At 31.9% G+C, this 144,179-nt stretch overlaps 5 protein-coding genes across 18 annotated transcripts in view; 1 reads left to right on the top strand and 4 right to left on the bottom strand.

Moving 5' to 3' along the window:
* LOC143227844 (vesicle-associated membrane protein 3-like) overlaps window positions 1-23,080 on the bottom strand; it is a 26,388-nt gene extending 3,308 nt beyond the window's left edge. For 3 of the 10 annotated variants that reach the window (XM_076459155.1, XM_076459156.1, XM_076459157.1), the window contains exons 1-6: window positions 22,930-23,079; window positions 15,994-16,108; window positions 13,991-14,069; window positions 11,369-11,448; window positions 8,655-8,706; window positions 297-375 (exon numbers count right to left, since the gene is read on the bottom strand). In XM_076459155.1, the coding sequence (XP_076315270.1) occupies window positions 344-375; window positions 8,655-8,706; window positions 11,369-11,448; window positions 13,991-14,069; window positions 15,994-16,108; window positions 22,930-22,931 (360 nt within the window). In that variant the 5' untranslated portion in view covers window positions 22,932-23,079 and the 3' untranslated portion in view covers window positions 297-343. Of the gene's footprint in view, window positions 376-8,654; window positions 8,707-11,368; window positions 11,449-12,863; window positions 12,943-13,990; window positions 14,070-15,993; window positions 16,109-22,929 lie in introns of all 10 variants that reach the window. The other 7 variants (XM_076459159.1, XM_076459161.1, XM_076459162.1 and 4 more) reach the window with 5 other exon arrangements.
* Window positions 23,081-31,733: 8,653 nt separating this feature from the next.
* Window positions 31,734-39,327, bottom strand: LOC143227843 (uncharacterized). The gene has a single exon (XM_076459153.1). It carries the CDS (start codon window positions 38,587-38,589, stop codon window positions 35,383-35,385), a length of 3,207 nt encoding a protein of 1,068 aa, XP_076315268.1. The 5' UTR covers window positions 38,590-39,327; the 3' UTR covers window positions 31,734-35,382.
* A 6,381-nt stretch (window positions 39,328-45,708) lies between these two features.
* Window positions 45,709-71,467, bottom strand: LOC143228609 (selenocysteine lyase-like). Its single transcript, XM_076459835.1, is given in 14 exon segments — window positions 45,709-48,668; window positions 49,222-49,291; window positions 50,199-50,298; window positions 51,482-51,565; window positions 52,372-52,408; window positions 53,493-53,599; window positions 54,923-55,093; window positions 56,847-56,974; window positions 57,469-57,655; window positions 60,793-60,821; window positions 64,609-64,680; window positions 68,612-68,638; window positions 68,641-68,726; window positions 71,427-71,467. Coding segments are annotated over 14 exon segments (1,284 nt in total). The 3' UTR covers window positions 45,709-48,523.
* A 2,354-nt stretch (window positions 71,468-73,821) lies between these two features.
* Window positions 73,822-80,665, top strand: LOC143227842 (tetratricopeptide repeat protein 37). The gene is made up of 2 exons (XM_076459152.1): window positions 73,822-77,664; window positions 78,728-80,665. The coding sequence occupies exons 1-2, from the start codon at window positions 73,908-73,910 to the stop codon at window positions 79,555-79,557; spliced, it is 4,587 nt and encodes a 1,528-aa protein (XP_076315267.1). The 5' UTR covers window positions 73,822-73,907; the 3' UTR covers window positions 79,558-80,665.
* A 5,129-nt stretch (window positions 80,666-85,794) lies between these two features.
* Wdr33 (WD repeat domain 33) lies at window positions 85,795-140,479 on the bottom strand. 5 transcript variants are annotated; one of them, XM_076459146.1, is made up of 16 exons: window positions 140,367-140,479; window positions 132,470-132,839; window positions 124,700-124,768; window positions 122,928-123,032; window positions 118,610-118,705; window positions 115,499-115,650; window positions 105,744-105,841; window positions 100,370-100,496; window positions 98,152-98,306; window positions 94,672-94,750; window positions 93,076-93,186; window positions 91,885-91,979; window positions 91,603-91,677; window positions 89,873-90,088; window positions 89,142-89,387; window positions 85,795-86,960 (listed from the first exon to the last, which is right to left on the bottom strand). In XM_076459146.1, exons 2-16 carry the CDS (start codon window positions 132,791-132,793, stop codon window positions 86,101-86,103), a joined length of 2,808 nt encoding a protein of 935 aa, XP_076315261.1. In that variant the 5' UTR covers window positions 132,794-132,839; window positions 140,367-140,479; the 3' UTR covers window positions 85,795-86,100. The 5 variants fall into 5 exon arrangements, with proteins under 5 accessions (XP_076315261.1, XP_076315264.1, XP_076315262.1 ...); XM_076459149.1 differs by having other exon boundaries at window positions 89,142-89,384; XM_076459147.1 differs by having other exon boundaries at window positions 140,162-140,458.
* Between the last annotated feature and the right edge of the window lie 3,700 nt (window positions 140,480-144,179).

Below are 144,179 nucleotides of genomic sequence, written 5' to 3'. Positions count from 1 at the left end.
ATCATACCCCAAAGTAAAAATAATCAAATTGCTGACCTCCATCCAACCAGTTCCATTTAACGCTGTTTGATAGGTGCTGAAACCAGCTTGAAAACGATGACCCAGAAACACCGATACAATTTTCTTTCTGTGATGGATGCTTATACAACTGATCATATGCAAAGTTGAGGTTGTAGAAAATGCTGCCAAGCCAACTCTACGCTAGCTACACATTGACACGCGTAGCACATTTACATATTTATTTCAACATTTACATATCCACTTTTTGCAACCTGACAATCTGAAAATGGAATTACCTCAAACCAAACCTAGTGATGCTGAAATCACATTCAATACTTCCACACTATGCATTCTTGTTCTGAGTAACGGCATACACTATAAAAAAAAAAGAAAACAGAAAGTTAATTTACAACGATAAAATATGTCACGCAAAAACAACTTTTAAAACAAACAAAATACTAAAATACACGCAACATAAATACAAATCTAAAAAACCCACTAAACTGACCAAAACAAAATCCATGATTTTGATCAATTAGGTTTAATAAATAAGTATTTTAAACTTAGAGAGCTTTACACTTTCAAAAAAATATTTCCTTACTTCTAAATTTATAAAAAAAACAGTAAAAGAACCAACTATTTAGATCTATGATTTAATGAACCACAACACTAAGCATTAGTGGGAAGGGTGAAAAAAAACAAAAAACATTTATTACCACGTGAAAATACGACAATTATATATACAGAAGTAACAGCCTACAAAAATCAAATTCAAAAAATTTACATTTTTAACATGGTTAACAAATAACAAACTGCTTCAACTCAAATTTCCCTGAATTCACAAGTTAAGAGACATTACGACAGAGATAACAAAGGAATGCTCTAACAGATCCTAACCATTTATTGAAAATATTAGATCATTATAACAATGTGTTATGGAAAGAAATTCCACAAAAGATACTAAATCACAAGTGGCAAAGTATTGGTTAAAAGTCTATAGAATTAATCAAAACTGTCACCTATTAAATACTTTATCAAATATTATCTACTTATAAAAGTGAACTGCATAAAAAGTATATTCACTTTAAAATGGAAGAACGTTTTGGTAAGACAACAGAGTAATTATTAACAAGCATTAGCAGTTAATATGAATTTATTTTTACCCAAACAATTTGGAAGAGTATAAAAAGATGAAACACAAGAAGTTAATTTGTTTTTCCCGATGCATGTAGATGTATACGACTGTGCTCAGCCAAGGGCTTTAGTATCGACAGAGGGCAAACAAAAAGTTCTTCAGCCACTATAAACCCAAGCTTCCAAGGTGAAGGGCAGCCATGAATGAAAGCAACATAGAGAATAAAACACTAGATAATTAATAAAGTCTGAACAAAGGTGTTTATACAAACATCATAACATTAAGTCAAGCATATGCAATTAATTATGTTGGTAAATTTGAATATTAATATATACAGTTCATAATTTCTTTTCAGAAAAATGAAGTCACAATGTAATACTTGTCATTTTAGTTGCTTTGGTCACTAGAGGTTAACCAAAAAACATTCATTTCTAACTATTAGCTAATTACTAATTGATGTTTGTTGGTCCAATGACCGAGTACAACGGGATTTTTCATCCTCAATATTGTAATCATCAGTATTTTACACATCATTAAGATGCTTGACATCTTACTTTAATTTACTTTTTACAAAAAATTAGAATAATAGCAACTTTCAAAGTAAGTTCTGATTTTAAAAAAACAATGTTTCAATGACAATGATATCATGGGTTATCAGGAAAAAAATAGGTTCAACTGCTTTTTTGAGTTTAACTATGGATCGAGACATTGTACTGATAACCTAAACCTATTTTAAAAGTTGTAGGTATTATATCTTTGAATTAATTATTCAGCCAAGTAGGCCCTCACTAAATGTGAGCCTACTCTAGTTTCACCTATTGCAAATTGTATCATGCAAACAATTCATGACATAAAGGCTTACAATTACAAGTCAATTGTATAGGTGACCAATAATTTCTGGTCTTTTGGATGAGTAGCCAACTTGTTTGAATTTTTGTTTTGTTTTTACAATAAAAGACAGACCAATCATTTAATCCCCATTATTTATTGTTGTTAAATATTGTGAGATTCCCAGAATACCCTTAATGTTTCTTTTTCACTTTCTGGCACAACACTGGACAAATACCTTGAGAACAAACTCAAAAATCTAAACAACAACAATGTCAAGAAATGAGAGTTCAGTTTAAAAAGTCTTGCTGTATGCATTACCTAATGCAGAGCATGTACTTAGAAACATGCATATCTGAAGATACTACTTAAAAACAAGAACAGTAATAAAAAGATTAGGGAAGTGAAAATATTTTGCACTTTTCAGATATATTTGTAAAACTATATAAACAAATTACATTAAAGTTCTTGTTAATGACTCTGAAAGATCCACACAATAAACATTATAACAGTAATCAGTGATGTCGAGAAAACCCACTTGTAGAGAAATATATATATATACATCTAACACCTCTACATTACGACACTCAGTTACACAACCCCTTTCAAACATGTGGTCAGCTTCCGGTCAGTTACCTCTTTCTTTGTGAACCTGACGATAACCGAAGAAGGTCGAAACGTTGTTCGCTCTTCTATGTAAAATATTTTCTCAATCCATACGAGCCATTTTTGCATATATATTATAACAGTAAATTCCCACACTATAAATCTTTGAATAGTTTTCTTTTAAAAGTATATTACATTTCAAAAAAATAACAATACTGCTATTAATAACATGGTCTTGTGAGGGCTCACTGAATAATTTTACTCTGAATAACCTATCTTTTTAAATACAATTCATATTATTCAAGTTACCAGCACATCCTGGTAATTTCTATGTGTAAAGAAGTCAGAGATAAGCAGACTAAAGATTAGAGTTTTGTAAATACTTACATAACAAAGTTATTTTTTTTAATTTACCACAAGAAAAAAAACTGGTACTTTTTCTTATTGCCTAAAAACTTGAAAATTGAAGGAAAAAATGCAAAAAGTTACTTATCATAATACAATATGAACTAAAGAAAAACTCAGAGTATACCCTAATACAAGACTGACAGTAACATTTGATTAACCCTTTCATGATGGGTCATGTCATTTTAACTTGCATTCAAAATTTTGTCAAACTATTTTATGAATTTATGTCAATAGGTTAGAATACAAACTGCAAATTATAACTCAAACTTTAATGTTATAAATGAGTTAATTTTTTTAAAATATTAAAAGAACACACCTAAATACAGATTTCAGGGAGTCACGAAGAATGTTCAATAAACACTGTTTAAAATTAAATGTCTTATGCCAAAATACTAAGTCTACAGTTCTGTTCAAATTACTAATATTAACCCTTAAACAGTAGGAATGTTGCAGGTATCAGCATCAAGTGATGATGGCCACTGTTTAAGGGTTAACAAGCTAAAATATGAAACAAGAACCTTGTCTTTTTATTTTGCTGAGATGTGGCTTATGTACTGAATCAAACTCAGAGGCCCCATTCACCTCTTTCCATTTTTGAGAACAATCCCTTATGTATACTTACTTCAATTGTGAATAACCAATCAACAGCTCAGAATGTCCCCAAAGGGATTTTTCTCAACCATTTTTAATCTGTGAAGAGGCCACCATAATCTTTCAAACCAAGATTTCAAGAAGGTAGTCTTTAGTCTGCTCAAGTTTCATAGTTTTTAAAATCTAAATACATCTTAGTTACAAAGTTGAATAAATTATAGTTGAAGTCTATGGTATTAGTGTAGTTATTTATGATTTTTGGTTATTCAACTGTATATATAAAACCTAAAAAAAAAGTTTTACACCCTCCATGTGTAAACTTTTAAAAGGCTTAGCAACCCATTCAGCAACCAAGTTCAAAGGTCATAGCGAGAAGAGAATTGTTTGATTTAATTCTAGATTTATTGTTTTATATTTAGGAAAAATAAGTTTAATAATTTATTTCTAAAGAGTAATAATCTACACACACACATATAACGTATAATAACTGAAATGTGATTATATATTACAAAACACTAGTCCATTAAAACTCAGCCAAGACAGGAAAGACTACAGACCAGTTTCATATTACTGGATACGTAACAAGTCCATGTGATGTGCATCAATGCAAATTATGTAATGTTAGCTAGGTATGATTGGAAGGTCAGTATAATAGAAAATAAATATATAACATTATGATACCTATGCTACTAAGACTAAACATTTGTATTTTCATATTATATGTAGTTATTCTAGCACAAAAAAAGCAATTCTTTTTTCTTTTGTGATGGTTACAAGGTACATCAAGTGATCCCACATAATTAGATTACAGAAAATACCAAACTATAGTAAAACTCAAAATAAATGTTTTAAATGTATTTAGGAGGTTTCAGAAATTGCATAAATAATATTTGAGATTTTTGGAATAAAGAATAATTTTCTTAATAACGAATTTCCTTTGCACTCAGACCAGTAATGAAACACTATTTTCACAAACAAATCTTTAGTAAAAACATTTCAATAAAAAATCTGATTTTCTGTGTACAAATCTTGTAACCTTTACTAAAAGTCCACCACATTCTATGAAGATACACATGCTGTGTCAAAAGTTACAGTGCAAATACTTAGTGCAAATGTGTAAATGAACTTGTATATAATATTATACACAGCCCATAGCAAAGGGGTTAATCCAGAAAAATACCCCTTTGTACTTGTTCAGTCTCTATAGATTTAATACTTCTAACTTTCAATATAGTTTGTATATCTTAACAAAATTTGGTTGTCTTTCAGTTAACATTGTCTTTCACATACAAAATCTAATTTTTCAGTCAAGTGTTTTTAATAAATTAAAATAAAGATTTGTCTATGAATATACAGGATATGTTTTGAACAGTCCATGTACAAAGTAAGATTAAAAATACATTTCCTCATTTCAAATTTCCTTTGAGTAAAACTTCCTCAATACATTTTAAACATTTTGCCTCAGCAAAACTTTATATTTTATCTTTTTTTATTTAAAACTTTTATACTATTGTGCTATAGTAAGTTGTGCAACATAAATGAGTAGTAGTTTGATAATAATTTGAAAGTAAGACACAAACTTAGTGCCACAGTAAAGGACACCCATGGTGAGATAAACTTGTTACAGATAAACCATCAGTGCTATCAAAGATCAAGTAACAGGTGGAGCTTTTTATCTCTCAACTCCACAGGGGTGAACAATTATGAAATATCTTTAACCCGCTAAAAGAATGAAGTTAAACTGTTACCCTGAGTGTATGGATGCATGGTGCGAGTGAAAAAGTGAAACATTTCAAAGTTAAACTGTTACCCTGAGTGGATGGATGCATGGTGAGTGTGAAACATTTCTCAATGACTTGAAACTAAACTGATATTCATACATTACCCAGGCTTTACAATGATACATATGTGCAAAAGCAAAATCAAAAACTTCCACTTTTTAACATTAATTCAGTGGTTGGCTGATTTGGTGTTTTATGTCACAAAGTAGCTAGGCTATCTGCACCAAACATCTGGTAAAAAGTTAAAAGTAAATTTAGTAAAATTCATGAAAGAAAATTGAGGTAAAACAAAACAAAGTTAAAAAAAAACAAATAGCATAAAACCAATGTTTTCATCTTGTCCACAACATTAAGAGAAAAACTAAAGAAATACAAGGTGCAAAGAACTTTTTGGAGCATAATTTTAATTATCATAACTTGCCAGGAAGACTACAAGGTAAGTACTAAAACCACCATCAGTTACCTGAAGTTAGCCTTTCCAGTCCTGGTTCCAAGTTATTTGACATTACAGCCATTTTCTAATTTCAAATCAAACTAAATGGACTGTGATTCTTAAAAGGGAATCACAGTAAAAAAAGGTTTAATGTATAAATTTAAAAAACATTTAAATAGCATTAAAAAGATTAATAGCCTTTAAAAAACTAAAAACATTACCAAGGTGGACAGTGTCACCATCACCAATAACACTAATGTTATGAACAAACCTTGAAACATAACATGCTTAAAATGGTGCTGTCGTTGTGAATCATAACGATGACAAGAAAGTAAAATGTGACTTACTGTGATCTGAGTATTATACAAACTACACACTGGTGCATCAGTTCCAGATAAAAGAAAACTATGTTTAAAAAAACTATGACCAATGTGTAGTCAGAACAACTTCCTCTTTCCAATCCTTACAAGAACAAGACAGCCAAAGTCCAATATAGGGTTTTATTTGGAAAAGATATGTAAGGTGTTACACAAGTTCTGGTTACTATTTTGGATCAAATAGCACCATATAACAGTCTATATCTGAAAGATCATACAACATACTCTACCAAAATATACACATCTATTTAAACTTCATACCAACAAACAAATACACTAAAAAAACCTGCATAAATAAATTAAAATAATTTAGCAGGTAAGAAACATGAGCCCTCCTCATATAATAAATCAGTAATGTGTGGCAAGCAACATGACAAGGGGAGATGTGGCATGGAACTGGTATGTGCAAGCAAATCAAACCAAAACTACATCTATTGTTAACAACTGTTTAAGTAAAATGGAAGTTCAAATCATAATAATCAATTAACTGCATATTTGATGTTTGTTTTAAATGCTAAAGAAATTAAAGTAACAGAACACCAGCCTATGACATCCATAAATAAAGCTGTAATTCATTCAAAGCATGTTGAGTGTATGAAAATTAAAAAGACAAGACAATACTACGTGAGAATTCCTTGGTTTGTAACAGATAAGGTATGGTTCTTATTTGCCACCTGGCCTAACAACATAATTTCCATGGCAATCACGAAGCAAAAATATCACTTCTTCACTTGAATGAGTAGTAACTCATGTTTCAGTCTCACCACATGTCAATAATGGTGTAGATTGAGAGAAAGGTTTAATAGAGAATCTGTGTACGTGAATTTCCAAAAGATTTATTTTTTTTTTTACTTTATGAGGGATAAATTTAAACATGAAAGTAAATATTTATTTTACATTTTGGATATTCAATATCTATACATTAATATAACAATAACAAATTTCAAATAATCAAACAGTGCTTAGTTTGCTTGGCCTGTAAACCCACCACTGCTGCAGACACACCTATAGCAAAAGTAATAAACAAGTAAATGACCATTATGTATGATAAGTAAATGATGAAACATCATCTTATTGCATAAGATACATATCCTAGACATATCTACAACTTAAGACACAACCTACAACTCACAAGGAGAAGAAAAGAATATCAAAGTGACATCGGTACATAGTCATGAAATATAAATAGTACCATAATACAATTCTAACAAGAACAAACTGCCTTCAAGAGCCCAATGAGTAGAAATTATTAACCAATTAGCAGGAGTTACTTCCACAGTTTAAATGTTTGTTTGTTTTTGCATTTTGCACAAAGCTACATGAGGGCTATCTGCTCTAGCCATCCCTAATTTAGCAGTGTAAGACTAGAGGGAAGGCAGCTAGTCATCATCACTCACCACCAAATCTTCAGCTACTCTTTTACCAACGAATAGCTAGACTGACTGTCATATTATAATGCTTCCATGGCTGAAAAGGTGAGCATGTTTGGTACAATGGGGATTCAAACCCGCAACCTTCAGATTACGAGTCAAGCACCTTAACCACCTGACCATGCCTGGCCAGTTTAAAAGAACATATTCAATAATATGATATGGTTCAAACCTTGGACCTTCCAATCTGCAATGCAACAAACTAACTGCCAAACTATTCCTGAAACAATTCAGTTGAGAATTAAAACTGAGATAAGTTAGCCTTGGTAGTTCCATTATTTTCTCCGTTTACCTCACACGTTTATATTTGTTCCAATTTATTTAACTGCATGTTTAAGATGACTGGAAAAAAAATTTTATTACCTAGCTGTCCACCACATAGCTCTAATAATTATTTACTGACCCAACCAATACAGAAAAAAATATTCCAGAAATTTTGGTTTTTGGAAAACTATCTGAAAATGAAAAAAATCATTTTGAATGTAACAAAATAATTACATCTTTAATAAAGTGGAACTCGCACACACTCAGAACTGTTCTTAAAAAAGAGCTAATAATGAAAACAGTAATTATCATATTTTAGGGTATTCTTTAGTTGGTTTATAATAGCATACTATTTCACTTGATATTTAGTTGTTGTATTAATGACAAGCAAACATAGATGTACACATAAGATAAACTATTTTACAACAGCCAAAAAGAACCAACAGTTGATATCATTTAAATATTCAGTTCTTTCTGCAATTTGAAACTGTTTTGATTCTTATTAATTATATTAGTGGAATTTTCAGCAACACCTGCTCCCACATCCATCATATTACGACATACAGTCAAACTGTAATATCTATTACAGTAAATAAAAACAAGATCTATCATTTGTGATAAATGTAAAAAGTTGGTATGACCAAACAGTAATGAAACAAAATTTAATAAAAAAAATTCCACAAACCAAAGACAAGTGAAATAAAACTAATTTTATTCTTAGTCGACAATACGAGAGTTTTTATAATGATTAAAAACATAATAAGACTATCAAAAGAAATAAGAGAACTCAACAAAACTCACCAATAATAATAATAACAATAATGACGACAATTCCAATAATTATGGCCCACATCTGAAAATAAACAAATATGACCATTCAAATAAACAAACATAAATTAATAAAAATAAAAGATGGGTTTGGGTAGAACTTCCCAATGAACTGAAACAAAATGGCTTAACAATAAACATTTCTCAGCTTTTTGTTGAGCAAGGTTTTTCCAAAAGCAAGTACCAGATGCTAATAGGCAGGAAACAAGGCCTAAAGATATTCAGTAAGAAAAGAAAGAACATATGTGTAATAAAATAAGGTATAACTATTAGTGCTGCTCACATCACCTGGATAACAAAATATATACACACACAGTTGTTAGAGGAGAGACAGAAAAAAAAAGAAATCATTCAATGAGTATGTGATACCTACGTTCTGATAGAAAATATATTTTGATTACAATTATGATACACTTGATGAAAGTCCTGGTTTTGTAGAAACAGTAATATTTAAAATAATTAATACAAATTACTGCAGGCAACCTGCTTGTTTAAAGACCATGAGAGAGGTCTGTCTAAAACTATAATGGCAGAGTTTCTTTGTTTACTCTTTTTTTGGGTGTACGAGTTAGCAGAGGTTTTATCATGCTATTAATAAAATATCTGTACCAAAAGCTACCTATCACCCTTAAAATAGTAATATTGTTAAAAACAAAACTGTTTTACACTAATTATCAAATTCCAGATCCTGTTAAAACTTAATCTGTATTACTATAAACTTCACATCTTTGCTCCCAAATTATGAGATCCTATCAGATAAATACAACACTCTGTACGATATTAACAGCGGTAAATTTTGATAAAAAAACAATACAACTTGTAAATTTTGCAATTATATTTACACCATTAGTATTTTTAACCATCTAGTTTGGAATGATCCTGTTGCTGTTTAATATAAGCTGATAAACTTGTATCTTTGGAAGAGGCAGGTCTTGATAATACCCAGAGAAAATTTCTATGTGAATATGGTTCTCTATCAAAACTTAACGCATCCTTATATTCCATATAGTATTGAGAAAAAAACACTCCAGTGCACTTGCATCCCAAAACACAAAAGACCCTATTATCATCCAAAGAAAATAACAAAGGCCTTTCTATAACAGCTGTTTCTTTTAAACAATTGTTCAATGTATGATACCTACGCAGCATATTTGGATAAGATGCAACTTGCATTGGATATCAAATAAGACTAGGTAGATGTTAAAGTGTTACATGAAATGAATGTAAGTTGCTGAGATAAAACTATTCTTCTATAAGAAGTTAATTTATTCAGTTACCAGAACCTTGAAACTGTTGATGCATTACCAATCTGGCCAAATAAATCTTAATATCTCTAATAGGTTTTTATAAAGTATTCCATTACTCTGAAGTTTTAAATCACATTTTGTTTCAATTCTGTTTTTGTTTTGTTTTTACTACTTCATTAACCTGATAACAACTATTACAGTGTTAAGATATTTTGTAGCATAACCAAGAAATGAGAGTAGCAGTAATAGTAAGATTTTAAAGTTTAGGTTTTGGTTTCAACAGGAAAAACTATGATCTTGCCCTTTGGAAAGTCCAATACTCAAAGAAATGAAGAAAAATGTTTGAGTAACTGAAATAAGATTTGCAACATCTGCAAAACAGATAAATATACTTACAAACTACAATCACTATGACAACTACACCAATGCCAACCATTATAGCAATCATCTGAAAAAATACACGTAATTGCAATCTTAATATAAAACAATCCTTTTAACTAAAGGATCAATCCAGCCAATAATTCAAATGTGACTGGTGAAGCTTGTTACTTGGGCTACACAAATATTTTGCATAGCAATAATAATTATAAACAAAACAAACAAAATAAGATTTTATGTGACTATTTGAAATAATTTTCTACTTACTATATTTTGCTTTGATTTTATCAGCAAAATAACAAAGGAGAAATTGATAACTTAAGTATGAATTTACTTAAGTAACATCTTACAGCAGTTTTGCATTTGGTTTATTAAAACACAGTGGAATAAAATAATTTAAAAGTACGGTGACAATTCTGTAAGAAATAAAAATTAATTATTCAGGATGTCTCATTTGTTTTTCTTCTTCTGGCTTATTTGTGTGAACTTCACAGAATGTTAGGATTAAATATAATAAATATATAAGCAATAATTAAATAATCAGCTAATGTTGTGGGTACTTGTGCTAACAGCTACTATGTTTGAAATGTTTATAAAAAAGTAAATATGTATTATTTCGAAGTGTTTAGTAAAACAACTCCTAGTCTTGCCACACTAACTCAGCAATTATAAAATACTAAAAAGAATGCTATATTTTATGATAAAAACCCTGAAGGAAAATCAAGGATAAATTCCACTTTGGCATACTACCAAGTAAATCTTTAGATGGTAGGTCTGAGTTACCAAATTTAAATTTTATTCACTATTTTCACACATAAAAAACACAGTTATAATCTTAATTTTGTATCGTGAAGTTCCAGTTTAACATTTGATAATATAACGTGTTTACTTATTAAAGACTGGAAGTTATCATCTGTCATTTCTCTGCCAGCTTCAACAGCTCTGGTGCTGGACAAAAGCTTTCATAAGCACTGAATACAAGTTGCTTTAACTCAGATGATTTTAAGTCTTTATACAAAACTAAAATAAGTTTAATCCTATGATATTAAAACTTCAACCCACCTTACAGTTTTTCCACCAAAATTTCCTCTTCAGTTTACCAGCTTGTTGTTCAAACTGTGATGCCCCTTGCTGCAATGCATCTGAAGAAAATAATTGTTTTGAAAAACCAAAGCTGTGCATTAATAAATGCAACATTAAACAAGCATTATCTATCTTCTTTGCTTTGGAATATATTTCTAATATTGCTTTGTAAATTAACTTGTTAATCTATTAATACTTTGTGTGTCTTAACAAAAGTGGTTGTAAATCATTACACAATGTCTGTATATTATGGTTTGTTACTATATGAAGTAAATTCAAGTTTCAAAATAGCAAATCAAATAAATATTAAACATGACCTTGGTTACTGATCACCTACTAAACAGAAATTTAGTTTTTTTTCATAGTTACAATTTTCTTAGTCTCATCAAAACTCATTCATAAAACTTTGTGACCTAACCACAGCCAACACACTTTGACCTACATTTAATACACTACTCCTCCAGTCCACTTTATTTCCATATTTTAACCATAAAAAGCTTCCACAGAGAGAGAGAAAATATATATTACACACTTGACAATTCTATAGCACTGAAGTGAAATACAAATTTATGTATTCAAATTATGAAATCAACATCTTTGTATTACAAAACATTGAAAATTAAATACAATGCTGCAAACAGTTTAGGGTTAAAAGAACAGAGATGGTATAGTAACAAAGGGGTGAAACATGGAAACAGAATACATGAATGGTAATTAAAAATATCATAGAAAAGATAAGTTAAAAGTAGTTTTTACAGAAAGAGTTGGATATGAATATTTATAGTTCCAAGTAAAGGCTGAGGTTTTCCAGTTGTGTGTGTTTTCTTATAGCAAAGCCACATGAGGCTATCTGCTGAGTTCAATGAGGGGATCAAACCCCCGATTTTAGTGTTGTAAATCCATAGACTTACCACTGTACTTAAAATAAAAAGTTTGTAAACAAGTACCTTTGCAAACATACGCACACAAACTCCTGCACAAATCCTTCTTGCATTATGATTAGAATCTTGGAATTTACCTAATTACCTTAAGATGCAATACATGTCCCAAGTTTCTTAAAACTGGAAAAAATAAACACTATACTTTTAAGCTTGGAGGTTTTCAACATCACTCATTTTACACATTGTAAGAGGTGAAGTAAAAATTTATTATAATATTCTAAATAGTTCAAACATGAAACTAAAACTTTCTGATACTGGTACATGACTGTAGTACATGAATTGCAAATAGTTATTTAAATTTTTTTTCTAGTTTCCATCCTAAAATGATCAATTTCTTAGTAAACATATCTTACTACGAAATTTTTCCATCTGTATAACAAACAAAAAAAACTCCCTCTTAGACAAGCCATAAAAAAAATTCACAACTTATCCTTGTACATACACAACAGAAAATTAAAATCTACAAGACATTCATTCATTTACTCATTGTCCACAGCAGGCCAAACTCACAACACAAGCTAAAGCATTATTACCTGCACGATCATCCAATTCAGATAATTTGTTATCTCGTTCCAGGACTTTCTCCACGTTGGTTTTCATGATATCCACAACCTGATTTAGGGGTGGGGTTATTAGAATAGTTGAGAGAATTGTAACAAAGGATTTGAAAGACTGGGACAACAAGAGGGTTTATTAGTTTTTCACACAAACAAATTCAGATTTTTTTTTAATGTGGTTGCAGAACAGTCTTCCATAAAGTTTTTTATTATTATTATTATTATTATTATTATTGGGAATTAGACTGAGTTATGGATAGGTAATTCATAGGTAGTCTTGTACAATAAGAACGATTTAGAGATTATTAAAGATTTCACAGAAGTAAAATGGTTAATTGTGAAAGAATATATAGACTACACTTAAAATAAATTACTCCATGACATTTAAAAGCATTGATGATAAACAAATGCATGGATGGAATGTTTCATATCAATGCACAATATTATGATTCAGATGAATAATAGAAAAACAAAGTGTGAACAAGTAAATATTGGGTTGAGGAATAATTCGTGAGCGTTTTTTTGCTCTAATAGATGGTGTGTTTGATTTTCATATGTCTTTAATTTTTGCTTTCATTTTCAGCTCATTAAATGGACTGTCAAGTGGACAAAATCGAGCGTTTTCGACACCATCTGCTTTTCACATTTAATTTCTTGCAATTTCGTTTAAAACAATGTATACTATATACCTAGGTATTACATGAAATAAAGTATCATAATAAATGTTTTGGGTGTAATGTGTTCATGCATTGAAGTATTGTATAGTCTTGCATGTAATGCTTGAATGAAATTATTTAAAAACGCTCACAAATTATTCCTCAACCTAATATAATAGCTTAAGTGGAAGATAAGGACCACAAAATATGAATGTAGATTGAAAGATGTAAGACAGGTAAAGTGAGCAGGTTTAAGTTAATGAAAAGAAGAAAATAAACAAATAGTTGTTGTGACTACATTTTAAGAACATTCACAAGTTATAAACAATGTAAATGTGTGAGATTTATGTACAAAAAACTTTTTTGTAATTCCTGTCTGAACCACATTCAAAATGTCTGAATTGTTGTTTGGACCATACACTGCGGCTTCAGTTACAAGCTTCTCACCTGCACGATCATCCAACTCCGATAGCTTCTGGTCACGTTCCAGTACCTTGTCTATATTCACACGCATTATACCCACCACCTAGGATAGCAATATTACTGAAACATCAAAATATTCAGACCACATGACTTGTAACTGTCTGCTTTACCCTCTTTGCATGTAATTTATGCTTAATGGACCATTACTGGTATATAAACAAATTTGAGAGATGTAAAATAATCAAAATACCAGTTAGAATGGAGAGCATATACCTAACAAGCTTGCCAAGAACATGTAATTTCCACTGAAGACAAAAGCAGTTATAAGATCTTAAGATAAGTTCAAAGGGCTGTCACTTAAGAACCAAATTTAAGTCTACAAAGTTCAAGTTTAATAGGTTATTCATCTAAATATTATCAAGGAATAACTATTCAAGGAACTTTTTACAGCATTCACAACATATTTATAAATATTTTATGTAATAAAGTACAGTGCTTGAAAGTTAGCTTTATGTTTCCTTCTATTTTTGTTAGTTCAATACTATGTCAATTTCTGATTTTCTTAACTTTAAACAAAACAATCACTTTTTTCTTTATATTTTTTAAGTGGGTAACAACTGACAAAACAGGTCTGCAAATTTAAATTTCATAAGTTGCTTTGGTTTTTAATAACAGATTTAACATAATTCAGCTATGCAGATTTTAAAAGTATTTTCTTCTATCATGTATGCATTTCTTTTGTAAATTAGGAAAAAAAAAGGCTTACTTAGATCGAGTTATTATTCTGTTTAACTACCCCAATGAACATTTTATTATTGTTTGTTTACACATAAACAAACAGACTAAAGAGAATAGAAGAACATTGATGTTAAGAACATCCTCATTCATCCTGATGTTTGTGAAATTACATCTTTTAGTCTCAAAACTAAATGTTATGGTATATCTTGTATGTATTGCATTATGGTATTTTATGAAAAATCTGTATGTAATGGAGTAAAATTAGATGTTTTCAAATTTTACATGAATTACCATAGAACACAGAAAACTGACAAAATCACCACAAGCCTGTGTAACTGTTAACAACACTTGTGCAAGTTTTTTTAAAACATTGTTAGTGGTTAATGAAACATTAAAATAAATATTATTTCAGAACAATCATTACTTGTAAACTATGAATAACAAACTTCAAGGTACATTTTTAATGAAACATTAAAATAAATATTATTTCAGAACAATCATTACTTGTAAACTATGAATAACAAACTTCAAGGTACATTTTTAATGAAACATTAAAATAAATATTATTTCAAAACAATCATTACTTGTAAACTATGAATAACAAACTTCAAGGTACATTTTACAAAAATGTCAATGACACTGAAACATGTAATTCCTGTCAAATCATACAATTCATTTCCATTTTGACTTGCACTTGAAACATTGAAATCAGACCTCATTTTCAACTTTAGAAAAAGTGACCATGTTTAGAAATTAATTACCAAAGAATAAACTAGCAATAAAACACAAAGTTCAAGCAAAAAAAACATTTTACTAAATACCTAAGCCTAAAAAACAGTTGCATGCTAAATAAGTTATTTTTAATGATAGAATCATTATTACATTATCAGTGGCTACTATTAACTTATGTCGTTATTTTAACAAAATTGATTAGAAGTAGGTTTGCAACAAAAATGTGAAGTAAAGTCTCAAGTTTATTTACATGCTGAAAGTGTTGTCATTTCTGCACTCTCGTGTCTTGTGATGGCATTCTTACCTAAACCTGCTTAAGATTTTAACAGCATTATTCTAACACTTAACAATACATAGTTTAATTGACATACAGAAAATCAACATATACATTAATGATCATTATACTAAAGCCTAAAAAGTAATGTTATAATTTTATAAAAGTAACAATCAAAAATAGTTTTCAAACAAGATTAAGTTTAAAACTAAGTGAAACTACAAATAAAAAAGATTAACTTTCCACATCAACAAACAAACAAACCAAACCCAAATTTAGATACCTCATCAACTTGAGCTTGGGTTTGCTGTACCCTCTTGGATGCTGCTTGATGTTGGGGGTTAGGTTGTCGACCTCTTTCCTCTCCTTGGGGCCCAGTTCCTCTACCATCCTGAGACCTAATCAGTGTGAAATATCGATTATCACAACAGTCAGCTTTTGTCTGTCCTGAAAATGCTAACATACATTAATACCTAAATGCACACTGGATTTCAAGAGACGAAAACAAAAGGTGGATGTAAATACATTTTAGAAGAATTTTTGTTTACTAAATATTATGTGTTTTTTTTTAAAGTCTAATGTTATGTAACACAAGCTTATATACTGATCATATTAAGCACTGTAAAGTTTAGTCCTAACTAAAGTAAAAATTGAATACAAGTCAATATTACCTTATTGAATATAGGCCATAAATAACATATTCAACTAATGTTAGGCCTAATACAAGTAGACTGGCAGATTTCAGTGTCTGCAATTAAAAATTCTTTTATACCATTCTAAAGATCTTGTATCTGAAGAAATACTGTTGTAATAAAGATATTAATTTGACCACAAATGTTCTGCAGGTCTTTGCAAATTTTTATATATGTATATTTACTTAAGAAAGCTACAAAACAGATATCAAACACCAGGGGTAATTATGTAATATGTCCTGGTTTTCTGACATACTGGCAAAAGTGAAACTCAAACTACATTGAGGATACACCATCTGTCCAATTTAACCTGTGTTGTGGTATATAACACCTACAACATTGTCTTTTTTGTTATTATCCTTGTAAGCATGCGAGTTTGAGGTTAAACAGGATAGACAGTGTACCCCCTCCCAACACAATTTGGGTTTTACTTCTACCAATACCTCTAAAAATTAGAGAAAATTACATAATGAACAACCTTATGATCTTTGCCCTCATGTTAAATGTTTGTTTCACGGCAGCATATTTGTTTCTTCTTATTTTGCTTCTGTCTCCATAAAATTACATATACATATATGTACATGTATATGTACCAGTTTCAATAAGTCTAAAAGGAACTAGCTTTATTTATGCTTCTTGTATGATTTGTAAACAATGTTTTTTGAATTAACAAAAGAAAGAAGATATTTCAAAATAAGCAAGTACTAGGCAAAAACTAAAGTATTATGGTGTCAACTGCAAGTGAATTGGATTTCTAAAGGCTGTTATACATTACCTAATTGATATTTCTCCAATGTATGTCAAACATGAGATAATTATATGTGATATTAATAAATTTTCACCAGTAACAAGCTATGTGCATCAGATCAGCAACTGAGAATATTAAGTACAAGTCTGGCTGAAGTAACCATACAATGACTCTTCACACAGAGCTAACTACAGACTTTACTTGAAAGCTATGCCCAGCATTTGACTAGTAGTTTGATTCGTTTATGTACAATGATTTGCTCCGAAAATGAAATGGTAGGCTGAATGGTGGTAAATTCGGGTACAAATTACAAGTGAGATTTGACCAATGACGTACGAGAATAAGGGTGATGTATTATCAAAATGAATAAAATGTTGGTGTAACTCATTAAAATGAAACAAACCTTAGTAACTGATGACAATTTGCCATCTCCATGAATCCATATTAAGTTTTAGAAACACTCATTTTCAAATGTTTTACTAAAATTCTGGCTAATACAAAATGGTGCTCAGAATAAATCAAAATGTATCTAGTAGTGTTCCAACTTTTGCAATTTTCATAAGATAAGCCATACAAGCCCACCCTGACGAGGTAAGGACCAACTTTTTGCAATTTTCATAAGATAAGCCATACGAGCCCACCCTGTACGAGGGAAGGACCAATTTTTTCAATTTTCATAAGATAAGCCACACACATCCCACCCTTTTGTAATTTTCATAAGATAAGCCACACGAGCCCACCCTGTATGAGGTGAGGACCAACTTTTGTAATTTTCATAAGATGAGCCATCTGACCAACTTGTATGAGGTAATTTTCATAAGATAAGCCCCAACCTGTCTGAGGTGGGACCAACTTTTGTAATTTTCATAAGACAAGCCATACAGAGCCCACCCTGTATGAGGTGGGACCAACTTTTGTAATTTTCATAAGACATAAGAACCTGTGCAGCCAACTTTTGTAATTTTCATAAGACAAGCCATACGAGCCCACCCTGTATGAGGTAAGGACCAACTTTTGTAATTTTCATAAGATAAGCCATACGAGCCCATCCTGTACGAGGTAAGGACCAACTTTTGTAATTTTCATAAGACAAGCCATACGAGCCCACCCTGTACGAGGTGAGGACCAACTTTTGTAATTTTCATAAGATAAGCTATACAAGCCCACCCTGTACGAGGGAAGGAAACTTATTTCCACTCCTGCTTTTTTCTCAAGAACCACAAGGGGCTTGTGGTGCTGCTTATATTTGCCTAAAATATCCCATTTTTATTACTAATTAGCCTCATCCAAGGATCATGAAATTCTCCTCCATTTTTCCAGTGTCAGACTGATTCATAACAGTGGCAATAATGTACTGCTTCAGCAAGAAAGCTCAATAGTGAGCATTCAGTCAGTTTCTACCAATCTTTTTATATCAACAGTTTTCATTATCTTTAATAAAAGTGAATGTATGACACTGCTAAAGTAGGTAGATTTGGAGAGAGTTTCCCTGAAGGTTCTGAAAACATGCTCCTCAGAAAATCATGACCATCAGAAATAAAACAAATACTTATAAATAATAGTGTAAAAAAATGAAGACATTAATTTACATATTTACATGTTTTAGCTTTATTTACACAAGGCATATTCTTAACACCTCTTGAAAAAATATCACTTTGTTCCATAACTTATTCTGATAATAGCTCTAAAATAGGCAAAACTAGTCATTAAACTTTTAAATGTTTTTCTTTTAAACGTGTTATGATTTCTTGAATTAAGCAACAGTACAATCATGTTCTGTCAAACACAGATGAACTGATTCCTAATGGTCATATAACACATGTTCTACTTTCCTTCCTTAAAATGGTTAGAAATGTCTTAAAAGACATTTCAAAAGATCATGGCATATATAAAAAAAAAACAGTAACATCTGAATACAAAAGGTTAACCATATCTCTGTTAATAAACTTTGGCATCACAGTGTAGCATCCTAGCTCAAGTATTTATATTACCCAAGTTTTAGCTTCATTTTAAAATGATTTAAATAACTTCCCAATTTTCACCTGTCTTAGTTCCAAGATGCAATACCTGTTCAACCTCTCATTTTTAAGATTCTTCTGTTCCCTTATACAGATTTCAGATTGTTCAACCAATTACAAACATGTACTATAGATACTGACAATTTAGAATATAAAATGTCAGCCTCTCCTTGCTCCATTGAAATACCATTACTTATTAAATCCCTGATAGTCTTCTCAGACACTCTTTCAAGAAATGTTATTTTTTCTGGTACTGCTGGTAGACATTATATTAAACAGAAAAAAAAGCATAATCTGAACTAAATATATAACTGGCTGCTTTGTCTTAGTGCACAAATTAAACAGTTTCACAATGAGAGAGAATGATGTGTTTAGACTAAAGCTTAATCATAAAGTAAAATAATTTCAGGACATTCTATTCAAGCATGTAATACAGCTTTCATGTTATAAAATGTATATTTTACAGCTGTATGATTTACTTTTTGGAAAACGAACAAACAAACTTAGTCAGTCATGCACCTGTATTAATCTAACATAATGCAACGTGATCATTTGTTTACCCTAAGCTCTCTTAATGCTTTGTTACAATAGTTAGACATTGTTCAGTGAACAATAAAATCAAATGAAAACAGTTATGAACAGGTTAGAGGCCTGAAAACTATAAGGAAAAATAATTTTTATTGTCTGTTACAATACAGTCATTAAAGAAAAAATTTAGTTTACCTTTTTAATAACTGATTATTTCATTGTAGTTACAGTTAGGATAGGACAAAAATTATAAAGCCTTACATGCACATTCACACAAACACAAAAACTGATATTCATTTAGAAAGTTCTAGAGGTCATGCAAATAAATCCAAAAACTGTAAGATGAAAAAATGACTATTTCAAACATGAAAGTCACACCTCACTCAAATTGATTGTATACAGGCTTATAAATACATACAAATAATTTGTAGAAATACTGTATTAAAAATATGATCTTTTGTGTAAAACATACTGGTAATGTTTACTAAAAACCTTACCAATTTTCACGATGATACACTAATCACATTCTGAGTTAGAGTACATATACTTTCATGATTATATGGTGGTTGCAAAATCACAACCAACCCATGTGCTTAGGGTTAAAAATAATTCTGGTGACTGAACCTTTCTAGATAAAAAAAAGTTGTAATAAAGATAGGATTATGAAGCAACAAAAGGGAACACTTACTCTGTGTAATACAGTACAATGGTTAATGATTAACAATGGTTAACTCAGACTTTTTACTCTGCTCATATCACCCACAAACTATAATAATGTGATACCTAACATCAATTGATAACCCTGTATCTCCCCCCCCCCATTTGATTTTCATTTCTGAGTCTTGCCTTTTCTTTTCTTTTTTTTGCATTATACCAGACAAAATATTCTTCCTGAAGTTTAAATATCTCAAAATTAATCCTATACTTTTTTAACATTTGTTCAGAATATGTAACTGATGAAAAAAAGAATAGCTTGTATTAAAGAACTATACAAAGAGAAGATTACAGTGTTTGGAGTATTATTGAACATCCAATTTCTACAGCAAGTTATCTAAATCACCTATAGCATAAAAATAAAAAGAGACAGAAAAACACTTAAAAAGGCTCCATCAATTTCAACTTTCTCTGGTGACAAGAAAGTTCAAAGAGAATACAGCATAAAATGATTATTTGAAAATAAATAAATCTGGAACAGTCATGTTAACAAACATTTGTGTCTAAACTAATTTTTAGACAGACAAACATTAGAAAATGCAAAATCTACAAAAATGTTACATTAGTAGGTTAAATTCAAATGAAAAATTATAAATTTGATTTTTTTTTTCCTTTAGAAAAACAACAGCTAATTATTAGAAACATGCCATTTCAGACCTTTACCACAAAACTACAGGAAATGATTTCACAAAGCAAAACCAGCAGAGGAACCTCCATTGTAATAGTTGTGATGTAATATCAAAACAATGATACTACCATTAAATGTGCGAGTTATACAAATAGTATCAAAATTGAATTTAGTCAGATGTATAATACATCATTTCTATCACATATGTAAGCATTATTCAAATTACAACTATAATTCTTACTGAAAACTTTTTTTTTAGGTACTGTCTTATACTTATTAAATTTTGTCATGTGAGCATTAATAAACTAAAAAAAATAAAAGCCTTTATAAATTCCCTATTATACAAACTATCTTAAAATACTTTGCAGCAATTAATAATTAAAGAAAGTTTTGTTTTAATTAGGTAAACTACCATAGTTCAGTCAATAATTCAGTAAACTTTCACATGAGCCTCATTGGTAGCACACACAACATCAAGGCAGTTGATGATTTCATTCCAAACATTAAGAAACATGCCTTTTGTGATGGAAGCCAATGTCTCTTCAGTCCAATGTCTTAATTCTGTGATGTTTTTAACCTTCTTTGCATACACTTTGTCCTTTATGTAGCCCCATAAAAAAAATCCAGAAGCATAGTATCTAGGGGACAAAGCAGCCATGAAATAGGTCCACCTCGTCTGATCCAACTAGAAGGGAACTTTTCATTAAACAATCTGCACACACATAATCCCCAGCATGCCAGAACCCAATCTTGCTGAAAGAACACATGGGGTTGCATATCCTCAAGCTGAGGTGCAGTATATGCTTGAAGCATATCTAGGTAATTTTAATCCTGCAGTATTCTCATAAAAGAAAAATTGTCCAATCATCATGGAAGAAAGCACACCTAAAGTTTATCTTGGGACTGTCTCAAAATAAAGAAAAAATTTCTAGAGTTGTATTATTAATTGCTGCAAACCGTTTTAAGATAGCTCCTATAGTAAAAATTTATAGAGGCCTATAATGGGGTGAATAATTTATGGACACTTGTATTATTCATCTTCAATATAACTGCTACTGCAGAATTAGTTATTAAAACTCTAAATGCAAAATACTCATTTCAAACAAAATAAAATGACTTTGAATGATAATTTCTTCCATCAACAAACTTATATTTTTCATCTACTCTCTAGTTTCAAATTTAACTAAGTTTGGTTATCACAAGAATGAATAAAAGTTACCTATCAATAAACAAGGAAAAATAGGTGCAAAGGTTCCCAATGACTTAAAAGTCTTCAAACATAATAAATTTTTATCATTTGTTTTAAGAGTAGAATATCAAACAGTTACAATATATATTAAAATTTACATCTCATTGGTTGTCAATCATCCCCAGTACTATCACTGACAGTATCTGTTAGTATAATTATTATTTGAGTCGATAACAGTTTTCAAAACAGTATTAATCCCATACTAACATTACCAGAATTACACAAACATACTATATTCGTGTTTATTGACTCGACAACATACCGTTCTTCATACCATTACTCGTTTATTCAACAAGTTACCTTTCATAATAAAACTGACAATAACTGTGGTATATATTTTCAGTGCTAATGTTTTTACAAAATAATTTTTAGTTATCATAGAACATATCTTCATTCAGTAAAATTAAGAATAAAACCAATTAAATAAAAACAAACTTAAATTAGGCCTAAATCGCATGCACCAACACAAGGTTAAAATTATTAGTTGTTACTGGCCTTGACATTTTGCTTATTTTCAAATTACGTTTCCCGACAATATTAATTTAATATAAAAGTAAAAAGAAAAGAAAAAAGATGGAATAATAAATTTCGCACTTAAAATTCATAGTACAAATGACATTTATATTTTAATTATATACTTACATTGTTACGATCTACACTACTAAAGACCAAATTGTACCGAACTTGTTAACACCTACGAATAAAATAAAGTCCCAAGCGTCGAGAACTTGAGTGATGTCATCAACTTTTCCACCCTTGTTGAGTTAATTTTCCTCTGAGTTCCTAGATTTACTCTACAAAGGGCACCCATTTATCCTACATATTAAAAATTAATATATCTGAATATGGTGACATTAATACCCAATTTTTGTGGAAAACTTATGGGTTAAAAATTGTTATTTCCTTACAACACTCCATAGATATAAAAAATGAGATAACTACTGATTGTTTCAATGCTCAGTTTTGTCACTATTTAGTCGGCAGTTTAATGTAGCATTGGCTATTTTAAGTAAAGGTTTTGTTTGTTTGTCTTGAATTTCGCGCAAAACTACACGAGGGTTATCTGCATTAGCCGTCCCTAATTTAGCAATGTAAGACTAGAGGGAAAGTAGCTAGTCATCACCACCCACCGCCAGCTCTTGGGCTACTCTTTTACCAACGAAAACCAGGGCTAAAAGGCCAAGCATGTTTGGTGCGACGGGAATTCAAACCTGTGACCCTCAGATTACGAGTCGAGTGCCTTAACCACCAGGCCAGGCAAGTCGTAATAAAATAGATTTAATTGTGGTGAGGATCTGTGAATTTTACTAAAGTAGAATAGGTGAACAGCTTTAAAGAAATATTCTTACCGATTGACGTTGCAACTTGAAGCCCCAAATGTGCTCAAGCAACTGGACGAGGTTTGAAACGTATTGTATTAGAAAGCAACGCACATTTTTACTTCCGAGAAAACAATAATAGAAATTACGGCAAAACAATAGGAACTTGTCAATTTCTTCCCTGGGAAGTTTTTTTTTCAGTTTTCAAATTGGCAATACAGATGCACATTTTATCTAACGGCTGGTAAGCTGAAATATAATTATTCACTATGTCAAAGAAATCTTTTGCACGAACTCATTCAAGCATCGTAAAATTACTGACAAATTTTGTAACGGTATGCTTCATGCTTTCTTTGTGACAAAGAAAAAATGATAATTTTAAACACTAAATAAAATTTACAATATTGATCAAGACTGTTGAAAAGTACATGTTTTAAAATATTATTGAAAATAATTGAATATTAGACACCTGTAGAATTTCTTTTCCAAGACGTTATTTTAAATTAAATTGCCCTTGTGGGGAAGTACTCACATTAGAAAGAACATACGTACAATATTATGTTTTCGTTTTATGAATCTGAAATAAGTACATTGTTATAAAAGTCAGTTCAACATATTCTAGCACTTGAATCTGTGCGTTTTGTTATAGCAAAGTCACATTTGGCTGGCCCGACATGGCCAGGTGGCTCAAGCGCTCGACTCGTAATCTGAGGGTTACGGGTTCGAATCCCCGTCACATCAAACATGCTCGCTCCTTCAACCGTGAGGGCGTTATAATGTGAGGGTTAATTTCACTATTCGTTGGTAAAATAGTAGCTAAAGAGTTGGCGGTGGGTGGTGATTACTAGCTGCCTTCCCTCTAGTCTTACACTGCTAAATTAGAGACGGCTAGTACAAACAGCCCTCGTGTAGCTTTGCGCAAAATTCGAAAATAAACAAATACATTCGGCTATCTGCTGTATCCACCGAATAGAACCGAATACCCGATTTAAATGTTGTAAATCCGAAGATTTACCGTTGTCTTACAGAGGGCCTGTAAGATATGAAGACTTTTTAACTAAATATATCTCACATCACTTGCAATACTGTAAGGTTTAGTCGTCATTCTTAGTTTTCATTTATTTTTAAAATGTTTCGTTAGTGTCATAAATTATAAGAAAAAGATGGAAACATACTAATAAATATTCAGAACATTATTACACAAAGGGCATGTTTTCTTTCTTTTTATAAAAGACATACCCTAGTAATTCATTGGAAATCTCAAGTAATAACCATAAATTACCTTTTTTAATGGAATTGTCACCTTCTACTAAAATACAATGCTGGTTGTTTGTTTTGAAGTTTGTGCAAAGCTACACGAGAGCTATCCGCGCTATCCCTCTCAACCCAGTCATCACCATCCACCGCCAACTCTTTTACCAAAGAATAGTGGAGTTGATCTTCATGTTATAACCCCATACACCTGAAAGGAAGAATATATTTGATGGAACTGGAATACGAATTCGCAGTGACAGGAAACGTTTAAGTTAATCTATCAATTTAGATTATTTCTTGGGCTTTAGAATGATTATTGTACTTTCGGTTTAACTCAGAGTTAAATTTCTAAGCTACTTATATCGCCCCCTATAAAAAGTAATTGTCAGGCATTTCAGTCATGCTAACAGCAGCTCAACAATAGCATAGGGTAAATCTACACGTTTTGAAAATGTTAAAATTAGTGTGATTAGTGCCTAACGATAACCAACAGAGCGCTGAACACTCACATTCAATTGTGTATATGATAACTAGATTTTAAATTCTACGCCTTACCATGATTGACAAACCACATAGTCGCACTTATAAAAGTCCTTAACGTAATTGTTATCGAAGTATTTAAGCTCAGAATTGTTTTATAATTACACTGATTTATGTACTGCCCCGACTTAGGTTTATTATGGTTAAACTGTAATCGTAGATTTATAGATTGTTTTTAATAAATTTAACATTGATTGGTTGTCAACTGTTAATAATACTGTATAGTGATAATGTTATTTTATCATAAAATATTCATATTGAGGTTTGGACCAACTCAAAACAGTTAATTCAAGGAAAGAAGTTAAAAACAAAATACAACTGTCGTGTAAGTCTAATCCTTGGTGAATGTTCCACACAAATATAAGAGATGTTAGTTAACTTATTTCCAAAAATCTAAATTCTGGAGAGACTAATTCTTCTTGAGGTAGAAATGGTTAAAATATCTCTTATTCATGGTCCACGAGGTTAATACGATTAAATTTTAACACTATACGATGTTAATAACACAAACATAATGTCCGAGTTATTGTTTCGAAACTGTTAATCTGTCTGATATACTGCTCAATTCTTGGAAATTATACGATAATTATATCCCTTTGAAATGTTTTCACCTCTTTCTTTAAAGTCCCTTAGGATAAGCAAGACAAAAAAAAAAAAACTTAGTACCTAGCTAATATAAATAACTTTTTGGATCATTACGTTTCCTACGTTTTCCATTTACTAAATGGGAATGTCTTACGAGTAGCAATCTCCTTGTTGAATGGAAACTTCCAGAAACGTAGAAACTCCTCGTTGAATAACAAAACTTTACTGAATATAAATCTCCTGCCAGTAACAAACCCTTGCTGGCTGGAACTTTCTAAAATCTAGCAAAGCCTTGTTGAGTGGAGAACTTCAAATAAGAAACAAACTAAGCGTCTAAGCATTGCAGGTATAACCTTTGTCAAGTTTTCTTGAAAACATCTCCCGCTGGTATAGCAGTAAGTCTACGATTTACAACGCTAAAATCAGGGGGTTCGATTTCCCTCGGTAGACTAAGCAGATAGCTCGATGTGGCTTTGGTATAAGAAAAACACACATGCTTCTTGAAACCACTAATGCAATTCGTTTTTACTTGTAACCTTATTAGCGCAAACCACATCCTTATGAAGCCCCTAAAAAATCTATAGGTGTAATGTCCAGAGATCACAGGTTTCAGTTAATCTGACCTCTTGCCCGTTTTGCAGATTGAGGAATGTTTCATTAAGTGTGTTGTTAACGTTAAGCATCTAAATTACCACTGAGATACCACTAAAGTAACATCCGTCGGGTCTGTAAAGACACTTTAAATACTAATTATGCTTGCACGTCAAAAAACTATTTATCTCTGTGATAAACGGATTTCCTGGTAGGATTTTTCAAAAGTATCTCCAAAACCCTTTGAGACCCTACATTACTTTCAGGATTCAATATATTGAAAACTTGCTGAAAGACCTCTAAGTGAGAAAATAAAAAAACAAACAAGAATTAACCATGGATATTCGCGGCATTTGAAATTCGTTTAGGCTAGACTAGAGTAAATTAATTTCGAATGAAAGAAATGGGATTACCGCGGGAAATTATTCGCTGGCTATCAAACTTTCTGGAAAACAGAAAATGTAGAGTCGATGTTGTAGGTACATTCTCAGAGTGTTTTACCCAGAAGCAGGCTTTTCTCAAGAAGGGATGGTTAGCCCTATCCTATTCATCACGTACGTGAACAATTTGTCTATGAAAGATCTAAATCTTGGATACTCCTCACAGTTCACTGATGTTGTGGTAGCATGGAAAAGTGCACCAACAGCAGCAATAGCAACCACAATTAAACAGAACAAGCGAATACTGTGAAAAATACACAATCAAAATAAACACAACTTGTAGTATTCACAAAGTTAACTAAACATAAAAAAGCACAACCACAGATCTACATGAATGGTGAACTACATCAGCAAAATTCTTAGGAGTTACGTTTGATTCAAAACTTACGTGGGTAAACCACATAAATAATATTATAACAAAAATTTGGCGAAGAACAAACTATGCTAGGAATCTAACTGGTAAAAATAGTGGAGCAACAACAGACACTATTTTTAAAATACGTAAAACATACATTAGTCCCGTCATTGACTATGCAACCTCTGCATGGATAAATGTAATTAAAAACTATTACAAGCTAAACTACAAACAATACAAAATACACGATTCACAACAACTTATAAAGTACCCAGAACTACATCATCAGAATTCATGCATAAATACGCATCGCATAGAAACAACAGCAGACAGACTCCTACATAGTACAATAAATTATTTTAACAAAACTTGGAGAAAAATGAACTGGTAAGTGAACTAGACAGATACTGCATACATAATGAGGATAGTCCTAAATACCTTTCAACAGTAAATATATATATTCAAATAAAACAAAATGGCCACCTATAAACTAGACTCCACATTAGTTTAGGGACTAACTAATAAATATTGAAAGAGGACTTAGGTAAATGTTTTATGATTAATGCCTACCTAGTGATAGTACAAATTGTTAAGGACCTTTTAGGAGTTATGATATATTTGCACCAGGTGTATATTTAGATAGTACATGGACATTACCCTGATAGGGGCCTGAGTAAGTGCGGGTTACTCTGGCCCTCGTGTAACATATATAAATACACTTGACAGTTGCTAATACCAATGCAAAGGAAGGAGGAAGAGGTTAACGAAACCTGACCCAACAGGGTACACAAACCCAAATACCCAAATAACGATAAGAGAGAGTAAATTAATCTATAAGACCGTTTTTTATTTTTTATCACCTACATTTTTGTGCGTCTGAAATACCAGGCGTAGAAAGCGCGTGCACCCGATTCGATCTTATTACTCATCAGGATCTCTCTTAGCTTACCCTCAACTTTAAATTATTTTAAGCGGGATTATAATAAAATAATCTATGAGACTTTGAGCGTTGTAAAATCATCAACCAAGAGGGTTTGCACTCATGAGTAAATAAAAAACTTTGGTTTGGTTTTGAGTTTCGCGCAAAGCTACTCGAGGGCTATCTGCACTAGCCATCCCTAATTTAGTAATGTAAGACTAGAGGGAAGGCAGCTAGTCATCATCATCCATCGCCAACTCTTGGGCTACTATTTTACTAACGAATAGTTGGATTTACCGTAAATTTATAACGCCCCCACGGCCGAAAGGGCGAGCTGTGACGGGGATTCGAACTCGCGGATTACGAAGCGAGTGCTTTAACCACATGACCATGCCGGGCTGTTTGTACTTAAAACAAGAGAAAAAGTAAGTCAAAAACTACACATTATTTTATCTGTTTATTGCGAACGGAAAATTTAAGCAACGTATAACCTGTATTATTCCCAAGCCAAAGTATAAAGTTTCCTTAAATTCAATAAACAACATCTTTTTTTTATTGTTACTGGTCACGGAAATAGATTTTGTTCTACATAAAGTCACTTAACTGCTGGTAAATACGCGCATATTTATGTGATATAATTCCTGATACCAACAGAGCTTTCGGAAATACTGTCCTGAATTATTCCACAAAGTGAATGTTTTCTCCAGTTACAAGGACTTTCACGGCTTTATAATTTTGTATATATAACTCGGTATACTCCAGTGACTCGATTGCTTGGGAATTAAACAGGTGCACCACAGAAACAGCAGTCTTCTCAGGTTTAATCTCTGGAACCTTTGAGCTCTTTTCCTCTTTTATCACTAAGATAAAAAGGCACGACATCGAACTGAAATTCGTGCGTCATATGGATGCCATTTCGTGTTACGTCCCAAATTTAACCAGCCTCGATTTTGAACCGACAACTTCTATTTATTTATTTTTTTATTTTGAATTTCGCCTAAAGCTACTCTAGGGCTATCTGCGCTAGCCGTCCCTAATTTAGAAGTGTAAAACTAGAGGGAAGGCATCTAGTCATCATCACCCACCGCCAACTCTTGGGCTACTCTTTTACCAACAACTAATGGGATTGACCGTCATATTATAACGCCCCCACGGCTGAAAGGGGGAGCATGATTGGTGCGACCGGGATTCGAACCCGTGACCCTCAGATTACGAGTCGAACGCCTTAACACACCTGACCATGCCGGGCCAACTTCTTTTGAAACTGTCACGATATCTCTTTTGTTCAACACATATTTTTTAAACTGACGATGAAAAAGGCCCGGCATGGCTACGCGTGTTAAGGCGCGCGACTCGTAAACTGCGGGTTCGCATCCCCGCATAAATATACTTTGTTTGTTGTTTGTTTCTAGACTAAGACCATATTTAAATGTCTGCTGTATCCAACGCAGGAATTGAACCCCAAATTTTTGCTTTGTAAGTCGTTAGATTTCCCGCTGCTCCACCGACGGACATATGAACGTGTTATTTATGATACACTACTTTTAGTAAGTCTATATTTCTAATTATTATTTATAGGTTATTTTCGTGTAACTTATTATTTATTGAATTACATACTTTCGGTTCTTTAAATATTTATGATGCATAGCATTTTGTCGTAAAAAATTTAGGAAGTTTTCTTATTAATTAAATAACCTTCAGTAATAGTATACTTTAAGAATGATATTCCAATCATGGTAAATGTTGAAACACATTTGTTTGTTCATAGCTAAACACAAAACTTTTGTTTGTTTGTTTGGGAATTTCGCACAAAGCTACTCGAGGGCTATCTGTGCTAGCCGTCCCTAATTTAGCAGTGCAAGACTAGAGGGAAGGCAGCTAGTCATCACCACCCATCGCCAACTCTTGGGCTACTCTTTTACCAACGAATAGTGGGATTGACCGTCACATTATACACCCCCCACGGCTGGGAGGGCGAGCATGTTTAGCGCGACGCGGGCGCGAACCCGCGACCCTCGGATTACGAGTCGCACGCCTTACGCGCTTGGCCATGCCAGGCCAAACACACAGCTAAACGGGAAGGGTAGCACGGATGTCGAAACTCGGTTTCTAGCGTTGTTAGTCCGAAGATATACCTCTGTGTTACCGGGAAGTAATCAATTACATATTAATATCTAATTGATAACAAACGCAGAACTAATTAAAATAGTGCATCAGAAGTAGTACACTTGCGCGTATAGTCCAATGTTGAGACCTACTAGACCTGTGGTATATAAATATACCATTTCTAACTTATTTTAATATTAGTCTATTTATTCTAAATTTATTCGTTTTTCTGTGTACGTGCAGGTTTTATATAACATGTGGTCGAGAAATCGTAAACCAATTGCGTTTGTTTCTTTGTTGTTCTCGGCGTGGAAAAAACCTGTTGTCACATGGAGATGATTTGCTTGACATTACAGGTTGTCTAATGATATCGACAGCACTTGTTCATGTGGTATTTAGAGGTTATGGCTTCACCTATGAAAATGATCAGAGCGTGGTTAGTGCTAATTGTGATGGATAAGTCCGATTTCTTTTTACAAATTAATGAGCATTGGGTTTAAACAGTCAGGTATACGTGTTCAGTTTGAACAGTTGGATCCAGTGAATACGATTGCCTCGTGCGAGTAAAAGTCATTATACTCACCATATCTGAGTTCTTAAAGAATGAGATTGTTAATTCCATATTTCACTTTGTGTCTCATCTTATTGCCTCATTTTACATCGACATACAGGGGCGTAGATCCTAGGAGGAGGAGGGTTATACATCCCCTCCTTCATTTTAGGTGGGGGTATGGTGCATACAATCATCCCCATTACAGTTTGGTCTGTTGAATTGTTTTATTGCATCACAGGCCTACAAATTCTCGTGTTCTTACCAATCGAATTAAATAATTAGGCCTAGATGTAGATTTTTCAGTACCCGAAATGTACATCTTTAATATAGGCGTGCTTCTAAGCTTTTCGATCTAAGCGATAGTTCGTAAGTATCAGTCAGTAGGCCTAAGTATACATGCGAGTATCGTGGCAACAAGATTACTCTGTGACTGCATGTTTACAGCTTTCTGGTTCACGTAATCAAGGATTACCAATTTGCAAATTGAACAGTCCACATTAGTGGTTGCAAAAATCATTCCCCCATCGGGTGTTAAAAATCTACGCCCCTGTCGACAATGGCAAGATATTTAGTATTATTTCATAATTGATATATCGAGCGAATTTTTCTGTTGTCTAGCGGATCTATTCTATACAGTTCTCAAGTTAGTACACTTTCCTGTGGATATCCCACAGTACCATCGTAACTGACCAAAACACGTTATGTTTCGATTGCACAAGTTTGAGTTGAGTAAAAAACGAGACAATATACACAATAACATTGAGTGAAGTTATGAGATGAAAGGTAATTTACAAAACAAGTTTATTTTCCAAAGAATGACGCAAGATACAAAAAAAAGCAAACAAAATTTAATAAAATCTGCAGTTAGAAAACTTTTCTCTTTGAACAGCAAAACTACGATATAACTATAAAAATATCAAATAATTTTATATATGTACATATTTTAATGCATGAGGTTGAAGGTAAGCAAACCATTACTCTAAATCCATAAACCTTTCATTGTTTTTCACAGGTAAACAAACCATTACCTTTAATATGTAAATAATCAATTACGTTTAATACATAAACAATCCATTACGTTTTATCTGTCAGTAATCAATTATTTTTCATGTGCAAACAATCTACTACTTCTCATCTGGAGTTATAAGTTTCATACTTTTGAATAATAATTAAACTAATTTATTTTATACGTAGTCTAATTAGAACAAATTATTCAGTATATCAAAAATAAATTTTTAATTATTGTACAAATCTCGCGGTCTTAAAAAATAAAGACTTTCAGGTGTTGGAAATTCGCCTCTTAGCGGAGAAACAAATCAAAGAAACTTTGGTTTAATTTTTCTAATAGTAATATAACCGAAGTATCATATTTTTGTTGTGCTAAATTACAAGTTAATTAATATGCTTTAAAATCAGTAATTCGAACTAATATGTAATTGGAGGCATGACTCTCCAGTAATTGAAACAAAAGTCGAGAAATCTCCCAGTTTGCTAAGCCTAACATTTTAAAACCAACATTTGAGTTTTCACACTTTTGTTAAAACGAAAGAGCAAAAAACTGTTTATTATATGTAAATATACGTGTGTATAATGTATGATAAGGAAAGATTTATTATATAGTTGAAGCGAGGCTTGTGGTTTCCATATCTGTTACTGCTATCCTTTATAAGAATAATCGACCACAAGAATACACACGAAACGGACAAAAAGTATCTCAAGCATTTATTTTCTATGATGCCTCGCGTTTAAAGGATTCGTTTGTTTCAGAATTTTTGCTCAAAAACACTCAATGGTTACCAGTGTATAGCCGTCCCTAATGTAGCAGTGATAGACGAGTGGGAAGGCATCTAGTCAACAACACCCATTGCCAACCCTTGGGCAACTTCTTTTTACCAAAAAACATTGGAATTTATGGGGACACAGTAACTCCCCCACGGCTGAAATTATCGAAAATGTTCAGTGAAGTTGATTAGGAAGAGCGACCCGTAGTTTGCGAGTTGAGTGCAAATCGTGTTGTTGACTTCAAATAATCCACAGAAGCTTCACTGTATATTTTTAACTTGTACAGATGTAAGCAGAATTTTCGAAAAATACAAAATAATGGGTAGAAACAAAATATACGACAACCAATGTATCACAAACTTCATAACAATTATTAAATTATATGGTGGGTGTAATTACAGCTCATGTAAAATCATAACCATTTTACTCTGTAATTTTGGTTTGGGAGGATTACCTGCGCTAACAGTGTAAGGATAGAGGGAAGACAGCTAGTCATCATCACCTCCCGTCAACTCATGGGCTATTTTTTTACCAACAAATAGTAGGATTGAGTAGACCATTATAACGCCCCCAAGGCTGAAAGGGCGGATATGTTTGGTGAGACGGGAATTTCGAACCCACGACCCTCGGATGGTGAGTCGAATGCCCTAATCACCTGGCTCTGCTCTCTTTAATTTTAATAACTGTAAAACCTTTACAGAAAATAACTCATTAGAAACTGCTCACATTAATTAATCATAAACAAAATTACGCGTCTACACAGACACACATAGTTCTTGAAGCAAAACGATCAAAACTTAATTGATTTCAACATTCGTTACTTTCAGACGATTCTCTTATCTTATCAAACAATTAGAAAACACAAAAAAAAACACCTAAATGCTCGGTAATATTCTATTAGAACAGAATATTTTCACTAATAAGAGCACGTGTGCAGGTTTATATTTAGCTTGTTTGTTTGTTTTTAACAAACGTGAATTTAATTCGATATCAAACTGGAGGCATTTAAACACACTGAAAAAAAAATATATTTACAAGAATCAGATTTATAAACGGATATAGTGTTCTAAAACATACAAACTCGTTCTTACTGTTTCGAAGCAAAAGTAAATACAGGTATAAACGTTACAAGTAAAAACCGAGTTTTAAAATAAATCTTAAATATATATATTTATTTTGAACGACATGTATTAAATTCTGACCTTATATATTTTTTCACTGCTATTTAAAACACCTGGTAATGTAAAGTATAACAATACAAAAACCCGATTATGAATTGTCTATTTAGTATAGCATACGTTATATTTCTAGAGAGTTCTACCATTATTAAATAAATCAGTTTTTCTTAACTAAAAAATCCCACAACATATTACTCGGTAATATTCTATTAGAACAGAATATTTTCACTAATAAGAGCATGTGTGCAGGTTTATATTTAGCTAAAGAGCTACAGTTTAAATACGTTTTTGCGAACTTTGGAGATAATTTTCACATTTGTCGTTAGTATAAATTCTGTAGTTTATTTTTCGTTCTTTCTTTTTTTTAATGTCTGCTCTACACTTTGGGTTCTTCAACTTCAGAAAATGTTATTAAGTTTGTTTTTCATCTTTAACACTCAGAGAGGAAAACCAACAAGATAAACAAACTTCTTACATCTATTTTTGAAATACATTCTGAAAGATCATGGTTGAAAATTTTCTTTGCTCGAACTGACAAACTGACTTTAGTTTGAAATAAGTTCACAAAAAACATTAAGTAGGTAACACCTGTAAATTTCTTTGACAAAGTCAGGATTTTATTGGTATTGGAATATATACCAGCTGCTCTTGGGCACTATTTATAATAACTTCTTTACACTTATTCTTGTCTTGCCAATGTAACAATTGCAGAGACTCCTATTGGGTTGCGTCCTTCGTTGGTACAGCGCTAAGTCTTCGGATTTACAACGCTAAAATCAGGGGTTTGATTCCCCTTGGCGGACTCATCAGATACCCCGATGTGGCTTTGCTATAAGAAACCACACACAGACACCCTTTTGGGTCGTACTTTTGACATAATTAAAAAATATATATTAGTTTGGTTTGAATTTCGCGCAAAGCTACACGAGGGTTATCTACGCTAGCCGTCCCTAATTTTGCAGCGTATGACTAGAGGGAAGATAACTAGTCATCACTACCTACCGCCAACGTTTGGATTACTCTTTTACCAACGAATAGTGGGATTAACCGTAAAATTACAACGCCCCCACGGCTGAAAGGGCGATTATGTTTGGTGTCACGGGATTCGAACCCACTACCCTCGAATTTCGGGTCGAGTGCCTTAAGCACCTGGTCATGACAATTTATATATATAAATTTCATCACACTTTATAACTTATCTTCAAGCATAATTAAATCACAAATACTGAGGAAGAGAATTCTTGATAAATTTTGTTTGTTACTTTCAGCAAAGATACATTGAGTTATCTGTTGTGTCCATCGCAAGGAATCTAACACCAGATTTTAGTGTTCTAATTCCTTAGACTTACCGCCATTGCATGTTAAATGAAGTGTTTTCTGAAAGCACCTTTTCCTTTCGTCTCTAAGTAGGGTTCTGTCGTAAATGTGTGAACGAATCAGAATTTCTAATAATTTGTCAATAACAAATTGCATTCATAAACTTTGGTTCTTTCTCCCACAATCTTCCATGATTGTGGACGATGAAACAGTAGAAAAACAGGTATCGGCAGATGCGCTTCGCATCATAACGTTTGCCTCGCATGTACATATTATCCTGTTACAATAATGGCGTTTCACTATCCGTGAATGTTTCGTTGTCAAAAACATATTTTGGAGAAGTCTTGCAATGCGTCGATTGCATACGAATGCAAAGAAGATAAAAAGTCCTTGAAGACAGTTAAATACAAGAAACAAATAAACAAGTATTTTCCTAGATAATCCTTCATTCGGGATCAAGGCAGCAGCAAAGCCAAAAATCCAAGTGAAACCCATAACTGTGGCCATCCTGGCATAAAGAATGACGTCACTCTTACCTCGAGCTTGTTGTCGACTGAACTTAATTTTTCTCTGCACAACTAAAACAGATGATATAGTTAATATATAAAAACAGAGATTAGAAATCATGACAACAGCCAAAGGAGAGGCAAAGAATAGAATCGCTGCGTATCGATTGGCGATCCAACAGGCATCTTCTTTCCCATATCTGGGAGCTATTATATCAAAATTCCAACTGTCGGCAGCAGAGGCAATTGAAACAATAACAAATGGCAATCCGTAAGAGTAGGCCATATAACGTGGCAAATATTTTCTTTTACTTCGAATAAGTGGCAAGACGTTTTCGCGACCAAAAGTCTGGTAAAGATCAAAAGCCATGACGTTCATCCAGAAAAAAGAAACTAAAATCTCATAGTGAAAAAAAATTCCTGCCGCTATACATGAAGCCCCAGTCACTTCTTTTCTCTGACCAACTAGGAAACTCAGTTGCATAGTGAACAATGAAAGAGTAAGATTCATTAAGTTGCAACCAGGAAGATTTCGATATTTTGTAAATATAATATAAGTGATAAGTACCACAGCTAACGCTAATATTGAAATACAAGTGAGTATAAAACTAACATAAGCTTCTGTCTGATCGAAATTCAGTCTGTAAACATCTTTTCGCAGCAGGGACTTCAGTTTATCAGTGTCATAACATACCAAGATGCTACTGTTGTGTGTTATCTCATACTGTGATAAATCAAGACAAGATTCCAAGATTGGATCGCCGTGATAGATTAAGGTTTTATTTGGCAATATCTCGAACTCTTCTTCCTTTAATTCCATTCTAGGACAAGAAGCATTCAGCGACTCTCTCTCACACACAACAACAACTCCACTCACGTTTATCAAATTTCCAAAGTCTCTGTACCCTTGGAATAAAATATTAGCAATGAACTCCCCTTTCTCGTATGTTCTTCCAGTACTGTTGATGTAGACAGATTTAACCCAAGTGTCAACAGCAGTGGAGTTTTCGTTTAGTATCAAACTGAACTCCTCATTCCAGTAATCCAGTTGCCGTCCAAAGGATCGAGGTCCGCACCAATCGGTTACAGTTTCCAAACTTTCATGAATTTCAAACACTTTACTAGTTCTGTTATAAATGTCCAAGTAAAAGGTGTTTTGTGCTACAGATGAAGACATGCTGGAAACTATGCTGTCTACAGATGGTTCTGACTTAGTTAGGTTGTTACATGGTTCATACAACTTGAACTCGACTTTAAACACCACTGGATTTGCGAAAAGGCTTTCGAAATTGATACTTTCTGTTTCTGAGCTATTAAGCATAAGAGAATATGGTTTCATTTTGATCTGAAGGTCTTGGATACGATCAGTGCTAATCTTGTACATTTTGGCCATTGATATTTTTATCATATTTCCCATATTCAATTTTTCATTTTTAATGATTTCCAATACGTCAAAATAATCCATTTCAATAGTAAGTACCAAACCCACAAATATAGAATCTACATCTGCCAGTATTGGATCTCCTTCTGAACCAGTTTCTTTTTCGTTAGATATATTATTTTTACGAACACAACGAAAGTCAACGAACACGAATTCTGTACTGCAGTATACTTTACGACAAATGTTACTAAATGGATCCCACATCTGTCCTGTTTTACACCGTGCCATGTTTTTTCGCATTTCTTCTTCTCCTTCGGAAGAAAACATCATTCGCTCTTTACCATCCAACCCAAAATTAAGTAAAATAGAGAAAGCTGCTGGAATGTCGTGCCTAACTTTGTTACTTGACCAATACACGGAAGCAGAAGAAAGAAGAGGAAGGTCATTTAGTAGATCACTGGATGCAGAACGATCGTGAAAAATCCAAGCAGGACAAGTTAACGAATCCAGGTCTTCTTCATTACATAGAGCACAGTAAACGTTCTTATATGCTGTGCCTGCTGCTCTGAGCTGCTCAGAAGAAGGAATGGAAACAACGATTCCGCTGTGAGCCCAACAAAGCCAGTCTAAACTGTAACCCTGAAGATGCATGTTTGTGAACTTGCAGGTATTAATTGACGGAATGCAGTGACGCCTTGTTTGGGTTCCCTCTTTTTCCATGTATTTCTCATGGGGTAAATTATGCTCGAAACTACTAACGCTATTCGAACGTGATGAGACTTGCGGGTTTCGTTGGTTCTCAGAGTTTATCCCTAGAGTTTCATTAATGGGCAAACCATTACAAACTGCACAATCCTGTGTGTAAAATAATCCATTTGGCCCTCGTACAAGGCTTAAAGGAACGCTGTTTACTATGTTCTCACATTTCATTCTCACTGAATCATTTGACCAAAGTGGCGGACAAGAATTTACAATGAAGAATGGCCAGGATGAGTCATTTTGCACCATACAGGTGGGGTAATTACTTCTTGCTTCTGATCTCATTCTCCGGAATTTGTCTATTGTCTGATTTACATCACAGTGTATCACAAAATCGACACAGCAATCTCCATAGGCCATACACATGCTGTCACAGTTGCATGAAAATGGCAGCCGACTGAAGTTTTGCTCGCAACGTCCAGCACACGAATCCCATGGAGAACACAATGGATTCATTGGAACCTTCAGGTGACCTTTAGCCCTAGGTCTCCAGCTCTTATTTCCGCCGGCTTGGCTCTTGCCGAGAGAAAGAGGAGCTACGAAAGAATTATTACTAGCAAGGTGTGGACTTTTAATTGCTATAGTAGCGGCCTGAATTGCTGAGTAGCTAATAGTTGTCTGTGTCCTTCTTCTTGTCGTTGCTCTGTAATGTCCCATCATAAGTAAAATTAACACGACCATCAGCAATAAGAATGACTTTGTTTTGGATAGTTTCATCTTGAACGAGATATGTTACCTTCTAAGTGTTACCTTAGAAAATATTAGCGTTTCAAAAGAATACCTTTTGTTGATATAACCACTAGGGCTAAAGACGAAAGTTCTAGATCTTCATCTATCAGGAATAATACACCACTGTCCACGATTTATCATTTGAATATAAAATAAAAACGTAAGTTATTAATCTTAACACATGTCCAGAATTGACCAATAATTATAGAGTGTTTATACATAATTCATAGTATGTTATTCAATCCTGTCTATGCAGAGGCACTGGTGCAAATCTAAGAGTTATGATATACATTTTAAAATCGAATAAACTTTGCAAATCTTCAAACTTTTCGAGACTTCCTGCTCGTTGCGATAACCCAGGATATTACTATATTTCAGGAAAAATAAAACAGTCGCTCTCTTTCACTTAGAAAACTTATTAAACGGCTGTATTCTCTCCCATTAACGTTTTGCAACTTATTTTTTCTCAAACGCAGACCTACACAATGGGCTATCTGTATATTAAAACTCGCTTTTTAACGCTAAAACATCTTAAACGTACCGCTGAATCATGGGAGGGACCTCTTTAATAATGTAATAAACTAAACAATAAATATTAAAAGGGTTTGAACATACTGTATATAAACTAGTTTGTTTTTTAAAAAAACGCACCTGGAATGTGCTCTTGATTTGATAATCTCTAAGGCAGTTTGTGGAACGCACAAAACTTTCTTGACTTCAACAAGTCGCGTCTAATCAACAACTGACCGGATGATTTGATATAAGCTGCCGAGATGTCAGTTCCTAGGTGTGTTATCATTACTTCGTCATTACAACAGCTGGCCTCTTTTCCAGCGCTGAACTGATACAATATAGATGCTTCATTTACCTACACAGTTTCTGATACAGCAGTTCTGTCCTCTCTTTCTTTCTTATATTAACCTCGGAACAAAGGTTAGTTTACAAGGTTAACTAATGTAGAAGAAAGATCCTGAGCCAAATATATGCTGCACATTTTGTATACCTGCTAAATTTTGTTTGTATTCACAAACTGTTTATTGATACACTGTAAAAATAGAAAGAGAAATTAAATGTTTACGTTTCTAGCGTCCTCCGCCGGTACAGCGGTAAGTCTACGGATTTACAACGCTAAAATCAGGGGTTCAATTCCACTCGGTGAACTCAGCAGATAGCCTGATGTAGCTTTGTTATAAAAACACACACACCCGTTTCTAATTTAACGCGTGTCTGTTTTGTCACAGCAAAGCCACATCTGGCTGTCTGCCATGTTCACCGAAGGGAATCGAACCCCTGATCCACTATCCAAGTGAGAGACCAGGATGTTTAGTCACGATCCACGTTGGAGAAACATATGCAATGAGGGTCTTAATCCCTGACTCCAAAGTTATAAAGAAGACTTAACCCTTGTGAGCGTTTCCTTGTAGTGTGAAACACCCTTACAGAAACACTACCTCATAATGTCATAGAAAACCGTGGCGTATGATAACGTGTCTTTAGATGCTTTGACTTCTACCATGTGAAAAGCATATCGAAAGTACCAAGTACAGGAACAGTCAGTCGTTAACAAGTGTGACTTATATTGTGTGGAAGAAGTGTGAGGATGGAAAAGGCGCAAAAGTTTGTTTGCAGTTAAGCCCAAAGTTACATAATAAACTACTTATGCTCTTCTCACCACGAGAATCGAAACCCAATTGTTATCGTTGTAAGTCTGCAGACTGCCACTGGAGGGCGGCATATAAGTATCACTTTGATACAGATAGTGGCCTCTTATGTGAAAAGCGCGTCGAGGTGTAAAAATTGTTTGTAAATGTAGGATTATTAAAATTGAAGACTTGTTGGTGTTATTACGGTAAAGACTGATGGTGTTCTCTTGTCGTATGTTGTTAGGGTAAAGACTGATGGTGTTCTTTTGTCGTATGTTGTTAGGCTAAAGACTGATGGTGTTCTCTTGTCCTATGTTGTAGGCTAAAGACTATGTTGTCCTATGTTGCCAGGTTAAAGACTGATGGTGTTCTCTTGTCGTATGTTGTTAGGGTAAAGAGTGATGATGTTCTTTGTTAGGCTAAAGACTGATGGTGTTCTCTTGTCGTGTGTTGTTAGGGTAAAAAGTGATGATGTTCTCTTGTCGTATGTTATTAGGGTAAAGACTGATGGTGTTCGCTTGTCATATGTAGTTAGGCTAAAGACTGATGGTGTTCTCTTGTCCTATGTTGCCAGGTTAAAGACTGATGGTGTTCTCTCGTCGTATGTTGTTTGGGTAAAGACTGATGATGTTCTCTTGTTAGGCTAAAGAGTGATGGTGTTCTCTTGTCGTATGTTGTTAGGGTAAAGACTGATGGTGTTCTCTTGTCGTATGTTGTTAGGGTAAAGACTGATGGTGTTCTTTTTTCGTATGTTGTTAGGCTAAAGACTGATGGTGTTCTCTTGTCCTATGTTGCTAGGCTAAAGACTGATAGTGTTCTCTTGTCCTATGTTGCCAGGTTAAAGACTGATGGTGTTCTCTTATCGTATGTTGTTAGGGTAAAGACTGATGATGTTATCTTGTTAGGCTAAAGACTGATGGTGTTCTCTTGTCGTATGTTGTTAGGGTAAAGACTGATGATGTTCTCTTGTTAGGCTAAAGACTGATGGTGTTCTCTTGTCGTATGTTGTTAGGCTAAAGACTGATGGTGTTCTCTTGTCCTATCTTGTTAGGCTAAAGACTGATGGTGTTCTCTTGTCATATGTTGCCAGGTTAAAGACTGATGGTGTTCTCTTGTCGTATGTTGTTTGGGTAAAGACTGATGATGTTCTCTTGTTAGGCTAAAGAGTGATGGTGTTCTCCTGTCGTATGCTGTTAAGATAAAGTTTGTTTGTTTTTTAATTGTAATTGTGGAACATACAATTGCCTTTATTTTCCTTAATGTTGTTATTATGTAGTTTCACAATACACCAATGGTTTCAAGTGTTAATAATTGGCTTTAATTACTCGGTAGAAATGGTATTTAATACCAATACTTTAGAATTGGGTTGGGTGTGGCCGAACAGCTAACATGCCAGAGTTTGGACTTATCATTTCCCTCCAATACCGTGCTCCGCTCTTTGGATTTGTAATTCATTGTAAGCGTGAAGCTCAAATCTGCCCCCCGCTAGTACAGCGGTAAGTCTACGGGTTTACAACGCTAAAATCAGGAGTTCGATTCCCCTCGGTGGGCTCAGCAGATAGCCCGATGTGGCTTTGCTATGAGAAAAACACACACAAGCTCAAATCTTACTACTAGATCACAGCAGTCCAAGAATTGACAGCGAGTGCTAGTCTATTAGTTCAAAATAATGGACGGCTATCGAATACAGCTTTTGTAAATCCTCATAGGGTTATCTGAAATACATCTGTAACATAATATCGTAGAAAGGTCCAATGTTCTTGAAATGCCTCTGTTACGCAACCCAGGTTGATATGAAAACTTATACTGTTAGTATCAGTTGCACATCAATAAACATAATGAGAATTTTGATAGAATTATTACGAACTGCTCTTTTGTACAAGATAGTAAATACCATCTCACTATGAACGCGGACTCGCACACACACAAATTAAACCCGTTAATATATGTATGAGAAAAAAATATTAGCCCTTATCCTTCAACCCATATTTGTATGTATTATCGGAAATTATAACAGTGTAACTGCCTTTATATTCATGTATACGTATACACGCGCGCACACACGTATACACGTAACATACTTTAACCATTTTTGAACAATGACACTTCATTAAAATTCTTCACTGTCATCAAGTTAAGCTTGTTTTCATTGACGATACTGATAGGAGCTCCATTAAGAACTCTGGAACGGAACACAACACGGACAACGATTACAGGTGATTGGTCGCCTGTCTTTTAATAAAGTATTTTTTAGTGTAGTGTAAACAGAGAGTTTTCTCTTAATAGTATGTAAACATCACTAACTGTTCCGTACTTGAGTAGTACCATATGGACCTGACCTCTTTCATACATGTTACCTTGTCGTATCGTTAGCTCCACTCTTAATATTTTATATACCTCAACCCATTCCAGTTTCACTGCCGTTGGATCAGCCACAACTGAGAATAGGTAGATACGAGTGTGTGCGTCTATGCGTAGAACGGTATTAATGCGTTGGCGTGTTTCACTTCAGATAGGGACTTTATAAATGATACGCAATTCGAGCATTTACTTTAATAAACATGAAAAATAATATTTTTGTTACTTTTTTTTTCAAACCCCTATGAGGTGTGATCTTTATACTGCACCCTGTAAATTCTTGTTCAGTTAATGTATCACTTCAAACTCACACTAAACGAAACAGTGCTGAGAACGTTATAATAATCGATTTTTTGTCTCCCGCGTGCAGAATTTAAACTCGAGAGCGCTACCAAGCAAGGCGAGAGCTCTACCAGCTGATAGACGGTTAACCCACTATCAACCGATTTTTACAAATAATTCAGGTGAACGAGTCATATCCACACAGATGTCTCTCTTCCATGCTTAGTTAATTACTTTGGATACATTAGTGTAATTTGAAATTTTGTTTGATTGAACGCGAGGTTTGTTTGGTTTTTGCACTCCCGCAGTAATTTCGACTAGACATTAATGTTGGAAAATTAAATTTCTGTTTATCAATTATCTTTGGTGTTACACACAAAGCTACGCAATGAGCCATATGTGCTGTGCCCACCACAACAGTCGAAACTAAAATTTTTTGTCTTACACGAACAAAGGTGATAATAGTTTACAAGGTTACCTCGATAGTTTTCATGCCTTGATATTGGTCACACTGACAATGTATTTCAATAGGTGTCGCCTCTTTTTTTTTCCTCCATACATACAGTACCTATGTATACAGGGTTCCCGAAAAGTCTGGAACCGTAAGCACTTCAGTGAATTTTACACTGTGTTCCACGTGCTGAATTGTACATTCAACGTCATTGATTTTGGTTGTTGTCCATGAACCTGTAGATTAGCCAATCATAGAATATATTTAATGTGTGCTTGTTACCGCCCACTTTTACAAAAGAGGCTGACATTTACCCTTCTCTCCAAGTAAACTCGTGTGATACAGCAGGTGAGGTTCATGTTTAGAAAATCGGGGTTTGTATGTAATCTACAATGTAGCCTCGTAGTTAAGTAAAAAAATACATACAAGTGAAGGTTAGATCCTACCTTAGGATATACTGTTTTCATTACTACTACCGTGTTTCTCCGATAATAAGACCTACCCATAAAATAAGACCTAGTGTGATTTTTGGGGATAGTTTTAACATAAGCCCTACCCTTAAAATAAGCCCTAGTTAAAAGTGGCAGGAAGAGGAAAGAAATAAAAAAAAAATAATTTATTAATTAGTTTAATAGTTAGTTAATTAGTTTGTTTAAGTATTAATCAGTTAGTTTAATAATAGTTTATTTTAAATGGTTAGTTTAATAGTTTTACTTTGTAACTTCATTTTTTTAATATATCAAAATAAGACATCCCCCGAAAATAAGCCCTAGTGTCATATTTTGGAGTGAAAATTAATATAAGCCCTGTCTTATTTTCGGAGAAACACGGTACTATTGTTATTACTTTTGCGGACGAATGCATATTTTTTAAATACGCGTAAATAGTTTAATATAAATTAAATAAATATCATAGTAGAGATTTTCCATGGTTTATTTTGTTTTTGACAAGCAAGTGAAACGTAAATACGGTGTTTGAAAAAAATCACTTGAATTTCTATAACAAAACAAGGCCTAAAACGAAGTACGTTTGCACCTTATTTTAGTGATTTATTTCTCTTATTGTACAACCCTAAGAAGAAAACACCATCAGTCTTTTCCCTAACTCACAACAATTGGCCCGGCATAGCCAGGTGGGTTAAGGCCTCGTAATTCGAGGATCGCGGGTTCGTATCCCCATCGCACCAAACATGCTCGCTCATTCAGCAGTGGGGGCGTTATAATGTGACGGTCAATCCCACTATCAGTTGGTAAAAGAGTAGCCCAAGAATTGGCGGTGGGTGGTGATGACTAGCTGCCTTCCCTCTAGTCTTACACTGCTAAATTAGGGACGGCTAGCACAGACAGCCCTCAAGTAGCTTTGTGCAAAATTCAAAAGAAAAATAAAAAAAAAGAGCTGTCCTACATTTTGGGTTTAAAAATACTGTTACCTTATATTTTTTCTTTCTTCTTCAATAGTCCAACAGGGATTTCCAACAAAGTATATAAAAACAACATTTCAAATCTTATGTATTTTTTTTGTCCCACAAGCCACTGTTCATGAGGTCTTTGGTTAAATACTAAAACTCTTCAGTTGTTGTTTGTTTGTTTTTAAATTTCACACAAAGCTACTTGAGAGCTATCTGTGCTAGCCACCCTAATTTAGCAGTGGTAAAGGAAAGACAGTTGATCAACATCATTCACCATGGCTCTTGGGCTATTCATTCATTGGTAGAATGACTGTCACTTTATAACTCCCCCTACAGCTGAAAGAGCAAGTGTGTTCATAGCAGGGATTCAAACCAGTGACTTACCATATACACCTGGTCATGCCTGGCCTGTTGTAAAGCACAAAACTATACAAGTGGATATCTACGTTCTACTCACCATGAGGATCAGAACTTGAATTTTGGTGTTGTAAGCCTACAACGTTACCACTGAACCACTGGGGGAAGGGGAAGTGCAATAAAACTTACTAGCTAGACAGGACAACGACAACTGTATATAATATTATAACTTCAAAACTACTTTTGACAACTAAAAACATATAAGAAAAAACCAAGTTAATTAATGTTGTTAAACTTCCAGTGTTTCCTTCTAAAGTAATCAGCTTAAACAAGTTTTATAAATATATAATTAGCCAGTAAGAGTAAGTTTTAAATAACAAATTCATAATAGCATAGTTTAAGTGTAAAGCTGGTAGAAAGAAAAGTACTTTATTAGAAAAGAGAGTATTAAAGGTTAAGCCTTTTTTGACAAAACTGTATCTTGAAAAATGATAATTATAATATCAGACATTAAAAAACAAAGTGTATCTTATGCTTATTTTGCAAAACATAATTAATCATGAAATCTGGACATAAATAACAAAAAACATGACAATACAAACACCTGGTACATATGATTTTTTTTTTTTTTAATCACATACCTTCTGAATACAGGACGTCTTAAAAGGAAGGTTCCAAAGGAAACTTTTACATTAAAGCTAACATTATTTAAAGAAAAAACTCAATTAAAAGTATTCCTTTTAATTGTAAATGCTCTAATTCATAAATATTCATGTGGTTAATTAAGACTGAAGGAATTGGTTTTGGTAAATGTATATCCAGAGAATTAATGTCCAATTTTCCATACATATACAATTTCTATTTTTATAAAACTTATTGTATACCTATCAATTTTATAAAATGGGAACTCTATAGTATACTAACATTCTGTTTTTTATACAGAACCCATTAAGACAAATTTGAAAGAAACTTTAAAAACATTTTTCCATGAGGTTGTCAAAATGATTTATATTTGTTCCTAATTTTAAATACTCACTTAAATTTACAAGTCCAAAAGAGAATCAAACCATGTATCATATAGAACAATCTCTATGACTGTATACAACACATTTATTTTCTCATTAAAAACAAAAACAGCACTATAAATTTCTTGTTTCATAGTAATACTTTATGTGATAAATACAAAAATGGACAACCCAATTTACCCAAAAATAAAATAACTTACTATTATTTCAATAATAATAACAATATATCTTCTTGATTAAAGATATTACATAAAAAATCCTGATTGACCTGACCTTCTCGAGAACATGTTTAAAATCTTAATTATTTTCACTAACAGGATCAAGGACTATTAACTGGAGAATATAATTCCACGTGGAGACATGTTTTCATTCAATCAAAAAGTACAGTTACTCACCCATTGATTTTCATGCTGTATTCTACACGTTCTTTCAATAACAAAAAAAAAACAACAAAATTACGTGAAATATTTGTGACATTTAGAAATGTCATTATAAAAATGGTCATAAACCTATTTCTACTTTGATCATTTAGTGGTTAGTATTTCCTTTAAGTTCAAATACCAATAGTTTGTACAATTTTCTAATTTTGTATCTGAAAAGATATGGTTGAAACATACATACATTCATAATGATGTGGCTACGTAGTAACAACACTGTTTCGGATCCTATAGTATTTGTTCATGCAGTATTTAATATTTTCAATCTGAAAGGCATCCCACAAAACATGAGATAATCGGACAGCATTAGTACCGAGTGTCACAAACATAACGCTTCCTAAGCTGAAAGGCTGGAGCATTTTCAGTGACTCAAACCTCTTACTCTATGAACTGCAAGCTGGAAAGTATTCCTCATCCAGCTCATCAGAAAAGCACATTACAGTTACAAATATTTCATAGGAATGTGTAATAAAGATGTAATTAAGTCATTGCCACAAATAAACTGGTCTCAAATAATAAACTTTAACTTCATTACAAAGACTGGGAAAAAGAAGACAAGTGTTTTAAAAGTTACACCTATGTTTTATTTGCTAAAATGAATAAAAAGCATCCATATTTAAAGTCTGCAAATAGATCAAGCATACTGGAACATGCAAAAGAGTTGTGAACTCAAATTGTTTGAAGATTTTAAAAAGGGCTAATGAAAAACAGATTCTCTGTATAAAATGAACCAAGTAAATTCCACTTTTAAATTAATCTTTATTATATAACTCATGTCTTGTTTTCATTGATCGCTTGTGAAAAATTATCTGCAATCAGTTTATTTTTTTCTATAGTTAGCAGAAAATGAATCTTCTGGATGTAATTACCTATTTTTTCTTATTTTGGAATTATATACAAAGCTACACAATGGGTTATCTATGCTCTGCCTACCACAGGTATTGAAACCCAGTTTCTAAAGATGCGAGTCCACAGACATACCACTACGCTACTGGAGGGAAGAAGAATTAGTTAAGTAATGGTTGCCAAATTGACATCTTTGGTAATCATTAATCCTCATTACAGAAAGGAATGTCTACATCAAAATGAATCCTATAAAACCAATGTTTTAACCAGGCTTATGTACCAATTGCCCAAATCACAGGTGTTTGGTAATCGTGTATTTTCATTTGAAAGTATCCTTATCTACAAAGTATTATTTTAAACAAGTTAAAAACATATTGGAAATTTTCACAATTTTAATCACACAGTTATCACAAAGTGTCCAAAGGCGACAACTTTACTTTTAAATTTTCATAACAGAATTAGGCATAAAAAATCCTTACTTTTTAATACTTTTAGTTGTAATCCAAAAATTAACATCCTTTTATCTATATACTGATGCGTGAAATTTTTTTTTATACCTTCTGAGAATATCTCAGGGTAGACTACTTTGTCACAAAAAGTGACAAGTTTCTTATACAACAACAACAAACAAAGGGAATCTCTGCCTTTGATCATAAAAACAAAACAAACATTCCATGACTAGGAAGTCATATTCAATATAATTTAACAACAACTTATAAGTTAAATAAATAGAAAAAAAAAAAGGAATTTTTTATTTTGTTACTAAACCTAAATTATCGAGAACTTTTAACAAAATTATTTTCTGTTTTAAACACTTTTGATTGATCTGTAGTTTCACAATGTGTTGGTGATAATGTTTCCATTTTCCTGCATAATTTTATACAAAAACAGAATTAATTATGGATCTGATTATCATTTCTTAATGTTTCTAACCTTTTTTTAGACTCTAAATTTGACACCTTTAAAACTATGATTATCCATTAATACAAACCTTCCACCAACCAAGTCATAAAAAATATACAGTTGAGAAAGTTATTTAAGGCAGGTATTGTTTATAACACTGTTCCATAATCCTATTTATTTTTGTCAGCTGATATACAAAACAAGCACAACCATTACTGCAAACAAGAAACTGCATTCTTCAGATTTTGGACAACACAATCAATGTCTCTTTTGGTTGTTTCCCGTCCTACACTGAGTCTGAGAGTGCGAGATGCTAGGTTTTCAGGTACACCAGAAGCTAAAAGAACCGAGGAAGGTCTGAAAAACAACACATCATTTTAAAAGTAGTTTGGAATTTTGAATAAATTTCAACACAATGATGAGGTTATCCATTTGAAGTTCATGGTCATATTTTGAATACAAATCTTCGGTACAATTAAATTTTGTATATTTTTTGACTGTCCAATAATTTAAAGATAGGCTACAAAAACTACTGTTAATTAATCATCACGAGTAAAGTATTTATCTCTATTCAAATAATAATCTTTAGTAGATGTTTCCCACAGAACTTGTATCTTCATTTACACTCATCGAATAAGGTTCGATCTTCTTGAAAAAAGCTATCTGACTGTCCAAAAAATGAATTACCATCATAAAAATATTCAAGACATCATGACAGAGTGATGTCATTTCAATGTCTGAAGTCCTCAAATATATTGGGTAAGCCTCAACAAAACAATGTGTTTAACAATAAACTTTAATGTTCCTTGATGACAAGTTAATATTTTTCATTTGAAGTTGTTAACATTTGCAAATTCATGGTAACCATCACAACAATAAATCACTTTTTAAGAAAGAAAAAGTTACACACTTGGATGTCTTATGGCATGCTGCTCCAGTACTTGCTTGTAATATGGTTGCTTTAGCTAAAACATCTTGACCTATATCAATAAAAATTATTTTATTAATAGCTAATAATACTGCCCATAATTTAAATTTCTTACAAACTACCACATTAATACTGTAGATACAAGTGGAAATGATGGGGCAATCTGTTTCTAGAAGTCAATAAAAATATATTTATTTTTGTGATTTTAAACCACGCCTGTGATGACAGTAAAAATATTTTTAAGAGGTAGAATTAATCTTGAAAATAACAGCTACATATTGTTTAATAAAAAAGCAAAAATAAAAATGAAAATAATAAAATCTAAAAGTAAAAATCATAACCTCAGAAATAACTATGAATAGATTTGTAATTATCCTTATGAAGTGACTTGGAAAAAAACAACAAATAAATTCAATAAAATTAATGTTGGTAATAATAATAAAAACAACAGAAATCAGACAATCAAGCACTGATGGAATATTAACAATATTGTTTGCTGACATATAACCTTTATGTAAGTCATTGAATATACTTACAAGAATACTTGTAAGTATTCTGGCCACTTCCCAATTTTTGAATGGAAAAGGTAAACAAACATGGCCCTTTTATAATATAATTTTTTTTGTTGTTGTTCAGCACATAAATAATGAAGAAATCATGACAATATAACATGAGTGTGCCATACTTTGGTACAAAACAGAAAAAGAAATTAAAATGAAGTTTGAGGCACAGGAAAATTGCAATGGAAGCGTTGTCGAAAAAGTCTGTTCACTTTAAGTTAAGCACAAAGCTAAACAATGGGCTATCCACGTTCTGTCCACAGCAGGTATCAAAACTTGGTTTATAGCATTGTAAATTCACAGACTCAACACTGGGGAGGTAGTTGAAAAAGTACAATAAATTATAATTTAAAACTGAGTAGTGAAACATTATAGGACAATTTGTAAGAATAAACATACCACTTAATTTCTCATCCAAAAAAGCAATGCTGGCAGTATTAGGGAGTCGAGGGACTTGATAACGTTGACTGTTAAATCTTATAGTTTCACCAAATGTTACCTTTAAGAAATTAACTATGATTAACAAAGCTGGCAAGATCTGTCTTATTCTTCAAATATTTTAGCACGATATTGATAAGTTTTTCATTCTGAAATATAGTTTAAACCTTATGTTCTTATCAGACAAACAATATTATGGGCAATTCAGCAAATGCTTAAAACTGAAACATAATTAGCATCAAAAACAGATTTTTAATATAATTCTTTACCTTAGGTGCCTCTGACACCACTCTTTTATTGTTCTGACAAATTAGCTAAAGTACTGAAGTTATGGGATCTATATCAACCAGTTTAAAGCCTTAACTGGACCATCAAATTGAAAACAAATCCAACAAAAACACATTTTAACTACATAAAAAATAATTTATAATTGTTAGACTTTATAACAGCGAACACTGACAAAAGCTCTAACATGGGCAGATTGTTCACTAAATGATCTTAAAGTGTCAAAACAAAGTCACTGTTAATACTGTTAAATGCTGTTCTGTGTGTATATTATAATAATACAAGGATGGTGTATAAAAGCTAAACCAGTTACTGGTAAATGCAATTCAATGTGGACATTGTTAACAAAGCACTGGTGGTAAGTAAAAACCAAGTCACAATTCGCACTTAAATGTTATTCAATGTGTACAATATAACAACACAATGTTGGTGTGTAAAAACCAAGCCACAGCTAATACTAGTAAATACTGTTCAGTGTGTACATTGTTAACAACAAAAGGTTGGACTGCAAACTCTTTCAAATATGAGTGCATTGTTAACAAAAAACAAGTTGGAGGGTAATATCTAAGCCACAGATAAATTTGACTTGGTCTATTATATACCAGTTAACATTTGTTTTGTGACTTTAGTTTATGTATTAACATGTTTATACAATGATAATTTTCTATATAAATTTAAATTAACAGCTTACACTATAGAAGCCATATTGTTCCTCTAAGGTAACAATAAAACTGAGAAAAACTGTTCAAGTTATTAACTAATTTAAAATAATTCAAACACAACAAGTCCCACAATTCAAGAAAATTAATGTACAATTTAAATAAACAATTTTTTTAGAATTGCACTGAAAATAAACAAAAATTACATATAAATGAAGCAGATATATACATAGTTTTACTTTATGTAACATATATAACAAACCTTTATATGGTCTTACACATAGAAAATCAAAGGCTTACCTTTAACTGATTTTCTAAATAGTTTCGAATATCCTCCATGTGTGTTGTGAATGTATCCAGATTATTAACAACTAATTCTGCAGCCTACGAAACAAAGACAGACTTATTTTGTGCCATCGTGTTTTCCTTATTTTAGGTTTTATTGCAAAAAAAAACTGTAACAGACTTGAATAGTTGAAAAGTTTTTATTAATGAAAAGAAAACTATATTACACTTGCACTGGTATAAAAACAAAAACTATCACTTTCAAGAGGTTTGATTAGTCTTTCTACTTTGGACAAGTTCAAAATTATTAATGGGTTTGTATCCACTGCCACCCATAAATAACAAGAATTAGCTATAGCTACATTTATTTTTCCACACTGATCAAACTGCTTCATTTGTGCAAAGCATTCTGATTTCTTTAAATTTGAAATTAAATTCCAAAGGTTGAAACAGGCTAAGCCTCACCTATAAGTGACAAGACTAAGATGTCACTGATGGTGTCATCTTCTGGAAGTTTAAAATGTTGAAATTAAAATGCTTTCTTAAACTAAATTTTAATTACATTTTAAACTTTGAACTACTTAAATAAAATCTTAATTTTTATGAAATTTATTACTATTATTACAAAGAGAAGTATAAATATATGAACAAACAGCTGCAAGTTCTTCTTGCTACATATAACAAGATTGATTTTTTTGTAATCTGCATCACTTTTAATAATCTTTCATAAGCATCACTTTTAATGTTGATTTTTAAATTTATGTCACTTTTGTTGTTGTTGCCAAGGGGTCTGTGAAATTACCCATCACCCTGTACATCATTCTATTAACTTGACCAACACAGTTGTTAAAATCATTAAAACAGAAAATGTCAACACTCTTCAAAAAGTAAACGTAAAAACTGACCTTTCCAAGTCCAGCAATCATTGCGGTGTTTTCAGTTCTGAAAGAGGCATGAACAGTTAGGGCCCTGTCTACTTTTCAAATAATAAGTTTAAAAATAAAATGTAATATCGTAAGTTATGTTTCAAACTACTAACAGAAAGAGACACCAGACAAGACAAAAACTATTAATCACAATTAGATGACAAGGAGATCTCTGTTCTACACAAGCTAGTTATATAGAAACCTTGTGTTTGAATTGAGAATTGAACACTCAAGTGAGTTTGTTCCAGATACTTGCTACTTGAAAATATGGCTTCAAGGTGTGGAGTATGATTTTATAGTGACAAGAAGCAAACTGTAAGCCCTCGGATTCACGATCTGGTATGATAACTACTAGGCTACATCAAGTCCCAAGATTAATGTAAAACTATAATTTAACATACAGGAATATCTCTCATTAGGAAAAAAGCACAAAATTAAATGTTGCATGCATTCTCGAGCTAAAGAGGAGATGACGTTCTGTATAGGGAAATCATTTGGAATTCAGGTCAACTCACAAAATGGATTATTGTTAGAAGGCAGCCATAAGTCATCAAAATTACTTAATCTTTTAGTACTGCATCTTTCACAGTTTGTTCCAGTAGCACAAAAGTGTGTTCGTAACTAGAGAAAAAGAGATTTCTGACAACTAAGCAAGGCACTGTGATTAATGCTGTGTAATATACAATACATGCAGGTACATATATGCAAATATAGCTTACAAATTAAACAAAAAATAGACTGTCCAACGTTTTTCATTTACAATTCAATATTTAGTAAATTTATTACCTATCTTAATAAAGTATACACCAATATGACTACAAAACAGGGCACACTGAACCAGGGGTGATGAGAACATAGCAGTACCCCATCTGGTGGGTTATGAGAGCATAGCAGCACCCCATCTGGTGGGTGATGAGAGCGTAGCAGCACCCCATCTATAGCACCCCATATGCTAACTAACATATTTAAACTAATAACATACTCGACCCTCTATAATGACACTTGTTCCTATTTTTGTTTACACACATTATCATACATAACTAAATATAGGACTAAACAACACAATTCTGCAAAACACAAAGAACTTAACTATCACTTACCCAGGCCTATACCCTCTTTCCTGTCCTCCACCAAATAAAAATGGATAAAGTATGGAATATGACTGGTTTTCACGAACAAACAAAGCTCCTGTTCTTGGCCCATAAAACTAAACAGAAAAAAAAATATAAATAAAATAATATAAAAATAAAATAAAATAGTAATTACTTTAGAAATTAAACACTATTATCACATTTTTATTATTTTAACAAATCGCTAAATATGTTATAGGGTAAAATGTTGAATGTAAAACCTCACATGTATTTTGTACTAAATTTAGGCATACTTTTTATTATTTTATTGATTTTAAATGTTTTAGGTAAACTGGTAAACAATTACTTTTCAGATTTGGCATCCTTTCTTAGAGAACAACTGAGAATTACAATTTACTGAAAACCAATAACAGTAATTAGTTAATATACTGTCTCACACAATATATTCAAACAATTTTTTCCCTTCATCAACATTCCTCTTTTCTAGTTTGTGAATAACAGAATTATAAGTCAACGAGAAGCACTAAAGAGACACTATCGACAGAATTCATGATATATCTGTGTAACAAACTTCAAAGAGTCACATGTTCCAAACTGTCTGTTAGTCATAAAAGGTAGATAATAAAATGTAAAAAAAAACTTCCAAATTCCATTTTCAAATGACAAAACCTGCATGAACATGGTTAGCTGGAATCTCAAGTGTAATCCTTGTGTGCTATATCTGAATTCATCACTTCTGTGTATATTTTGGGTAATGAACAAATGTCATATTTAATGGAATTTTCTTTTTCCCATGAAAATCCCAAATATGCTATTACTTCTTTCATGTTTGTCAGTTTAGCTTTGCAAGTTTAATTTATTTTTGTTTGGTAATCCAAAAATAACTTGAATGGCAAGTTTCACAATACCTAGCTACTTTCAACTTAAGCTGCAATGAAGTTATAATGAATGCAAAAGACAAACTTTCTCTTTAAGGTTGATTGTACTTACAATCAATGATATCACAGAACCTTATCTACTATAGATAATTCTATTTTTCTCAGTCTAACAATAATTAAAATACTTTTCTAGCACAACTGGTTAATATTTTAATTTGTTAAGTTAATGTTAAAATGTTTTATTTAATGAGTGTACAAAATGCTTGAGAAATTAGCACATACTTTGTATTGAATGAGGTGTTTATTTGTTACTATAAGCTTTATGGCACTGAATAAGACTAAGCAAATGAAAACGTATTAAACCCAACCAGCAAGTGATAGAAAAAGTAAATTAACTGTAAACCTGAATGAATGATAAAAATGTGAATACATCTCAACATACACGACTTCATTCTTTAACATTTCATCATAAAACAATGATGCTTTTCTTTACTGAATTAAATCACACAATGCTATAGGGGCACATTTTTACAAAATGAATTGTCTGACAACAAATCAAACCTTGTGACCAACAACTGTTAGGAAATCAACATCAAGATCTGAAACATTGACAGGGATCTTGCCCAGAGCTTGTGCAGCATCTGTATGAAGTAAAATGGGTGCAAGAGGGCATTGCTGTCTGCTTCTTTCTTTGTTTTTGTAGCAAACCTTTTCAGCTATTTCTGCAATAGGCTATAAATGAAAATAAGTGATAATTTAAAAGTGTTTTAATGATTAAACAGATGCTTTTACTCTCACTTTAAATAGATAATTCATAATTTTTACTTACTAACTTGGTACCTTCAATATCTTACCAAATTTTTTTATTGAAAATATATATTTTCTGTTATCATTTCTGTACAGAATAAAATATCAGTTACTCAGTAAATGATTAAAAATCAAATTTTACTATCTAATGATTTGGCCAATTTCAATTTATCACATATAACAATAAACTTTCAGGTAGAAATCACTTACAAAACAACATAATTAAAAAAATTAAAACAGAGCAATTTTAAAGTGTAAACAAATCCTCATATATCTTCATTTAACTATCTCAACATCGGCTCAGTCAGTTTGACTGATCATGACCTCTTTGTACTTGTTTAGTCTTTATAGATTAAATACTTCTAACTTTCAATACAGTTTGTTTATCTTCACAAAATTTGGTTGTCTTTCAGTTAACATTGTAAGTCTTTCACATACAAAAAATCTCATTTCTTTTCAGTCAAGTATTTTTAATAAACTATAATAAATATTATAGTTAAATTTATTTTATTTGTTATTTTTTCTACCCTATGAATTGGTTAATATGGCTGACCTCATAACCACAAAAAAAAAAAAATAAATCTAAATTACCCTTTTTTCATCTTTCTAGAATGACTTCAAATTGTGAAATGAAACGTGTTTATCTGAAGTAACTTTAAACTTCTAACAGTATACATCTACTTACAATTAAACTGTATTGTTTTCTTGCCCTTTGAACTGTGTCTGAGTACTGTTCACATCATTATAAGTTTTAAATCACTCAGGGAATGTACGTGTCTTTTGAAACATCTTTATTATATTATTTATTTTACATAATCTAACCTTAACTAACCCACCTAAAAAGATCCATATTTTTACATTTTAGTTACTAAATAAACATAAAAAACAAGAAATAAAATACTAACCCAATCTTCTTTTTCCTTGCTATCGATTGTTGTGGACACTTAACCCTACTTTTCTTTTATATTTATAACAGTAATGCAATAAAACAATTTTTATTTAATTTAATAACATACCAAAAAAAATATTCTAATAATATGAAAAAGTAGATAGTTTCCTCAAACTCTCAAAGTTTTCCTTGTCTTTGTGACAAGAGCTGTTAAAAATTCATCCAAACTGGTCGTTAACTTTCTCACAGGAATAAAACTTGTACTCTGAGTGAAATAGACACTTATCTGTTTAGAACACAATGTTATAGAATACATCATTTGTTATATAAAAACCTTGATTTTCTAATGGTTATAGGTAATACATAATTAAGTGAAAAAGCACTACCAGAGATCACCTATACAAACTTGTACAACATATACTCTACTCAGACAAGAAAAAGGTTTTCATGAAAAGTAGAATGTAACTCCTTAACCTCTTCAAACATGAGTCCAATAACACATCCAGCATTTAAACATGCAGAACAGATTTGACTGTTACATCATCAGAGATGTTTACTGAAAGTAAGAAAGGTAGTATCCATTTTGAAGTAAGTTTTGATAATTTAGAAAAAAATATTTTTTTTAACACTTACCATCTGCTCCCTTGAGAAATGGTTCAAATAAACACTTTGCTCACAAATGTTTGTAAGAAATATAAAAAATAATTAAAATTATAATGGATACATATATATATATATATATATATTGTTGTTGTTGTTGAGTCTTTACAATGACAGGATTATAAGTACCTGAATGATTCCTGTTTCATTGTTGGCAAGCATCACTGATATGAGACATGTATTTGCTTGAACTGCACTCAAGATATCTTCTGGCTGGATTTGACCTGTAACCTTTGATACAGGTACAAATGTCACATCTATAAATAAAAAGAAATAAATATTAGCTGAAAAATTCTTATCAATTATATAACCGTTGCTTCCAATTTTGGTTTCGTTTCTTTAAGTCACATGCTCAGTCTCATTTTGGCTGCATCTTTTTTTTTCCACACCTAAGGTGTTTTTTATTAGACTCCTAAAAAAAGATGATTAGAACTATTGTAACAGACAGTGTTAACCCTAACCCTATCAGACAGTACAATTTCTTGAGCATTGTCTAAAAGCATACTAATTAGCTCCTTATTAAATTTAAAAAGCCACCTTTTTTTGTTCCACTTTTAATTATCAAGATTGCTATACGTATTTAAAGTAAATTGTTTGAAATAAATACAAACAATTGTAACACACACACATGTATATATACATCATTAAAATATGTACTAAAATAATTAAAAACACTAACCAATTTTTTTAATATGATTCTCCAACTTATCATTCAAGTAAAGGTAATAAAAGAACCCATAACTGGTCTTACCAATAAGACCCTGTGACACAAGATGTTCCAATGGTAGTTTTACAGAATCATGTTCTATGTTGGTTGTTATAATATGAGGGTGTTTGGATTTGTTTGAAGACAGACTGCATGTTGTGCAACTCTGGTGCTTGTCTCTGATCCAGTTGTGAAAGAACTGTATAGCACTGTGAATCACTAAATTGTTACTCTAAAATAATAAAAAATAAATATATATGATTTTACCAATTAAGTCTGTAAATTATTAAATATTTTGTATCACAATAATTTTGCTGTTATCTACTGTTCTCAAATTACTAAAAATCAGGCGATGAATAGGGACCATAAAAATAATTATTTTACTCAGCACTAAAAACAAATTTCACCACAACTGTTATAGCTTTAAAGTACAAAATTATTGTCTGAATAAAAGAATAGCTAATGTACTCATGAAGTAATTCCTACCTGAATCAGTGGGAAATAAAAATGATTCATTTATGTAACATATATGTACCTAAAACTCTAACAAAATGAATTAGCTGAAATAGGATTACCTTCATCTATAAAGTACCCCAATTCAATGTTTTTAAACTGCAAAAATAATTTGAAATCTCATCAAAAAATAACACTAACATACAAGGAATGAAATTTTTTTGAGCTTCAGAAACTTTAAGATGATTAAATTATTAAAATAATCCAAAAACTTCTTTAGGTCTGAGTAGAGATTCCAGGTGGCATACTTTGTTCATCAAAAAATGAGAAATCAAGTGTCCAAAAAGTAACAAATCAATCTCTGTATTCTAATCACTATTTACTGGTTATACCTTGGATTTATCACATAAAATGAGAAAATATTCTTACAATGATCACCTAATGATTTTATTACATTTTTTTTTTTAATTTCACAGTAACCTGTTGGCACCATTTAAATAAAGATATTTAAAGTAAGCTAACTATCTGCTACTTGGATAAAAACAAAAGAGAATGAATAACTCTTGTTGAATAATTGTTTTCAATCAAAGGTAAACTCAGCATATACAATCCTCTGATAACTTTAAATTGTTTTTTTTTTTTCCTTTGGGGTCATATGCACTTTCTCATGAGAAAGATCAATATAATGTATTAAGTACTGGTATAAGGCATAAAGGAAAAATGTGTGGGTTATAAGGTATCTTTTTTTTTTGTCATATTAATTTCTTGAACCTACTTGTCTTCCTAACATACTGAAACCATTAAGCGAATTTTTTCATTGGTAAGTAAAGTAACACTTAATAGGTACTACTTCGTCTATTTTGCTATTAAAGCAAATACAATTAAAGTTGGTAGCATACATATAACTGAAAATTATAATTACATGCTCTCTCAGAATGACATAAAACATCACACACACATTTTCAATAGTCTTCTCCTTCTGATAAAAGTTACAATTTTCCTATACTGAAAATATATTTCTGACAGGTATTTACCTCCCTCACGTACATTGCTATTCTCATTCAGTGATTCCCTCTATATAAAAACAAACTGTTTTGCATGCCACAAGCTTTGAACTCCACGTACCTTACAATCAACTGATCCTGCAACGACCCTCCATTGATAAGGGTGCAACGCACGCTCCTTATACTTGTGACTCCCACTATTGGATTCAACTTTTGGCAGAAAATGGAATTACGAGTTTTTAATGGAGAGGGAGGATGGAAAACGTGAGAAGTGGTAAACACCTACTGAAAATACATTTTAGCACAGGAAAATTATAACTTCTGATACTGTACATTTCTTCTTTTCAAATAAACAGACAGAATCCCACATTGAATAGGTGAAGGAACTGGTGTAAGGGAAAAGAAAAAAGCATTCTCTGAAAGTGTGTGAAGAACACCCTAAAAAAATAGATCCTCCCAGTACAGCATTACAAGTGGAAGACTGCACCATTCGTATACTGGGTATACTCTTTGCCAAGGTGTCACAAACATGGGTGGAAACTGGGAGGAATATATCCAAAAGAAATCCAAACCATATCCTATTGGAATCTCAATCCCACAGAGTACAACATTATGGGTGAGGGTTAGAGGGTGTGCCTTAAGGTGAAGAGTGGCTAGGGTGTAACATTAATAAAAAAAAGTATTCAAAAACTATAACAGTGTAATACCTTTCCAAAGTTGGTAGACCGTATTTCAAAACGTGTAAATCCTTACATTCAAGGGTCATTCTGTACCAACTAACCCAGAGAAAAGAACTTTTGCCAGGTCATAGATTTTCTTGAAAAACTTCATTTTGATTTATTCAGCCATGCAACATCCTATAGCTGTACTACATGGCTGAGTAAATCGAAATGAAGTTCTTGCTTGAATTTTTTCAAAGTAATCTATGACATGAACTAGGAAGCCCTAGATGAGTTGGCACAGAATGACCCTCAAGTCAAGGCCCAATGAAGGTCAGCTCACTGGACCATCAGTTTCCCAACAAATTAAAACCAATAATTTCCCTGTGGAGTACTGTCACCTGAAGCCTGTGTAAATGTTCTGATGTAACATGTAACCTCCAAAGTAATAACTTAGAAGTTGTAACTTAAAATGAATAAACAAACACAACCGTGCTGGCAGAAAGAAATATAAAATAATTCCACTTCAAAAATACTCAAGTTATAAATATCACTATAGCATAATAAACAGTAAACTTGTTGAAAGAAACTGATACAAATATACAAAAAAAACAAAACATGAAGAGAACACAAACTAGACATTACAACACACGTACTGCCAACTGATAAATAATAGTTCATTAAAATTCCAATGAGGGAGTCGTGCATGTCAAGAAAGTGTTTTGCACTCTCATTGGTGGATGGTCATTACACGATTATTTTTACATATGATGCATTTGAATCAGGCAAATGTAAGGTACATGGGAGCTTCAGGTTTGTAGAATGGGAAAAACTTCTGCATATAGAGGGTGGAACTAAATAAGAATAGTTATTTATATGAGAAGAGGTAATGTAATATATATATATATATATATATATATATATATGTGAATCCAATTTTTCTCTTTGATTACTTTTGAGACCAATACTGTTTTCAATCTGCTTAAAGCTTTGTGTACAGTTCTTTTCTGCACTACATCTCAGTCAATAAATAGAAGCATACAAATTTATTCCACATAAACTTTCCTTTTCAAACTTATTGTTCTTAGTGGTTACTACCAAATTTGTTGAGAAAAACGGTGTATATGGAATACCACAGTTAAAAAAATTTTATTTTATCAAAATTAGTTTTTTCTTTGCAAATCTCACTTGTTCTAAATTTTCAAAACTTCATATTGCAGTAAAATGACTATTTAGCAACAATGCTCACTTACCTCTGTGCCTCCTGATGTGAAGACGATATCTGAAAACAAAAACAAGACTATGTTTAGTTATTCAGATGATAGTTTCAAGGAATAATAAGGTGATTCAAAGGCTGCGAATAGGCCAATAACTCAGAAATGCAGGGGTATAAAAAATAATTGTGAGTGGAAAAGAAAGAAATTTTGTGGTTATATCCTGTGATGATATCATTGAAGTAATACAAGGTAATCTCTTTTAAAAATGCTACTAACTTGCATCATAAATTCATAACGACAAAGGTTTAAATGAAAAATTTCCTACTTAAAATGATCAGTGCCAAAGAAGAACAAAATCCTGTGCCAAAGAAGAACAAAATCCAATCATGGCAATGGTTTGAGGTGCAAGGTTAAAGTTTTGCATCAGCAGGTCATTTTACTGTTGAAGGGTCAAAAAGACTAAAAAGTACTGAAAGAAAAGCTGCCTACATAACGTAGAACTTAAGCTGCTTCTAAATTATTTAAATACTGGCACAGTGTTCAGTTGATGAACAATTTATCAGTTCTACTGTTTGTAAGAAGTCACCAAAATGTGTGGGATGCTATAAGATTGTCTGCCTAGTGGTTCCCTGATAAACATCAACTTTAGCCCCATATTGGAAATGTGTTTTAATAGCCATATACTACAAGTTCATTTGCAAATAGATGCTTTTCGGACAAACCTGAAAACAGTATTAGTATTGACAACAAAGTCATCATGTTTCAATTTGTCACATTCTGATGGCACTGAGAACACATTTTGGGGAGAACCCAGTTTTTAACAGTCTTTTACTTGACACAGTAAACCTATATTTATATAAAATTAGAAGAATATGTAACAGTGATACTAATAATAAGCTTACTTTTGTTCTTTCTATTGACCTTTGTCCAGGGTTACTGAAGAGGAACAGAATTCCCCGAAATTATCACTTTCCTAAATCAAAAATTATTTCCACTAAACTTACCTCCACTCCCCTTATAGCTATTACAACAGGGTTTCATCCTTTGCCCATCTAATCATTGGTCCAGTCTTTCATATCCTATCTCAAAATGCCTTTGATGATACATATCTCACAACACTCTTCACCTAATTCAATGCTCTCTTTTTACTGTATATAAGTAAGTCATTCATATAATGTTGTAATTTTTTCATGACTGACTCAATCTGCAGTTTCTAACACTGGCTCTTAGTGGGAAAGAAAGGCAACAGAGTGAGAAAAGATGCAAGTATTATTGGAAAGAAATTATTAACTTTAAAAATATATTTACCCTGGTCATACTACAGTTAGAATCCTTGCTGATAAGGTTGAGCAGCCAGTGAGGACACTGTCCATACAGAAAGCACCAGCAAATGGCATGGGTATGTTAATGGAAGATCGACACCCTAGTGGAGAACTGCACTCCATCTAGAACAGGTATGCTCTTCACTTGAAACTCAATTCATGTACTATAGGTGGAATTATACATGATGTATCATTGCTACTGGCTAGACTCCAACCAGATTGCTGAGGTTCCATGACTCAGAATTTAAAATATAAGGCCATGGTCCCTGTATGCCATGTTGGTTGCTATAGCAATTGGACCACAAGTAAAATAAAACAAAATCAGAAGGAAGCATCACATTAAAAACAGCAAATCTAAACCTCTGACTAATAATAATTTGTTATAAACAAAAATAAAAAATAATTTGCCAATTGAAAGGATAAATGTGGGATATAAAATGATAAAATGAAAGAGAAATAAAGATAGCAAGATGTGGGTGCTTAAGCCCACAATGCCCAACATCTATATCACCCTTCACTGCCTGCAGAGATTCATGAGAAGATGACTGCTTTCCAAAGTAAAGAAAAAATAATAATAAGGTACTACCACCTGATGGTAAGTAAGTTAAATAAACTTACCTCCTGAAGCTGATATTCCAGCTCCCGATATGGTGGTTAGTCACTGTTTAGCAACCCAGTACACAAATTATACCAGTATAAAGGGTCCCAATCAGTAATCTTAACTGACTACTACAAATATCAACCACCACCCAATAAGACCACTATAACTACCAATTTTCAGACTAAACTAGCCTTTACATCTGATTAGGTGTTAATCTGGATAAAGTAGTGCCAAGTTGATTAACTGACTTTATTAACAACTAAAAATAGTTTAGAAACTTTAAGTAATTTTTTAAAAAATGTTTACTTCTTTACATTTATTTAATACACTTATATTTATCACAAAATATTTTAATAATTTCATTTAGTTTCTTTATTAAATATATTAGTTATTAAGTTTTATATCAATATTTCAACATTACTGATAAAATATTGTAATTTATTACTAATTTTACAAAATCTGAATAATTGTGAAGTTATAATGATTATAACAGAAGGATATGGTACATTATTATTAAAAGAGGGTAAACCATAAATTGGAAAAACAAAATATTTGCTTTTATAACAAAGACTGATATCATTACCAATTATTTTAATTCTAAATCTAAATAATGTATTTCTGTATTAGATATTGAAGTATTTACAATTTATAATTCTACTGGATAAATAATGTTAATAACATTATTTCAGGATTATTTATACTGATTAAATCATGTATATATCTAAGTTAAGGTAAAAATACCTGGATTTGTGTTGTTTCCAACAAATATATTCTGATAATAGTAAAGATATAAATTTATGATACAAGTAAAATAGTTAGCTCCTACTACTTGTTTAGAAACTTTGTTATTGAAAAATATACAATTATTGTAAATACAAAAAGTTTATACATCTTTTATATTTCTGGAGCTAAATTTTCTTTCTTCCAGTACTAAAAAAGGATAACAGAACTGTTCAATTAATGAACTTATAACAAAGATTAAATATTTTAATGGAATTGTGGTGTACAGTGTGGTGAAATAAAATGTTTGAATATTATTCATTTGTTCACAATTTTTTCAGATATTTTAAAATAGATTGATTAGTTTTATTATCCAAAACATGTTTCCTATTATTAACATTTATATTTTAATTTTATGAAATAAAATATTAAATAACTTATTTAATAAAATGATGGTTGTTTAATAATTGTTCTTATTGAACTAGAAATAAATTTAATACAAAATTATGAATGTTTAAGAATAGCTTATAAAAAAGATAAATCTACAAAATAATTTGGTTTGGGATAATTTCTGTTTCTATTTATTTTGGTTATTTTGTTATTTAATTATTTCATTCTTCATGTAAGACTTGCAAATGGAGGTTGAGACTGATAGACGGTGTATCCCCACCACAATGCAAATCCTATTTTTCAGTCATCTCCAAAATCTGGGGTACAATTTATATTCCACATTATAGCCTGTACCCTAGGGTTCCTTTTGATTGATGGGCTCCCAACTTTGCCTTCTTCTCCAACAGTGGAGGAAAATCACTCTTAACACATTGGATGAAAGTCTTTGTCATTTCTGTTAATAAATGTTCATTGTGGGACTAAGCAAACACTGAGACAGATACATATGAACCTTAGAAATTGGAGTTATAAAGCTGAAATGCATTCCCAGCAATTAATTTTCTATGATTATACAACCTATATGCCAACGTTATATTATATGTTAGAACCAACAAGTAATAGATTAAATAAAAATGTTAAACAACTCCACTGCATAATTTAATAAAAACTTGTACAGAATTGATTGAAAATGATTATTATTCAACTGATAATAAGATATTTACTTTAACTTAAATAAACCTGATAAAATAATTTAAATTTAATTTTATAGCTTCTAAAGTTTCATTAAGGTTTACACAAAATGCTTAATAAAAGTTATACCTGAGCTTTTGGCTCCAATCATGTGTGCAACATGTTTACGGGCTTCCTCAATAACCTGTTTTGCTTGTAAACCTAAAAGAGCCATCAAACGAAATGTATTAATGTGTAAGGTGCAAAATGTCACTTGCATATTAATTCCATTTTCTATTTACCTGTCACAGTTATTAACTTGACATCAACAGTAGAAAGCTACTAATTTATGTCTGTCATCATAGATAAATACTCAACAGAAATAAAAAGTGGTTTGTTACATGCCTTTAAAATGATATTGGGTGAAAAAAATGTAGACCCAAATGTTTTATTTTTATAGAAGGACTCCAAAATTACCCACATGGCAAAAGCATACCATTAAATTGGTCTTGTTTGTTATTTATGAATTAAGGTTGGCATTTAGAAATTACATTTTTGCTAAGATTCTGTCACTTGAATTTGAAAACAATTTGTCAAGCATGTTTTAATTTTTAATGATGTTTATAATTCAAGTGAACAGCTTTGTTTTTATTTGATATTTTTGTTCCCTTCCTTCCTGCTCAAAGAATATTTTAAATACCAATCTAAGGAAACTCTTATTCTTTTATTTCTTTTGAAATGGAACCATTTTATTAATAATGTAAATTCACAGAATGTGATGTAATAATAATACATACCATGTGCAAACTTTCCTTAACGTAGCTAACATGCAACACTTCTCTTAAATCTGATTAAACTGTTCAGTGCCGTAGATGAGATAACTCGTCCAAGCCAATCGTAACATAGTGCCACCAACGAGTTAATTCATTCTCAATAATACCTACCTTAAACGCTAGATGTCAGCACCATACACACATTTGACCTACTTACAAATTGTTTCACTTTCGATCCAAAATGGCTTCACGAAAAAGGTTACAAAATGAAGAAGCATTAGAGTTGTATTTTGAACTTGGTTCGGAATTGCCGTAGCAGCTGAAATACTTGGCAGTCAACAGGTTAATGGTGGGGAAAATACAAAGATACCTCACAAATCGATTAATAAAACATAATCTATTAATAGAACCATCGTATACTCACATAGCCAATACCATTAACTGCCTAACTATATTGTACACTTGTGTATTAGTTTTCTGTTACTATCCACATTTGTTTTCATTTTCTACTTCACGTTTGTGAAGCCTGAATACTTCAGATACTTAAACTTATCCAATAGGCATCATTGTATCTAAATATCACAACTACATCAAATATGTTCCATTTATATTAACAGGTGTGCTATTTCTGGGTTGAAGTTTTATGAATTATTACTTAAATATCTGATTTCAGAAAAAAATTTGTTCTTGATCATGTGTTTATTTCTATCTTAGAACAATATAATTAGTTTTATCAATACTTAAGACAAATGAAAACTAATCTGTTAATACTCCATTATGGCATAACCATTCTATGATACCTCTTGAAATGTTCGAGTTGGAAAGTTATAACAAACTAACTGTTCTCTAACTTTAATACAACTGTACATGAAATCTTATTAAAATAATAATATACCATAGGCTAGCTTTACCACACTGTCACACATGCTGTTAGGAGACACTTAACTTAGCTTTTCATCAAATTCATATGTATGGTGAAAAATTAAATCAAATAGATCATCTAATTCAGATGTGTTGCAATATGTTTCCTGCTGACCTTTCTATGAAGTTTCATCATGAATACTCTGCTTAAACCATCTATCAAAGAATGTTTCTTGAAACCTGTTACAGTTTTTGTTTCTTATTAAACAATCTATCAAAGAATGTTTCTTGAAACCTGTTACAGTTTTTGTTTCTTATTAAACCATCTATCAAAGAATGTTTCTTGAAACCTGTTACAGTTTTGTTTCTTATTAAACAATCTATCAAAGAATGTTTCTTGAAACCTGTTACAGTTTTGTTTCTTATTAAACAATCTATCAAAGTTTCTTCTTAAAACAATTTTTTTCTATCAATCAGAATGTTTCTTGAAACCTGTTACAGTTTTGTTTCTTATTAAACAATCTATCAAAGAATGTTTCTTGAAACCTGTTACAGTTTTTGTTTCTTATTAAACAATCTATCAAAGAATGTTTCTTGAAACCTGTTACAGTTTTTGTTTCTTATTAAACAATCTATCAAAGAATGTTTCTTGAAACCTGTTACAGTTTTTGTTTCTTATTAAACAATCTATCAAAGAATGTTTCTTGAAACCTGTTACAGTTTTTGTTTCTTATTAAACAATCTATCAAAGAATGTTTCTTGAAACCTGTTACAGTTTTTGTTTCTTGTTAAATAATCTATCAAAAATGTTTCTTGAAAACTGTTTTTTGTTTCTTATTAAACAATCTATCTAAGAATGTTTCTTGAAACCTGTTACAGTTTTGTTTCTTATTAAACAATCTATCAAAGAATGTTTCTTGAAACCTGTTACAGTTTTTGTTTCTTATTAAACAATCTATCAAAGAATGTTTCTTGAAAACTGTTACAGTTTTTGTTTCTTATTAAACAATCTATCAAAGAATGTTTCTTGAAACCTGTTACAGTTTTTTTCTTATTAAACAATCTATCAAAGTTTTCTTATTAAACAATCTATCAAAGAATGTTTCTTGAAACCTGTTACAGTTTTTGTTTCTTATTAAACAATCTATCAAAGAATGTTTCTTGAAACCTGTTACAGTTTTTGTTTCTTATTAAACAATCTATCAAAGAATGTTTCTTGAAAACTGTTACAGTTTTTGTTTCTTATTAAACAATCTATCAAAGAATGTTTCTTGAAACCTGTTACAGTTTTTGTTTCTTATTAAACAATCTATCAAAGAATGTTTCTTGAAACCTGTTACAGTTTTTGTTTCTTATTAAACAATCTATCAAAGAATGTTTCTTGAAAACTGTTACAGTTTTTGTTTCTTATTAAACAATCTATCAAAGAATGTTTCTTGAAAACTGTTACAGTTTTTGTTTCTTATTAAACAATCTATCAAAGAATGTTTCTTGAAACCTGTTACAGTTTTTGTTTCTTATTAAACAATCTATCAAAGAATGTTTCTTGAAACCTGTTACAGTTTTGTTTCTTATTAAACAATCTATCAAAGAATGTTTCTTGAAACCTGTTACAGTTTTGTTTCTTATTAAACAATCTATCAAAGAATGTTTCTTGAAACCTGTTACAGTTTTTGTTTCTTATTAAACAATCTATCAAAGAATGTTTCTTGAAACCTGTTAAAGTTTTTGTTTCTTATTAAACAATCTATCAAAGAATGTTTCTTGAAACCTGTTACAGTTTTTGTTTCTTATTAAACAATCTATCAAAGAATGTTTCTTGAAACCTGTTACAGTTTTGTTTCTTATTAAACAATCTATCAAAGAATGTTTCTTGAAACCTGTTACAGTTTTGTTTCTTATTAAACAATCTATCAAAGAATGTTTCTTGAAACCTGTTACAGTTTTTGTTTCTTATTAAACAATCTATCAAAGAATGTTTCTTGAAACCTGTTACAGTTTTTGTTTCTTATTAAACAATCTATCTAAGAATGTTTCTTGAAACCTGTTACAGTTTTTGTTTCTTATTAAACAATCTATCAAAGAATGTTTCTTGAAACCTGTTACAGTTTTTGTTTCTTATTAAACAATCTATCAAAGAATGTTTCCTGAAACTTATTACAGTTTTTGTTTCTTATTGCAATACCTTGTAAAGTGTCACAACATAACAAAACTAAAATACAATCAATTAACAGTTGCAAAGAGGCTACACTTTGAAAGGTTTTGTACATTGTTTTATTGATGAAATTCAGCTGGCTAAAAATCGTGAACATATTCTTAAAACTGCTGTTTCAACACAGAGGTGTAACAGAAATATTCATAAGCATTTATAAACAAAACTATAACTTCATGTTCATGAATTGGTAAACTGCAACCACACAGTAACATGTCTGTCACAAGTACAGAAGTTGTGCAGCAGTCATTTATAGTTAAACAAACAGACAAAAGATTCATATAACTATTTAGTTGTCTTCACGTACCAGCACTATATGGGCTGCTTGGATTTCCCAATTATATTTTAAGGCGAAATATACTGCTTCAAGGACTTCTGAAGCTAGTGGAGTTGTTGCATTGAAATCCAAATACACTGTCTTCCTGTATGAAAATAAACATACATATATTAAGTTTCCAAGAAAATATATCTGATCAACACTATTACTTGAGCACATACAAAAATTGAGAGAATATTAAGACTGTGAACAACTGATACATGATTTTTGATGCAGTGCACAAGTAGCTAGTTTACGTACTTACAAATGTAGTTTCTATAGTTAAATAAAAAACGTTGAGTAAGGGCCTAGGGTATTAAAACATTTACTAATATAACTTCTGTTGTTAGCAAAATAATTGACTTACATTTTTTTGTTTTTTATTCCATTTTGAAAATTAGAAAATTTAAATTTTATAATTAGTATAATTTTAAGGTCTTTTTTGTTTGTGGTTTTCTTTTAACACCACTAATTTTTATTGTGTGAACAATGAAGATAACTATTTTTTGACTTTCAGAAATCTTGGAGTATTGTTTTGCTGACAAGATTAATTACTAGCTATCCTTAGGTTCTAATAAAGCAGAGAAAAATAAAGTAAATCAAACATCCATTTGTATAAGAAAGTACAAAATGTACAAGTTAGTGGAAACCTTTGTCACTGTAAAATCAAAACTGGTGCAATTCTCATGACACTTTTATAAACAATATTAACACCACTACTGTTTGTTACTTACTCAAAATATTCTAATAGCATAACTTATTTGCTGCAGAAGACTGAACCTGAGAATAATACTGATTTGATTCAGCAGTATTTCAGAAAGCTTTGTGAGAAAAAAAGTTCATGTAAATTAAGTGTCAATATTAAAAAATATTGAGACCTCAATTAAGTAAAATCTGGAAAAAGATTTGTCTGATGTAGGAAAAGAATGTTGATACATATACAGGAAATAAACGTCTTAACATCACTGGTGACAAAAATATTAAGCCTCTGGTTGGAAAAACTGAGAATAAAATAAGCCTTTGACCATTTGTATTTCAAAAAAGATCAATTGTACTTATTTCAGATGTCATATTCAGTTTTGGTATTACTATAGGAAGAACATATATTTTCTGACAAAATTACATGAAAGGTATAGTTAAATCATACCTCACTGACAAAGCCTGATCCTCGTGGGAAGAGATTAATTTCTTAGATGCATAGAAAAAAAAAAATATTCAGTTCATTTGGACCACCTTCCCATTTATCATACCAACTAATAACATTGAAAATTTAAATGTAGTCCTTTTTATCCAATTCTTACACAATAAATATTTAACCTAATTTCCATTTAACAGTGTGTCACATAATCTTCATGCTAAATAATCAACTTTATATCTTCAACATTTTAATGGTATTGTCAAACAAACAACAAAACCACAACAGTCTTCTAAAGCAGTGTTTCTCAAAGTCCCTAGGACAGTGAAGTTTTTATGGGGGGCTGCCAAAAATAAAAATGTCAAATTAATTTTAATTCTAAATAAACAATAAACTAACAGCATAAGATTGAATTAATTACATGATATGGTGTGTCAACAGAAGATGTGACTGTTTTTACTACAGCACTGTTTTCACTAACCATGTTAAATAGTGGGGAGAGACAACACCATCCGCTTGTGGCAAGAGTGCTGTTGAATTGCTTAAGCACCTAAAATGTAAGTGCAAGACAGGTTAGCCTGCATTTGCCATACTTTTCATGTAATGTTAATAACAGTGGTTATAGGTTGGGGGCATCTCAAACTTTTTCATTCACATCAAGAGAATTCAGACAAAGTGGCTGGGAACCACTGTTCTAAAGCTTACATTCTTGATAACATTGTTTAGAATCTAATTCTTTTAATTTCATTACTCAAGCTTACCAGATGATACCTCATTCATGTCACTTAAAAACTTTAAAGACATGAATCTCAAGTCACCTTTAATTCTTTTTTCTGCTCAATAAAAAGTTAAAATCTTTATTGCTAAAACACTTACATACTCTGCTGAATGTTTGGCTAAACTGAAAAAAATGAACAAAAACAAACAGGGTGGCTGGTTTTATTTTTTGATAATTTTGAATATAAAATTAATTATTGTAGTCTTAGATAAAACTCCAGATTTTAAAATGGAACCCCTCACATTTTTTAAAGGAAAATTATAAACAATTCATTACACTAAGAATAAACTTAATCCAGTGAAAAGGAAAATTACTTAGTTACATCATTACCAATAAAGCATATACCTCTCTAGCAAGTGAATTATTTTACTGTTAGCAACTCCTTGTTGGTCAAGTGTTTGACATAAAATCCTGAAATCGTTCATATTTATTTAGGAGTTACCTTAAATAAACACTTTACAAATTGAAAACCAACTATTAATATTATCAACCATGAACACACATACAATTTGCATTTAATAGGCTCTTTATTCTTTTAGTTGCAAAATCACCGGTTCAGTAACTTATGTAATAGTCAAATCGTATCTTTTCTGATTCTATGAGTTGCTACCTTCTATTAAAACAACAAAAGTTCAAAATATTGTGCTGAGTCATTCCAAGCTATGTGATAATATCGAATCTGTTGATCAATTTTTCTCAGAGGCTAATGGTATTGAATAAAAACACAAAAGAAAGGTTCCGAAATGATGATAAAAACTGAAACCAGGGCAGTATTCTAAAAAAACGGGTCTCTCCAAGCTGAGCCAAATCGAAATGTCTTGTCACGTTTTCTTTGACCGTCTATTCTAATTCTCATGTTTCACTCCACCCTGATTATATTTATCGTTACTTACCTTGTCATGGAACAAATGTCTTTACAATTTTCAATATTCATTTTTGTGGTAAATAACGATTTTCCCCCTTAAAATCTGTAGTTAAAATGCCAAGGTACTATAAAAAGAATGGGGCTAAATTTTTCACACACTTTAAATATTTTTATTTACAACGCATCAATTCACATGTCTTGTATAAAGCGCTATCTCGTAACTATTTTCACTTTCTTTGATTTACGAATAAAACGAAGTTTTCAAGGAAACAACTATTTTGAGGATAATAGATTTATTTTTGTACAATGTTTCGTCTCTAACAGTATTTCATACGGTTTTACGAAAATAATATTTTCACGTTTCAGTATCAAAATGTATAATCTATTAAATATGCTGTTGATGTACAGTTGTAATGGAAAATAAGACTTTTGAAACAAAACTAAACGAAAGAGATATGTTCTTCAGATATCATTATTCCAACAACAATAAAACAAAGTTAATTTAAAGTTTACCTTGATGATAATCGGTTTGTTTGTTTTGAATTTCGCGCAAAGATACTCGAGGACTATCTGCGCTATCCTTCCCTAATTCTGCAGTGTAAGACTAGGGGGAAGGCAGCTAGTCATCACTACCCACCGCCAACTCTTAGGCTACTCTTTTACCAATCAATAGTAGAATTGACTGAAACAATATAATGCCTCCATGGCTGAAAGGGCGAGCATATTTGGTGTGACGGAGATTTGAGCCTGTGGTCTTCAGATTCCAAGTCAAGTGCCCTAACCACCTGGCCATCCAGGGCCACACACATGCACGTCTATATCATAGGTAGATATGCTTACATATATAAAAGAAAAATAAATAAAACTTCTCATGATACATATTTTGTTAATGTAACCATACAATATGTTCTTGACATACTGAAGGAGGAACACTTCTCTCAAAAAAAAAATCACTGAAAGATGCTCGGTTCTCAAAAATCACAACTTACTGTTAATAAGTTATAAATACAAGTTTTCTTATGTTATAAATATTATAAGTATTAATGAGGTATTTTTATGTGGTATAGAAATAATCACGTTATATTTTTTTTTTTTTTAGAACCTGATGAAGTACGATTAAGGTGTGGGATTAAGAATATATATGAATTAACAGTTAACAATCATAATTTATTTGCGCAAAAAATTAAAGACAAAACGAAAGTTTTTGAAAGGATGGCAAAGAAGTCTTTCAGGTAAAAACCAAGGAACATCACCGGACAATATAATAAAAATCTACAAAGCATACATGAGACCCATAATAGACTACGCATCTCCTGCCTGGATAAACATATCACCCAAACAATTACAGAAACTACAAAGAATACAAAATTCAGTTTTAACTTCAGCCTATAAAGTACCACGTAGAACTTCATCCACATTCATGCACAAATATGCGAACATAGAAATAATATCTCGAGGGCTATCTGCGCTAGCCGTCCCTAATTTAGCAGTGTAAGGCTAGAGTGAAGGCAGCTAGTCATCACCACCCACCGCCAACTCTTGGGCTACTCTTTTACCAACGAATAGTGGGGTTGACCGTCACGTTATAACGCCCACACAGCTGAAAGGGCGAGCATGTTTGACGGGACGGGGATACGAACCCGCGACCCTTGGATTACTAGTCGCACGCTTTAACACGATTGGCCATGCCGGTCTCAGATCTAAAAGACTCTACATAATACACTAAAGTATTTTAATAAGAATTGGCATAAAAATGACTTAATGTGTGATCTCGACAGATACTGTGTGCATGATTAAACTAGTCTTAAATACCTTTCTCCTTTTAATATATATTTAAGAAATATGAAACAAGCTACCCACAACGCACTAGACACTTAAAACTAGTTTTATTTTATCATTATTATTCTTATTATTAGTAGTAGTATTTCATATATATGAAAAAAAAAAAAAGAAAAAAAAGAAAAAAATACAAACATACAATATTCAAACACCGAGAAAGAGAGCGAGCCGGTTCGATATTATTGCTCATCAGAATATTCACCAACCTATTCTGAAATCTAATTATATAAGTACAATAAACTTTAGTTTTGCTCAGCCAATACTGTAAAACAATCATTGTCAATATTCAGACATTTTAAAAGTGGTTCAAACGAACGATTTTTATGGGCGCCATTTTTTCACCACAACACCTGCTATTAAGCACTACTGTACTTAATGATATATAAATCATTAATATATATATAAGAGAACCTCAATAACTGAGCAGAAAGTATGAAGGCTTATAACTTTACAAATCTATTTTCGATATCCGTGGTTAGCACAGCACAAATAGCCAATTGCAACAACAAATAAACAAACGATATAATATATTTCGAATAATAATTTACTTTTTAAAATATCAACTAAATATCACCAGAGGGGGATACAGTCCACGCTTAAGTAAAATTCTTGCAGCGTTGGCAACGATAGAATGTGGTATCAAATATAGGAAGTTTACGTTTTTGTCATCATGGATGCGAAAGAAGTGAAGATGCTACTAAAACAAGCAAGAGAGGCAATACGTGATAAAGATTTCAAAAGTGCTTTAAAGCACTGTAAAACAGTGTTAAAATTAGATAAAAATAACTACCATGCGTGGGTTTTTATTGGAGCTGCTGCTGAGGAAATGGGAGAGGTGGAACAAACGCTTGCAGCTTTCAATAAAGCTATAGACATTTCCCCAGATCAAGTACTTGCATGGCAAGGACTTTGCAATTTTTATGAAAAACATTATAATGATGATAATAGAAAAGCACTTGAAAATGTTTATAAGAAGCTAAAGGAATTAATGAGTAATGATAAAGCCAAGAATATGGAAATTTTACAGAAATTATATAATTTGTATAAAGTTCAGAAAGATTTTTTGTCTGCTTTGAATGTTTTGTTAGAGCAGGTTGAACTTGCTGATGAAAACCCAAAACTGGAAATGACAGCTTGGATTTCAGTTACTGATTTGTTACATGAAGATTTAGGTGGTATAGATGTGGATAATATAAGGAAAAAAGCATATGAACGTATTTCAAAGTTAATCAACTATTTATCAGATGATTCTGACTTTGATCTTGATGATATATGTAGGAGATACCTGATATTCCTTAGATCAAGAAAGGATTCAACAAATGCTGCAATGGAAGCTAAACGTTTATCTAAAGAGTTACCTCATCTTTCTGCTCCAGCTGAATATTTTTGTGAATTTCTTTTGGAGAAATATGTAAGTGATAAAGTCATAAGTGGTGATATTGTTCCTTTGTTACAAGAGTTGCAGGTTAAAAATCCTGAATCTGGAAGTGTCAGTTTGCTCTATGGACTTTACTTATACGTATTTGAAAAACGTTGTCTTGAAGCTCTTGAAGAGTTAAAAAAAGGATTGTATTATTTTCCTAATAACATCATTGCTTGGATTTTATTTGCTGAAATCCAACTAGCTATCCATGATAACTGTGGCAGTGAAGAAAGCTGTCTTAAGGCTCTTCAGCTTTATAACAGCTCTAAATTAGCAGTTTCATCAACTCTAGTTGGAAAGATGTACTTGTACCTTGGTATTACCCTTGTTGGACAACAGTTATATGAAAAAGGATTGCAGGCTTTCAGCAAAGCTGAATCAGAAATTGGAAGAACTGAAGAATTACTTTACTGGTTGTGTAGAACTGCTCTTGAAAATAATGATTTGTCTCAAGCCAAACATTTTGGAAATGAACTCCAAAAGTTAGCAGGAGATAGTTTAAAAACTCATCAAGCTTGCATTCTCATAAGTCTTCATGAAGAAAAGCCAAAAGAGGCTTTAGAACAACTTTTAAAAGCAGTTAAAATGGAGGAATATGACTCGTATACTTTTCACCTTCTTGGACTTAGTTTATGGGAAACAAAAAACACGGATCAAGCAAAAACTAGCTTTCTTAAAGCTGCTAAATTAGATCCATTTTTCTACAAAAATTTTCTCTACCTTGGCCATTATTATAAAAAAACTGGTAATTTTGAAAAGGCTCTGCAGTGCTATAAGAAATCATTTGATCTTAATCAAAGGAATGATATTGTTGGAGCTGCTTTGAGTGATATTCTCTTTGAATGTGGAGAAACAGACCTCAATTTAAAGTTGTTGAAGAAAATTACTTCAACAGCTCCAGTTGGAAGTGCCAAGTGGGCTTGGTTGCGTCTTGGCTTACACCAGCTAAGAGTGGGAGAAACAATGACTTCAGTGTTATCTTTGCAGAATGCCTTGAAGGCTGACTCTTCAGATATTCATTGCTGGGAATGCTTAGGAGATGCATACCTTCAGAGAGGAAGTTTCAGTGCTGCTCTGAAAGCTTTTACTAAAGCATCTGAGCTTCAGCCTAACCAGCTGTATCCACAGTATCAAAAAGCAAATATTAAACAGTTACTAGGTTCATACAAAGAAGCAATTGAAGAATACCAGTGTATTTTGGAACTGGAACCTGGTTACGTACCAGTCCTTAAAGGCCTGACAGAAGCTCATCTCCAGCAAGCCAGACTTCATTTTTCCAAGTTCTTGTTTGGGTTAGCTCTTGATTCTTGCAATGCAGCACTCCAAACAGTTAGTACTGCAGTACTTTCCACACCAAATTTTGCTTGTTTATGGAAATTAGCTGGAGATGCCTGCATGTTGTCTGCCTCTCTTGGTCCTCAGAAATTTTCACTTTTGGTTCCAGAAGTTTTGTTTTCTCAAGGGCTCAATAGTCAAAAATTGAAAAAAATCTGTAAGAGTGAAGCTATGACTTTGGCAGGGATGCTGTACAGTAGAGGTTTATCATTATTACCTGAAGTACCTGGGCTATGGCATGACCTTGGTTTTTGTTATTACTTTCAGGCTCAAGAAAGCTCTGACAGTCAGTTTGCTAGAGAATTAGCAAAGAAGTCAATAATGTGTTTGAAAAAAGCTGTCAGCATGCAGTCAACTTCACCCCATACTTGGAACAGTCTTGGAGTTGTTTCTATGAGCCCACATGTGAAGAATTACAACTTAGCACAACATTGTTTTATAAAATCTATCAGTTGTGAGCCTAACAACTTTGTAGCTTGGAGTAACTTAGGAGTTCTTTACCTACAGAATGATAATATTCAGCTGGCACATGAAGCCTTTAAGGTAGCACAATCATTAGAACCTTCTTATTTGGTTTGTTGGATCGGCCAAGCATTAATTGCTGAAAGAGTTAATCATCCAGACACACTAGATTTATTTCGGCACACAACGCTTTTAGGTGAACATCCAGAGGGATTGTTAGGGTATGCACATTGGGTTTGTACTAGTTTACAGGACCTGGGAAACCGTAACACAAGTTTCTATAAATACAACATTGTCCAAATGAGAGCTATTTCAACAGCTGTTGATGCATTAACAAAGTTCACTAGAAAAATTCATGATAATTCTTCAGCTTTTTGTATGCTGGGACTGGTACTAGAGAGAGAGAGACTGTACAGAGGAGCCTCTTGGGCCTTCAAGATGTCCCTCCTCCTTCTTGAGGGAGACAGTTCTGATGAAATTATTGACAAAGTGAGAACTAATTATGGTCGTGTCCTAGCTCAGGTAGGGCAGAATGATGAAGCTCTTAAGCAGTTTTTGCAAGTAAAGAATATGGATCTGGCAGCATATTGTGGTTTGGCTCTCACCTATCAGAAACTTGGCAAATTAAAAGATGCCTGTCAAGCTTACAGACGAGCACTGACTCTTACTACGGTCGAGGGAGATCAGTCACACGTACTAGTTGCTTTGGCAATGGTTGCTGTAAAAATTCAGGGCTTAGAATTGGCAAAAACTCCTTTATTCCAGAGTTCCCAAAAGAAGCCAGCTTCTGTTCAAGGTCTGCAAGCACTTTGTGCACTGGGTCTTTTGTTAAACGACTTCAGCTTGTCAACTGCTGCTATGAAAGAACTACGACCTCATCAACAAGATCCTTGCTGTGGGGCAGAAATAGCCTTCCTTGCTGCTTGTGTCTTGATAGCTCAAGGGAAGATGAAGATGGCCTTACATCATTTGAGTAAGTATGCCCATGGACACCCTAACAGTGCATCCATTTGGTCTCACTTGGCTGGCCACTTGTTATCATTCCATCCTCACAAAGCTACTACGGCAGCACGCTGTGCAACATCTGCTGTTTTGACGGGTAAAGACGTCGCACGTCTTCCACTACTAGTCATACAGTGTCACATGGTAGCAGGAAATAAGAACAGGAGTCTTCAAACAGTTCAAAAAGCAGTACATCTCTTCCCAGGTAAGGATACTCCACATGAAGTAACAACGTAGGAACAGCATGAAATGTGTTTAAGTGGTTATTGCAGGAGTTTTGTTATCCCCCTGTGTTATTTAATGTATATGTAAAATTTTATATGCATTTTCATTTAGTATACCTTAATTTAATCTGAACTAATGTGTACATCTCCACAGCAGCAGCAGTAGAAACAAGGGTTAATTACATGCATGTTTTATGAAACGGTACGAATAACAATTAATCCATGAAACTGTAGCATATTTATGGATTATTAACTTATAACAGGGTTTACATGTATATGTGATAATAAAGAGAGTAAAATACATATTTTGTCATTTTATATACCATTCCTGAAATGACTTTTTTTTTTACTTGTTCCCTCCCAGCTGTACATTTTCCATTGTCTTTCTTACCTACGTGTGTGTAATTTTCTTTTATCTAGTTTCACATTTGCCATATTCATCTGATTGAGCATTGTTTAAAAAGGACAAGTGCTATTTCAGATGAATCTGGCAGGATTACATATTTCTCCCATTTAAACGAGTCTTCAGAAATTAGATTTATGTTTTCTGTTCATTGTAGTATCAACCAAATCAGTGATTTCAGAAATCAGAATACTTGGTTGTATTATGTATAATTCCTTGAACACAAAAGTAACATGATTTTTAAGCCTACCATCATTAATTTTTTTCATTATAGCAGGTGTTTTTATCATTTGATAAATACAATTCCTATTCACAAATGACTTATGAAAATCTGACTTGGTATTCCATTTGTTGTTTTCCTGATAACTAAAGAATTAACTTTATGGATAGTTAAACCTTGCTTATGTTACTCTAGTCTTTTTAAGTAGTACCAAAATTCATTTCATTTGTTAGTTCTTTTTGAGTTGCATAAATACTTTTTAACATCACATGGTGACTTTACAGAACGTTTGGAAATTTAACTTGCTGTGGTGATGTGCTTGTAAATTTTATCCATGTGGTAAAAATAAAAAATATACATTTTTTTTTTCAAGAAATTAAGTATTTGTTGGTTATTTAAATATTTAATTTTTTTTATGTAGATAAAGTTGAATACTGGTGTGCTTTGCTTGGAAATCTGTTCTCCTCTTCTATACAGGAAAATTTTGTGTACAGACTATTTATTTTTGTCAGAAAGATATTGAATGATACCTCACCAATACTTGAGTCATGGCTCTTACAATGTGTGAAATATATTCAGATCATTCAGAAGAGAAAGGACATAACTAGGGAATCACAAACATCAACATTGGTTTTAGATGCTGTTGCCGAAGCATTGGCTAAACCTAAATTTGATCAGTCTTGTGTACCTACAATTGCTGTGGCTCTACAGAAGGATCCAAAATGTTTGTTTGGCTGGCTTTCTATAGCTTTACTTCAAGCCAGCAGTGAAAAATATAAAGATTCCATAAACACCTTACAGCACGTTTTGAAGTCAGAAAACACTATAAAATCATTGTCCAGGAAGGTGGTATCGCTGCTGCATTTAGCTGTTTTGGCACTGAATATCCAGAAGACCAGAAATGAAGATGAGTGGAAGTCACTTGCTCAAGAAACCATTGCTGAGGTTTTGAAAACTGATTCTCACCACCAAGGAGCATTGTTTCTTCAAGCACTGGTTCTTGCTGGTAAAACAGAAAACTCGCGTTTGATTGAGAGATGTCTGAAGAAAGTTCTAAGTTATGCAGACCCGGCTGAACCAAAGTGGATAGAAAGGGCTGCACGAAGAATTATGGCTTCTATTTATAAAAGGAAAAATAATGAGGATGGTGTAGAAAGACTGTTAGAGGGAGCAATTGCTTGTGGTGATACAGATTTTGTGAATACCCATAAGACCCTTGCAAAACCCCTAAATAACGAAGTTGCTAATTAACCAGTTTAAAAATAAGTGAATATCTATGCTTCTGTAGGTTTCATTTGTCTGCTTTTACATTATTGAGTTTAAGAGCAAGATGCCTGTTAAAAAAATGGAAAATTCATACACGTAACTTGTATGATGTTAGATTACTAACACAAAATAATTTCGTTCTGTATTTTGGAAAACTAGCATGTGTGTTAATGTATCTCCTGAAGTGCTAACAATTGCACAGAAGCAAAAGATTTATAATTTAGATAATTTTATGAAATGTTGAGCCTACAGTAGAAAGTACCTTAGAAAAATTTTTAATTTTCTAAGACAATGTTGCAGTAGCATATTGTTGAAGTAACTAAAGTTAATTGTTTGTAACTGATGTCATTAGAAAAATGAAAGAGTAAGTTTGTTTTGTATGTGATTGAAGAAAAGTTCCAAGGTGTTAGCTCGGCTGTCCTTTTACAGTTTTACTTTAGTCCAGCTTTGAAAACTAAACATGTCATAAATAAAACATATGTATTGAAGTTATGGAACACAGAAAATTACACTGCAATTTCCTTCAGCTGAAGAAACAGAAAATGAAAAACCTTTCTCACAATTAATAAATTCCACATAGTGATCTGTACAATAGCCAGGTAGTTAAAACCATGAGTTAAGAAAAATATAGTTTATCCCAAACTTTGCTTTTTAAAGTAATCACAGACAGTACAGCTCAATTAAACTATTTTCAGATATTCTAAAACTCGTGTGTAGAAACAGTCGATACTTGTTATACTCTTGTTTGTACTTGCTGATTGTGTATATATTTGTGATTATTGTTGACATAAAAGTGCAAGAAATAAAGTTAGCAAACATTTAATAAAATTAAATTGTAATTATTTTTATGTTAGTGGTAAATACTGTAGTGTCTCATAAGCACTGGAACCTAAAGCTGATGTATACGTGTGTGTTTATGTATATTTTCATACAACATAATTGTGTACTGCAATACTGTAGGTTTTGTAAAGTAACTATTCTAGCATGCAAAACCCTGCAAGTGTTCAGAAGATTTAAGGTGTCTGATAATTGACAGGTAATATTGTGTAATAATATAAAATGTTGTATTAAAAACATGTTGATACCAAAAAAATATCTTGAAGTACAGATCTTTTGGGGTTGTTTTAAGTTTCATCAACAGCAAAAATTAGTTCACAATGTTATCACTATACAAACCAACATTGTAAGTGTAGAAAGGACAGTTTTAAACAGTAACAGTGAAATGTATGTTAGTAGTTTTGAAATACACAAATAATAAATAACATTGTTAAGAAAAACTTAAATACAAGTATGAACACTGCATCTTTAAAAATATCAAAAATTATCAAATTAAAATCACTGAGAATCTAGAATTGATTACATTAATGACATCAGGGAGGACTTGATATTATTTAATGTTGGGTAGTCATAAAAATTGAGAGGTTTTCTTTAATAAGAGCTTGTAGGCTGCTGTTGAGGCACTGAAAATTATACTTTTGTAGAAGTATGGGGAGGTGGTTACCTCATTGTGCAATTGGTTTGAAAGACACGAGTAGATTCGTTAGTGTATATCCATAATCAAAGATGTTTCACTGTGCTTTTAATAATTATTATAAATCTTTGTTTTCTACCTGGTGAATCAGTATACAATGTTATTTTTGTACAACTGATTGTGCTTTGTCAAATATATATTATGAACATACAGCTTATATAAATACACTTATGTATAGTGTACTGCTACTAATTTTAATATTTAATATTATAAGAGCATAGATTTACACTGATTGATAAAATATAAGTGTACAGAAGTAAATAAAATAGAAGGCATCAGTAATACTTTTCAAAAAACAAAGTTGTTCAAGAATTAAAGCCCCCAGTGGTGCAGTAGCATGTCTGCAGACTCGCCACTAAACACCAGGTTTCGATACATATGGTGGGCAGAGCACATAGTTCATTATGCAGCTTTGTGCTTAATTATAAACAGACAAGGATTAAAACAGTTTGATTTCTATTGGTCCCTCTGAGTTTTTTGTTTTATCTAGAATTCCAGCCAAAATAATTTATCTCTTGCTTGTTTTAATAACTTTGAAGATAGAAGCACAAGTTATGTTACATAATATACTTTATTATAGTAACAATTCTTATATTCTCATTAGTTAGAGCATTCAACTTGAGATCCACAGGATTGAAACTAATGACTAAATGTACTCCTGCTTTTATCTGTGATGGTTTAGAATGGGATGGCTAATCTCCTAATTCATTGAAAAAAAAAAGTTTGCAGTGGGTGATGTCCATCAGTTGCCATTCCTATAGTCTATTACTTCAAAATTAGGGATGGCTGGTGCGGATATCTCTTGGGTAGCCTTCCAGAAGATTCATCAAGAGCATTCTTATCTATGTTGTGGTCTTAAACCACTTTCTTTTCTTTTTTTTCATATTGTAAAAAATGTAATTTCATTGTTAGAAGCCAGGTCATCTTAAAAGAAATGACAGCCGAGGTGAACACGATATAAAACTGCTAACATGGCAGCTGATGAAACCAGTTGTAAAAGTTTTTTGTATTTCCAAATCAAAGTGCATAACCATATTAAGGTGGTGTAAACATGGAATAGTGGATTGGTATTTCAATAATTTATTCATTCAAACTCAAAACATTACTAACAAAATCATCAGTGTAGTTTTTGTCCATTTCTTGTTTTAGTTCTTTCCTTGCTTTTGAGAAGACTGTAGATTTATTGTTTGTAACAGACATAAAGGGTCAGGAAAGAAAAACCGTGTGTAAAAAAACACGTTTATCTGGAGTCTACAGGTCTTTCTTTTCTTTTATCAAAATGTGTAAATCCCTCCAGTATGTGTTACAAATTTTTAAAGATGAAAAAACATAAGTGCTTAGCAATTCCAATTATGCATCTTTGTATACACACAAACAGAATTTACACAGTCTCTTCTTGTATGTGGATAATAGTGTTCTGATGTATTAATATTTATTTTAAAACTTGCATAAAAAATTGGAATAAAATGCAATCTAGGCTGTTGTTTACTTGTATGTTAGTTTTAATGTGCTAATGTAGTCGGCTATGATGCATATTAGAATGTGATATGACTAAAAAATATTGGAAATTAGCCTCACTGGCTTAAAACTACCAGTAAGATACATTGTGTACATATATAGATATAGCACAAACTGTGTATTGGAGAAATGCATATTAAAGGTGACGGCATGTGCTTGCTAGATAATATTTAGTCTTGGATTAATGTTGACTTTTAATCAGTGATGTCGAGAAAACCCACTTGTAGAGAAATATATATGCAAAAACGGCTTGTTTGGGTTGAGAAAATATTTTACATAGAAGAGCGAACAACTTTCGACCTTCTTCGGTCATTGTCAGGTTCACAAAGAAAGAGGTAACTGACCGAAAGCTTACCACATGTTTGGAAGGGGTTGTGTAACTGAGTGTCGGAATGTAGAGGGCAGTATTAGATGTTTGAATATATAATTTTATTTATTTTATTATATTAATATAGCTATGAAGGTGTTCATTTATATTGGTTTATTTTGGGTTTAAGTTGTATAAGTAAGGCTTCTTTACTTTTGCATTTGTTTATGTTTGTTTCTTTATTTAGTATTTGAGTGTTTTCTATGGTTATGTTGTGTTTATTTGACTTGCAGTGTTCGAAAACGTGTGAAGGTGACTTTTTATGTTCTTTGAATCTGGTTTCCATTTTTCTACTTGTTTCTCCAATATAGAAGTCGTAGCAGTTATCACATTGTATTTTATAAATAATGTTGGTGTGGTGTTTGTCAGTGTAGTTTTTACATAGTATAGACCTCAGTTTTGTGCCTGGTTTTTGAATAAATTTGGTATTAACTGGAATGTCATATTTTGTTACTAGTTTTTGCCAAATGTTGGTTATTTGTCTGCTGATGTCAGGAATATATGGTATACAGCAGTATATGGTTTCGTGATTTTTTGATTCGTGAGATATATTTACTTTTGTTAGTTGATTTTGCTTTCTGTCTAGGTGTGTGCGTATAATATTTTCTACGGTTTGTGGATGAAACTTATTGATGTTGATGAAGTATTGTTTTATTTTGTCCAATTTATCGTTAATTTTATCTGGTGAGCATAGTTTTATGGCTGTGTTTATTTGGTTTCTTAGTATGTTGAGTTTTTGTTTTGTTTCATGTGTTGAGTTCCAAGGAATATATAGTCCAGTTTGGGTGATTTTTCGGTGGATTTCTGTTTTGAATTGTGTGTCGGTTCTTGTAATTTGGAGGTTAAGAAATGATATTTGATTGCTTTCTTCCTGTTCACATGTGAAGTTAATGTTGGGATGTATAGAGTTAATGTGATTGAAAAAATTAAGTATGTGTTGATATAAATGTTGTTGTTTTTATATGTCAACATATAAATGTTGACTTTTGACATTGCGTGGAGCAAGATCAAGCCATACTTATACATAAACAGGATTATACAGTGTTTATTTTGTAAAACAACTCATGATAACTTATGACATTTAAAAATCTGGATTATGAACTTTTGACTTGCATTAGAATTTGCTATCCACTTGTTAGCCTATAAAGTAATTGTTCAGTTGTAATAAGTTTAAGATAGTTTAACAATGGGGAAAATAACAAGGCACCATGAAGAGTTAAGGTTTAAGTAGGTCTCACTTTCATCACAGTTATGTACAAGGCATTGTTTTTATATGGAACTGTAGAAACGTTTGGTGAATGTTACATTATGTTTGGGTTAGTCCACGGATGACATTGTCATGTTAGATTCTGGTGAGTAATAATTTCATGTGTTTCAGAAGATATTGAAATTTGATATAAGTAAAAGCCTGTTGTTTAAGTAACATAGAATTTAGATATATATAAAATTAGCTTGTCTTATAAATCATGGGAGACATGGATATCAGTTAACCAAACAAGAGCTCACTTTCATGGAATTGTGCTAACATACAACAACAAACAAGAACATCTGCCTTTTCTTTAGTCAGATACCAAAAAGATCCATTCTCAGTCACATACAAAATAACAAGCAGCCCTTATTCTCATAACAGGTAAATTTTTCTTCTCCATGGATTAATGTTCTTCTCTCCTGAAGAAGATTGCCCCCTCTCTCTCAAAGTGCAGGGTTTTATCAGAATGTTTCTAGTGTGACTGATGAAACACTTTGATCCTATTGTTTTGACCAACATTCCTATTGAAATGTAATGTTTTTATGAGATATTAGAAAATACTTGGAGCTAAACAAAATGATACTTTAACAGTACAATCTGGAGATTTAACATACACCTGTTGTCGTCCCTTCATCACGTAATGAAGCAGTTTTAAATATTTTTACTGATTGTTAATTTTCTGTCATTCTTAAAGCATGATAAAAATGGAAGTCACCGTGAAATTTTCATGATAAAAATATGTTTTCAACTGCCTTACATTTTTTACCCACACACCCTCTTTTGCTTACCAAATAGTTAATACATAGATATACGTTATGTGTTTATCTCCTCAGAAAACAACATTATGTTTATTCCATTGCAAACAAAAGTCTATTCCATGAAAACTTTTTTTCTAATATCCACTTTCAAAGGTGTTCTTCGTTTTTCAGTGTCTCAAATTTAACCATTTACACACACAAAAATGTAATTAATTATATGGAGATGTTTTGAATATGTATTTCAAAGTTTTATACAGGAGTTGTTTTTTTTATAACAAGTGACATGAACGGTAAAGATGTGACAGTAAGAGAACTGAGTACAAATCTTGAATACTTAACATAATTAACTTCTTACAATAGATATTTTACTGGACCAAAGTTAATGTAACATAGTTTTGAAACAATAGTTATTTTTACAATTAAAGTGTAGATTTTGTCTACTTTAAAACTGACTAAAATTGTATGAAGTACCAATTAATTTTGGTGAAGAGGAAAAAAAACCTGAGTATATATGAGATTTAAACTGGTCAAATATGTATTTACTCATACCATTATCAAGAGGTGCAGACAATATACGAAGAAAACTGAAAATTATTGGAAACTAATACTAACAACACAAAATTCTGAACACGCTACAAAACAAAAATTCCTGAAATTCACTTTTAACCCATATTAAAAAAAAGTGTTTATGTATTCTTCCAATATCTGTTCAAGAGAAGTCTTTGAAATATTTATTTTTACAAACTTACCTGTGCCTATGAAAAAAAGGACAATTATATAATGAAGTTCACTGACATCATTTCCATTTAACCACTCAACATTTCTTTTTATTCAGAGTAAGATACCTTTTCACCAAACATTTCGAGGTATAGTTTATTCTTCTTTCATTTTGGTCCTTCTGGTCACAAATGGAAAATGCACATTTTTTTGGAAATAATAGTTTTTGTATATGAAACTCTCTCAACATCAAGTTTTAATAAGGGGCAAGGCCTTCACTGAAATGTTGCACTTTATGAAAAGTCACAATCAGTTCCAAAAAACTGTAAACTTCAATTACTCACGATTGGTGTCACAAAACTGAAAATACAATATCAAATATCAACTTTCACTGAAAATTTCCTTGCATTACACCACGGCTCCTAGGGCCACGAAAAGGACCCTGTCCTCTTGGAACTCCTCTAGGCATTAACATTCGGCCTCCCCGAAGCCCACCTCGTGGAGGAAATCCACCTCTTCCTCCCCTTAAACTTGGAAGGGGAGGTCCCCCTAAATGATGTTCAGATGGGTAGCTACCATTTTCTTCTCCCGGTCCATCATGCCACGAACGTTTGTGAATAAGAGGATAAGAACTATCTGATGAAGTTGGGAGGCGTTTATCTACATCAGAAGACTGACGCATGTCACTGTCCTTAGGAGCAAATCTCATATCACTGTCCTCTTCTTGATAAATCAAGTTAGCAGTAGGATGATATGGTGCTCCATCCTTTCTTGGAGAGCCACCTCTTCCTATCCTTCCCCTCTGTTCTCTTAGGATGTGAGGTGGAGGGAAATTGTGACGTTCGTCATGATCTGCTTCCTCAAAATAATTTCCACTCCCTTGATGTCCCCAAGGGTCCTGTGGATTACTGGGAGTTCGAGGATTTCCAAACCCTCTGTCATCTACATCACGATTTCTTAGGTCCCTGTCTTGCAGAGAGCGCATGTCCTGGTCCAAATGCTCATCATATGACTTCCATTCACTGCCATCTGTATTCTGTGAAATTCCATGTGATGGTGGAGGCAACTGTCGGTGATCTAAGTCTCTAAAATTCTGGTCTGTATCATGGCTCTTTCTTTCATCCATGTTTTGTGATCTTATATCTTGTGATGAAAGAGGATTTTCCATTTGAGAAGATGGTTCTGGCATGTTTGGTGGCTTCAAATGTGGTCGTAGTGGCGTCTGAAGAAGTGGACGGGGTGGAACGCCTGTAGGGTGTAATATTAAATAAACAAAATTATTAATCTACATTCATACAATTACAGTAAAAACTGGCAAACTGATGAAGTAAAGAGAAGACATATTACATGTAAAAAATAATCATCAAATGTATAGTGTTCTTGAAATTACTAACAGTTTCAGTATATATTCTCAATTATAGGTATTACTCTACATTAGAACAAAAATTCTTCATATTTTCAGTTACAAATTTTATATCAGGTCAGAATAGCTTTGATAACAGAAGAGTAACTACTAATAGTTTAAAGCTGCATCAAAAACACAAATCACTCATTAACTCAAACATTTCAAAGCACTAAAAAGAATAATTTTACCGAACATAATAAATTTGTTATGCATTATAAAATTCACAAAATCTTCATTTTCAAAGAGCTGTCCTGGAAACTTTATGAACTAATTTGCATCCTATGTGATGGAAAACAAAATGGGTTACTTATTTATTTCAGAATATCAGTTTCTCTCATTCATAAATACAGTAGAACCTCAACATTAATGGCACCCTTCTGACTACATCCAAATTCCCTCTATAGAAAGGTGTCCTTAATATAAAAAATGAGCCATGTAAGGCTGGATTTCATATTGACCCCCTATTCTGAATTTCAAGGCCCTCCATTTTGTTTTTGAACATGTAGGACAAGAATGTCAATAAGTTGCACATTGCTATGACATAGAGCATTGTCGAAAGGAGGTCTCAAAGGGTGGATTTGCTGTGCACTTTTTTCTGTATTATTGCTCACAAAATTTCAAAGTACTTATTGTATGAGTCTGACATGCTGAAGATTTCCCATTTATTGTCAGTTTTTCAGTCTACTGTCAACAACTAAAACAGAAATTCACTGAAAATAAAGCAACAAATCACCTTTTGGATTGTTATGCTGTTTACATGACACCATAATACAAAACTCTCAAGAACAACAAAGCACATGGACAGAAATAAGCTGGCTTGACCAGTGCTTCAAGAACATGATGTGGAATTTATCAGCTTATGTATCTTGAAGTATTTACAAGGAGAATTTCCTGGAGTAATAAGATTGTAATTTTAATCTGTGAAAATGTTTATTACAGTATATGGTTCAGAGCCAATCGAAGGAGCATCATAAATGTTTGAATATTGGTCGTTCGTTTGGTGGGACATTTGAAATTTAGTGGTATACCATACAGGCATACAAAGATAACTGCCAGATTTACTGAGTGCCCATACATAAAACAAGACTAAAGATATTGCCTTTGATCCAGAATGTCAAAGTGCCTGTCACTGTGAGATTTATATTGGTTAAAAATACAAAAACTGAAAAGTTCTACCTTTAATGTCATGATACCCACTGTTTTGAGGGCTCCATTAATTGAGGTTCTACTGTATCAGTTATTAATTACAAAAGAACAAATCACATCATAATTTTCTTGTTAAGCTGTTTATTAATACTGCATTTTAAAGACAAATGACACAATCACAATCTTGTCAGAGGGGTTTAGTAGCATAATTAAACATCTACAGATACATTATTTGTTTCCATGCTACAGTATCATTTCACAGCTATTGCCTTTTTTGTTCATAGTATGGTTGAAAACAACACTGTACTAATTAATTAATTAGTGTGGTCATTGATTAATCAATTAACAAAAAAAGCATTAATTACCCAGCTCTAACAAACATTATTATATAAATATAAATAAATTTGCAGATAATTAATATTCCATTTACAAAATAAGATCAAATGAAAGTTAGAATACATTTTTGTAGAATATACATATAGCTGAATATATTAAAGTAATTTTTGACAACCATTTTCAGAACAAAATCATCTATGTGTAACTGTTGCACAAGCTACTGAGCAACCTTGAGTTAGACTTGTGCAGTGTGTATTTCCTATGTTTATATCACTGATATCATTATCATTAAACTAATATCTATAAATCTTGTTCCTGAATTTTTTCAAATTAGATTTTTCTGTTATGAAAAATTAAATTTGTCCAATAAGTTAAATAAATAAATTGTGAGATACATAAATGCCACTAGAATTTTAATAAAATCATAATTCATCCAACTGTCCAATGAAGAATTATGGAGATATTGTTTCAAACCAGACACACTTAAAATAAAATAATTATAAAAACAGCAATAAATGAACAAAGTTTGTTGTTTTTTTTACCTGGCCTTGGACCAAGGAGAGGACCTCTTGGTTTTTGTGAATTTGGATGAAATGGGTGTGGTGGCCAATGACCTTGTCCTCCTAGTGGAGAAGGAAATCTTGGATTGAAGGAAATAACCCGCCCTCTGTTTGGGCTTTCTCCTGGAGGTGGCATAATCTGATGCTGACTTGGAGGCCCAACAGGTGGTGTTGATGTTGGTGGTGGGTATACAGTATTTCCTAGCTCTGAAGTCTGCATCTGTGCTGCTGTATTGATGATTAGAAGAAGCAAGACGTTTGAGAAATTTTCTGTAAACTTAATTATATTTAGAATAGGAACTTTATCTAAACAGGTGCTTTTATAGTTTACTCTGTACATTTTCATATCTTGAACATAAAAATTATAAAAATAAGCAAAAAGGCATCCTCTAAAACAAGTCACTTTATCTATATAAACAATCCATGTAATCCAAGTTTTATGTAAAGAATGTATACAGTTTCTCAAGTTTCTGAGCACTAATGGTTGTCTCTTAAAACCCTTTAGCACTTCACAGATATAACCCAAATTACTGCTCACTCAGCCAGTTAAAAGTTTCTCACAGTTTTGAACATGCAGATAGCTAGTTGAATATGTTTTCTTAAAACTCCACAATCACTCAGTAAATACTGTACACAAAGAGAATATTGAAAACAGTCAAACTTAACAACAAAAACAAACTAAAAATTGAACTAATATTTTCGGAACAACGTACTGTCGGCAAGTTCATCAACATCGTCCGTTGGTGGAGCTAGAAGCAGGGGTTGCTTATTTTCCATCCACTGCTGTTGAAAGTGCTTGGGAATAGGTTTGGTATGAGGAATCTTTCTCTGTTGCTGCTGTTGTTGTTGCTGTTTATCTGAATGAGAAAGTTCCTCTGTACCAAAATCCAATCCAGGAATAGTTGGCGTATCATCTCCTGCTTCTTGTTCTAAAATATCACCAAGAGTATACCAAAATATTATTAATTTTAAATAATGTTGTTGTTGTTGGTTTTTTTAACTCTGGTTAGCAATATTCTGTGAGCTATTAGCAGGCTTACTGTTAACATCACTTCTAGATTAGAGAAACACTGAATGTAGAATGACTAACAAAAGTAAAGTAAAACTTTACATTCTTGTTATCAAAAACAGTTACAATATTGTTTCACTTAAACTGTATGTGCATCATTCCTTTAATACATAACAACATGGCTCTAGTTTTTACTGTGCCGAAAACAAATTATGACTCCTATTTACGAAATGTGCACAGAATCAGTCCATTGGACCTCTCTATTGGAGAAGACACATCTGTAATTCTGAATTAGTTCTGTGTATCTACACAAAAAGTGTCACCAGTTTAGTAAAGTGTGATAGGCAATGGCCTTGTCCTCCTAGTGGAGAAAAGCGACCACAGAAATTACAAAAGCAAACAAGAAGGCATTCTCTAAAACAAATCACTCCATCTGCATAAGCATTTCATGCAATCTACCTTTCACATAAATAATGTGGAAGTTATAGTTGCTGAAGATTTAACACAATAACAGTTTTTCAGCATCCATGTTATACTCAAGATATGTTTGGGAACTAGAAACATCTGTCTGACTCGGACAAGACAAGGTGGAATGGAATGTGGATGTGAAGAACACTTCTGTTCATTGTACACGTTGTAAACATTAGGAAATTATTTGGTTGGATAATGAAAACTTCTTTACGAACTATGTTTCCCAGTAGCTTGTGCACTTTTCCTATCCACACGGTAACTTGAGCAACACATACTTTGTATGAATGTAGTTGTATTATTAGTTAGACAATGTTCAAATGGCAATAAAACTAAGTAGAAACAGAGGTAAACTGTTACAAGTCCATAGCTATTTAAAATAAATACTTGTATTTGTAGTTTCCCTTTACAATTGGTCATCATTCTAGAAAGAAAAAATGGTAACTCAGATTTTGTGATGGTTACATAGTTGAAAAAAATCAATTGAGTCCATGTAGTTAGGATAGATAAAAATAACATAATAAAATATATTCATTGAAGGGGTTATTTGGATGAAATTATGCAAGAGGAAAAATGTATTATTAATGTTAAAAGGAAAATCATCTTACATTCAAACAAATCAACTAGGTCACTCTAATTTCGTATATTCATAGACAAATCTCTAGAAATAGTATTTAAATAAAAATCTTATTTTTTGTCTACAAAGAATTGTAACATTTACTAAAACTTTGCCAAATTTCATGAAGATTCACAAACCACATTGAAAGTTATAGTATGGATACTTTCATGATTACCTGGCAGTTACGTGGTTGGTCAAAATGACCGGGCCCATACTGAGAGTTTATTATTATACAATACTAGTGTAACCAAACCAAAGATATAAACATGATTATGGATATTGTAATAATTCTTGTATTATTTGCAAGTGATTCAAATTTCTACATTTATGTAAGTATTTTTCTATACCTGCTGGTCGTAGGTGTTCTGGGAGACCATGTTCTAGACCCATTCCAGGTATGGCAGATACTGAGCTTGGTTCATCTGTAAGAAAGAGGCAAAAGTATTTCCGTAAATGTTTTCTAATTGTATTAAAAAAACATCTTACCAAACACAAACATATATGTAGGTATGCTATATCATTATAAAGAATTTGGTCGAGTAGTGGTGCTATAACTAAATGAATTTTTATTTGACATAACTTTGAGCATGGAAACCTTATTATACATTTGTTTCAAAGAATAGATTTACCATATTCAGCAGCCTCGTCCTGACCTCTTGGCAAGGTGTTAAGATTGTATTTGTCTCTCATTCTGTCACCTGGCCTGTTCCGAGTCCAGAACTTACTACAGAGAATACAAAAATACCAAATCAAATCACAACATTCAACAAACTTTTGAAAACAAAAAAAGGACTTTGGCAGAACCACAATTAATGGACATCTCAAAACAGTGGATATCATGACATTAAGGACAGACCTTTTCAGTCTCTTTCTTATTTAGAGCATTTCTAACCAATGAAAACCTTGCAATAATGGTCACTCTGATATTCTAGATTCACAGCAGTGTCTTTAGTCTCATTCTCTATATGGGCACTCAATAAAGCAGATAGTTATCTTTGTATGCCTGTATAGTATACCACTAAATACCAAACATACCACCAGAAAGATTACCAACATTCTAACACTTGCAATACTTATTAGACTGGCTCTGAACCACATACTGTAGTAAATGTTTTCACAGATTCAAAGTACAATCTTATTACCCTGGGGAATTCTCCTTGTAAACACTGTAAGACACACAAGCTGATAAATTCCACATTGTGTTCTAAGAGCAGAGTCAAGATGGCTTATTTCTGTGCACATGCTTTGTTGCTTTTGAGAGTATCTTATTACAGTGCTAAGTAAACAGTCTAATGGCACAACTGGTGATTTGTGGCTTTACTTTCAGTGGGTTTTTATTTGTCACTGACAGTAAGATAAACACAAAAAATAAATGGGAAACGTTTAGCAGTTCAAACTCTGAATAGAAGTATGTGACCTCATGTTGACAACACTCCATGTTGTGGTAATGTGCAACTCACCAAAACCTATTCTGCATACACTAAACAAAATGGGAAGCCTTAAAATTCAAACATTTAGTACAGTCAATATTGAATCTTGCTTTGCATGGCTTATCTTTGATATTAAGGGCACTAGAATGAGGGTGTCTTTAATGTCAAGGTTTTACTGTAAGATGCTGTTTCAAAACTGTCAACAAAGAAGATTATGATGACGTAGATGACAAAAAGATTTCCCAGTTGATAAAGTATATCTTGCATAATCATTTGACTCGGAACACAGAATAATGCACAACCAAAGCATCAGATCTATTTTGATGACCCTTTGCCCTACAAAACAGAATTATGTGAGTAAAATGATACAAAACTAATAACCACACATACCTAGTGTGATCATTTGATCCTGAACATAAGATGTGCCCAAGAGGGTGCCAGGCTAGCGACCAGACACATGAATCATGTGCTTGTTCCATTCCACCTACTTCCTTGTCAGCCCTACATACATATTTCAAATTTTATAGATAATATTACACAATGTGATGCATTTCCTGAATATAAATATTAACATTTGATAGATAAGAAGGTATTAATAAAAATAAGAATATAACTAGGACACTAAACATGAAATTTTATCTTCTTCATTAAATAACATAAGTTACTGATAATAGTATATCCTTCTTATAGTTAAAAACATGTTGTTTAACATACATTTCAAATACAGAGTGACAAGTTTCATTATGAACATAAGTTACTGATAATAGCATATCCTTCTTATAGTTAAAAACATGTTGTTTAACATACATTTCAAATACAGAGTGACAAGTTTCATTATGAACATAAGTTACTGATAATAGCATATCCTTCTTATAGTTAAAAACATGTTGTTTAACATACATTTCAAATACAGAGTGACAAGTTTCATTATGAACCTAAGTTACTGATAATAGTATATCCTTCTTATAGTTAAAAACATGTTGTTTAACATACATTTCAAATACAGAGTGACAAGTTTCATTATGAACATAAGTTACTGATAATAGTTTATATGCAAAACCGGCTCGTTTGGGCTGAGAAAACACTTTACATAGAAGAGCGAACAACGTTTCGACCTTCTTCGGTCATCGTCAGGTTCACAAAGAAAGAGGTAACTGACCGGAAGCTGACCACATGTTTGAAAGGGGTTGTGTAACTGTGTGTCGAAATGTTATTTATAAAACATTATTTATAAAATACAATGTGATAACTGCCACGACTTCTATATTGGAGAAACAAGTAGAAAAATGGAAACCAGATTCAAAGAACACAAAAGTCACCTTCACATACGTTTCAAACACTGCAAGTCAAATAAACACAACATAACCATAGAAAACACTCAAATACTAAATAAAGAAACAAACATAAACAAACGTAAAATTAAAGAAGCCTTACTTATACAACAACTTAAACCCAAAATAAACCAATATAAAGGAACGCCTTTATACCTATATTAATATAATAAATAAAATTATATATTCAAACATCTAATACCGCCCTCTACATTTCGACAGTTACACAACCCTTTCAAACATGTGGTCAGCTTCCGGTCAGTTACCTCTTTCTTTGTGAACCTGATGACCGAAGAAGGTCAAATTGTTCGCTCAGTAAAGTGTTTTCAGCCCAATTTTCATATAAATTTCTCAACAAGTGGGTTTCTCGTCATCACTGATAATAGTATATCCTTCTTATAGTTAAAAATATATTGTTTAACATACATTTCAAATACAGAGTGACAAGTTTGGTTATGAACATTTGAGTGCAATGCTTTTTAATTTTCTAGAGAAATTTAGCAGTCTTATAAGTCATTCCAAACAAGTTTCTTTTTCAAATGCATATTTTAGATTTAAACTAATCTTGAAAACAAAACGATTTATTTTGATTAACAATGCTGTCAGATGAAAATATTGATCATGACTAACACACTAACATGGCTCTTAAACTCACCCAACAACCCAAAACATGATGGATCCCTCAGAGCCACCACTAACAAATAGGCTTTCATGGACAGGATGCCATGCTAGACCTTAGAATGAAGAAATCTTTGTTACTCTAAGCCTAAAAACTTGTTTACATTATGAACAGTCACAAAACATACTGTAATATTCACTGCAGTTAAATTTTTAAAATAAGGAAGAACACAAAAAACAGTTAATAAAAAACAATTTTCCACTATAAAGAGACAAAGTAAAACCCACATATTATGTTAAATAATTAAAAACAAAGAGTTATTTTAAAGTAGATGTTGTCACATCTCAAATGTAATATTGAAAACATTTGATTTGTAAATGTTACACATATGGAAGATACTATTCAATATAAATAAATAATAAATTTCACTATGACAGATATATATATAATATATATACACAGAGATTGAGTATGTCATATCAAAATCACTTTTGAGCCTCACCACATCATTACAGTCAATGTTTGCATACTTGGTCAAGCTCTATTTGGTGGTTGTGTATCTTGACAATAGCTAAAAGTGTACTTTCCATTTCAAAAACACTGTTATAAAGAAGCATTTCAAAAGCACACCATTCCTCCTTACAGCTTTCCATAATCTATAATGTATTAGAGCAACACCTTTTACAAATTCATTCCAATCACAGAGGATTTCATATGCACCACAGCCAGTAATTTTGTCAGGTAATTTTGTATAGAGTAATATGAGTAACAGTTTTGTTCTTCAGTTGCTTGAAGACAATAAATGTGTCACAAAAGCAGCTTGTGTCACTTTTCCTGATGGAAATAATTCTTTTGTTGTGCACTGTCATCTGGAACGCATGGATGACTTTTGCCACTGAAGTTTCGTTTCTTGGATTATCAGGTTAGAAAAATACTTTACTTTGCTTACAACAGATAAATACGACTTGTTTCAGGTCTCTTAGTGAATAATCTAGGTGCCCCAAGTTGATCCATATTCCTTTGTCAAATCAAGAGCAATGAATATCCCTGTCTTGGAAATTTTAAATTTCCAATCTGATAACAACTATATGCATTGCAATGGTCTGTTACACACCCTTTGTAAAAGGGATCAAATTTTGGTGACATCACTCACTACCTACAATGTAATTTCGATATACACTGTTCTACTTCATCTTTATAGTGCTGTGGTCGTCACATGTATTGCTAATATGTACATACAAAATCATTTTCAAATAACTTACTCAATCCTTTGCATTTTATGTAATGTTTTATTGTTGAATAAGCAACACTGAGTGTGATATAAATTGGTATGATATTTTAATTTTTCTGAAAATTTCAAAACTAAGGTAATAATGAATTCAAAATTAACCATTTTGTGACAGGTTATGGGTCAAAGGCCACATCATTGCATTTGTTGACCTGCATTCAATATTTTATTAAACTACTATTTTATGAATTTATGTCAATAAGTTTGGAAACAAATTGTAGATTATAATTCTAAGTTTAATATTTATGAGTTAATTTCTTAATTTAAAAGTAAATATTAAAAGAACACACCTAAATAGAGATTTTAGTGAGTTATGTGGTATGTTGAATGCATCACTATTTAAAATTAAATGTCTGTGATGTCAAAATACTAAGTCTATAGTTTCATACAAATTAGGAACTCAAATTACTAATAGTAACAAGCTAGAATATAAAATAAGAACATCAGATATTTTTATTTTGCTGAGATATGGTTTATGTACTGAATCAAACACAGTGACCCTGTTCAGTTCTCATGAGATATGGTTTATGAACTGAATCAAACACAGTGACCCTGTTCAGTTCTCATGAGATATGGTTTATGTACTGAATCAAACACAGTGACCCTGTTCAGTTCTCATGAGATATGGTTTATGTACTGAATCAAACACAGTGACCCTGTTCAGTTCTCATGAGATATGGTTTATGAACTGAATCAAACACAGTGACCCTGTTCAGTTCTCATGAGATATGGTTTATGTACTGAATCAAACACAGTGACCCTGTTCAGTTCTCATGAGATATGGTTTATGAACTGAATCAAACACAGTGACCCTGTTCAGTTCTCATGAGATATGGTTTATGTACTGAATCAAACACAGTGACCCCATTCACCTCTTTCTGTTTTTGTAAACAGTTCCTTATGTACATTTACTTCAATATATGACACGTGAATAACCAATATTAAAAGGCTCAGCAACCTATGTCCAGCAACATCCAAGTTCAAAGGCCAAAACAAGATGAATTAATTGTTTGCTTTCTTTCTTAATTTAATTTTCTATATTTTAAGAAGAATATGCTTAAGAACTTATTTCCAAATAATAATAATCTATATACATATATAATGTATAATAACTGATATGTGACTACATGTTACAAAATACTCGTACATTAAAGCACAGCCAAGACAGGGAAGACTAAAGGTCAGTTTTATATTACTGGATAAGTAATGTGTACACGTCCAACATGTAAATGCAAGTTACGTAATGTTAGCTCGGCATGAATGGAAGATCAAGATGATAAATATGTATATAAATAGGCCTTATGAGACTTAAGTTACTTAGACTAAACATTTATACTTTTGTGTTATAACATGTAGTCATTCTAGCATGAAAAAAGCATAATTGATATTTATTTCCTAATTTTTTATGATGGTTATAAGGTTGGTTAAGTGAGAGACCTCTATAGTTAGAGTATGGAAAATGAGATAAAATACAGTGTTACTTAAAACAAACATTTTAGGTTTTAGAGATTATACAAACAATATTTGAGATTTTGGGAATGAAGAATAGGTTTTAATCATGAATGCACTCAGACTAGTAACAAAACAGACTCTATTTTCACAAACAAATCTTTAGTAGAAATATTTCATTTTCCAGGTACAAAAAACTTGTAACCTTTGTGAAGTTATACGTGATGTATCAAAAGTTATAGTGCAAATACTTGATGTGTGCAACTGTGTAATCAAACTTGTGTATATTATACCAAGATTAAACGAGATTTAAAATTCTGCAATTTTCAGTGTTTACCTTATTCATCCAAGGACAGAATGTGATAGGATTATTTTAATGTCAAATAAACTTTTAAGTCAAAAATTCATTTGTTATTGGAAAAATAATTTACAAAATCACGATATTTCTATTTTAATAAAATTCTGACTTCATTAAACCTCACAAAAATTATTTGTCCAATCTAGATTTGTACTTTGCTTTGTCTCTGTTTTCACAGACACTGACAATAAAATTTACAATATATCCATTTTGATACATGAAAATGAAATAACAAAAACCTGTATCACAAAATATATTTGTTCCATATACATGAAACTAATCTGTTGAAAGATTTACCCTTTTCATAGCTTCAGTTTTTCTGAATTATTAACTAGAACAAATCCAGCCAAAAACTTAAGAAATATGTTAGTAATCAAATTATACAAGTTATTCATTTTCACAAATTCAAAACACTACTTACTTATTGCCTCTTTTTTATGTCCTCTGAAAGTCTGCACTTCTTGGGACATGTTCCGAATGTCAAAAAGTTTTAGAAGGTGGTCTCGGGATCCTGTGAGAAGCCAGTTCCCATTTTTATTCCATTTGACTTCTGTTACTGTATTTTTGTGTGCATGACTAGAGATGAAACATGTATGAATTCAGAGATTTAAAGCAAAAGAACATTTATGTAGTACAACAGATTTTAGAAATATTCATACTTTTTTACTGAACCTCTTAAAATCAGTTGACACACCATATGATTTCAAAAAATATATCTGTTGTTAACATATAACATCTTGTTGTTCTACCTACAAGTCTGTGAAATTGAATTAAAAGAAGCTTTCTGTTCAATATGTCAAGAAGTGTTACTTCAAATGTTCTAAATATATCAGGTTGAGGAATAATTCGTGAGCGTTTTTAAATAATTTCATTCAAGCATTACATGCAAGACTATACAATACTTCAATGCATGAACACATTACACCCAAAACATTTATTATGATACTTTATTTCATGTAATACCTAGGTATATAGTATGCATTGTTTTAAACGAAATTGCAAGAAATTAAATGTGAAAAGCAGATGGTGTCGAAAATGCTCGATTTTGTCCACTTGACATTCCATTTAATGAGCTGAAAATGAAAGCAAAAATTAAAGACATATGAAAATCAAACACACCATCTATTAGAGCAAAAAATTATCTACCAAATGACATGAAATATTTTGCGAAAGCGTTTCATTTATGAATATATTTTGTTAACTTGAAAAAACGCTCACGAATTATTCCTCAACCCAATAAAATTATAAGATGAGAAAAATCTGTAATCTGAATGCTATGGAAAATACTGGGATTATAGGGTTATTATGATTTTATAAAAAAGCTTTATATTTCAGATCTAATTATCAAACATGTAACAAATATTTAAATCCTAACATTTCAAATTACTATAATATAAAAATAATATTTTGCCATTATGTAATTAAATTTTTAAAAGTGTTCAATCATTTTTTGTCACAAATCAATGAGTAACCTTATCCACGTTCATAATAACTAGTACTAAATCAGTTTATGTTTGAAACAACTAATTTTACAAATATACATATGTGTATGTGTGTGCATATATACCTACACCCAGAACAAAATAAAACATTTTTTTTCAATAGTACAAGATATATTAGTGTTAACCTAGCACACATTACACATTAGTAATTTCAAAACTGCATGTATTGACACACTAGTGTGTTGTGGCAAGTTTCTAGGAATGTCACAAGAATATCACCAATGGGAAAATAATTAATAACATCAAAATAACTACAAAAATAATATTGCACATGGTAGCAGTGGTGTTATGCAAATGAAGATAAGTGGGTTACGGTGTTGTCGGTAAAAGGTATTTGTAAAATACTGCTTTAGATATTGACACATTAAAACGCTGTACTATCAGTACCAGCTCTTCCTAATTTAGCAGTGAAAGACTGAAAGGAAGGTAGCTAGACATCACCACCCACCACTTGGGCTACTCTTTCATAAACGAATAGTGGAATGGGTCATCACATTACAATGTCTCCACAACCAAAAGGAAGAGCATGTTTGGTGGGATGGGAATTAGAACCCTTGACCCTCAGATAGTGAGTCAAATACCCTATCCACCTGGCTATGCTGGGCCACAATATATCAGATATGACAGTAACACTTACTGCATAAACACATGCACTGCAGTAAATATTCAATTTATTGCACACATTACGGTGAAGAGAACTATATGGATTCATAATTTGTTAAAATGATCGCGGTTGTTGATGACAACAGTTTTACTGCATGGAATGTGTACTTTGCTACTCATATCCAATACAATAAATCCATCTTATGATACCCCATGTTAAAAACAAAAACACTTGCACCAAATGTTTAACACAATATTATGAAACATTTTATTGTTAAGGAGACATTCAAGAATAGAATCATCATATTCTTCAGTTTCATTATTTAGAATAAATAAATTTCAGTGATGTTAAGAAACCCACTTGTTGAGAAATTCATATGCAAAAACGACTCGTTTTGGGTTGAGAAAATATTTTACAAAACGAGCCGTTTTTGCATATAAAAATAAATAAATTTACACTACTGAATACAGAATGCTAAAAAAGCAACTGATTTTATAAACTTATATAATACAAGTCAACTCATCAAGCCTCACAGTGTAGCAAGACTCTGCCCCATCTTTGGATCCCACAGTTTGATTGGTTGTTGGCTGTCTTTACTTCCTGACACAATCAGTGCTTTTTGGGGATGCCAGTCAAGACACTTCACATCTGCTCCATGTCCTAAAGAAAATAATTAAAATTTATAACCTGGCTTTATAACTGACACAACTAAGTGGTTCAGTTCTTTCTTTCAAGCACAAACATATGTAAGTTTCAATAACTGATTTCAGAAAATGTTTTGGTTATCAGTATTTTCTCAATGTATAAACATTCAAAGGTTTCTACTTACAAGCTGGGGACAGGGGAACTTTGTCCTGTATATTTAAGATGACATATACCATATGCTAATACGGAACATACATTATCCATTTCACACAGTGGTATGCCAAGACATAAATGCAAAAATCAGTAACTGCTGGGCAAGTTTTATGTTGTAAAAATGTATGGTAGTTTATACCTACTTTAAGGTTGTATCTGAATATTAAGGGTATTGCAATCCCACAGCTGGCTGCAGACAGCAAAAGCCATTAGGAGTCGAGACACAGGAGGTTTAACTCTTTACCCTTTACCGATTTTCCTTAGCTGCTATACCTAGTATGACATCGGCATCTGGAACTTGTATGATAGAGGGATTATTTCCAACACATATGGCCACAGATATTATCTGTTATTGAATTTTAATGACGACAAGAACTGGTAATGGAAAAAAATAATTTTGGGTTTCTTTGTACTGTGTGTGATTTATATTAATTTCATCATTATTGTTTTACAATGCTAATTAACAATTACTTACTTACAATTATTGTATCTGACAGCTTTAGAATTATTTATATTTTACAAAACTCCAGAAAAACAATATTTAGCATTAACTGGTACACATTTTAGTCGGTTTAACACAGTGATTCTCAATGGGGTCCACATGGACCCCCAGGGAAGGAACTCCAAGTCAAAGGCAGAAAATTTTGGTCAGCTGTTTGGTGAGGATGTTCCTTGATTTTCTCACTTAGTTTCTCAGCACGAGGGTCAAAATTCTCATTAAAGTTGTACAATTTGAATGGAAATCTAATATTAAAGTTAAAATTCTGAAATCAAAATTTTTTTTTATAGTTTTTTTTGTAAAATTATAACCTTTAATTTTTCATTAAGTAAATGTAATGTTTTGTAGAAATATAAGTTGCTTCTTATTTCCTTCACCTTTAATTAATTATTAAACAATAATTTCTCAACCCAAACCGGTCGTTTTTACATATATATTTCTCTACAAGTGGGTTTTCTCGTCATCACTGATTACAAACCATAATTTTGTTCTGTAGACTGAACTTCATCAATTACTATTGTAAAAATAAGGTATAAATAAGCAAATAATTTATTACTTCATGGCAATTTAAGGAAGGGGTGGATTTAGAAAAGCCTGAGATCACTAAGGAATAAACGGCATGTGGAACATTGAAAAACTCTGTTTTAACAACTTAATAAACTCCATCATAAATGTTAATGTTTATATTTATCATTTATTACTTACATTGTAATAAAAATATTTTCATATATTGATTACATGCAAAATGCAAGTTCAAACATATCCAACAGACTTTAATTAAAAAGTCCTCACCAGATAGATACAATATCTACTTAGAAATATTTCTATTAAGTTCTCTCATGACACAAGTTTGTTTTTCTTGTCTATTTTAATTTTGTTATTGCATTGGATGTACAATTCTATTTTTCTCGTTTAACATTTTCATCTATAAAGTACTCTTGTACCTACTGGAGAGAAATTTAGATCTTATGACATAAAAAAAATTAAAGTAAAATATAAACCTGCATACTCTTCACAATTTCATTTACAGTAACAAAGCACTAAGTGGCAAAATAAAAGTGCTTACAGAAACTGTCATAGTTAGACAGTAAATTACGCTTCCAAACAATGTTTCCAGCTCCATGTCAAACATTATGAACATGTTGATAGCAAGCTGAAACACAGAGCTTCTAAATCCAGCCACTGACGCTCAATAACACACTTTGTAAGTTGTTGTAAATTTTCAATGGGTGTCAAATGTAAAATCTGCTGTAAATGTGTCAATATAAAGAGTTAAGGTTCTACACTTTTTTTACACACTGAATTTGTTTGTGAAGTGAAACAATGGAATGTCAATATACATACACTGGTTTTTTTCAAATTCAGCTACCTGCTATGTATGGTATTACAAGAAGCATATGATTCACTTTCAACATCCTGTACGTCACAGGAAAAATGAACGTCAGTTACCTTAGATAATTCATTACTTAGTTTATATATCAGATTGATTACTGATATTCTTAGACCAAAGAGTAACTTATGTAGTCATATTTTAAAGGACCAGACTAGCTTAAACCCCTAAAGATCAGATAGAGTTGCCCCTAATTTTGAACTGCTGACCAGAAGAAAGACAACCAGGGTGGTGCATATATGCCACAAGGGCTTTATTTGGCTTTTAAACTAAAAATATATCACTAAATCTAACCTTATAACACATGCACAGCTGAAGTTTCATTGATATCAACACCACAAATGTCAGAGCTTTCAACACACAAATTACAATGCCATGTCCACTCCATGTATCAGATTTGTAAAGATTAAAAACATCAGGTTTTTTTAAAACTTGAATAACATATATTAATGCCATTATATTTTTCAAAGGGTGTGGAAAACAGTGATGTCTCCACATTTTTATACACAAAATAGATCTATGATAGTTACTTTCAACATGTGAAATCTGTCTCCACATCCATGTTTTATCTAATTTTTACTTGACAGTAACTGTTGAAAAACAACTGTGAATTAATAACAAAAAAAATCTGAACACTCATTCACTGGATTTATCTTAAAATCATTTTTATGACTGTTTACAAAATATCTTTATATTTTGCAGTGTTAACTCTCTTGCTACACTGTTTATTTTTGAATTTTGTGCAAAGCTACACAAGGGCTATCTGTGCTAGCAGTCTCTAATTTAGTAATGTAATACTAGAGGGAATGCAACTAGTTATCACCATCTACTGCCAACTTTTTTACCAATGACTAGTGAGATTGATCTTCATGTTATAATGTCCCCCACAGCTGATGGTAACTCACGCCTGCAACCCTCAGATTACAAGATGAGCACCTTAACCACCTGGCCACTTGCTGAACTGTTATGTAAGATATGTTGACAATGGTTACTTTTACAAATATCAGGTTGAATGTAAAAAATGTTTTCCTTCTTTACTAAAATGTTTAGTATTGATATTTGTCGTTAAAATGTTCACCTATTTTAAAATGTGTAATACAGAAAACCAACTGATAGCGTCACCATTAAATACTGATGTTTCTACGGCTATCGGAGTTAATATAAAGTATACAAATTCAAACATACACATACCATCCAGTGTAATTTTCAATTTGTTTATGTTTATTTGGTAACCTTACATTAAAGTCCTAATTAATTTTAACTTAAATGAATGATATTGGACCACTCAAAAATGAACTAAAAATGAATTAAAACATGAAATATTAATGAAATCTTGATCTATGAGGAAAGATTCACTTAATAACAACAAACAGTTTAACCCTATTACATCAGGAATCTTGTAGGCTGCAGAATCAGTTGACAATGGCTGCTGTTTAAGGGTTGACAGAATAAAAGTTGTTTTCTAATGTGTATTTCAAATGTCAAAGAATGATATTTATCTGCGACATTTTTCGGAAATAAAAAAACAAACAACATTCATAAAAAATTTTTATGCCAAGTTTAGATGGTTTACTTGTTTTGAATTTTGTCCAAAGAAACTCAACTGTCCTTAATTTAACAGTAACAGACTAAAACGGAATGCAGCTAATCAACACCATCCACCACCAACTCTTGGGTTACTCTTTTATCAAAAATAGTTGCATTAACAATTACATTACAATGCCCCCAGATATGAAAGAGTGAGCATGTTTGGTGTGATGAGGATTTGAATTGTAACCCATAGGTTGCGAGTTGAGACCTCTAGCCACCAGGCCCAAAGTTAATCAAAAGATGTAAAATGAAATATGAAGAATTATCTTTATAAATCAGTGGTGTATTATTTCTTATATTTTAAAATTATCCAATCAGATAAAAATATGTTATTTTACGTAAAATACAACATATCACTTTACTATCAACACATCACACAGTACCATTCTACCAGTTAGGAAATGTTAATAGCTCAGTTTTTTACATCTTTTTAGTAAATTGTTCACAAGTATATTGCAGCTGTTTTTTTTAAGTGTATGAGGGTTTAGCTCCTGACACTGCCATACCAACCATTACACATCATCCCTAATGTCAGATTTGTATACCTGTTGATCTTTGTTAAACAAGTAGATTTTAATAACTACATTTAAAAAGTTCACAAATTAGTAATTTCACATCATAGTTTACAATGTTAAGAGTGCCTTTCTTGCATGACAGTCGTCACCCACATCTTGAGATAAAAGTTACATTTACACGCGTTTGAACCTTAATGTTAAAAAATGGTAAATTTTCACTGTTAACAGAACCTATAGTACCACATGATCCTGGAAGTGTTAAAATGTGTTTTCACCACATGTAAAATTATTATTCACACACATACATAATGCATATTGAAGAGATGAGACTGTGTTCAGTTCTTGGCATTCCATCAACAGCACGAACAAAAATAGTATTTAATATTCACAGAAACATTACACCATTAAAATCACATTTCATTGTTAAACACAAAGCTACTAAATGGGTTTTCTGTGCTATGCCCACTAAATATACCAAAAGTCTATTTTTAGCATTCTAGTTCTTCAGATTTAACACTGAGATGCTCCACAATCACTGTTTAAGGCAACTTTTTGTCCCAAACTAATACCATTAACTTTTAACAGCAGTTGATCCTTTATTTATTTATTTTTTTAATAAAAATCAAAGTAAAACTTAGAAACAGTATGACTGGATGAAAATGAACTACTTCAAGAAATGTACACTTAATACTTGAAATCCTGCCAAAGATTACAACCAATATTTCTAGTTTTTTTGAAGAATGCAAGAAGCCAAAATATTAGTCATCATGTGTGTACCAGTGACACTGTGTGCTCAGAGTACTTAAACTCTTTTGTTACTATTTAAACCTATTTCATTCTGCTCTTAAGAATATTTAATGTACCTTTGTTAATAACTGGCATCAGAGCAGTAACAACGCATTATAAAAATTCTCTTTTGTAACAAGAAATATCTCCAGAGCAAATACTCATTCAAGTAAGTTTAAGCCAGGAATGTTTTGTGGCAATATAGTAAGTTAAACTTCAATGAACTGGTCGTATATCTTTCATTATTTTCTATCCTTGCAATATCTTACCTCGTAAAATTTTCTCTTCGTGGCACCTCAAAAAATCCCATATCCTCACAGTACCATCATCTGAGCATGTGGCAAACTTTGTGTCCATGGGACAAAAACTGTATGGGTGTAAAAAATTAAAGATGTTGTAATTGAAGAAAATGCGAGACCAAACAATGTTAAAAAAACAACAACTTTTTATTCAACAATATACAACATGATACACACATGGCAGCATTTTGTTACAGCTTTTAATATTTAAATAACTTATTTATATTCTCTAGGTAAATAACATTTAATTAGCTTGAAAAATAAACTGTTTTAAACAATAACAAAAAATATGAAATAACTTTAAAAATAGTTTACAGTATTTGACAAGTTCCAAACTCTTGGGCTCATAACTAATGGCAACAGTTGAAGAAACAATTATCTGTATTTTGTCAAAAATTGAACCACAGTTACCCTACTCAATTTTTATCCTGCATTTCAAATCCCTTATTAACAAAGTTTAACATCTTAGTACCAGAAGGGAACAAGGTTTGATCGACTTCAATGAACTTTACATTTATGGTACTTAAATCAATATTTTCATACAAATGGAAAATTTTTAAAAAACGATATTAATACTTCATGTATAATCTCTCTGTCTTAAAGGTATATCAGTTTATTGAATGGCCATAAATACAGCTGTTAATAAAGCAACAAAATTCTGAAATACAGCACACATTTTCACATATGGATAAATACTAACCCTAGTCATTTTTGGTATGTAAGAATGAAAACACACTTTCTGTCTAAAATAATTTCAGGATTTGACATAATCAGGTCTGTATCATTATAAACGTATTCAATTTTTAAGTTGCCAGTTTCAATAAAGTTCATGTAATTTACAGAATTACAAGATAGACAAGTTTGAATACAGTTGTGGAAAATTCAATATAAAAGCCATAGTCAGAATATTCTTAAAGCAACATATCCACTACCTAATTGATAAGAATAATTAATCTACTGTTGATTAAATGTAATAAAAAGTAATAAACAACAGTGTAAGCTAGAAGTGAATGCTATTATTACTGTATTCTCCTGTTTCTTTCAATCCATATAATCCTTAAGTACAATCTAACACACATTTCTTCCTGCTACAGAAATTACATCATATAAATACCCAATTTCTACTATCGCCATAGTTTATTTACAAGTTAAAATGGATAAAAACAGAAGTAAATTTGAAGTTTAATTTTGACACAGATTACAACATTAATCAGTGATGTCAAGAAACCCACTTGTTGAGAAATTTATATGCAAAAACGACTCGTTTGGGTTGAGAAAATATTTTACATAGAAGAGCGAACAACGTTTCGACCTTCTATGTAAAATATTTTCTCAACCCAAACGAGCCGTTTTTGCATATAGATTACAACATTATCAAATGTAAAAATACAATATCTAGAAGTTACAAAAGATCAAAGGCTGAAAAATTCATTGTGTAGAGTTTTAACCTACGTTACATGTTCAGAGGTTGAAAAAATGATTGTTCAACAATACAATAACCTTTCACACACCTTGTGTTTTAACTCAGTACAATAAAATGTTCTGTTTCTGATCTTTTGTAACTTTCATGTTATCTCAAACTTATATCTTAGCATTAATTAGTGAGCAACTCTGTGATACAAGTATTATTCTATTTGTAATGATATAAATACTTTAAAGTTTTTTCTACCAGTACAAAGTAGAGTTAGCTCAGTTACTTGTGCTATGCTTCCAGAACATAAAATACTTTTGTATCAAACTTTACTCACGTAAAGTCTATTTATAAGAATGTCATATGAAATAACTTTGGAATTTTAACAAATCTGTGCATGAATCTAATGTATATTTGGTGCATTCACATTGCCATATCCAACCCACCATTCACATTGCCATATCCAACCCACTCATCCCTTCATTATCAACAAAAAAATCTATTCTGTTAAATCAAAATTTTAATAAAAGTTTTCCCTTCGAAAAGGGACAGTCAACTTTATATTTCCTCATCAGTTTATCAATGCTCAAAGAAAAGGGTATCAAATGTGTAACACAGATCTTTGTCATTTGGCAAGACTTCTTAATTAAACACAGACTCGTAAGAACAAAACAAAACAAAGCTAAAAACACATCCATTAAATAAGTTTTCTTCACTAAACACTATGTATAGGAAGGTCTCATTATTTCATACAAACATTCGAAATCTCACTTCACAAACATATGTTCTTCCTATCTCCTATATGCACAACTCTCTATTTAGAACTTTTATAATAACCAAAGGTGTTTTTAAAAGAAAGTATTCCACAATGCTATTTTTGCAACATTTTATTTTTCTCTGAAGAAGCAAATGTTAAAATGGAACTATGATATTATCAATCCTGTGTTTATCATAGCACTTCCATGTTAGTTGGAATTTACTGATTTTAACTTGTTTAAAAAAATGGGTGCATTAAGAACTTTGTATTCCTTTATCAAGTTTAGCAGTGTTTGCAACCATGAACATGTGAAGAAAAAAACAACAACTGGAGCATGTGAAAGCATCCTACAGATGTGTACAGGTTTATAAAAGTGGATATGTTCACCATTTCTGCCAAGCTCTTTTCTGAATTAACTGCTTTCTTGGTTTGTTTTTTTAAACTAGAATGTTTAATGTTATCTTTCCTAGGAATGTGTAATGCCTGTTTATATAAAACTAGTGCATTTATTACAGTCTGGATCAAGTGCATACATACTGCAATTATTGTAATGACAAAATATAAGTAGAAATGTGTTTTAACAACAAAATTTTATACTGCTCAGGAACTAATTTCATTGCGGACAAAAATATTTATTTTACACATCAAATGACAATGTCATCTATTCAAAAGCCAATTCTGTCCAATACCTATATAAGGTAAGTGAAATAAACTATATCTGTAAAGCTCTATATCATTGAAATCTATAATCATAAAGGTTAATTTTCATCAATAAAAATTCAGAATACAAACAGCTAAGTAAATTATATTAAAATTATTTTGAATACATATATCGGTTAGTTACATGACAAATGTAGCCTAGCCACAAGTATGGTGGAATAGCATAGATCAGAACCACATTTGGACTATTGTTCTGTAGCTAGGAAAATGACATCAAACAACTGCTTTTGGGAAGGCTATGTAGCCCATTCCAACACAAAATATTCATACACTCAGATCATAAAATTGTGTTCAGATAGGGTGTTAAGATTTCCAAGATGGCAATACAAAATAACAATATTTTGTGTTGGAAGGGGCTACACATAGCCTTCCCAAAAGCAGTTGTTTGATGTTATTTTCCTAGCTACAGAACAATAGTCTAAATGTGGTTCTGATCTGTGCTATTCCACCACAGTTGTGGCTAGGTTTCCAAAACAAAATATTCATTCACTCAGATCATAAAATTGTGTTCAGATAGGATATTTAAGATTTCCAAGATGGCAATACAAAATAACAGAATATGGATCAGCCAGCAACAAGTTGTATTCCAACCATAGTAAGCAAAGTGCAGCTTCTTGTAAAAGGTGAGAATGCACATATAAAAAAGTCAGTTGGAAAAGCCAGTCATTTAGCCAGCTTACAGCTTGCAATATAATCAAGATTTCTCACTGGAAAACCCAACACAAGTTACATGTAAGTAAGTCGTTTCCACTACATATCCATTTAACAATCGTATGTCGACTTGAGAATGACATGGGTATTCAAGCTATTCCACATGAAAACCTACATGTTCAGTTAAAAAATGCTGCTTCTAAGGATGTCTGCAACAGGACTGTTAAAAAAGCTGCCTCGAAAATATTCTTGTATGCTATGTAGATTATGAAAGTCATGCAGGAAGTAGTGGTGAATTTTGGGACTGATATCTTTAAGACAAAATTTTAAAAGGAAAGCCGTGCTGCAGGGATAGTGTCCGACTGCAAAAAGGTTTTGGTTCATTTCGAATTTAACACAAAGCTACAAGACGGATATCTACCCTAGCCGTCCCTAATACAGAAGTGACAGGCTAAAAGGAAGACAGCTAGTCAATACTCTTTTACCAACAAAAAGTGGAATTGGCTGTGACATTATAATGCTCATCTGGTTGAAACAGTAAGCATGTTCAGCAAGGATTCAAACCCATAACACTCAAAGTCATAAACAGCAGGCCACTCCAGACCACATGCACAGTTATGAGACAGAACATAACTAAATGTGACAACATGGACTGTAACAACATGTTGAAACTCTAAATTAGCTTCACTTCAACACACTCAACCTAAAGTATAAAACGTTTTTTTTCACCATTAAAGGCAAGTCCACATGCTTTACAGATAATACAGAACTATATAAAACTGTAATAACTAAATATGGACAACAAGGGCTCTCAAACATAACACCACTTTTCACTAATTCTTTATTAGAAAAATGTACGTTCAAGAGAACATTCAACAGTGAGATTTATATACCACCAAGTAGTTTCACTAGTTTTAGAAAGTAAATTTACAAATTTTGGCTCAAAGAGCTTAAATCACAATACTTAAGAAAGTCAGCAGCTAAAACAATGACAAAAGTCATAAAATATTCATTATAACTCTGTAACAGAGTTGTTTTATTGATGTTCCCATCATTTACGGAATGTCAACTTTAGGATTATTACAAAATTTGTTTAAATGTAACAGATCACAAAACAAGATTATCTGCCTTTAAACCAGATTCATAAGAAACAAAAAATTATAATACTGAGTGCATTGTTTAAAAAGTGATGAACAGTGATTACAGAATGTGTAACAAAATGTTTTGGTTTCTTTTCTTTAATGAATTTTGGATAATTAAGTGATATATTTAAGTAAACATTTGTTGTTTGCAAGATGTCATTACTTAGAGCACTATTTTCTGTTATTTGTTTTTAAGCCTAAACCCTTAAATTCCATAATTTTCATATTTACTACATATAATACAGAAATATTCTCAAAGTTCCTTAGACCATTATTTTCCCAGTTCTTTTGTTTAACTTTTATTTCATTATTTTATTAAACTAAGGGTTGTCTTTTTCATATGATTTATTTCCTTTTCACTTCTTTGTTAAATTTAAAAAACAGTGTGTGAAGAACTGTTTTTTAATATGGCTGAATGTTTTAATTTTTAAGAGATCAAAATTTCAAACAACTTTTTAACTAAATTTCATAAACATGAATTACAACATTCCCAGTTCATCCTGAAAAGACATATCATGAAATTTAAAAGAACAATTTCACCTTAACGAATACGAAACCTACCATCTTCCAGTAGAGCCATCCAAAAGGTAGGACAATCTTGTATTTTTTCATAATGTCAGAAAACATAGGAAAAGTATAATAACAACAGAGAAGAGGAACCAGCCTAAAATGGTATTACAGGAAGACAATGGAAGTTTAAAAAATTAAAAAAATCTTGTAGCATTTTTGAGGAAAGGGAACATTTGAAAGTCAACTTGTACAGGACAATGCCTTTTTTTGTAACAATTCCAGAGAAACTTAGGCCATGGAGTGTAGCCAATACATGAATACCAGATTTACAAGTTACATCTCAAACATACTGCTAAAATTAATCATTAGAAGGAAACCAAAGTGTTATTTTAAAAAGTTGGAGCACACAAGAGAGCTTTTCTGCCTTATGATGTTAGTTGAAAGACCCACAGAAGTTAATCACAGTAAAGATAGGATTACATTCAAGAATTTATTCTGATGTCAGGAAGGAGCAAGTTGAACTGAAACACAACTAAACATTCGGTTTACGGGTAACACATACATAGAATGTGTGTTGTCACCTACATTATATAATTTGAATGCACAGTCATTGCTGTAAAATCAGACTAAACATTAACAAAATTCGAAAAAATTGTAACTTCACAATCAGAAGTTCCCAAATATACATTAAAGCATAAGATAAAAGAATGCAACACATTCAGAATTTTGCTCACTTAGAAACAGGTATCAACAGTGTTAGCAAGTGTAAAAAACCCGATAGGAATGGCAAAAAACAGCATTCTTCAATCTCAGAGTGGTTCAAGTTAGATGTCAAACTTGAAATGAAGGCAATTAAAATGTTAAGAATCATACATGGCAATATGAACGTATTCTGTTGAAAAAAGCAAAAACAACTGTAAGCATTTGAAATTTGTTCTCACTGACGAATGGCAAATATCAGCTAAACACAAATAAAAAATACTGTGGAATCAGTGAAATACGCAACAAAAACTGTTAGACATGAGTACGAAATGTACTACTTTGGGCATATCATTATATGTAAATTTGTAAAAAAGAGATTCTGCTCATGAAGTCAAAGGAAAAACAGCAGCAGACACATTTGTAAATGGACTAGAGATGAAAAGCTTGTGCTGACAATGAGAAAACAAAGAAAAATAGGCTTCAAACCTCATAATTGGAGAGGACACCACAAATGAATTCACTCCATTCATCTGAAAGCACACTAATAATGAAAAACACATACAACCCATTTTAAAATAGCCTACAGAAATGGTATTAAAAAAAAAACATTCAACAGTTGTTACCAGATTCACTTTTAACATGCATAAACTCTAACATGTGTTTAAAACAGTGTTAAAACTTTATTAAAACCATTTTAAATCTAGATTGAAGCTACTTCAGTGGTAAGCTCATCCTATAACCATTTATTTTATGCTATATTGAAAACACTATACTAAAATTCATGATATAAAACTTTTGTTTTTAAATATTGCACAAAAACTAAAGGAGAGCTATCTGCACTAGACATTCCTAATTTAGCAGTGTAAGACTACAGGGAAGGCAGCTAGCCATCACCAACTTTGGGCTACTCTTTTGCCAATGAATGGTGGGATTGACCACCACATTATAATGTTCCCATGGCTGAAATGGCAATCATGTTTGGTGTGACAGGGATTCAAACCTGCAAACCTACACACAAGAGAAACATAAATCAAAGTCACTGTTTTCAGAACTACCTAAATACCATCAACCACAAAAAAAAAAACAGAACTTTAGCTTTTACAGAACAGATGATTGACAGGAGTCAATGAAGAGTACAAGTGTGGAATCTCTAAAAAAAAGAGAGAGAAATCTGAAAACCAGAAAAATAATGTTTTCCACATTGGAAATAAAAGACCAGCCATAAATATTTGGGAACATAAATTAACACTCTATGGATTCTACAGCTCAAACATACGTAATATAGTTGAATTCAGCTTTTAAAGATACACAGGTTAGTATAAAAGATCATGTTTTAACAGTTCCACATGCATATAAAATCGGACATTTTGACCAATTGCATAACCACCCTGTAGCCACAGAACTATACCTACTACAACTCTGCATCTACTAAATGTTTCTTTATGAACATTAGTGAGATTTTAATACACAACAGAAGACAGCTATGCTCAAAAGTCAGATATTATTATACAGAATCTTTTACTACAGATCTGTGAAAAGAATTTATAAAAGGTTCTGACTTGTCTGAACACAGGGTGATTTTAATGCTAAGAATACAAACACTTTTTCTCACCTTATTTTATTTTTTTTGCCTAACTTACAAGAACCTATAGAATTTCTTTTTCAGTAAAACTTTTACTTGTAAAGATTGTATTTCCTCTACCCTAACATTAATTGTAATCAGTAGTGTGGGATAAAATGAAAGGTTAAAAAAATACAAAATAAATCTAAATTACACTTGATTCTTTTTAGAATGACTGCATATTGTAAGAAACAGTTAAACATTATTTATTCTCACAGCAAAAGCTAAAATTTGCAAATCTAGATTCTAGTTTTATTGCTTTAGTGCTACAATTGATTTTCTGAGGATATACCAAAAGTTCTTTATCACAGTAGGATAGCTCTGTGTAAAATATAAAAGAGCTATAAGCATGCATGGTTGAATTTCACTCATTCCTTCGGTGTGTGCATGGTATAACAACAGTATCATGTTTTATTTATCAAAGTTTTCTCTTATAATCCACAAATTCTTAAACTGTAGTTAATTTTATAATAATAAATGAAATATATACTTTAAAAAAAAATAGTACTTTTGGCTTAATGTTTCGTTCCTAACTACTGAAGCAGTGTAAGCCTACTTTTTTGTTCCAATAATGTTGGCATTACAAAATTTAATTTTTTTCATTTGCAATATGCAATTCAAAAAAAATTATCACATAAAAAATGTAGATATCCTAAAATTACTACTATTTAAATGGTTTTCTAATGATAAGTGGGTTAGAATTATTCAACAGTTGGTTGAGACAAACACTACAGAGATAAAATGATGATTATAAACAGTTTTTGAAAGACAGGGTGTAATAGGAGGGGGCGTGGCATCCAGACTTTGCTTTCTTGTGTACACCTCATTACAGTAAGAAACTTGAAGGATATAAATTTATACTACAGGTGAGCAATATCCATGGTAAGAATATGCAACTTGTGCCAAACTCAAATCATATATGGGTAGAAAGAAAGTCTAAAATGGACAAATTGAAGTGAGTGTTTGGTGATCAATAAAATTTGCCTTAATATCTCCTTTTGAAATCAAGAAATTAAAATGTATGCAATACTAAAACCAGTATTATAAACTATGTTTTTATGTCAAGGTTATAATGACATATACTGAATATATACATCAAGATCATTAAGTTTGAAACGTAACTGTAAGGTCACAACATGCCCACTTCCACCTCCATGTGCTCAGGGTTCACCTATTCATTGCAGCAGGAATGTACATTTTCCAGTACACTGGGTAATGTATTTCCCAGCAATAGTGAAAGAGTTAATGCTATAAACTAAATCTAACAAAACCAGAGACAGGATGATTTATGTACATTCTAAAAAAATAGAAAATTTCTTTTTTTAAGAAAGTACTTCATGGCTCATTACTCAGCCAAAACACTAAATAAAATACTTGATAATTATTAAATCTATCATAAAACATATAAAAAAAAACCAAGCCGAGGTTTTGATGATCAACACTCTTGACATCCCAAAGCTATCACCAGTATATTCATACAGTTACCTACCACTGTCTGTAGTAACATTAATGGCATGCAGTACAGCTTGTACTTAAGAAACACAGTTACATCTAGTGTACAAAATATTCCTTACTGTATATAACATTGTATAACAAACAAAAATAATCTACAAACTTATATAAATATTTATTTTAAAACTGGATTAAGATGTACACTCCTTAGATTTGGAATCCTTTACACTTATTACTGTATACATTTAGTAAGGTAAGAAGGGTAAATAGTTGAAACAAAAAAACTGTAGAGATAAATTATAACAAATGTGAAGTCTAAAAAAATAAATTCAAGCATTTCTGAAACCTATTCTCATAACTTTATTAATATCAAAAATAGCTAGGAAAAATACTATTTCCACTGAATGTACAATCTCTTACTTGTGAGCAGATTGGTTTTATTTCCGAGATGTTTAAAACTGTTTGTAGAAATAGTTAACATGAACTCTTGTTATTTCTCAGATTTATAGTTGTGTTTTAAGTAATGTCAACATTTTATTTTTTTAATGTGACGTCGTTTCAATGGCATGAGATATGAAATTACGATACAGACCATGAAACACTGTAGAAATCCCCAAACACCAACACCAAACAATGAAGTTATCATACAAAAAGGTAAAAGATAAAACTGAGAGGAGACGGAAACTGTGGTCCATTATTTCACTGTTACCAGCTGCCTGATAATGGACTATAAATGGCCTTTGGGTCCAGTATTCCCACCTTATTCCACGTAAAGGTTCCTTGTGAGCTTGGAACATTTTGACATTATTCATGTTGCTCTGCCAGTATTTGACGTAACCTGCATGGTCTCCTGTGACCATCCAAACATCACTGTGACTCCACATCATACACCTCACTGGAGAGTCATGAGCCTGTTATGAGGAACAGAGAAAAACATAAAACAAAATTAGTTAATATCTTCCTACATCTTTTACAATCACTCATTTCTTCATAAAATACACTGTTAAGAAAAGGAAACAAAATTGCAGTGCTAAACATTAATCTAGAAAAAAAAATCCAATATGCTACAGTTCTGGCATGGCAGGTGGTTCACATAAGCTAATGGAAGAAAATGTAGAATCCTCAACTCTCCAGGATAAGTGCTGTGTGTTTTCTTACAGCAAAGCCACATCAGGCTTCTTGCTGTGTCCACCGAGGGGAGCTGAACCCCTGATTTTAGTGTTGTAAATCTGTAGACTTACCACTGTACCAGCAGGGGATGGATCAATATTACTTAGAAGAACCTAATTTAATTATTTTAACATTATGTGAACTCCACTAAAATCAAATAACTAATGGTTTAACATATTTTATAAATACATGTAGTAATAGCTATGAAAATGTCATAATAATAGCAGTAACACCTCAGTTACCAAAACAAAAGACAATGTGTTAAACCATTAACACAAATTATAGTGAGTGGATTACTGAACAAAATGTTAGGAAATTCTTTGTTGTTTACAATATACTTCAGGTCTTCCAAACTCTTGTTTAATAACAAGAGAAAAAGCCTTGTGCTTTGTGCTTTGGCCATCAGCTAAAAAGTTTTCTAGCTTCTAACCAAAGCAAACTGATATTCAATGAATATATTTTTTAACTTAACATGTTACTGCCTTAGCCATGCAAACACAGCACGTTCATACACACAATGTTACTATGAATGCTCATACTGTTGTGTACATTAAAAATTTTGTATATCTCATGATCTTACAATACAATTACCATTTAATTTATTTTAAACACTTCCTCAGTTTATTACTCCAATCTGAACCAACTATGAACTGGTAAAAACAGGCCAATAAATATTTTATATTTCAATGTCGCATACAACCAAAAAAACAATAACAACAATCAATGCTTAAATAATATTGTTAAAACAATAATTTTCTATGCTGCCAAAGTTCTATTGTTCACATCATTATGGCATTAAACTATGGAACAATTTCTTTATGAATTTATTTTAGGTCTTAAAAACAACAAAATGCTACGAACACAAAGAAAAAACAATAAATTATATCATAATCCTAAGTTAAGAGCTTCTTATTCTCTCCAAAATATTCAGTAATGAACCCCAAAATGTCATCCAAAATATTCAAGTTTAGACCAATCACTTTATAAATAATGTGTAAACCTAATCAGGCATAAGCTGATGGGCTGTCATGAATGGAAAATATTTGATTATTTCATGCACAACTATTAAGTTTATTACACCCATTCTATTACACTGTTGGTGTTTGAAATTTCATTTTTTCCTTTCCTCCTTTAACTAAGTTATGACAATAACTGAAGAATATGTTAATTATTTGAAATGTTTATGCATAAAATGGAATGAAAATTCTGAAACATCCATGTTCTTAACCCTATCAAAAAAATTTATAATTTTAAGTTCCCAACAAATAAGTCTTGTATTTATTTTACAATTTTGAAAATAGCCATGTGACACTCCTGTTCAGTCGCAAATGGAAGTTCATAATTCAGAGCCTGTCACTGATTGGAGTTGTGATATTTTCTAAGACTGGTTTTGGTGAAATGGATAAACACAATGATATGACTTGTTCTCCATAAAAACATGGGATGTATGTGCAATTATACTGTATTTACAGTCCTGTAAAATTAGTTTACAACATTCCATGACTTTCCAGAATTTCATGACTTGTGTAAACAACTTTTTTGAACATGTTTGTCTACCTAGACATCTAATTCAACTTCAACAATCATGTTTTTCCAATGGGTGACATAATTTTTGTTTAGCAAAATTCCAGCTAGTAGTTTGACTCTAATTTCAAGCCTCTGCTGTCTAAAACAATGTACCATTTGAACATACCAAAACCAATACAATTTAAGTAGGTAAATATTTATTGTTTCATGTTTCATTTAATCACAAATATTTACTGTTTATATTCTTTTTCATCACTTATTAAATGGCAATTTTCTGATCCTGCCAAATAACACATTTTTGTGCTAAATTTCAACCTTTAAAAAACAAAGGCTATCTGTAAAAGAAGTTCCTTTTCATTCTTTGTTTATGCATTTGGCACCAATCCAGTTAAATGCAAATCAAACTGGCACTTAACCCAGCCTAGAAGAACACAACCCTGTTTTATATAGATGACATGAATTAAATTTAAGCATAAACCTACAAGACCCATTAAGATGTTGTTTGTCCATTCTTTAACATCGTACTTCTAATAACTATCAGTACTTCACCTAACTTTGCCAATTTCCCATATCACATAAGAAAATCTTTAATAAATAACTTTTATTGTCCATAATAATACAAATTAAATTAAATTTCCCATAAAAAGGTATTTTATTCAAAGGGAAAATTATAATTTTAGAATGGTATGTAAAAAAAAAAAAAGAGATAAAAATTTACTTTCACCCGTCCTCCACAAGAGATGTTTTTATTGTTGAGTCCTGAACTATCCTATCTGTTCAACATATGGACAACCAGATACAATTCTAATTATATTATACCAAAAAACAATTATTTTAATTTCACAAAACTCACTGGTCATTTGATGCTAGGAATTACTGCTACATATCTGTTGTATAAACGTATGTACGTTTAGACAATTTTATAAGATCATAGAACAATAAAAATAATGCTCTTTGCAATGTCCATTCACAACTAACAGTTCAGACTTGATGAGGAGGGGGGAGGGGGGGCAAATAGGTACACATATTCTGATCTGAAGTCACAGGTTGTCCAACCACTAACTTGACCCATACTAAATGTGAATTGTTTCTAAAGTTTTATCAGACTTTAGGAGTTATGCATTGCTGAGACTTATGATTTAAAAAAAAATAACCATTGTTTATTATAAATACCTGAAGAATAGTTTCAAAGTTGAATGTTAAGCCATTCCAAAGTGTGAACTCCCCACTAGAGGCACCTGTGACCAAACGTCGTCCTTCTGGAGTCCACTACAAAAAAGCAAATATAATGAAAAGCTGTCAACGGTAAACACTGTATACTTCCATTCACAACATTCCAAAAAATCTCTTACACTCCCATCAAATTCCAGTTCATGCTCACATAAATAAATCAGATACATAAAACTTTAACAAAACTATAACTTTTATAGTCAATATTTTTAATAGACTTAACTTGATTACCCACAAGAAGTGGAAGTGAAAAAGATAACTGGCTAAAAGCAAAGTCTTACGAACTGGGCATAGCTTTTATTCAAAAAAGCATTTTAAGGAGGACTTTCCCATCACATGGCCCAAACAGCATAGCAAAAGGATTTTAAAACATCTGCAAACTTGAAGTTTCGTATGGAACAGAAAGACAGTTAAGAAAAGATAAATATATAAAAAAAAAAGATGGAGGCACAAGATTTTTGAAAAATAACTCCAATCCCTTTAGTTTCACAAAAGCAAATTACATATTATACTTGTTAGTCCTATATGGATGGGTTCAGTCCAGTGGATTAAGCCCACAATGAATAATTAATACATACTATAGTTCCTAATTTACAAAGCAAATCTTCATGAAACTTAGTAAGCTTTTAGTAAACATTAAAAGTATGTTGTGCATTAAAAATCAGATATATTAAAAATAATTTTCACTGAACATTTGTCAGACTTTATTGAGTCGGCCTGACTCAGACTCTGTAACTGTTAACCTTTTAGCACCTATTTTAATAAATAAAAGAGGATTTCAACATAAACAGGAATGCGAAGCACCCAGAAACAATAAAATTATTAAAACGTAGATATAAAAACTAGAGTGAAAAAATAAGGATAAAGACAGAACAAAATAAGTAGGAGAAACAGAGTTCAGAACAACAGCATACTCACTGTACATACTGAGTTAAATGCAAACTAATGTGGCAGGGGTTTAGTTTAGAGAGAGAGAAATCGTAAGAATTCTCTCTCCATCTGGGGTGTTCAGGAACGTTGTGGTTCCTCTTCGTCCCCTTTCGTGAAAGGTTATTAGGTTTAGTTTTATTTATTTATTTATTAAATAATTTTTTACTATTTTTTTGGGTGAAGGAGGTCATTCTTAATGTTATCCTAGACCGAGGCAAAGGCAGCACCGGAAAGAAAGGCCGAGACCTGTCCCGAATGGAAGAAGTCAAGCAAATGTCAACATGAATAGAATTCAAATCAAATCAAATGGCACGATTCAGGGTCTGGCAATAAAGTTGCCTGGGATCTATAAATCCAATGCCTAAGTTTTTTGCTGTGGGGGGGAAACGGGAGTGCCCCGAGAAAACCCACTTTCACAGGACAGGCACCGAAAGTTTTGCCTGTCCTGTGCCCGATATCTGAAAAAGAGAATACATATTATTAACATGAGTTTAATTCTTTAGATACTTTGTTGTGTAATTTGTGATTCTTGAAATATGTTGTAAGGTGAAATGTATTTTGTTGGTGCACTAGTTAATTTGTATAGTGATGCCATTAGTTTGTTTCTGTTTTCTGCTTTTAGATAATATTTGTGTGATATTTCCGTTAGTCTATTTCTTAGTGTTGGTAAGTTACTGATTTGATGTATATAATTTACTGGCGTGAATGACGGTAGACTGAATGCAGATCTTAGTATTCTGTTCTGTTGAACTTGGATTTTCTGGAGTGTGTTATTTGACATATTGTATGTTACTTGACATCCATACTCTATTAGTGGATGGATGTAAGCCTTGTATATTTGGATAATGGTGTTTGGTGAACATTTCGATTGTCTACTGGTTAGAGTCATTAGGTGTGAAATCCGTTTTCTAATTGATGAGTGTATTTTGTTGACATGTTTTTTCCATGTTAGTTTTGTGTCGAAAGTGATGCAAAGGAATGTGATGTTTTTGCTCATGTTAATGGTCGTATTTCGAGTGATAATTTTATTTTTTCTAGATTTTTTCTTTGTTTTTTTAATTTCCTGCAGAAGGTGATTGCTTGTGTTTTGGTTGGATTTAACACTACTCTCCACTTGTTACTCCATGTTGAGACATTGTTCAGTGATTCTTGTACGCGAGACACGGCCATCACTAGGTTTCTGGAGGTGCTCCAGATAGCAATGTCGCTCGTCGAGTGTATGTTAGATTTGGGAAAGGTATGTCACTGAAAAATAATATATAAAAGTGGTGAGAGGACTGATCCTTGGGGTACTCCTGATTTAGATATAGTTTTACTGACTTTACTTGTGCTGTTCTATCTGTTAAGAAATTTGAAATCCATTTAACTATAGTGGGATTTATTTTCAGGTGTTTTAGTTTGTATTTGATGGCATTGTGCCATATGCTATTGAATGCTTTTTTGACATCTAGGAATACCCCAATGGTTACTTGGTTGTTGTTGAAAGCTTTATAGATTGATTCAGTTAGTCACGTGAGGTGATCTGTTGTTTGCCTGTTTTTCCTAGAGGCATTTTGGGATTCTGGAAGGATGTTATTTGATTCACAAAAATGGAGAAGACGGTTGAAGATAACTCTCTCCATCAGTTTGCCAAGGCAGCTTAACAGACTAATGGGACGGAAATTATCTGGATTAGTTCTGTTGGTTTGTTTCTTTGGGATCGTGGTTATAATGGCTTTTTTCCAAGTGTCAGGGTAATATCCAGTTGCTAGTGAAATGTTCATGATGTTTGTGAGGTGTTGTAATAGGAGAGTAGAGCTTTTTTTCAGAATAATGTTTGGAATTTAGTCATGTCCGGGGGAAGTATTCTTCAAGTTTTTGATATTAATTTTTAGTTCAGTTATGGTTACTTTTCTATTGATTGAATTTGAGTATGCTTCTAGTGTCTCGCCAGGGAACCATGGTGAGAATGAAGCTTGGTTTGTATTTATGAAATTGTTGACATGATGTTGGTGTTGTGTGTCAAAGTCTACTGAATTTAGGTCGCTAAAGGAGGATTCGTAGTAGTCAGCTAATAAGTCAGCTTTCTCTACGTCCGTCCTTGCAATTTTATTGTTGTGTGTGATATGTTGTAGCATGTGATTTGTGTTTCTGTCTGAAGCAATACTCTTGAATTTTTTCCAAACTTCTTTTGGATTGTTCTTGATTTTTTTCTAAGTTTTTACAGAAGTTTTGCCAATAAATTTCATGATAGATGGATCACGTGTAATATAGTGTGTTCGTCTTAATTGTCTGCGTTTGATTATTAGTGCGTGAATTTCTGGTGTTAGAGTCCATTGATTATGTGATTGCTTTCTTCTTGTTTTAGGGATTGTGTTTTCTATGGCTTTCTGTATGGGTTCTGTAACTTGATTTACATAATTGTCTACTTCTGTCTTGTTGTTAGCGTGTTCAATTGGGTGGGGTAGGTATGAGTCCAGTGTAGCATTGAAAGTGAACTGAGTTAAAGAAAACTGAAAATATATAAATACATAAACACACACATTACGGTGATTAAGACAAAGCAAAGAAATAAAAAATAGAACAGGAAACACAAAAATGAATAATGGATGTAAGAGGAAACACAAGAAAGCAAGATGATTTGAAATATGAAATTGAAGAACTCATGAAAGAGAACAAGGCTTTAAATGGTGCAGACAGTTAAATGTAAATAGTGACATTAAATCAGTTGAATGAACAGTGCACAAAAAATATAATATGAAGAATTTATGTTATAAAGTTAAGTACTCATTTCATGGAGAGAAAAGTTTCTAAGAAAAATGAATTCAAACTCTTAAGGGGAGAACAGAAGATAAAAAAGATTGAAAACCATTGAACTAATCCATGAAGAAAACTTGTATAATCTACAAATATAATACTTGTGGTATTTTATGATAATATTAGCAAGGGGTACCTATAAGAACCCAATGTAATCAATTATGATACCAATCTGATTTTATAACCATAATTTATAAAAGAAAAAACTTGAATCAGTACTAACCAAATAATTTCCATTATTATAAAGTCTCTAAAAATGTCTCACACATCACTTCAACTTTTGCTTGGATACAAAAACAGAATAGATAAATTACACCAGAACACTTTATAAGTACATTATAAAAAAAGCACTGCACATTAAGTGGTACCTAAAATAAAAATCATGTTAAGTGAACATCGTGATTTAAATTCCATGAAGGTTACTACTACTGGAGAATTATACACTTTCTTTTCTCTACATTTTAACATACAGAAAAAGACTGTCTATAATTCTACATATCAATTTCCCTGAGTCATAAGTCTTACAGTTACTTACTGCTACACAGAAGATCGGGCATCTCATTTTGTTTGTGGATGTACGTACAAATTTGGTGGTTACAGCATTGATGGGATTCTCGATCATACTCACAGGCGGAATGAGCTATAACAATACAAGTTTCGGAATATATAAAACAAATGTGTGTTAGCATACCAGTAAATACTAATCTAAATTACACTTACAATATCAGAAAAGGTTATTCAAATAAACAAACTTGTCTTTATGTTGTTAGTAATTAAACCTAACAGTAAGCACAGTATTCCATTTGCTGTTAATTTCTTTATGATCAGAATTGATAACTTGTTTGATCAAAAAGGACTTGTACGAAAGTTCATCTTCCCTCATTGCATAAATTTACACACACAAATTTTCTTAACACTAAAAATGTATTTCTAATAGGTAGTTACTTCCTCTCTCACAAAGCTATCTTCATATTCATTCAAAATAACACCAGCAATGGGGAGGAAAGGTGGGGAATGTTAGAGAGGAGGTAAACACCTGTAAGAAGTATGTTTTCATTGTAAGAAAATGTTAATTTCCCAATACAGTTGTACCTGCTCTCACACAAAGCTAAGATTCCACACTGCAAAGGTGAAATGGTCAGTGGAGACACTTGACATTGAAACCAAGCAAAATGCAAGAACCCCAAACGAATGAATGGGTATGCTCAAAGATGAAACCAAAGAATACGTAGGGTGCTGCATAACATCTAGAACAGGTATGCTCTTTGCCCTTGAAGTAGGAAATGAATTTGATATGGCACAAAAGGATGTGCACAAGTTCAATTTGCTTACAAAGGTTCAATCCATGGCAAAATGTAAACTGAATGAACTATGCAGATATCCAACCTTAGAGACAGGTGACTTGCTTTTGGCATTAGAAAGCTGAGAATCCAAACAGATAAAAAAATATATAGTGTAACATAAACAAAGGTGCCATAGTATGTGTACACTGTTACATATATTCATCAACTCCAACCTTAAGTAGACAGTATGTGATACATCAAACAACTGAAATTATGAAGAGGAAGTTAACAGTCAAGCAAACTACCAAAACTAATGTGAAAGCAAAAACTACAACTAACTGGATCTGGCATTTCAGGGTTGTGGCACTGCCTGAGCTGTAATAATAGAACAATTTCTGTAAGTGGTATCATAAGCAGAAATCATAACTCAACCAACATATAAATCTAGGTTCCTGCAACTGAAACCAACTTCTGATTCCTGGGAACTTATACCAGTAACATTTTCAACAGTGACATATATTTCCATAGCTGATGCACTGAATCACAAATGTGTACCACGACCTTTTATAATTCAGTAACAAGAAACAAACGCAAAAAAATTCTTGTAACAGTAAATTCACATTCAGTAAAATAAAACTGTGAAAAAAATGAAACAATAAGGAAGCACAATCATAAACAGGAGTCACACATGAAAAAATACACAACTTAATAATGCTGTGCTGATTGAGAAAGTGAGAAGAGAGAAGGGAGTTAGCCACACCAACACAGATGGAACACCACCACTGGTGGAGATTTATTCACATGCTATGCAGACATTTAACAGTTGTAGGAAATTGTTGAGATAAAGACTGGTGCACTAAATATGAAAATGTTTTCAGCAATGCTTAGAGTGCAGTACGAATGAAGATATTGATAGTGTTATGTGAGAAGAGCTAAAGACTGTGTCAGAACGTAAACCGATGAACATCTGCACAATTTATTTCACTTGGTTGAAAATCCATCATAACAAAATGCAAACTCTCACCTCTGTATAATACCCTACATCTGGTTGTATAGCTCTTCTGTCTCTGAAGTCTCTCTGCCACACTCGAGCCTAGAAGTCAGAATAGCAATTAGACTTTTTACTAATACTTAGTGTGAAATACTCCCTAAAATTATATCCAACAATTACAATGCTCTTGGAAAACTTATTGCAAAAAAATCTAAATGTTTTATACTGTCATTATAACAGTTAAAAATCACAAAATTCAACTGTCTATGAAAACTAATTTAAAGCAAGTAAAATTATCAAAACACCACATTACACTATAAATTTTCATCCGCATAACTTATGCATGATATTTACATATTTAGTACATGAGATCTAAACGTAATTACAGTCAAACATACCCTTTCTAAGCCAAATATACAAATCTGGTTTGTTCAATGTACAACTAATAATAATAATCTATTCTATCTTGTCATTTGACATTTCTCATCTGCACTGATGGTAACTGAACTAATTTTTTTTAATTATTTTTTATATATATATTTTTTTTTACATTTCTTGATCACCACAAAATGTAGCTACTTTCAAGTATGAAACTTAGGAACCAAATGTTACTGAAAAAAATGCAAGTTCTCTAATGAACTTTCTGAAACACATTCTCTTTAACAATGCCAGAAATGCAACAGCAAAAAGAACTGTGAAGCACTGACATACATATAGTCTCTTGAAATAGCTACCAAACTGGACCCAAAATTATATAAAGGCCTGATTCATTAAATGGTAAGTTAGTTACTCAGCTGCCCAGTGTGAAAGAAAGGCCCACTTTTATTACAGATATGTGGTGTACATACATGAAAATATTGTAAACCAAGTGATACACACCAGAAAATACCAAAATTTCACAAAAAAATTCATTTAATGTATATTGATTTATAAAATATATCAATTAATTCTACTGTACAATAAAGCTCTGTAATACTAAGAAAGTAAGATCTTTTATCATAATGGATAACAGCCACTAGTTACATCAAACCACAACATAACTTTATTCAAGTGCAACCGAGAAATAGAAGAAAATTAGTTTTAATAGCATGGAAACAAGCAAAACACATCTAGTTATGAGGTTATACCTTTTCATTTGAAAATAACACTATGTAAGCAAAACACATCTAGTTATGAGGTTATACCTTTTCATTTGAAAATAACACTATGTAAGCAAAACACATCTAGTTATGAGGTTATACCTTTTTTGAAAATAACACTATGTAAGCAAAACACATCTAGTTATGAGGTTATACCTTTTCATTTGAAAATAACACTATGTAAGCAAAACACATCTAGTTATGAGGTTATACCTTTTCATTTGAAAATAACACTGTGTAAGCAAAACACATCTAGTTATGAGGTTATACCTTTTCATTTGAAAATAACACTATGTAAGCAAAACACATCTAGTTATGAGGTTATACCTTTTAATTTGAAAATAACACTGTGTAAGCAAAACACATCTAGTTATGAGGTTATACCTTTTCATTTGAAAATAACACTATGTAACAAAATTTTTACTTTTTCATGTTCCTGGACAGAAAGTGTTATTTCCCAATTGCTTACGCCTAAAGTAAATAGAAAAGACCTATTTTTCTCTTTAAACTTTTCTTTTGTAACCCGGGAGCATATAACAAAAACATGATGGGAGACTATATTTGGGGGCTGATACGTGAAAGTGATTTGCATTGCAGTCGAAAATCTCGAAAAACTGCTCACTTCTGAACATTTTTGTTCATTTTTGTTTAACTTCAGCATAAATACATGTAAATCTTGATTCATATGTTGTTTTATTCAGATCTTATGTACATGAAAATGTGCAAATTTGCCTGTTTTTTCACAGAAAATAGGTTAATTTCTAAATTTCATTATCCAGGTCACAAAAGCAAAGTTTGAAGGGAATAAAGGCCATTTTGTGTACTTTTACAACATAAGCAAATAAGAAATAACACATACTATCCAGGAACAAAATCTGTGTTACATTTGGATTGCTTTGGAATGGAAACAAAAGTTCATAATAGGCTGTCAGTCAGAAAGAAATCAATCAAGTATACAACTGAAGTGTTCAAACTTCAAAGAAATGTCTAAAAATAAGAGATAATTCAAAGTGGGCACAAGTGAATGAATAGAAAAAAACAAACAAAAAAACTTTGAAGCACAAAAACTAAGGTTTACCAATCACCCAACAGGCTAACTGAATTATAAGTTTTAAATAAATGTCAAATAAAAATAAAATCACACATGAAATTTGAACTCAAGATTCTCAAATCATTAGACCATGCAAATTCAAAGTTGAACAAACTTTAAGTAAAAACAAACGTATGTTAAATTTGGGTTTTAATATCTACAGTGGATACAGCAGAATTAGCCCATTATATATATTTGTATTTAACAGCAAAAAAATGAAATTTTATTTATACAGTGAGAAATTAATGGGTAAACTAATCTTGAAAAGTTACATTTTTGTTATGATTAGTCAGCTGCTGGATTAATAAACAGTAATTGGAATTAGTTTCACTTAGAGGATTTTCATTATAAAATAATTAAATGCAATTTTAATTAACTGGATACATTACTTTTGATTATTTCTATGATAGTGCACCATTGAAATAATCAAACAATAACTATTGATTACATTACGTGATTAACTGGTGCTCACAGGTAATAATTATATAAACAGTCCAGCTCTATCCTATAGCTTACGTATACATCATTTGTATCTGCAAAACTTTGAATTCTGTTAAATTTGTATTTTCATTTTTAAATGAGTACTTACCAAATGGCAAAGCTGATGTCCCCTAAGCAACAAATGCAATGTTACTTACACCATTCATTTACAATGCAATGCTATTAACTGCATGCCATCTGCAAAGGGCCTTGTTTCAGCACTGTTATGAATCAGTTCATCAACATATTTAATGAGACAGGTTGCACTTGTGATAGGCCATGTACATGCAGACTACTGATACCTAATGAGAAAAGCCAAGCTGTTGCAAAACAAGTGCAAGTGGGTGGTTCAGTGCATACTGTCATTCAGTCTGAATTTTCCAGTTTCAGCTGTTCATGAGGCTCTTCAATAAACTACCCAAATGTTTCTTTATGAGCTACATCATGTTCAAGAAGTGAAAGAGTTATGGATTTAATGTGACATGATTTTTTTGCACTGTTCTTGGCACTGACCAATAACCTGTAGAATCTTACGGACTGACGAAACACTTCACCCTTTTGGAAGTGTTAACATGTGAAACTGTACTATCTGGTGGAAGCTAATTCACACGTAACACTTCCTACACACCTCCATGATAATAAAGTGTCATGTGGTTTCACTGATGACTTTGTTTTTGAAGAACCATCAGCACGTGGAATACAAACCCCATGACACCATGTCATGCTCATAATTAATTCAATTTCACGTGGTACACACTATGGATTTCACAAAAGACAGTGCCTCTCCAGATACACATAACTATGTGAAATATGTCTTACTGAAGCAGATTTCAAGGAAGATTAACTTCATGTTACTTTCCTCTTGAACAGTCACCTTGCTCACCTGACTTAACACTAACCAATTTCTGGTTGTAGGAATATTTACTACTCTTTACATGTGGACTCGGTCAAATAAACCAAGCTTGTAACCATTTTGTACAAGTTTCCGTACTATAATTTTTAATACAATATCTCAACGATACTTGGTAGACTTTCAGTAAGCATTACAGCTTTTATAAATAAAAATATTAGATTTTAAAATTTAAGTACCTTGAATACATATTTATTTGTGAATCAAGAAGTTATGTTTAACTAATCCAAGTGCAAAATGATTTTCATGCTAAGATTAAAAATGCTTATCTGAAAATTTTCAATTTTTATTTGTGTGATACCCAAAACCTTTTAAACAATTATAAACATTACTTTTCAGTAAATCTTAATATATTACCTGTTATGGTTTCTACCATAATTTCATACACAAGGTCGGTAACTACCACAAAACACTTTTTAAATTTTAACTGAAAAAAATTACAATTTTTTTCTTTGTAGAATTACTTCAAATAGTAACATGAAACTATACTTGCTTATTCCTAAACAGCTTTAATCTTATAACTGCATACATCTGTTCATACTTAAATTGTTTTTCTTCCCTTTTAACTGTGTATAAATTAATATTCTTGCCATAAAACTTGAAAATCAACAGGTGAAAGTGGAGCATGTTACCCTATCAAATTAGATAATGCATGGGCAATTAGTGAGAATACCTTGTAAAAAATTGTTTCTTTAACTTCCCCAAACCTCAAAAGTTTCTAATTGTTACATTTTAGTTTTATACTACCAATATGAAGAATGTTACGTGGTTTGTTTGTTTTTTCAGTCAACTGTTGATGATACTGACCCTACTTTATATTAATTGTACTATTTCATTAAATTTTTGATTAATTATTGCATAAAATAATACAAAATAACAACATCATAAAATCAGACAACCCATAACTAGTACAATTTGTCTTATCTTTCATTTTCCACACATTGTTTAAATGATGGGAAATAACTCAGGTATAAGCATTGTATTTAACTGTTAATAAGAGTGAAGAATTCATTCCAGAATTACTATGAGATTATTTTTATGGGCAAGTATCAAGAAGCTTAAAATTATTTAGCAGTGATTCACAAAGTATTTTTAGGCCTTTACCAGATCACTGTATGAAATTAATCACCTGTTTGTAAAAAAAAACAAAAAATAATGCATCAACTGTACTTTTAAATTAGAGTATGTCACATTTTTTATAATGATACATTCCAAACTAGCAGAAGCATCACATGGTTGTACAACCTGTCACCATACACACACAGTTTTTTTGGACATGCATAATAATTACAAAACTTTATATGTTATGGGCAAGCATCCTTCTTTAGGCTTAAAATGGTTTGTTTTGTACATAAATGTCTCAAAAACCTTTCAAGTGCTGATTTTACTTAATATTACCTAATTTGCTTTCCTGATAAAACCAAATGAAATAATTAAAATTAACTTTTTTCTAACATTTAACAGCCTCAACCTTTTTAAAAAAACTAGAAATATTCCATTATTAAATAAACTACTTATGGATACATTATGATATTTTGAATATCACACCAGGTTTAATGACTGATACACTTAATAGTTCCCATGATAATTCAACATTAAGACATTCTATAGTTCATTGTTCAACTACAGTACTAGGCTCAAAACATCGGAAGATATTGAAAATGCCTATTTATCTACACTTGCATAACATTAATGCCATATTCATAGCCACTGAAATTACATCATTACTGACGTAAGCATAACAGATGCAATAAAATAATAAATGTACATTAAGTACTGAATAATTAGTGCATTTGTGGCTATTAAATTACCCATATGGCTAAGACTATTTTTATCCTAATGCAAACAAATATTCAGTGATATCATTCATCACATGTACAGACACAAGTGCTTTATTCATAAATGTTAGAATTTATAAACAACAATTTAACCTATACAAACACCAAATAATAATCACGTAAAACAAATATTTATTAAAAACAAGCAAATCAATGTTTCAAATCATAAGTGTACCCTCACTCTTCTAAAGGCTAGTTTATTATTCTCAATGCAAATTAGATGAAGGGATGTTGCCCAAAACAATTTTTAAATTCATCAGTAAACTTAATTTGGCATGAGTTTCATCTTGTTTTCTGGCACTCATGAATATTGACAACATTCAAGTGATTCATACATGTATTCAAGCGTACAAAATATGAGGTTTGCACCTCTTAAAATTATTTAACAATATGTTCAATACCCTTTGGTTCAGAATTTTTCCATTTTATCAGTTATCAGATTCAAGCCAAATGGTTATGAAATTCCATGTAATCAGATTTTCACGATGTAAAATGCATATTTTCATAAAATTGTGGTATTTCTTTCATTTTATGTAAATAAACAGTCGTTTAGCATTTGAAAATAACTCACAAAAGATAATGCAAACCTGTAGGCATGTGTCTTAGAACACATGGACAACCACTGTTAGATTCTATAGATTGATTCAAAATGGTAATATTACTTATAAGATAGAAAATAATTTTGGAATCTGTGAAATTTAATGTTTGCAATAATTTATTTGCAGCAGCATCTGATGAAAAAAAAATGTCTATTCTATGTCACTACAAATAAATGTATGAAATGCACACGAAATTTTTTGCCATCCACCTTAATGATAGTAAGATCCTCAATAATAGTATGAGGTGAACAAATTGCAAATTTCCAGTAATGGTACAGTTGTTTATCGAAAGACAATGAAGTTAAGAGTGTGCACAAATTGTTTTTTAACTGCATCTTCATTGGTAATAAAATAGATGTGCTGTAATCCGTGATGAGGAGAAAACCCACTTATAGAGAAAAATATATGTAAAAACGTCTGGTATGGGTAGAGAAAACTCTGTGTAGGGGAGTGAACAATGTTTCAACCTTCTTTGGTCATCACCAGGTTCACAATGAAAGAAAGAGGTAACTGACTGATAGCTGACCACGTTTGAAAACGGTTGTGTAATTAAGTGTAGGAATGTAGAAGGCGTGCTTAGATGTTTGATTATATTTATTAATATAGCTATTAAGGTGTTCCTTTGTATTGCAAAATTAAAGAAGCCTTACTTACACAACAACTCAAGCCCAAAATAAACCAATACAAAGGAACACCTTTACACCTATACTAATAAATATATCCAACATCTAAGCATGCCTTCTACATTCATACACTCAGTTACACAACTGTCTTCAAACATGTGGTCAGCTATCAGTCAGTTACATCTTTCTTTCTTTGTGAACCTGATGATGACCGAAGAAGGTTGAAACGTTCACTCCTCTACACAGTTTTCTCTACCCACACCAGCCATTTTTACATATATAAATATGTTGTAATGTTAATTTGATCACCCATCTAAGCAAACTGGCTGGTTATGGACTAGTAATCTACCAATTTCCCTTACATTAAATGGAAATGCTTCTAATCTGAGTTTCAAATAGGCCTAAGTCTATACACTGCTTTTCAACAGTTCTCAACAGGTCACAGAGTTCTTAAATTTAGATGGCCTAGCACACAATTGCTTGACTCACAATGACCATGAGTGATACCCACTTGCAGGTTAGCCACAGAATCGAGGAAGCTGTCTTTCAAGTAAGCAATCCTGACAGATAACCTTAAATTCCCAAATAAGTAACATACAGAGTGGAAAAGCACCTGACAATAAATAACTGTACACACATAATTATTTGGAACTCTATAGTACTTCCATGTTGATCCTTTTTGATTGACTGATGATGTACTTTAAGGAGTCTGGTTATCTTCAGCTTCAAAAGATGTTTTAAGAGTGTTAAAATGTTTCATTTATTAACCAGCCAGTTAAAAGGAGGCAGTTTATCATACAGATCAAATCAATCTATAGACAAATCCACTAATATTAGTATCTTGTTTCTAGCTCCATTACATTAACATCATTCTCATTAGCCATGAATGAATTTGGTGAATGGGTAATTTAGTATTAGAAACAGCTGATATCTGTCAAAAGCCATTCAAATCTTATCCTTATTGTATTCATTAAAGTATAACATCTACTGACACCTAAATTCCAGACAAAACATAATCAAACTCAACATTATAAAAAACATGAGAAATACTTTATCGCTCACCATGATTCACTGCAGAAAACATTTTGCTACAGAAATATCTTTAAATCTGCATTTCAACTCACCTCTACTGCTTGTAGAATAGAGCTGTTATAATCTACAGTCTTTCTGGCAACAGCTTTTCGAAGTCTTTTACCATCAAACTCAATTCCTTGCATCTGTTGGAGATGTTGTTTGAACTGTTGAACATTGAAATAGTTCTGTTGCTTCTGAAAATTTGTCTGAAATCTGGGCATGTGAAAAAATCGCTGCTGCTGTGTTGCAGCTGTTCGAGAGATTCCCTGTAATGCTGTAGATGCAAGTTGCTGAGAATCATCTTCTTCTTCTTGGAGTTGGTATGCTCCTAAACTTCCTCGATGCGAGTCCCTGGGTCTCAATGCTTGCATCATAGTTAAACAGGTTGGACAGTGTTACTCAACACTAGCTGCTTCAAATCTATTTTTTAAAAAAATGCACTAATTGTCACATCAACTCATACACAAGTTTACTACTTCTAACCAAATTTAGGAAAATATGGTATTTTGAAAAATATTTGTGTGAGGTATAATAAATCTTTAAATTATTAAATACTACACAAACAATTAAGACATATTAAAAGCTCATCTATCTGGCTTGTTTGCATTTCAACTTCTCAGAACAACCAAAAATATACATTTTTTTTCTTCATAGGAATGGGTATATAACGACAGCATACAAGTGTTTCCTTGTTGCCTGTAATGTTGATATTTTTAAATTTGTGCTGGTTAAATGTTCAGAGTAAAAACAGCACTTTATTGTAATACTAAAATTTAAGAATTTCAAAAATTCATTCTATTTTGTAATATTAAACCCTCCTTTAAGAACTGTTCCTGTTTCTTTCTCATCTACTAAACCTTTTTAAAATAATCATTCTTTGCTGTTTCTTTAACCCTTTTGGCACTGAACAACTTTTAATGTTTGGCATGGGGCTGAATATATATGTTTGATAATTCAACTAATTATGGTATCAGTATTAAAAGCATGATATCTCGGCAATAACTCAACAAAAGTCCCTGAAATATTCAGTGATTGTACCCAATACTATATATGTTAAATTCAATACATAAGGATAACGGTAATAAAGAAAGATCGGCTGCCGCGCTGAGCCTTCAAGTCGACTGTGGTCGCCAACCATGCCGAATGGGTTAACAAAAAAAATGTTGTCACAACAGAATACAATCAGGAGAAGTGAAAACTATTTAGGATTTATTTAAGTACAAAACTACAATAGTTTTTCAATGAAAGATACATGATTTTGTTTGTATCAGTAAATCAAATATTTTAATTAGATTTCTGTGAGGTTTAAATACAGTTCTATTTTCTAACCTAGGAACATGGAATAAAGCTCACAAATATATATGCAAGTCTAAATCCAGGTTTTAATAAACTCAGGTTGGAAAACTGAAATATCTTTCCTCTAACTACTTTATGCAACAATAATTAAAAGAACATTGAAAATTTAATAACTTTCAACCTTTAGCAAAAGTAAACTGAAAAATTAAATGAATTAATAAATGTAAAGTATTAAAAATGTATTTTTTAGAATTGTAATTATATATACACCACAAATGTGCATATTACCCTTGTTTAAGTCACACACAGAGAATTTACTATCCCTAAAAACAAACAAAAAACAGATGTGTAATAAAAATGTGATTATTCAGTGACCTAAATAACACCACAGGTGAATTGAAGTCTTTCATACATTACAGAATAAAAAAAAAGCTACAAGTTTTGTGAAAATGCTTCATAAATGGTTTGAATCCACACTTATAGTAACAGTACTACATTATTTTATCTCATAATGTTGACACAGGTTTCTTCACCTCTGACCTATTTGTATTGTTTAAATATACTGATATGTTATGAAGTACTGTACGTATATGTGCTTTTAAAAACTGAAACAATCAAAACAATTGATTGACATTATAAATGAAGAAATTTGTGAATCTGTTCCTTTTATAGACTCCTTTCTGCTTTGCTTCAAGAGATTTTGTGAAAAAGTCCATTCAGGTAGAATCATAATATACATGGAATGCTTTTAAAATTGATTAAATATGCTAAAATGATTTTTTATGATCATTTTATTTGCACATGTAAAAAAAACTTTTCTAAACAACAGCATATCTTCTATTGATCTGTTTACTGGCATTGTGTCCAAAAATTTATCTTCTGTGTGAATCAATAAGATACTACTTTAATATGAACATTTTTTTTTGTCACTGACCTTACAAATCATCCATTTTTATTCAATGGCTAATTCTTTCAGTGTTAGAAATGACAGTAACATACTAAAACCACTTAAGCAATGCTCTGTTAGTAATAAAGCTGACAGACTTTTATGGTTTGTTTACAGACATACTGACTACAAGTAAAAAAAGGTACTTAACTCTTAAATACTACTTTTAACACATGATGCAATTACTGGAAAGCAAGAGCAACAAAACTAGTTGGTCAAATGATGCCACAATGGTCCACAACTTTTCTATAACCTCACTGATTGGAAACTTTTCTATAACTTCACTGATGGGAAACTTTCCCATGCATATCAATTAAATATTTACAAATTGACAATCTTTGAGCAGGAGAAGACATATAGTGTCAAGTTTTTGGAAATGCATCAAAGGATTCAAGCTGATCCCAATAAGATCAAGGGACTAGTACTACATTTCCTGTCAGCATGGATACTTTTTGGGCTCCTATTGCCAACAGAGTGGTCTTCCAAAGGGAACTAGTACTACATTTCCTGTCAGCATGGATACTTTTTGGGCTCCTATTGCCAACAGAGTGGTCTTCCAAAGGGAACTAATACTACATTTCCTGTCAGCATGGATACTTTTTGGGTTCCTATTGCCAACAGAGTGGTCTTCCAAAACTTCACTTCACTGTTAAAAAGAATGTTTCAGTTTATTTCCTGTATGCTACTATTTTAGTCACACACATAGTGATGAACCTTCTAAATGTATCAGGCTAGTATGTGGTGCCTGAGATAATGACTTTCTTCTGTAATCCAGCAACAAAGAAGCTGATAATCAGGTGCTTCATACTCATAATGTACTGCTGAATATTAAATAGAGGGGATTTTCCCAGCATCATCAAACAATGATGTCATCTTTGCTATCTTCCATTACCAAGAAATGCTTCAACATTCTGGACTTTGGGAACCCTTGTTTATGTGTGGAATTGAAGTCTGCATGGATAATTCTTGCTCATCGGCACCCATTTCTCATGGGTGCAGAACCTGTTATACTTCTACAAGCTTTACATGCCCTTGCTGGTTATGACAAAACAAGTATACTTGACACAGAATTGTCTGCTAAAACCTTAACAGAAGTACACATGGATTTCAAACATTCAATAATTTTCACAAACACTACTTTCTCAAGCAGAAAAACTTATTTCTGCTGTAATCTTGGTTATGATTGCTTTACTAGTAATACAATTTATGTCAAGCATTATGATCATATGCAGATCAATCAACTTCAAAAGGTTTTTACATTCTTCTTTAATTACAGAACCCCACATTAAAATAATAAACCTGTACACATGGGAAACTCAAAGTGTACTTCACAACTTTAATAAGTTCCAATCAAAATTTAAGTTACTTTGTTATCAGTGTATGTTAATAGACTTTACATCAAAATGTAGTTAAGGTTTAAATATTAAATAAGTTCTAACTCATTAATTTCCAAAAATGTTTGAAAAATTTCAAACTACGAGTCACGTGATACAATAGTGCTCTGATTAAAAGATTTTTTTTTCACTTGCCTTATAAGATATTTAGGTTAACAAATTAAACACAAACTATAAATATTCACAAGACTAAAATATCAGTCTTCTTGCTTTACTGAAATACCATATTATATGTTAAACCCACATTACATGCCCCTCCCACATTTTCAGTCTTTTAAGATGTCTATAATTCTCTGACAATGCAACTAAACATGCTCCAAGCAATAAGGAATCTTGTTTTACCTATTCATAGATCAGGTAAATTATAGCAATTTCAGAGTATTCTTGCATAATTGATCCTAAAGCCACATTAAATATATTTTGGAAATCATACACGAATGTGCAAAAAAGACTCAAAGCTAAAGTGTTACATTTCTTGTTTATTTTTTCTACTCATTAAGTATATGCCTACATTTTTTTCTTTAAACAAAAGTAAATAAAATGTAAAAATTTATTAGGTTAGATAAGAAAAATTTCTAATGAACATTCCTCAGTGATGAAATGTGATGTAACGAGATACTTTAAGCTAATCTCCCTCTGGAATATACTGGTTATTACAGTACTAAATGCAGTTCAAAGTACAGTGAAAGTAATAAAACTAAAATGCAACTGATGTCAAGAGATTAAAATGCTAAAGCTGTTGTGATAAATAAGTGCAAATACAGAAAATGAAATTTTAACAACAAACACTTGATATTTATCAAGAAGGGTTGAGTTTATGCAAATAAGAAAACTATTACATTTTTATTTTAGTATGAGAATACACCTTTCACTCAAGACTGACTCAAAAGTTTCATAAACTCACAGACAAATCATCAGTAAAAAACACTATTAAAACTTCCAATTTTTTTACTCAACATGCTTGTAGTCAGTAAATTTTCAAATTCCTAAAGATACACTTATTACATTCAGTGTTAGTACAGTTTCACTGTTACTTGATGATTATGAGGTCAGTCAAATTGACTGACTTGTATGACTAGGATAAAGCAATCCTACAATGTCACACCCATTGATTAACATTCTCACCAATGGACCAGTAATACCAGCCACTGTCAAATACAGTGAAGCTGTGCAGAGGACAAAAGAATCCAAGTATAGTATTGTGGTCCTTGCTACATTGCTGCTTTTGGCTACTTGTAACAGTTGCAGGATATTACAAAACTGAAATGCAAATGTTGCATGCTCTCTACAACACTTTCCTAATTTAACCTGAACTTGGTCTACTTACTTTGTATTACCACTTTGTACTACCCACTAACTGGTGTAAGCATTTCAAATAATTATATGGTAGTTTCTTGAGAATTTTCATTTGAAAGGCATGTTAATATACAACTATTATTTTTCTCATATATATATATATATATATATATACACACACACACACACACACAGATATGATGGATGTACTTAAAAGGGCACTGTCATTTAAAAAATTATAAATCACTGTTTATCATGTGACCATTTTTTTAAAAAACACTATGATCCCTTAAAACTGTTTTGGATACTCTTACACATGGGAATTGAATCTAGCTCAACTAAACAAAAGCCTTTGATATATTTGTACTACTATTCTGAATACAACATAACACAAGTTTGGTATTTATAAACAAAAATGAAGCTGGTTTCCAGTTAAGATAGTTAATTTTCTAACAAGGTAATTAGCTTATAGAATTGCTGTTAGCACTACTTGAAGCCAACATTTTACAAGTTTAAGCAGGTAATGGATGATTTACTAAAATACAAAGTGTGAGATGTGTATTTCAATTTCTCTTGTAGGTCCTTTACTGTATCTTAATTATTTATAAAATATTTTATACCTTAAAGACTGAACCAAGAAAATCTGGATAGTAATTATATATTTACTATTCCTTCATACTTTTAATATACACAAAAAGAACTTCACTGACCTGACTCAAAATTACTAAAACTCATAATATATAGTCTCATACCAGTCAAATAATGCTAAATACCAATTTCTTAGCCTACATACATTTCTATACTTAATACTTAGCTTTATTTATTATTAACAGGTGTAACATCTATCAAGCTTAATTTTATTGTGTGAAATCACAAGTTATTTAAATAAGCCATTCCAAATTATAATTTCCATCAATTCTAACTTAACATCTTCATTTAATCGATAACTTAAAAAATTTAAGTTATTTGAAACACATTATGACAAACACTTGGATGTTGTGCCAAAGTAAAACTAAATGGAATGTAAAATCACTAGTCTAATTTGCTGACCAATGTAGCTAAAACAAAAATATGATTTTTATCTATGATTAGGATTTTAAAAAACATGTATGAAGCTAAAACCATCTAGATCCTTTGCTTAAGACAATACAAAAATAAAGGTATTCATACAGAAATACTTGAGCAAAAATATAAAAGCCAAAATTATGCTTCTGCTTAAACTGCAGGCACTATCATAGAAACAACAAGCAGGCACACTCATTTTGTATTGTTTTATTCAGATGTTTTAAAATTAAGTTTAACTTAGTTCCTAATTCATCATGTCAAATTCTTTTGTTTGGTTTGAATTTTGAACAAAGATGCATGAGGGCAATCTGCATTCAATGTTTCAAATTTAATAGTGAAAGACTTGAAAAAGACAGTTAGTTGTCACAACCAACTGCTAACTTTTGGATTACTCTTTTACCAACAAATAGTGAGGTTGACTCACTTATTAATGCCCCCCCAAGCTGGAAAGGTGAGCATGTTTATTAGGACGGGTATTCAAACCCTTTATCCTCAGACTGTGAGTTAAGCATGCTAACCACCTGGCTATGCTGAACCAATTTTTTAAAGTGCAACTCAATGATGACTCTCAGATGTATTGAAAGTCAAATTAGACATAGGTTCTTTTTTCACTCCAGCATTTTTTAAAATTAAATTTCCATATTTTAGTGGATCACATCAAACCAGGCCACTTCAATTATGCCTTTGAAGGAAAAGCAACTCGCACAGCAAAATCATTTGCAGCTCAAGATATTCATATTTTACACATTACCACATAGATTTCATGACACTAGAAAGCTTGTTATGTTTAACAGTGACGTGCATAGAAAGAGTTGAAATAAATAACATAGATCGACATTCGTGCAGAGATGAACTAGGCAAAATAAAAGAGTGACAAATGTAAAAATGGTTTTATTATTATTATTCAGTAATCTCTCTCATTTCACGTTGAGGTGGTGTAGTTTAAAGAAAATAATCCATGACTTGAAAAAAGTAAAAACAAAATCTTTATCAGCTAAGTATATGCCAACTGAATTCAGTTTCATGCTACTAGCATTAGGATTAATATATAATATTTGGAGGAGATATTATGCTCAAAGAGAAAGGATTCTCTGCCTATAGTCGTTAAACTTGTTTCAAATTCTATCCAGAGTTCACCACTGCACCCAATGTGTTTGACTTTTTAAGAGTTGCTTCAATTAGTCACAAAAAAATAGAATTTTAAAAAATATTTTGAAGCAGGTTTTACATTTTCAAAATTTTTCAAACTAAGTTATCCTTTTGACATACTAACACATATTTTAAACTGTTGAACAAAAACCAGTATTGAAAATTTTGAAATTTTTTGAAACACCTCACCTAGGTCTAAGCATATGTATATTCAAGGTTTAAAAACTTGCAAACATCTTCTAAAAGTAAAAGTGCAGAATCTCCCATAGAGAGATATTTTTGTAATGCTACAGAATAATGCTAAGCATACACATTTGTTACTTTTATGTTTTAATATGGCTAAAAACTACAATTTTGTTTGGTATCTTTAAAACAAAATTGTAAAAATCAATAATGATGTGATTATCAAAATCAACTTCAAAATTCAGAAAACAATTACACAATATAGGTTGAACAATACTAAGTGTAAACTGTCAAAGCTACTATTAATATTTGTATTAATAATAAATATTGATATTTCTACTAGAAACAGATTTTTATTGAAGATCTACTACCCTTCTTATGATTATACCCTGATACAGTATACTAATACTTACTACAAGTTACAACCTGTACACTTTTCATTGTATCTTAATGCTTGCTAAGCCTACATTTTGTAATCCTTTTATTAAGCCTAACACAGCTTTCGAATATCCTCAATCATGAATTTAGGAAGTTTGATATTACCTAACTATTTTCAATATATGAAACAAACCTATAAACTGTGAACAGTTTTATTAGAGAAAAATCAATAAATCATACTTCCAATAATTTCAAATATGTGATCATTCTCTTTAAACCGCCAACTAGTCAATGACTGACATAAGCGCAAAGTATCCTGGGATATTAACTATGCATAATATCACTGAGACATGTCGCACGTACCACATTGGTCACAATGCCACAGAAAGAAAAATAAATGTTAATATTTCTTTGACAATAATTTATTTGGGATAAAAAGTACATAGATAAAAAAGAAATAAAAGACACTACCTACACTCCTAACTACATCAAAAGAAGACTTTAAAGGACAAAATGTAAGCCACAAGGATTCGGGTTTTATCATCCATATAAAAAAAAAAAAAAAAAGGGAAATTGAATTCACCTGATAGTGTATTTAATATATAGGCCCGGCATGCCCTAGCGCGTGAAGGCGTGCGCTTCGTAATCTGAGGGTCGCGGGTTCGCGCCAAACATGCTCGCCCTCCCAGCCGTGGGGGCGTTATAATGTGACGGTCAATCCCACTATTTGTTGGTAAAAGAGTAGCCCAAGAGTTGAAGGTGGGTGGTGATGACTAGCTGCCTTCCCTCTAGTCTTACACTGCTAAATTAGGGACGGCTAGCACAGATAGCCCTCGAGTAGCTTTGTGCGAAATTCCAAAACAACAACAACAACAAAGTATTTAATATATATAACAGTGTACAATCAAAATGTCCGTAACATGGATGTGGTATTGAATTTTCAATTTTCTCAGTTCACGACATTTTATGTTAAGCAATATTACAATAAAAGTTCACAAGTGATCTCATATAAGATTACCATTTCATAGATTAACTACAGTTACTAAAAAGAAGCATAACCAATTTTTATTGTTGTAACATATTCTTTAATTGGGCAGGTTTTCATGGGTTATTTAGTTTTAAAAAATATTGCTGAATTCAGTCCACGTAACGATAATAAATCAATAACGTTTGCCACAGGCTACGTTCACTTTCTATGATATGCTTAAATTACAGTTACAAGTTGTTGTTGTTATTGAATTAAGCACAAAGCTACACAATGGGCTATCTGTGCTCTGCCCACCACGGGTATCGAAACCCGGTGTTTAGCGTTGTAAGTCCGCAGACTTGCCGCTGAGCCACTGGGGGGCTAAAGTTACAAATAAACTTACTTAAAGAATTTCTTTGCAATTCGATTATTAAATTTAATAGTCGCTATAATTCTCATTATGAATACTCAAATAGATTCCTCATTAAATACTGACATGAAAAGCACCCTTCAAATCATGATAAATATCCTTGTGCCAAGTACGTCTTTGTCTTTGGGCTCACATGGAGCAACTGTCTGCCACGTGGATTTTTCTGCAATATCCTCAACCTACTCTATAATTGGTTTCAAAATCGTACCTTTAGTCTGAGTATCTTTCAATTAAGTGTTAGAACACATTATTTTTTTATCATCACTTGTGAATGCCACATCTAGAATTATAGTTTGTTGTACTTTAATTGCTCATCTTTATTATCACGTGCTTCCCTCTTTACATAGTGTTTACATTCTTCATTAATACATGGCCTTTGGGTTGATTCGTAATAATTTCCATGGTTCTATTCAGAGCAATGCATGTTTTAAAATTGTACTCTTGAAGCTGCTTGGGACAATTTACTTTTTAGCCTTCTGGATTGCAAAAATTCAACATCTGTTTTAATGTTGCATGATCTGTCCTGAGGGTAAATTTTAACCCATATAAGAAATAATGGAAATTACTTAGGGTTCGAAAATACTTGATATATCTTATGGAGTTCTAAAATATTTCCTCTCTGCAGCATTTATTGCTCTGCTGTTGTAGGTGTACACTCTTCAACAGCAAAATCACGAACATCTGTATTTAAAAAGAGTGGATCTTCAAATTTTGTGTATGCTAATAGAAGGGTAGTGTTCAATTCTTCATTCAAGTTATTGAGTGCTTGTTCACACTCATCAGTCTAACAAAACATATTTAGATTTTTAAATAGCCTCACACAAGTTCCTCATTATTAGCTAATTATAGATAGATTAAACATAGGATGGATCTTGAGGCACTCTCTCTCTCTGATTATTATGTATCTCAAGATACTCTTTATTGACAGAACAATTCACACTTCTTGAAATTAAATTTAAGATTCTCGTTCCTCAACTAATCCATAAGTTTCCTTAGCCAATTCTAAGCATTATCAAAATTATTTTCAGTTGTAATTAAGTTATCCAACTTGATGAGTACCAAATTCTATGGTACTTCAGAAATAACACGCTCCATTAATTGTTGAAATATACCATCTGCATTGCATAATTTAAAGGTTAACAGAAAAAAACTGACACAATAAATTTCCTGCAATAAAGTATATCTTTTGTCTAATTTCTTTGTGAACTCACATGCACTCTTGAGATTCAGCTAAAGTATCCATAGTAAAAAATAATTCCTTTGCAGTAGGTAAACATTATTCTTTGTGGTTTCATTCATCTTTCAGTAATTAACTCAAAACATTATGGATCAATAACTCCTCTTCACAGGTAAATACATAATGTCAAGAACTAGTACTTGGTTCTATTTCTTCTTTGTCTTTCATGGCTTCCATATTTTCTAAAGTTTCAACCTGTATTGCAACTGAAAATTGTTTGGCTAATTTAGATATTGCAACTACATCTCGAGTATCAATCTTATGGGACAATTTATCTGTTTAGCCAAAAATCATAAAGTTCATTTGAAGAAGATATCTTGATATTCCATGAACAAATCATGTAATCTGTGGTAATTATCCCATGTAAGACCTTCACAGGTCCAGTCATGCAGCTATTGTAAGTGGGGTAGTAAGTTGCCCTTATGTGAGGATTTGATATCAGACTTCTACATTTTGTTTTAAAGGGAACTACTTATGGTGTTCTTCGATGCGTAAGTAGTACTTTTAGAGCCATACATCTTGCATTGTTGCATTCAGATTTAATTGAAATTTACGTTTTCGTAAAGCTAATCATGACATTTCATTCTTCAGATCCATGACAACTCTTCAAGCCACTTGTCCATTGAGTAACTTTGGGGTGTTCGGTTTTACTCTATCTTATTCAATAGATATAAATTTATTTCTGATAAGTTCTTGTAGGAGCATTTCAGTTCTTGGTGATGCAATGGCTGCCCTCATTATTTTCTTAGGAAATTCAACCGTTCGTGTAGTTCATAGATTGTGAAATTATTCAAAGCTAACCCAACATCTCATCCATATTTCCACATTTAGACAGTTTCTCACATACACTTTTCCCAGACATCAATCGCCCAAACATCGTAAGGTGTATAGAGACATTCAACAGCAGGGTGACTTTCAATTTTCCATTTGTTGGTACTCTATGTTCAATTGCTCTTCACATCAATGTACCTTCATTTTTCATCTCTTGAGGCAGTTTTCTACCAGATTACTTTGAATAACTGTAGTTGTAGCGCAATATTGATTGACACAATGTAAAACATCTTGCTGTGAATTTTTAAACTTTTTTTCTTAAATAATGAACTCATTATGTCATAAGTCCAACTCCTGATTTTACTAGCCCTGGTTAGTTTTGTTTTTTCTCTAATCTAATAGGGTTCAGATATTTATATTCATAATAGTTTTCTTTGACGTATTAACAGCTATTAATTTTTTACAAATTCGGCTGTAATAGCCATATCTCTCACAATTATAACAGTTGCCTTTATCTGGTGTCCTTTGGCTGGAGTGCTTATTTCATATATACCTTTATGTACAGTTTTGGGCAAAATGTTCTTACAAGTTATACTTATTGTCTTACGGTTTATGTTCTCCATTTTCTGTAACTGTTTTTTCTAGCTA

The sequence above is a fragment of the Tachypleus tridentatus genome, chromosome 10 (assembly GCF_004210375.1).
Source record: "Tachypleus tridentatus isolate NWPU-2018 chromosome 10, ASM421037v1, whole genome shotgun sequence".
Classification (NCBI taxonomy): domain Eukaryota; kingdom Metazoa; phylum Arthropoda; class Merostomata; order Xiphosura; family Limulidae; genus Tachypleus; species Tachypleus tridentatus.
Note: the sequence above shows the minus strand (reverse complement) of the source record. Positions and strands in the feature narration are given on the sequence as shown.

Bases quoted from the DNA above. Each gene is read 5' to 3' on its own strand.
- LOC143227842 (XM_076459152.1), top strand. From the start codon at position 73,908: ATGGATGCGAAAGAAGTGAAGATGCTACTAAAACAAGCAAGAGAGGCA. The intron at 77,665-78,727 runs GTAAGGATACTC...TTTTTTATGTAG, and splicing joins AGCAGTACATCTCTTCCCAG to ATAAAGTTGAATACTGGTGT.
- Wdr33 (XM_076459146.1), bottom strand. From the start codon at position 132,793: ATGATGCAAGCATTGAGACCCAGGGACTCGCATCGAGGAAGTTTAGGA. The intron at 100,497-105,743 runs GTAAGATATTGC...TATTTTCTTTAG, and splicing joins CGAAGAGAAAATTTTACGAG to GACATGGAGCAGATGTGAAG. The intron at 93,187-94,671 runs GTGAGTTTAAGA...ATATGTATGTAG, and splicing joins ATCATGTTTTGGGTTGTTGG to GGCTGACAAGGAAGTAGGTG.
- LOC143227843 (XM_076459153.1), bottom strand. From the start codon at position 38,589: ATGAAACTATCCAAAACAAAGTCATTCTTATTGCTGATGGTCGTGTTA.